Raw genomic sequence first — 144,179 nt, 5'->3', positions numbered from 1 at the left:
GAGTCGCCAGAGATTGAACATGTCAAATCGCAAGGTCCAGTTTTAGGACGCAGCGAATTAACTATTTCTCTTCAGCCAATCACAGCACAGAACAACTTGTACGTCACGGCCTTACTCCGTCCCGGTACCGTACTTTCCACTCCAGCATAAAGGAGTGAATAGCAACGTCTGTTGCTATTCGATTAAACAATTAAATACAATACAAATATAAAGTAAAAACAAGTGTTATCTAGCGATCCTTTATCTGTATTATGTTATTTCGTCTTTTGGAAACATGAGCCGAATGTTTTTTGCAACCTGCCCGGCAACAGACGATCGCGTCGTCTGTTGCCAGACAGGTTGTCAAGATGTAAACAACTGATGACGTAGGCCGGTACAATTTTCGCGTGACACCGGCAGACAGACGCGCGTGCATGTGTGTGTATTGTGCACGTAAGGGAGTGTGCAAGGGTCTATATGAATGTGTGTCTGGAGATGAAGTGCATGTTAGTGTGCGGAGTCGCTTCATGCATGATCGGGTGCATGTGAGCGTGTATCAGAGTGCCCAGTAGCGCGTGCGTGTCCCCGAGTGGCCCCAGTGTGGTGACAGTCTGAGCAGCTGGCCGTGGATCAGCCGTCAGAGAGAGGAGGTTCTCTGGAGGAGCGGACACGATAAAGGCATTAGCCTGGAGGACAGCGGCCCGCCGCGGCTCCGAGCAATGCTTTTATTACCCCCCCGGCGTGTGAGGTGGTGAAAGACACATACAAAAAGCCAACACGAGGAGAGGAGAGGGAGATGCAGACCTCATTCTACAACCTAGTTCCAGGGAAGTTTGCTTACCTCTGCCCTAAAGTGACCATCGTCTCATAAAACATCACAGTTCACTTTTTCACTGTGTACACACACACACACACACACACAAGCACACACCTTGAAAAAGGTGTGTTACGTTTTGTATTTTAGAATGTTTTATTTATATGTGTATTTTATTATTAGTGTTGTTCTTGTTTGTGTGTGTGAATGTGCTCTTTCCAGGCCAATGAAGCCTTTGAATAAGAGGGACAGAGGGCTGAGTGTTAATATATAATCATATAAAGTAGAAAGAGATTGACGCCCAGTGACAACATTCAGACAGCTCTCCCTTTGTTCCTGTGTGATAAACGAATGGCCTGGCAATTAACCAAAACACACACACTATATGTCAAGGGCCATTGAACTGCCGAGCCCTGTAACAGAAGGGCTCCTGGCCTCTGCAGGAACAGTAGCAGGCAGACCTGAGAGGGGGTGTGGTCTGAGACAGGGGGTGTGTCCTGAGAGAGGATGTGTGGTCTGAGAGAGGGTGTACTCCTGAGAGGGGAGCGTGTCCAGTAGTGGTGCAACGGTTGACGGATTACCCGGGATCCGTACGGATCAACCCTCATAGTTGGGGACGCAAATGATCCGCGGATCGGCTGAAAAAAAGTTGTGCGTTCACGTGATCAGCGCATGTTTTACGCCTCGTTTTCACATACGTATGTTTATCGTATCCGTGCTTCCGTAAATTTACCGAAGGAGTCGCTAGTGTTTTACGTACGGACATGAATTTATTTACGGACAAAAGATGGGGGAGCGTATGATAATGGCCGTTTTTAGGAGACCGGTACTTTGGAACATGAGGATCGACATATACAGAGATAAAAACAAAACCAACCAGGCTTGGAAAGAGATCGGCGAGGAGTTTGGCCTGCCAGGTACTTGCATGTATTGTGAAAAACATAAAAACTTTCATACGGTATCTCCGTAAAACGACGGCGAAAGTTTAATTTTTTGAACGTATATTACGGACATACCGGACAGATATTTTACGGAGGGGAGGAGTCTCGGAGGAAAAACGGACATTACGGAGAATCACATAGGAATGAATGGACTTTCGGTCGGAGACGGTTGGATCGCATACGAGAATGTACGTATGTGGAAACGAGGCGTAAAGGACAATTCCGGTATTAACAACATAAGATAAGATAAAATAAGCTACAACTTTATTAATCCCCCGTAGGAGAAATTTGTTTGTTGCAGAACAGCCCATCATCAAGTATCGTAGCGAAATACAGTTTCTGTTGTGTTTTATTTGGAGTTCTGTAAATCCCATTGAAACGGAAACCGGAACCGGACATGCTTATGTTTGGTTGTGGTCTTTTCGCTTGGTTCCCCGTATCAACAGTAGGGCTAGAACCGAGCGAAAAGACTACAACCAACCTCCCTTGCAATGAGTCTTCCATCCGAAATCCATGGATTTACAAAATGCCAAATAAAACACGACAGAAAGTGTATTTCGCTACCATACTTGATGGAAAAAAAGCAGATGAGGATGTCTGCATTGCCTTGGGAGAGTCTAGACTCTAAACTCTCCCCAGGCAATAGAGACATCCTGAATTGTAAATCCAGGGTTAGGGATAATTGACTATCCTTGTTAAAAAGGAATAATGCCTCAATTTTTTAAAAATATTGACTATGCTTAAAGCAGGATTATTACCTAATTTTTCACTTTATTTTGTTTTAACACATTTGAAGATTTTATTTAAAGTCACATTTGTCTTATCCTTATTGTTGTTGTTGATCCGAAAATGATCCGACCCGTGACTCAAAAACCGTAACACGATCCGAACTGTGAGTTTTGTGATCCATTGCACCCCTAGTGTCCAGAGAGGGGGTGTGTGTCCAGAGAGGGGGTCCAACAGCAGTGCCCACCACCAGCATAGGCTATGTCAGAGTGGTAGATATAACAGAGTGGCGACACTTCCATTGGACTCCGTTGTAGCTCCTACTTCCGGGGTATGGAGCCTCGAATAGTTCCAAACAACCATTTTACGGCGTAGGAGATCATTAATTTCCATTGCTGGCCGTCGAGTAACTTCTGAGGTAAATTGATTAAATGGCTACCTGTTTTGAATTGTCAACTGTCTATATTGTATCAGAGGCCCTTTATGATGCATATACTGATATTTATTTGTAAATGCACAGCGTAATTATGTATACATTTATCTTGGTAGACGACCGATTGCCTGCTGGTTTGTTAGCTCGACTTCGCCATGTGAAGGTATCTACACCAACAATTACGAAGTTCAGTGGTGAATCTAACTTTTATTTAGTTAGTTATTTATGTTGGATTACTAGGATTTAGGTTGATTTAAGGACGGGTTTTATGATGCGATAGCTAGTAGAAATAACTTTGTTTAATTATATCCTGGAAAGGGTGATGGTTAGCACATGAAGCCCTACAGATTCCGCCGCTTCAACAATGCTGATTATGATGGGCGGTGAATTTAACCTGTATGGCTTTTTCGTCTTAACTTCTTGTTGACTGAATTGTTTCTCTTTCTTAGGGCCAAATTGATTATTTTTTGTTTTACAAGAGCCCTCTCTGCTCTCCTCATTAATTATTCCTTTTCTAGTTGCCTTATTAGGTCCTCCACAGTCGCCCCATCAGTCCCTGGCAGTCTGGTCCCTGGAGCAGCTGGTCCTGGATCACCTGCCCCTGGCAAAGTGGCCTCTTGATTGCTCTCACTGTCTCCTGTCATGTCCTTTTCATCACTCTTGAAATTAACCTCAATTTTTCCCTCAATCTCTAACAATTACAAGGTAATGTTGCTGTTATATGTATTTTGCCTTTGCAACTACTGTCATCTCCAATGTAAGGCAATGTAAGAAAATTAATTAAAGCTAAATATTTCTGTAATGTGAATTAAATCAGCTGCCACAATCAGAAACCAATAAAATGTATCAATGGATCTACCGGCAATTGTTAATTGGGTAGAAATGTGTCGATTATCTACATTGTGTGCAAATCCTCAGAGAATCCCTGACCTCTGGTTGTTTTTTAAACTGAATGTACAAATATGAATTATGTAATCTCATTAGGAGTGTAGTCTATCCTTGAATTACATGAAATGGGGAATATTGTCAGCTGCATGGATCACACCGAAGTTTAATTTGGCGCAATATGTGTGGTCCGTTGCACTTGGTTCTGGAGGCACCCTCACAGAAGGGGGTTTCCTCCTCTTCGGCTTAGGGCGATGAATGAAAACTGTTGGGACTGCATCGGGCCTCAACTTCAACATCCCTTCTCATTTTGTGGCAGTGAATTGGTCATCTTCAAAGTGTACCTGTAGGTAGGCTTGTAAGATCAGTTTCCATTGCACTTCAAATATCATTGAAAAATTCATAATTCTCTACACTCTCTAAACTACAGAATTATTATGCCCTTTGAAATGCTAGCAAGTGATGTGAACATTACTTACATTACATAGTTTTTGACTGTTGCTGACCCCTGTCACTTGTAAGTTGACGGCTGACCATTGCCATCCATTTCTTCGGACCGATTGGAGCATCCAAACGCTGCACACTACAGCCAACCATGATATGACCATTGATCTAAACCAATTTTGAATTTGCTCAGGGCTATTATAAGTATTGTAATGGCATAAAGTATAGTATATTTGCAACGTTATATGTTAATGGTTTGCCCTAAGTATATAATGTTCCCTGCTGTGTCCATTGTTGAATCTGTTAACACAATCGCACTCACTTGTTCTTGTTGTCACACTAATTGTTTAATAAAAAAAAAATATTATTCATTCATCCAAGCGTAATGAGTTGTTATTCTTTAATATATTTGATACTTTGTGTGGCTCATATCTTCAAATGATCATGGTAAAACATCTTGAATACTTTGATTTCAATACAGATGTAAGGTTAAAGTTAACGTGAAGCTTTCCCTCAAACTTAAAAACTTATCTGAGTAATACTTCAGACCTGCAAACTCCTCAGAGGAAAAAAGGTGACAGTGTCACGGGGGGATTTTTTTTTTTAATTGTAATATACAAATGACACTAGTCTGAGCGTGACTTAACAAAACTCGGCATCAAAACATCCTTGAGGCTTAGAAAAAATATTTTATTTACAACTGTCACAATTTTTTTTATATTATTATTTTTACTTATTATTGGAGAGACAAAAAACAATTATTATTCTGTGAAGTTGATGAATTGTCACTTTTAGGTTTTCTACCCAGTTACCAAAAAAAGAAACATTTGGAATAGTATGCGCTGTGGCAAGCACATGGTTTGCATGTGTTACTTCGAAGGCAAAAAAAAATCTAAAATACAAGAAAACACAAAAACCTACATTCAACCAGTGGGGTATGGCCCCTGACTCTCTGAGGAGGTAGGTACATCCGGGTACCCCCTCCATGCCAGGGCGCCCTGAATTTATGTTTATTAACAGCTCCTCCACCAGGGTCAAGACAATTTGAGGGCCAGATCCAGTCTGCCGACTGTCGGCCTTTTCACGATTGGCTTAAAAAAATGGCTTATTTAAATTTATACTAATACGATGGTGGGAAAAGCTTACCAGTTTGTATGTTTTTTATACTTCATTTTTATACTTGATCCGCTGACCGCTTGGAAGCCATCGGAGTATATATTTTTTTAGAAGAAAGGGGTTATGTGGTAGGATCTTTAAGAATGCTTAACTGGGATATTTATATATTCATGGCTCAAATATTAAGGATCATGCTTTTGACGTTTAACTAACGCATTTACGCGGTCAGCGATCCACTGCCAGGCTTTGGTTCTCCGGGTTGCAGAGGCTTTAGCGTTCCCTTTTCTTGTGATAATGTCCTCCTCGTCATAGCTCCCCAGGAGAACCTGAAGTTCCATTTCATTGAAATAAGCGGCCCGTTTCGCCATTTCGATCAGGGTTTCCATGATCCATACATCACGTCTTTTTAGGTTTGGCGGTGACGCACACAACCCTGGGTTAACCAACCCCGAGTTGATTGAACTAATGCATAACCGCTGCTGTGGAACCGAAAACTCTGGGTTAGTCTGCACAGGGTAAATCGTCCCCCTGTTGTCCCCCTACCACTCTAAATGTAAAACGGACATTTACAAATATGCAATAATGCAATAACAGACAAATACTTTTATGTGTTTTTTTCATTCATATTTACCATTCATATTGAAATCTCTGCTGTCGTCCCATAGAATAACATTGAAAGCGCGGCGTGTTTGGAACTATTGAGGCTTACATGAACCACGTGACAACCACGTGACCACCCTGTCGGCGAGATCATAGCGTGTCGCAGCTCTCTCTCTCTATAGCTCTGGGCTATGTATTAAGAAGGCATCTATCTGGTTACTAACGGCTAATATTCTGAGCTAAACAGCTAAACTTACATATGATTACATATGATTGTAAATTTTGTAATTTGTTTATAGTGGCTATTTATTTTAAACGCACAATGCACTATTTTTTTAAAGTTTACTTGTACATTGTTCATGTGTACAGTTTTACATTTTAATAAAAGAAAAGTTTATAATAAGACACGTGGTGTTTCTTTGATTTGTTTACATATTGTTCTTCATGTATTGAATGTTTGGATTAAACCTGCAGTACTGTAAATGTTCCTGATAAATATGCTATTTACATGCTTAACCCTGGTTCCTTTGATGTTAAATGTTGCACTTTTGATAGTATAATATATAAATAAATATAATAAACACTATTACACTTTTTTAAACTATTTCAGTTTATGTAGGCCTATCAGTGCTTTCTGAACATATTGAACACACTTTTAAAAATACCACGATAATACCGAAAACCGGGATAATTTGGGTCACAATAAGTTAAACACAGTTACATTTTCATACCGTTACATCCCTAATGTCAATCTGCCGATTCTGATATGCTCCAATTCAAGTATGGAGCGCTCAGCATGAAGATAGACGGAGCCTCGGGTTTGACTCGTCAGGTTTGGACGCTCAGAGGCTAATGTCGCTTTTCCATTGGCGGGTACGCTATGGACCCAGCACGCCTCAGCCTAGTAGTGAGGAAGCGGTATAGCCCAGCTCAGTTACAATAAACAAAGCTTTCGCCAGAAATACCTCACAGGTACTGTGTTTGTTTGTTATTATCCCCCTATCGCACAGAAGTGTGATTCTGTCGATCAATCAACGGACGGCGTGTGTAGCTCGAACTTGCCAGCATCCTTTCAGGCGTCTCAGCGAGCACCACCTTATCTCCATCACACTGAGCACTAGTGATCGTCCTATATATCGGCTAGGGATGGGCATGATTAATCGACGATCGACTAATTGATCGTTAAGAATTTTGTCGATTACGTACATTTTTCATAGATTAAACTAATGTAGTGTGCAATAAACATTTTACCACACGGGGGCAATATTTAAATTTGCGGCTCCTCCCCCGCAATAAACATCCCGCTTTGAACGGTGACCTCTTTAAGCCTAGCAGCTATAAAAAGCTATAAAAACTATAAAATGACTATTAATGCAGGCTATGTGGAAAATACGCCGACTTTGGCTCAGCCTGGCTCCGCCCTCTTCCGCTACGCAGCCAGATGGCTGCCGTTGAGTACGAAAAGTGTCCATCGCCACACACTTCGTGATTTGACAGTTTTCAGTACACTTATTTTCGCCCGATCTGAATCGGAACGCCCTACGTACTCAAACTTAGACTAGTAAGTACGGATAGTATGGATATTGGAACACGGCGATGTAATCATGAAGCGGACGAGGCCACGGCGAAGTCTGGTGGGCTGAACGATTTATCGTTTTCTGATTGAAATCACGATTTCAGACAACGCGATCTCAGGATCGCCAAAGACACGTTTTTTTCGGTTTTACTGTGCGTTCACGCGTCAACGTAGAGACGTGAATCAGGCAAATTAATATAATATAATTTTATATATAATATCATGGCCAAAAGCTGAGTGAGCCTCCGGATGGCCGTAGGGCTGGGAGCTCTCTTCGAGGGGTTTGTTTACCGGCGTTTGTTTACTGGCGTTGCAATGGTTAACATGCGTTCAACAGCGTGGCCACTGAGTCACATGTGTAACGTAACTTACTATTTTTTGTTGCGACTCCCGGAGCTCTATATAATAGTATCGTAATATAATATTTGTATATATAATATCACGGCCAAAAGCTCTTTGCACCGCCGGACGGCCGTAGCGCGGGGAGCTCTCATAGGGATTGGGCTTCTCGGGGTTTGCTTACCGGAGTTGCTATGTTTCCGGTCTTGTGTGTTCCAACGGTTTATTAGGTAGGCCTATCTAATAAATCTCTGTCTATTCAATACTTCATTCACTGCCTCTTCCGTGGTCATTACAATATTATGAATAGACTGCGTTGGGTTCTCCGACGTCTCTCCCTTTGTTGTTATACTCTAATGCACAAATTAACTAAAAGAGCCATCTTTGACTGTCTTAAAAAGTAGTAGTACTTTTCTAAGTTAAGACAGTCAAAGATGGCTCTTTTAGTTCATTTGTAACAACTGCAATTGGTCAAGGACTTTAGTTTACATTTATGTTTCTTAATAAATACATTTAAAATAAATTCTTAACTTTAGTTTTCATTCTTACATTAGAGTAATGGCATGTAATGTTTTAATGGTATGATGTCATGTTTGTAAATATTACTGTACATAATGAATATTGCACTGAAGCTTGATTTGAAGAAAATCGTGAAGAAAATCGAAATCGCAATATCTGCCAGAAAAATCGCAATGCAATCTTTTCCTGAAATCATTCAGCCCTATGTGGGACCATTATGATTTAAAAAATGACTTCTTGGGGAGCACTATAGGCCTACCACTCAAGGCGAGGTTAGCATCGAAGCAGAAGTAAAGAACTTTCTGAGCCCCTGGATTGTGAAAAGTTGTTCCCCCGCCTTGCCAAGTTAGCACGGAGGTATTTGTGAATCACGGCAACGTCGGTCCCCTCAGAGCGGGTGTTTTCGGCGGCTGGACTGATGGTCACCAGGCTGCGGTCTGACCCCAGAGCATGTCAACATGCTCATCTTTCTGAACAATAATCCGTAGACTGGTTGTTTAAGTTATAACATGATTGTTTTTTTGATATTATTATTGTTATTATTTTGGGAAGAAACTAGGGTTGTGTTTCTTTTTAGTTATGTTTATGAGCACCGGCTTCGAGCTGCATGCTCCGTTGCTTAGAGCAGAGTAGCGCATAACTATTGAACGGATCTGGTTTAACTGAGTTGTTCATCTAATAATAAAGATCCCAATGAGGAAAACACGCTGCATTTGTATTTATTTAATTTTGAATATAATTCTTGTTTTTAAATTTGAATGTAAAATATTAACGATTAATCGACTAACTGATCGTTAATTCTCCCGATGATCGACTAAGACAACTTAATCGAATGCCCATCCCTAATATCGGCCGGACGATATTATCGTCTGATATTTGCGTTTTTTACGTGCATCGGTATGGACCGATATTTTCTTCAGTATCGGCCGTTTTTTTTGTTTTTATTTATATATTTTTGCGTGATTTACAGACAGTTCAATAAATATTCTTTTTTTTTTTCAATTGAGACATTGTAACATTTGTTATCATTGTGTCATTTTTATGAGGTAAATTGAGGGAGGCTTAGCCTGGAAATCCAGACCCACATCTAGAAAGCTGTAGGGTTTGGCAAAGAGTAATGAAAATGGCCTAACTCGAGGGGCGGCATCAAGCATGCATTTGAAAATATCCAAAAATGTCCAATCAGAATAATACAAGGGGGGACGTATCCAGACCAGTGAAGCTAAACAATAGATAAGACTCTTGCCATATCTGGTCGGTAAAACAGCAACGCTTTTGGCCCGCCTATATTGATACATCGATGCGATTGATTAATGTTCTGGGCCAGGGGAGGCCCAGAATATACACGAGTATATTGCTCGTTCCAAGAGTGACTCGCTGAGCAAATTCAAATTGTGCTCTCACGAGAACTCTGGATTTCCAGGGTATTATGGGCTCCAAATATCGGCTCAAGAAAATCGGTATCGGCGATGAAAAAAGGCAAATGAAAAAAAAACGGTATCGGCCCTAAAAAATCCATATCGGTCGATCCCTACTGAGCACCACCTTAGGCCTAAAAAAATTTTTTGTTTGGTTCTGGTTTCCGACCGACCCCGTCAATTTATGTGCGACCCAAATTATTTTATGATCATGGAAGAAAAAAATAAAAAAATAACTATATGATGCAAACTATAATTACGTTTTTGTAAAGGCACCTCTTCATTCTGTACAAGGATGAGCGCATTCTCTCGTTTATAAATGAAAACAACCTACCTATCATTCGCTGCCGCTGGAAAAAAAAAAAATAATAAAATAAATTCCCTACCTACCCATGACCTCAACTGACAACCAACAGGAACCAAACTTTTTTTTTTTTTAGGCCTTATCTCCATCACACTGAGCACCACCTTATCTCCATCACACCACCTTATCTCCATTCCACTGAGCAACACCTTATCTCCATCACACTGAGCAACACCTTATCTCCATCACACTGAGCACCACCACATCTCCAATGTCACACTGAGCACCACCTCATCTCCATCACACTGAGCACCACCTCACCTCCACCAAACTGAGCACCACCTCACCTCCACCAAACTGAGCACCACCTTATCTCCATCACGCCACCTTATCTCCATCACGCCACCTTATCTCCATCACAGTGCACCCCGATCACCCCACCCAGACAGAGGTAGAGCCTCTGATACTCACAGATGGGGTTTCATCTCGATGTAGTTCTTGGGGATGAAGCCGTCTTTGCCGTTGAGCTCGGCCTTGTACCAGTTCTGGTCGCACTCCTCGTTTAACACCTGGAGGAAGAAAACAGAGCGCCGTTAGCCACGGAATACGGTAGAATACACGGAATCGCTAATGGTGTGGATTCCTGCTGTGCATGTTAGCGCAAAGGCTACTGGATGGATTCGATGACAAAGAAACGAGATGCTGATGAAGCAGGATAGTCAGATAGTGGCTACCGTCTAACCCTCCTAAGGACCTTTATCTGTATTCACTGTCTACGCCCTACCAGCTCCTTAATGACCCGTCTCTGTATTCACTGTCTAACCCCTTACATGCTCCTTTGAACAATAGCTACTAGGCTAGCTTGGCAACACACACACACACACACACACACACACACACACACACACACACACACACACACACACACACACACACACACACACACACACACACACACACACACACACACACACACACACACACACACACACACACACGTATATGTGTGTTTATATGGTTTCTGCATCTGTGTGCCTGTGTCTCAGTGTGGCCATTGCCATCAGATCCCGACTGTGGAGGGTTCATTCAAGGAGGTGAGGTTCTCTATATGGGCTGTATGGAGCACGTGCAGCGTCTGAAAGACACGCTGGCTGCAGGACGGTGGTGACCAGCACCAATACATCACATCCCTCTGTTACAGACAACAGCAAAACAAGGACAGCTTGTACAAGCGGCTCAGCCCCTCAGACGAGCACTGAAACCAGGGGTCTCATGAGGGGTCTGGAGGATGCCGGAGGAACCGTGGGGGGTGCTAGAATCTTGAGTGGAGACGTAAAGGCGTCACAAACCAGTTTACCAACCGGTCAAGGCAGCAGTCTTCCCCAAGATCTGCAGCCTACTGAACAGACAGACCTTCAAAAGTCTCAGGAAACCTCAACAGATACTATTTTTTGTTAATTAGCTATTTCGATTGCGATCTTGGTTTCACAATATTCTAATTTTCGGATTTTGGGTTTCCATGAAATATTTAACTTTTGGTGGAATGAATTTGTTTAATATATATAAGTTTCACTTTATACATTTAATTACTGAAATTAATTAACTTTTCAACAATTTTCTAAATCATTGATATGCACCTGTACATGAACGATTACTCATGACGATCCACTCGTCATGAGTAATCGTCATGAAATCGTCATGAAATGTCCTGAAATACATTTTGCACGGTTTGAATTAGAGACACGGTTGGGAAAGTCTACTGAGGACCGATACCTCCAGTGAACTTGGTTCATGAAAGATCGATGCCTTTAACCATAAGAACCAGGTTCCCCTTTCTTCTAATACTGCAGACTATGTGGTGGTGATGGGGGAGGCTGCATGAGGCTCAGGGTGGAGTAGAAAGGCTGTGACAGAGGAACACGATGAGAGCTGAGCTTGACCACGTTGGAGACAAATCTACCACTGCTCCCCAAGCCATGCAGGACCGCTATATTTACCATTATTTTCATCAATTAATGGATTGATATTTTCAATAATTGAGTTGATGAAACGACCAAGTGATGGCAATGAGGAATAATAAAGCACTTGTGGTGAATGAATGCCCAATCGATCCATCATAACGTGCTCTTATTGAGTGTCTGCTAGATTCTCCTCCACCTTGAAACATAGCACGTTCCAGTTTGTCTGTGGATCAGTTCAAAGTGAGCCAACCATCTCAGTGTGGTTCAATATGTCCTTCACAACGCTTTCAGTAGGGCTATCTATTGCGACAAATGGCCATCTCTCCCCCCCCCCCCCCCCCCCCCCCAACACACACATACACGAAGAAATGGAGTGTGTGACATCCTTCCTGACTAGAGAGCGACAGACAGACAGAGGGACACAGACAAAAAATAGACGAGTGAGAGAAAAATACAGAAAGCTGAAAGAGCTGGCGTGGATAGAGGGACGAAGAGAGAGGGGTGGATGGACTCAGGAGATAGAGATCACAAAGAGAAGGACTAGAAGGTAGAGAGAGAGAGACCCTTAAAGAGGGAGAGAAACGAGAGCAGCTCATGGCAGAGTGTGAGCGCAGGTCGGTGAGCCTCTCATCAACCAGGGTGTGGTTCACCTCCACACGACAGCATGTGGTCGCAGCCCTCCCCAGGGCTGGTCTCAGAGCAGTGCTGTGTATCTCTCCACCCCCCCGAACATTGTGTGGTCGCAGTCCTCCCCAGGGCTGGTCTCAGAGCAGCCTTCTAGGCCACGTCCAGCTCACCACTATCACCGAGCTTGGTCGTGGTCTCTTTTTTGTTTTTTTCACCCCACATTAAAGTAAGAGGTGCAGCTTCAGGTGCTGCCCACAAAGCAGCCCACAAAGCTGTCAATCAAACAGGAGTCTCAAAATATCCATCAACGTTGATTGGTTGATTTGGGCAATGTGGGGATACTAGTTGATTAAATAATGTGAGCGATCGAAGAGCTCTTACCAGGTGAGCTGGAACCCTAGAAACAGCCCTCACAGAGTAATGCTTAACGTGGCTCTGTGATTGGCCGCTTTATTTCAGACTATATGCAATATTATACTAATAAAGCTTCAAAAAGTAAAAAGCGATGACGTCAGCAGCTGACTGCGCCACTCATCAGTCCGGACCCTCTTACGACAGCGTGGTTTGGTCATCTGTTGGCTGGTTCATATTAACTAGAGCAAAGAAAAAATAATAATGGGGAGCGTGTTTTTCGCTGGTAATGTGAAATAGTCAGATCAGTGTCTGGGAATTAAGCAAATCATTGTAGTGACTCACAGCTGACTGAAAAGAGCCTCAGGCAGAGCATGGGAGTCAGGCATGGCTGTTTGCTACCTTCCAACCCCTCCCCATCCAGAACCATCAGCCTGAGGGCGCGGTGCGACCTCCAAACCCCTCCCTGTCTGGAACCATCAGCCTGAGGTCGGCTGAAGCACCTGGACCTGGGCCCAGCGGTTTGCTTCCATGTTACCCAATGCCCACCCCGGGGGGGGGGGGGGGGGGGGGGGGGGGAGAAGAGAGAGAGCGAGAGAGCGAGACACACACAAAATGTGTGAACCAACCACCTTCTGCTGCTATTCTGAGGACATTAACCCAGCGAGCAGCTTGGGGCTGCAGTCTGAGGGGGCTCAGAGCTCGGCCAGTTGGACCCTGTGCTCCAGATGTTTCAGATCCTCAAACTAGTCCCGACCCGTTTGGACCAGCCCCTAGCCACCTGGGGATAAGACCCAGTAGCATCAGTATCCACACTGACCTGCTTCTGAGTGAAACGTAATAAACCCATAATGATTGGAGCCGTCTTTCCAGGAAAGTGTCTAAGCCCTACCATCAGGGAGACAGCGCAGGAAGGGGCGGGCCTACCTCCTCTATATCCAATTCCCAAACAAGGACAGGAAGAGGGCGGGGCCTACACACACACACACACACTTGAGTTTGTGATAAGCTGCCTTTGTTTGAATGCATTTTAAAGGAGACAAGTTGACGAGTTTTGTACGGAACTACATGTGTTGGAATTTCTTCAGAGAAAATATTCTACATAAAAAAAACTATACGACAAATGATAATCGATTTGTGGTGTGTGAACTAATGATGCTTGTGCTATAGCCCACAGCCCCACAGCCATTTGGGCGCTGCGTCACTGACTTCATCACGGGGCAGGTTAGTGGGTTAGCTGGTTAGTTAACCATTTATTAACCGGTACACAGAACTTGACAGTATTCAACTTTTTATTCCACGTTTGCTAACTTAGGTTAATATTAACTTTGCACATTTAGATTAAAACAATGCATAAACAAAGTTATACATTTAGCTATACTATTACAGGTTAAGCTACTCGGTAGTAAATTAAGTCATTAAGATTAGCTCCAACTTCACCAGCTGCATCTTTAAAGTTATGAGGCCTACATAATAATTCATCCCTACTTTTAATTGATTCAGTATTTTTTAAATAAAGGCCACTTTCACTTAAGTAAAGTAATTTAGTTCCTCCCCCTCACTGCTTCTGCCACCACCGGTCCGTATCAACTATGCAGACAGTGCACTGTTGCTCTGACTGCAAGTTGCCAGTTTGTGTTATTCATGGCAAGCTGTTCACAGTAATTAAAGATATGGAGTTCAGTGCAACTTATGAAAGCAAACGCGTGCAGAATTGGTCCATCAGAGAAGTTAATACCATTATGTCTCTGGGGAGGTCACTGCTCTCTGCTGGGGGTCATAACACCCCGACCTTGCTGCTCCTCTAGTCTGCACGTAGACAGGAACAGAGGAAGGTCTGACTGCTTCAACATCTTGTTGCTTCTCTACTTGCTGTAATGTTCAGTTAACTCTGATCACCACAAAGTGTAGTAGACCCCTACGGCGACAGAGTCAACCATGCAAGGCGACAGCCAGCTCGTCAGGAGCAGTTTAGGCCCCGTCCACACAAAGCCGATTTCATGGCGAAACCGCAAAGGTCTTGTACGGTTCGGCCTTCCGTCCACACGAAGCCCCGTGAATCCGCTGACCGAAACCGTAAACTTCTGAAACCACCCTCGGAGGTGGTATCAAATCTACCCGGTTTCGTTTTGGATTCGTGTGGACGCCTGAAACCATAACGTCATCGCCCCACCCCTCGACCCTCTAGCCAATGACTGTTAAGCCCGCGGAGTCTCAGAACTCACAACAAAAAAGATGATGGCGGACTACAGGCTTGTAATCGTTCTGCAGCAGATCATGTCCCTTGTTGGGTTGCTAAGCCATTATTTATTGGGGCTGTTGACTGACTGTTTGTTTGTGTTGTTAGTGGTTCGGGGGGCAGCCTTTATGCGCATGCTCGCCTCTTCTTATTATTTAATTTTCTTCTGGATTTCTGTAGCAGAAGCAGCGCCCCTTATGGGCCTGGCATGTGTACTACAGCGTTTCTACAGATCTACCCGGTTTCGCTTGACTCCGTCTTTACGGAGATACTCCGAAACCGGATAGATCGAAACCGGAACGGTTTCACCCGTTTCGGCTTAGTGGGGACGGGGCCTAAGTGTCTTGCTCAGGGACACATCAACAATCAGCTAGGAGGAGCTGGGGCTCGAACTACCAACCTTCCGGTTACATGACAACTGCTCTCCCTCCTGAGCTAAGGCAACCCACATCTCGCACCCGTGCAGGTTGACACACATTCATCTTCTTCTTAGGGGTGTGCCAAAAAATTGATACATGTAAGAATCGTAATTCTCATTTACTACGATTCAGAATGGATATAAAATGGCCCAAAATCGATTTAATAATTTTTAAAGCTACTGAGAGATATTAATGTTTTGTGCAACAGTTGTGTTCCACATGATATTTTTGGTACTGCAACATTCCTGTGAAATGAAAATGCATCTTGTTCAACTGTACCATTTTTATTATACAGAGGCACTTTATTTTTGTTCCAATTTATTTTATAGCTAGCTTCTTAGAGTAGCAGTTGTGGTCCAGACAGTGGAAAAGGCACTTTCCTTAGAATTTAAAAGGCAGCATGTTTAACTGCACTATTTTTTTTATACACTTTTATTTTTGTTACTTAAGCAATATATGATATTGCTTTTATGCAACAGTTGCAAGAATTCCATCTAAGCATGGATAAATGTTTAAAACTTAGGGTGCACTCACACTAGGCCATCTGGACGTGGCCGTTTTCACACCTAACCGTGCTCAAATCTGCCTGTGTGATTGTGGCCAGTCTGACCAGGCCAGGCCAACTTGGCCACTTGGGAGAGGTGTGCTGCTACGGTACGGCCCGCAACGGTACAGATGCTAATGAGCCAACACCCACGGCTACACAACCTGAGCTGGATGACGTATGGTCCATGCGACGACCATGTACATAATAAAGGCGACGAGACTTCTTTCCCATTAAACGGTAAACATGGCGTCAAGCGGTTCAACTGTTGGTTCACGTTGGTCCCATAGAGAAGTCGAGTGTCTGTTAGCCATTTGGGCAGACGATGCTATTCAGACTCAGCAAAGTGCGAACTGTGTTCTCTGTGTTGTCCGATGTTGTTAAAACTCTGACTGGCGGCAGACTTTATTATGGTCCACAGGGGTTTTTCTAGAAAAACCCTAAGTAGCAGGGAGCAGACCCCTGCGCAAAGCCGAGGGAGCAACGCGACCGAGGCGGGGGATGGTGTGGAAGGGGGGTCTCCCCCTTCCACGGCGCGAAGCCTTTGAAAAAATAATGATTAAAATGGTACATTCTGAGGCTATCTTAGAGAGAAATTCTAGCTCTTGTGGTCATCCTGAAAAACTAAAATACTATCAACTTTTGACACACACATTTTGTGTGTGTCTCGCTCTCTCGCTCTCTCTCTTCTCCCCCCCCCCCCCCCCCCCCCCCCCCGGGGTGGGCATTGGGTAACATGGAAGCAAACCGCTGGGCCCAGGTCCAGGTGCTTCAGCCGACCTCAGGCTGATGGTTCCAGACAGGGAGGGGTTTGGAGGTCGCACCGCGCCCTCAGGCTGATGGTTCTGGATGGGGAGGGGTTGGAAGGTAGCAAACAGCCATGCCTGACTCCCATGCTCTGCCTGAGGCTCTTTTCAGTCAGCTGTGAGTCACTACAATGATTTGCTTAATTCCCAGACACTGATCTGACTATTTCACATTACCAGCGAAAAACACTTTTGATGTACTATCAACTTTACCATGTAAATAAACACGACAAATTTCAAAAATATTGGCTAAACTTTTATTAAGTAGGACAAATCACAACAGCAGCCGTCTGTTCCTGAGACTGCCCCAACGGCTCACTGCCTTGTCAAAATCAAATTGATCAATTGCAGGCCCCTCAATACTGATCCTGAGGAGGTGGTTCAGGGTAGCGTTAGTCATGGTAGACCTCCTGTGCCATGCCTCTATGGAACAAGTTTTGGGGCTCTAGAGTCAATAATGGCGACGCTATAGAAATGTTACTATTGTTGTCGTTTTCAGTTTTGCACTTTGTAGACGGTCCCTAAGCTCGCGGCTGAAAGCCGACTGCTTGTAGAAGCCAATGCAATTCAGTTATGCACTTTGCAGACGGTCCCTAAGCTCGCGGCTGAAAGCCAACTGCTCGTAGAAGCCAATGCAATTCACCGTTCGCTAAAGACGGCTCGTTTGGATGAAAACTATGTTGTAGCTGGTTCTCTGGGTTACTACACTTTTATTGGGCTAATTCGGCCGTGCAGCTGCCATTTAGTTCCCTGCTACGGGTTCCCTGGTAACAGGGAACCCTGTTCGACTGTTCGTTTTGCTCTCGCAAAACTCTTGATCAACACTCAGCATTTGTTTATTTCTGTCGTTCATTGAAACCGCTTTGTGCAGAGAGAACTGGAATGGTCTTGTATACTTGCTTAGCATCTTAGCGCCTAGACCAAAAACCCATTCAAATACATAGTAGCTAGCTGCTAATAACTTTAACGTTAGCATGTCGACTCGGTCTGGGAAACTCCAATTCGGATCGGAATATTTTTGGAGTAATTATAAGTTATTTGAGGATCAGACACATTGTCAGGTGGTGGTGTTGGGATATTTTAGCGGAGAAAAGATTTTGAGAATTTTTCGTTTTGAGAAATAGTGTATGTTGTACAGCAGCATGTAAGTACAGATCCAAGTCTGACAGGTTCAGTCGGCATTTCGGTAGGATGGCGCACGCCGGGAGTATCGGGGCGCACCGCCCTTGTTCCCTTGTTTAGAAAAAACCCTGGTCCATGCAGCAGACGCTTGGTGATGACGTGTTACGACGTGATGACGTATGTACAAGAGCCTACCGTGGCCAGACCACAGTTACGACGGCCAATGGCCACGGCCAGGTGGCCTAGTGTGAATGCAGGCCAGAGAACAATTGGGCCAGTTGAGCACGGTTAGGTGTGAAAACGGCCAACGGCCACGGCCAGATGGCCTAGTGTGAGTGCACCCTTCATAAATGTGAAAAAGACACTTTAATGTCTCCATTTTTCATTCTGTCTTGCAAAGCAGACTGGAGCAGATCATGAGGATCCTTTGCACACCTATAGATTGAAGCAGAAATCCTTATGAATCAAATCTTTTTGAATCGAATCGTAGCCCCAAAAATAGGAATCAAATCGTGAGATAGTAAAAGAATCCCACCCCTACTTCTTCTCACACAATCCTTTTTAAAAGCATCTGTCACACTGCACAGCCCTGCACTAAAGAAGTAATTGCTGCGTCCAGCGGACATGTTTTAGTTATTGGTTCCTCATTTTCCATGGAGGCAGTGATGGTCAGCTGATGAACTAAGGTAGGACCAACAGACCTTTGTAAAAGATAACCTGGATTAATCATTATCTTAACCTTAAACTTTTAGGAGGAGTTTAAGATTGGGGATTTATCTGATGAATGATGCTTACTAAATCAAGGGTTTCGTTTCCGCTTTAACTTCTGTGTCAGTTGCATTATAGCCTGAAAAGAGGAAGCGTCATAGAGGAAGATGCAAAACGAGCCCTTTTGAGTCTGGATAACGGGTTAGAACTATAAATAAATTACAGCCAGCGCACACTCTCCTCCACCAGTATACATCATTTAAACAGACTGGCTGGAGAGAACTGAAGGATTCCTAAAATAAAATTTTTCCTTTGATACTCCAGATATATAATTATATTACGTCTATAGATATTTATCACAATCCATAAGAAACAATGCATGCTGGTTAAGGCAATTTTCACATCAAACGATTCATTTTCCAGATCAGAGTTATGTTCTCAACACTTGAAAGCCTCTGAAGTCTCTTTAGCGCTTGAGTGGCATCTGTTCCAGAGCGAGCCAGAAAGGTGTTTTGCCGTTGAGACCCTTCAACAGGCAGCACAGAGCTATGGGCAAGGCCACAGGCCCCTAGATCGATGTTGTCCTTAAAGCTAGCAGTGTCCAAAGTTAGCAGGTGAAGAATATCGTTTCAGCTCCTTCATGTGAAGATCGATGCATTTGAAGGCACGTTAACTGAGGAAGTCTGCCACTATATTATTTACATTTAGGTCATTTAGCAGACGCTTTTATCCAAAGTGAATTACATTTACACTTGGCATTGCTACCCAAGCTCTAAAGAGACTTGTCACTATAGGCGTCCCTACAGCCCAGCATACAAACACCCAGATCTGTCTCTTTCCTAAAGATTCGGGCCGATGTCGGAGGGTGGGGAGGAAGATAAGCACAGACCGGGTGATTTGGGTCCAGCCCCTGTCGATTAAGTGTATATTGCCACAGGATGTAAATGGCAATGCACAAGTATAAATGTCAGGGCAAAATTAGTAGGCCATTAACAGCATGAAGCTGTGACAGGGATAAGGATGTGACGTTACCGGTGTAACGGTAAACTAAACACCGATAAAAAAGTTGTCAATAACAATAACCTCAATAAAAGTATTATCTCAGTGGATAACCGCGCCCGCGGTGTGGAAACCTTGTGCTTAAATCCTTTGCAGCGCTTCATCGGAGACTCCTAAAGTTGCAGCGCAAGCGCGCCGTGCAGCCTACAACATAATGTTTTTAAGTTTCTTGAAGTTGGAATCATGGCGGAAGGAGTAGACGACATCGCTAAAGACATCCAACAGCCTTCTTATAGGGATGTGCACTTCTGGCAAAAATACTATATATTACAATATTCCCTGAGTATTCGAATCAAGAATCCCCCACCCACGAACGCCCATACGCACGCACCTAGGATACACGCACACACAATGACACAGGGAGAGGCTTTTATGATTAGTATGAAATCAATCAGTTTATTTCACCAACTGCTCCAACAACATTCAACTTTCCGCTGCCACTTGCGACGCAGGTGGGTTCTGTCTCTCTACCTTTTCCGTGCTAGTGGACAGATGGTGAAGCTCTCTCCGACTAGCGGTGTGTCTAATGTCTGAGTGAGGTTTAGGTTTCCCGGACACCTATATTATAACTACGGTGCGTAGCGCATCCCATCGACAACCTCCTCATAACGCTCATACAGACTACAAAAGCTGATAAAAAGTATCAAAGTTGGCAAGAGTCGTAACCATGGGGATAACCCCCCCCCCCCCTTTCCTAAAACTGTCGACCGACTTCAAAAAAAAAAACACTGGTTCACTGGCCCTTTAAGGCAGGAAGTGTTCAGGTACCTCTGTCCATCATCGTGCTTTCAATCAGACATGCTGGTTCTAGTTCCTCTTTTGTTAAAGGTCAAAGTTCAAGGGATAATCTCCTGCACAGCTGCTGCAAAAACACACACACACTTTGTCGTATGTAATCATCGCCCTAGTCCAATAATCACTGTATATACTACGGTTAATATGACCTTTATCGCTGCGTTTATGTAATTAACAACAGTCAGAGTAGGGGGTTGGTACGCATAACACAGAACAATTTGCTCTCAAATCCCGTGTGAAAACATGTTTAATCAAACATCAGCGAGCCATTATAGAATACCGTAGTTTCACTTTCCTGTCTCCCTGGTGACACTTTGGTTGCGCGAGAGACTTCAGGGAGACCCTCAAGATACTGGGCTGTCCAATCAGAGCCTGAGGAAGACCTTCAGAGTCTTGGCTGTCCAATCAGAGCCTGAGGAAGACTTTCAGAGTGTGGGCTGCCCAATGAAGTGGCGCGGGAGCAGTGATTGGTGGATTGGCCTTGACACTGGGTGAAGGGCAGAGAAAGGAACAGGCATCGGTCGATGGACCGATGGCTGACTGCAGCCATTCATTTAGGAAGCTAACCAGTAAAAGCAACACATTGGGCTACAAACCACCATAAAACCACGCAATACAGCTCACATCCCCGGCAGTGGCAAGTAACGCATGGCTCCCAGATAGCAACCGAGGGTTCCAGGGAAATGGAAGAAGAGGTGGAGGAGAGAGCAGAGGAGACAAAATGGATTCAAAGAGAGAGCAGGAAGAAATAGTCCTACCTGAACCACGATTGTTCGACTGAGCACTTGAGTCTCCTCGAACAATGATTAGACTTAAAATTTCAGGGTACGGCACAATGCCATGGCTGGCCTCTTCCTCCGAAGCCGGAAGCCGTGTTGTCAACGTTAACAAGGTTAGCCTCAGGTTCCTCAGACAGGTAAGGGTAACGTTACTAAGCAGCACAAACTGTGGGCTAACTGCAGCATTGAAGCATTTATGGGGGAGCTTTCCCATTTAAAAAATGAATGTCAGGCCCTGCACTAGTCTACCAGGGCCCAGGATTAGGAGGAGGGGAGGAGGGGTAATCTTCTGGCTGGGCAGGCTGGACAGATGGAGTCAGCCAAGCTAAAGCTGGCCGACCCTCTACCAGCACCATCACCTGATCTTTGGACCCCCCCTCCACCCCCAAAGAGGTGAAGGACTTGATGGACTAAAATCGGTCCTGCGGAGTACCAACTGTCTAAGCGGCGAAGCGCTACCTGGTCCTTAATGACCCATCTCTGTATTCACTGTCTATGCGCTACCTGCTCCTTAATGCCCTGTCTGTGTTCTCTGTCTAACCTCTACCTGCTCCTTAATGACCCGTCTCTGTATCCACTATCTAACCGCTACCCTAATGAATAGGCAATCAATAAGTAACCAAAATAAATATCTATGAGGACAATTATTAACGAGCACCATGCTTGATAGAATTCCCAGCTATCTCTAAAGGGTTTTAAAAGTGTTCATCTGAAAATAGATTCAGATGTGTGGACATTTATCCAACAAACCCGAAAGGTAAAGTGTTTCTAAAACGTTACTCTCTGCCCCGGCGGTGGCTTTGTCTGGTCGTCAATGGTCATATAATAAATGCACGTACGTAAATAGACACAGGCCACCAGCTAATGATAGAGAGGAAGATCAGAATCGAATTTACTCTGACCCTACTGTGTGTATGTATATGTGAGGCAGGGCTCCAGAGTGCACCTAATTTGGGCGCACATGCGCCTAGAATTCGGGGTAGTGCGACCAAATATTTTATTTGGACGCACCGGTGCGACTGAAAATGTATCTGGTATAATTATTTATTTATTTTTTTTACAGAGCAGTCTATTCATAATATTGAAATAACCACGGAAGAGGCAGTGAATGAAGTATTGATTAGACAGCGATTTATTAGATACCTAATAAACCGTTGGAACACGCAAGACCGGTAACAATAGCAACACCGGTAAACAAACCCGCAAAGCCCAATCCAGGGGCCTGTACTACGAAGCTCGATTAGAGGGTTAGCGAGGTATGTTGAGCTGAAAGCCTAGCCTGGCTCCGCCCGCCTAAGTACTTCCGCTCAATTTGAATTTCCCTTCAGTACTAGGTCTGGACCTGCTGTATGTAATTTGGTTTTCTGGTGGCCGCCACAGCGGCCACCAATCAGCGAACAGAGGGCGTGTCTGAGAACAATGACGATAAAGTCGTACGCCAGTTTGAGTTGTTGTTGTAGGTCGGTAGTTGATTTACAATGTGCAATTTTTCCCTGATAAATTAAATTCGACGAACAAAACCTGCAGCTGTCGTTGACGGACATTTTCGTGCAGACGCGCAAGGTGTTTGGTTTGTGTACAACCTGCGCGTGATTCCCGGCGCATGACATAAGTCACAAACAAACGTTAGCGATTGGTTATGGCAGATCCAGAGTGGCACTGGGCAGATCCAATCATTTTAAACTTCAAGTGAGTTAACGTTTGTCAATTGATTAGGTCCAGACTCTCTGTACAAATGAAATGAAATGAAGTACGAGAGTCTGGTAGAACCAGGCTACTGAAAGCCTGGGTTAGCTGTAAAATGAAAGTCGATCTCTTTAAGCGTCGCTGTATCACCATTGGTGGCAACCAAACCTGGTCGGGAGCAGCTTTTCAGCGAGTCTACCCGGTAGGGATGGGCACGAGTAGTAAATTCCAAACTCGAGTGATCGAAGGAATTCCTCGAGGATCAATCAAGTACTCGTTAAATCGAATCTATTTTTAGAATGCAACGCATCTGCCGCAGGAATAGGCCTGATGATGAACGGCAATATTACCAACCAAACATGTAATGCTTATTCTCCATCAAAACAGTCAGAGTTATCAGAGTATTCATTATTTATTTTTGCAAACGTTCAAAACACATTTTCCTTACAAAAATAAATATGCGTCGCACAATTTAAATCACGTCGAACCAAGGCCTGTAACAGTTTAAAAAAAACAAAAACAAAACAAGTAGCCTAACCATTGCAAATAATTTAAAGCTGCAAATAGAATGGCAGCAAATGGACTATGGAAATACTCAGCGTTGTGATCTTCTCTACACGCCCGGGATTACAGCTGCGTCTTGCGGCGGTGAAAATAGCCGACACACTTTCACTTTCACCGTTGCTGCGGGTCTGCTTTCCCGAAATCACCGTTGTGTTTCAGGAGCAAATGTTGCCGCATAGTACTTTCTGGTAGCTCGATTTCGCTTGGCATATTTTACATTTCACCTTATGATCTCCTATTTCTTTAAAGTATTTCAATTCTTCGCTTCGCTTTGCTTTAACCGCCATCTCTTAACTTATTGAATTCTGGCGTGCCTGCACACGGCACGGAACGCGCCATGGAAATGGATGCATTTAATTTACTTTGTGCCCACGTCATGCGTTAGTGGCGCCAACAGAAAATTGATACATTTGCTACATTTGCAGAAAACTTTGTGTGTATATGCAAACTCGAGTTTGCCTGTCCACCAACCGAGTTCATTTGTAACGAGGAGTACTCGAGTAATCGATTCCTCACGCCCATCCCTACTACCCGGAGATCGGTAACTTATATCGGCGTGCGCAGCTTCCTAGCCCCTCTTCCGATAATGGCGTCACCATTTGTGGGTGTTCCCATGGACCACGGCGCACTTATCGGCTTCTCTCCGGAGACAGAGGGTTCGGGACAGAACAGATCCCTTGGCATTGTCTGACGATATTCTTTATGAAAGATACAGATTCGGCATTTATTTAAGGCATTTATTTAATGGTCAAAATATTATTAATCAATGGCGTAAATATCGACGGTGCAGCCGGTGCAGTTGCCCGGTTGCAATCCTACAATCCTGACACTAAACTTATTTTGACACACACCAATTTGCAGCCTAACAAATTACAGCAATCATAATCCTGGCTTTGTAGTCCGAAGCTTTTGATACCGCGCAAAGAGGCTTGAGTCTGATCCCCGGCATCTGACATTTTCCCAATTTGTAATAGGTTTTCGGTTTACCTGCGATTACTAAAAGTAGGCGATCACTCTATCGGAGAAAGTGAGCATCTGATAAAATACCTGTTGGCAATTGATTCACCATAGTTTTGTTTTAACCATCTACACCATTGGTTCTCAAAGTGCGGCAAGCGGGCCAATGGCGACCCGTATAACAGTTAGGATAATTACAGGTCCATGAAGGTATTCACAGTACGGATGCAGTCAGAGGACTGAGTCAAGGACTGAAAAGGTTGTTCGCTCCTAGGGATGCAAATTATCGAGTAATTCATTAATCGATAGTTGTTTCATCTTATCGATCGATGATCGATTAATTGATAAGCGGCAATTCTTCTGAGAAGCTGAATTTCCTTCTGAATGTGACACATTTAGGTGGTAATTCAACAAAGTCGTTTAGTTGTTGTACTTTAAAATACATTTACATTTAGGGCATTTAGCAGACGCTTTTATCCAAAGCGACTTACAAGTACATTTGTCAAAAATACTTCCACATATTGTGCATTTGGCGTCTTTGTCGTCATTAACCAACTTAAAGTGGCTCCATACTGCACTCCGTTTTGCCCTCTTCATCGTGTCACTAGCTGTGTTCGAAATCGTTCCCTATTCCCTATATAGTGTACATGATATAGTGCACTATATAGGGAATAAGGAACGAGAATTCGGACACTACGCTGAACATTTCTAAACGTCATTTGCGTCAGTAAATGCGCCGGGTACGCAGACAGATGCGCCCACATCAAGTAAACAAACCGGGCACTCACGACGAAAGCTGGAGGTTGTATTGATGTTGAATGTTACATTTCCTTGTTTAATTAATTTTGAATGTTAAATATTCTATGTTAAATCCCAAATAAATTGTTGACATTTCTAAACGAATGCCGGAGACTCCATCATTAAATGTATTATTTTTCGCGGTTATTCGGCTTCTTCTTCTCCCCTGGAAAAATACAACCGCATTGCATTGTGGTATACGGGAGTGACATGTAGGGAACATCGTATGTACCCTATTTTAAGTCCACTATATAGTGCCCTATATAGTGGACCACTGAGAATTCGAACACCCTAGAAAATGGCGTGCACCCTATTTAGTGCACTACATCCATGATAGGGAACGATTTCGAACACGGCTAGTAGTGTCCCGCTTTTCGTTTGTCTTGTTCTGCTTCGCTTGTGTTCCCGCGTGTGCGTCAAGTACGTCTGGCGTCAAGCGCGCCCTCTGGTGGACGGTTGGGGAATTACGGGTTAAAAATGCGATTAATTGCAAGTAATTTATTTTAATCGAGTAATCTCTTATCGACAATTAATCGATAATCGATTAATTGTTTGCAACCCTATTCGCTCCACTATTCTACAACATGTACAGTGACCATGGCATTGGTTACCATGAGAACAACCCCTGATTTCACTTGGTCACTTATTTAAAGTCAGGCTACAGCGGTCAAAATACACCGTGGTCATGTTAAAAGTGATGTGGCCTTTGGTAAAACGGAATTTTAGCAACGCCTCCTTTCAGCTCGGCGTAAAAACCGGAGTGGAACGCAGACCAGCGTGGTGACAAGTGCGGCTCGTCGCGCAGAGGGCTAATGGTCTGACGCCACATGTTCCTTATGGAGCCAAGGGGGGCCATCAGGTACAAACACTTAACAGCCCCACATCTCGAAAAAATATGGTTTATTCACTCCTCTTTAAAATACCATTGCTGCAGTCAGCAGAGAGCCAGCGCCCCTCAGTGTGTGAATCGACCTGGATACGAGATGCCCTCCAACTGAATAATATTGGTTTCTATGGAGAGGAGATGGAGCCTCTCCTCTATGCTTCACTAACAGGTGTGTGAATCGACCTGGATATGGAGTCCGTAGCGAATAGTAATACAACGTTGGGTCTTAAGTAAAAACACAGCACTCTGCTCTCCTGAAAATATAATTCACATTTCATATATATTTCAATACTTTACTGGCAAATGCACTGCACAAGGTCAGATTCAAGGAGCTGCTTTTAATCAAAATGCTAAGGCGCCCTAACTTCTACAGCTCTTCATCAACATTACAGTCTGAAAGCCTTGACGGGCCCCCAAGGGCCACCAAAAGAGATTTAAGACTAACTTTGAGAAGTAAAGCACATAAGATCAGAGAGTTGGATGAGTTAGAAGTCTCCGATATAAAGAACAAGAGCTGCAACAATCAACTATTAACTGTCTTAATCGTGTTACAACCTTTTTCTGGTGAAAAGTCTGGTACGGACGTAGAAATTCTGAGATGAAAGCAGAGTTCCGACGTTGGCCAGCACAGTGCAGGCTGACCCGGAGGTGCCTGAATCATTTCTATATTTGCGTCCTCTTATCAACCTGTCCACTACTGGACATCTGACCTCCGCTCTCAAAGGAAGCCAAACATTTCCTCACCGATTAAGACGTCTTCCTAAAGGTTACTGGACCTGATTCAGTCCGAACAGGCCTCAGAGTATCCAGAGGGCCATGGCAGAAATGTTGAGGGCGTGAGTTCAGAGTGAATGTCACTGTGTGCTGGGTGGGAGCAACAGCATAGTACAGAGCTGTCTGAACCTGTCAGCGTGTGCTGGGTGGGAGCGACAGCACAGTACAGAGCTGTCTGCACCCTGCCGATGGGGCACAATGCCCAGCCTGCACTGTGGACACAGCGGCAGATGTAGCCCCCCATGGTGTGCAAGTGAGTGCGTATGCGTGTGTGAGTGTTCGTATGCATGTGTGAGTGTCTGTGTATGTGCCAGTGTGCGTGTCAACTCAAAAGGAACACTTCCTGCCATCCCAACACGCGGGCTCATTACGAACAGTCCTGACTCCACTCTTGCAGTTTGTCAATAATTAATACGACCATCGAACCCCCAACCTTTTCCCTTCTCAGTACAAAACGCCCGGGTCAGAACAGCCGCTACGATCATCTAGTGTCCTTTACAAACCTGCCGCTACATACCTGCTCTGACCCATGGAATCCCATCTGTGTGGTGGCTACGTCCTGGCACTTAAAAACAGTACTCAGCATTGTTTAGCATCTTACCCTAGCTATCTCTGTTGTATACAGGGAATGGTTAACCTAGCGATTGTTAGTGCTTGGCACTTGGTTCTATGAACATCCTTACTGTACCCACAGCGATATATTGTTGTTTCTCTTTCTTCTGACTAATGTAGTTATTGTAAGTAGCTTCTTATAAAAGCGATGAACAGACCTCATGACCTCTAAACTTAAAGGACTGTTGAACTGTGTTGGGATGCCGGGCGGTCTGATGTATACGATGTCTAGGTAAAGCGAGGGTGGACCTCTGACATTCTACACAGTATTTGGCATTTGTAAAGCGTACGTTATCCCCCTGACCCCGTATTGTTCTGGACAACGCGGCCCCGGCTGCTGTCCAGAGCACATGAGAAAGGCCACCCATTTGCTGGGCTTTCGTCCTCAGTTCTTTGAGACGAGTAGGGAAAAAATTAAACAAAAACGGCATCTAAATAATGTCCTCTCCTCACCTCTCACACAACCGGCGGTGCTGAGGGACAAAGAGGGACAGAGAGAGAGACACAGACTGACAGAGAGAGAGAGACACACAGAGACACAGACAAACAGTCAAAGAGGCAGAGAGACACCTTGAGGGACGGAAGCAGAGAGAGAGGATGAGAGAGAGCATGATGGAGTAAGACACTGCTGGGTAATGACAGTTTGGAGCGGTCTGGTAATTACCATGATCGTAGAGGCCATCACCACTTGAAGGGCTCCGACGCCTCACAGCCACAGGCACATGTCTAGGGCCCTATGAAATCCGCGATAACGAAAACGCGGACGGAATCACGGAATTGGACAATAAAAACGGAATCAACTGATAATATTTTATTTTTTATTTTTTTATTTTTTTATTTTTTTATTAAGCAGGAAAGTATTAAAAGTAACAAAGTTACAATTTAAAACGGGCCTGTCTTAGTAAAATAACTGATTTCCAGCAGTTTCCTGTTCTTCAGCACATATAACATGCAACAGGGACAAGGCACATCAGACGTCACATTTACAATATGCAGCGGAATGCAGCGGAATTCACCATTATTTTGGTGAAATTCAGTTTCGAGGGAAAAGGGAAACAACACAGGTGACATTAACGTCACTGAATGTTTAGCAGTCACTCGCACAACAATGTTAAAAAAAAATCCCCGGTCCACCACGCAAACAATAGGTCCCGCTCCTAACAAGAAGCCGAAGAAGAAGTTGAAGCGCCCGTAATTTGGTTCTAACCCCAAATTCAGAGCCGAACAATATCCAAAACACTTCCATCACTCAGGTGTTTTGTAGAATATGTCAACATACTATCGATTGGAAACGCAAAGATACGTGCGATGACCACTTGAAGTCCAAAATCCATATGAAAAACAATGAACGCCGTAGCCAGGGCACGCCCCTTCAAACAACAATTTGAGTTTATAAAAAAAGAGTTTATAAGCACTTTAATATTTATGTCATGTTTTTATTTGAAGCACTAATAACAGTGCAATGTTGTGATGTTTTAATAAATGTAGTCTTCTATCTGATTAAATTGTATTCGTTCGCACTTATTTGACACTCGTTCTGATGATTTTAAGTGTAAAAACGGAATTAATGAAAATTAAAACGGAAAAAACAGAATTTGGAAAAAAATAAAACGGAATTTGGAAAAAAATAAAACGGATTTCATATGGCCCTACATGTCGGGCTCAGGTTTAACCAATGTCAACGTCAGAGGAGGGGGTCTCAGGGTTAACCCTCGCTCCCCCCTCAGAGGAGGGGGGCAGCCTCAGGGTTAAACCCATGTCACCGTCAGAGGGGGGCTCAGGGATAACCCTTGCTCCCCCTCAGAGGAGGGGGCTCAGGGTTAACCCATTTCACCGTCAGAGGAGGAGGGTCTCAGGGTTAACCTAGGGCTGGGCGATAAACTGATTTTATCGATTAACTCGAGTGTGTAGCTCATGTCTGCTTGTTTAAAGGAAAGGAAAATCGTTTTTTTCTTCAACATCCGTCAAAGGTTCCCTCTCAGCTCCCGTAGTTCGGAATGGGCTCAGCCCTCCCCCCGCATTTACCAAAGTGATACAAAAACATGGCAGCGAGCCGGGAAGAATATGTTCCTAAGAAAGGGACGGTGTCATCCATTATTTGGAATTGGTTCGCGTAAAAGAGGTCAGATTTAGACCAGACAACACCCCGCTGCCAAGTCTGTTCAAAGTCTGTTGCTAGCAAAGGCAGCAGTACGATGAATTGACTGCAGCACATCAGGCAGAAAACATCCCGCCGAATGGGAGAAATCTTGTGAGCAGCGGAATGAGAGAGACCGCGGCACCACAAGCACCACACGCACAGCCACTAAAATACAGACCACCATCACAAACCTTTGCCAACTGCATCCCATATGAAAATAATTCGCCCCCCTGGAAAGCCAAAGCTAATGCGATCGGTATGTATATAGCAAAGGATATGGTCCCAATTCAGTCCCTTGCCCTCGTCTTCAGTACTCCACCGTTGGGGTACTGAGACGCCTTAAAGGGTGCCGTAAAATTCGAGCTACACACCCCCTCCGTTGATTGGTCGACAGAATCGTTACTTCCGGGCGACGTGGGGATAAAAACAAACAAACACATTCCCCGCAAGGTATTTCTGGACAACAGCGGGAGCTTCGTTTATTGAAGAACATGTTGCGCAAAAGTTTGCCGGCCTTCTTGGACAGCCTACATTGTTGCGCTTTGTTTACGTAGCTGCCGCGGCGATCGACATCCGGCCTACCATAAAGGGTACTGTCGGCGGTGGAAACGCTGGGCTATACCGCCCCCTCCCTACCGGACTGAGGCAAACCGAACCGCACCCTGCAGTGGAAACGCGGCATTACCGTGCAATTTATCAACAACGATTGGACTCTGCGAAGCGTCTGCCTTCATACGGCATACTTTCCAGAGGACCACAGAGGTGAAATAATAGCCCAGGGGCAAAGAGATGCCCTAAAGTCATGGAACCTTGCCGAAGACCGACTCATTTGAATGACTACTGATAGCGGCAGCAACATGATCAAAGCTCTGAAGGACAATGCGTGGCACAACCTCCCAGTGCTTTGGACACAGATTGCACAATTATATCGGTAAGTCTAAATAATGGCTCTGAATCAAGTGATCTTTTTTCCATTCTCAAGACAATTAATGCATCATGTAATTAATACATTATACCAAGCCAATATTTTGACAAAATGTGTATTTAAATCTTGATATTCCCTCTGTATGTATCTATCCATCTATCTAATCATAATGTTATACATGCTGTGTGGTGTGTGTGTGTGTGTGTGTGTGTGTGTGTGTGTGTGTGTGTGTGTGTGTGTGTGTGTGTGTGTGTGTGTGTGTGTGTGTGTGTGTGTGTGTGTGTGTGTGTGTGTGTGTCCTTTGTGCATGTAGTTGTACATTCATATTTTGCAGAAATTGTAGCAAGACTGAATGAATGTAGTGGTATCATTAAAATGTGTTTTGATTTATGTATTCTTCATTTACTACAGAGAATGGTGTGAAGGACCCACGGATAGTTCATGCTATCGGGGTATGCAAAAAGGCTGTCTCTGCCTTTTCTTACAGCTGAAAAAAAAAAGAAGAGACATGACTGAAGTACAGGCAAAGCTTGGTCTACCCACTCATCAGCTGATAAGAGTCCCTGACCAGCTGGAGTTCACGCCAAAGAATGATAGAGATTTCTCGAATAAGAGAAGGCTCTAGTCCGTGTCCTGGGTTCAGACAAGAAAAGTCGCCATCTTGTGCCCACTTGGCAAGATCTGGATGTGTTGGGAGTCGATAAATAAAGCAGTAAAATCCCTCCAAGAATTCACTGATGCACTCTCCGGGGAGTCTTATGTCAGTGTTTCCTACATTAAACCAGTGCTCCATCTGTTCCAAACCAGTCTCCTACAGCCAGAGGAGGAAGGTACAGAGCTCACGAAAACAATAAAAGGAAATATCATGCAGTACCTTGACGACAAATACAGCGACCCTGTAAAAGATCAAATCTTGGACATGTGCTCACTGGTTGACCCAAGGTTCCGCACAACCTACATTGACCCAGACAATGTGGAACAGGTCAAAAAAAGAAGTGTTGCTGAGCTGATGGGCATTGTCTCCTGGGGGCATTGTTACATGCCACCGGGTATGTCTAAAAGCCAGAGGTCGTAGACAGGCTTGTCTTCCTGGCAAATTTTCTTTAAAGAAGCACATGTTCCAACTTAAAAAAGCACCTTATACGCTCATGCACTGATTTAATGCTTTGTTGAATGTTATGTTGGCACTTTATCAGAACTAACTTATCATTATTGGGGGGGGGGGGGGGGGGTCGCAGGGACCTGCTGCACACACTAGAGGAGAGCTGCAGTACAGTCAGGTCAGATCCCGGTCTAACTCGTGGTTTACAGGCTGGAGAGGTCTGGGTTCACGTTGGGTTGAGATTAGGGATGGGAAACGATCGTTGAATAGTCGGAGTCACGTAGAATATCGAATGTGACTATCGTTATTAATTACACGGCTCTTTCCATTGCTGTTGAACGCTCCGTTCACTTGCATGGGCCTTCACAACTTCCAGTGGTGAATAATTTTTCGATAATTCACCGTTGCTTCGTTTATAATGACCGCTGTAAATCGGTCATTCCGGACTACTCCGGAAGTAGTCCGGTAACTTAACTAGGGGTGTAACGGTACACAAAAGTCATGGTTCGGTACGTACCTCGGTTTTTAAGTCACGGTACGGTACGGTTAACAGTTAAGGGGAAAATTTAAAAAAACTGCTTGTTTCTGAAGCCGTAGATAAGCAGCAATGAAAACCCCAATAAACTTGGCTATGGCATTTGCATTTCAGAATTCCCAGACAGGGGTTGTTGAAATAGTGATGTGAGCTGGGTTTGCATAGCTCGTTATTTTTTTTCACAGCAACGGTGATAGTTACACCTGGATGGTGCCTTTTCAAAAGTGTGTGCACGTTAAAGTGCTGTACATAGACACGGAGAGCCCTCTCCATAGCCGGAGAGCCTGTTGGTGACCCTCTCCGTAGCTTACGTGCAAATCCAATATTTGTAACTATCCTTCGATGCCATGGACCTATTGGTCGACGCAACGGAGACGGCAAGGGCTGCGATGGGTCCTCTTACAAAATCCTTTCCTGAATCACTTCTTTGGTTTGACTTTGCACCTTAATTACTTTGTACATTGTTTACTTTGCACCAGGACCAATAAAACACCAAATAGGATTTGAAAAGCTTTGGACACATTGCATTGCGTATCCGGCATCCCGACGAAGGGCTGCTGAGCGGATTACGGCGTTGGAGTAGTAGACTTTGGCTAAATGATCCGTGTGGAACTCCGACTTCAAGTTTTAAATTCTGCATCGCAAAACAAGCCTTTACATTCGCCATATTAACGCTATGTACACCACGTTTACGAACCGCGGCACACCTCTAACCGCACCGAGGGACAGTGCCTGTACCGTGACGGTTCAGTACAAATATGTGTACCGTTACACCCCTATTATCAACCCCGGCATCCTCGGTTGCTAAGCGACTCTGCTGATCAACACTACGAATGCTGGTAACAAATAAATTGTAAAAAGACACACCGTGTGAAGTTATTTTTTTGGCCATAGTTTCCATATGCTAAAGACGTGTCTAGTTCACCGTCATGCAGGCTGTGTTCAGTAAAATAAATTATCTGTTTTCGGCGCATGTAGGCCTATCTGCCTAATCCCACGTTGAAATAATTTTGATGTTGAATATGCATGGCGCAGTTGTTTAAATAAACAGATTGATTTCAAACAAATCATAAAAGCCTCGCCCTGTGTCATTGTGTTTGCGCGTATACGAAGTGCATGTGTGCGAGCATGGGGGGTTCTTGTTCGACCGATTTTCGAATATTACTCGAATACTCGAATATTACGCGAATATCGAATTGTATTTTTGCCAGAAATGCACATCCCTAGTTGAGATGCAGCGTTTGGTTCTACCTGGGGTTACATGGAATGGTGAACTGGTGCTACTTGTGTTTAAATGCTGAGCTGACCTCAGACCAGGTTTATATGGGGTCATGACCCGGGTTAGGGCTGGGCGATAAACCGATTTTATCGTTTCACTCGAGTGTGTAGCTCACATCGACTTGTTTAAATGAAAATCGGTTTTCTCTTCAACATTCGCCAACGCCTCCCTCTCAGCTCCCGTAGTTCGGAATGGGCTCAGCCCTCCCTATATCTGTGTGGTTTAATAATTCGTCGATCTGTTGGTAATTCGTCGATCTGTTGGTAATGCCTCGGGGCTCCAGTAGGGGGATCGCGCTCCTCTTCCTCATTCAATGCAGAAGAGTGAAAGAAAGAGCTGCGTGTGCGTCTTTCTCATTCTTCTCCCGTTACTATTCCCTTTTTTTTTTAAGGCAATTACCGTTTGCAAAACACTGTATATATATGAACACGTGTGGAAAGTTTGAATGTTATGTTGGCACTTTATCAGAACTACCTCTTATCATAAGTAATATTTTATGTTTACAGAAATATTTTATTTAATATTTTATATATTTTACATTTTATGTAATGTTACTGGTTACACTGTTTACAATGGCAGGGCCTGCCATAATGCCTTTTTCTGTAATTCGATTTAAATCGGAAATCTGATTTTTTTGTGAAAAAATCTGGGATTCTTTTTTTAGGCCATATCGCCCAGCCCTAACCCGGGTGTATACTGGGTTTAAATTAGGGATGCACCGAATATTCGGCCACCGAACACGTTCGGCCGAAAATGGCCCGAAACATAATGTTCGGTTTCGGCCGAAGGAGTAAAAAGGCCGAACATAATACACCGAACATTTTTATTTATTTATTAAAAAAAAATATATATATATAAATAAAAAATACTAATTTATTTAAAAGGTACATTGTTCTTAAATTCTTGCCATAAGGTCTGCTGGAATGTTAGAAAACGTTCAGTATTAAATAAATATTTTGTATCAAATTTGTAATTGATTTTTTTTTTATTGAAAAGCAGACAAAAAGTTTATAAAGGACATTTAATTGTTTGATTTATGCAATGGTGAAAATTAAGGCAAAATTAATGAAAAACAGTAAAAGCCACATTCGGTATTCGGTTTCGGCCTTCGGCCAACTGTTTCAGTATATTCGTTTTCGGCCAAGGAATTTCATTTCGGTGCATCCCGAGTATAAATGCTGAGCTGACCTCAGAACAGGTTTACATAGGGTCAAGACCCGGGTGTGTACTGGGTTTAAATGCTGAAACAGCAGCATGGGGGATTGCTTTCTCTTCTACTAAAGACTATTATATTGATTCTTAATGTTCACCACGTTGTAATAAGTGATATTTAATGTATTATAATTTGAAGGTAAGTTGGCTGATAACAGGAAATGAGGGTGTATTTATTTGTCTTTCTGTATTGACCAAGTAGAGAAGGACAACACTGTGGTAGGTTTGTCGTCACTTCGTTAAGAAATGAAAATCACTTAGAGATTGAGGGCTTAATAAATAAGACTTGACCTTAAAAACACATCACAGGCAGAGGCTAGAGGGAAGTCAGACAACCTGCTCTATAAGCAGCATCCTAATACATGGAACATTTACCTTGTAGGGATAATCTCAATTATTAATTAATCAATTCACTGTTGGAATATGACTTGATTCAATAAATACACATAGCAAGTAAATAACAGCCAATGCCATCAATAATAATTTCAGCAATGTGATGCAGCACTAATCACCCAAAAGCTGACCCATAATAATCCACTAGCCAGTCATGGAAAGAGTGGTTTGGTTTCCACCAGACAGAGTGGTGTGAGGGCTTCAGGCTGTAGGTTATATTTAGGGTCAGCTGCTGTGTGGAGTAGCTCAGCAGCATTGGACCAGAGCTCAATGGGACCAAGCCAGGGCAACCAGTTGCTCTGTGGGGGGGGGCTGGCCGACACTGGGCCACCACAGAGAGGGCATCTGTCCCGTCCACACATGAAACCACTCTTATTGTTGCTAGGAAAGCACAGCACGACTCAGGAAGCAGGCGCAGGCTAAAAGGGCACAGTGTAGCATGCGAAGAGGACAGGAAAAGTAAGCTGGGTCTAATTGGGGTGATATGACGATACGAGATGGCGAACGATAAACCGTCCTCCGCACGATCAGAGGTGTTTAGTATCGTGCTACAGTGCAGCCTATCAGATGAACTTCTATGGCTCACACATGCATCCAACATTGTTTTCTCTGCCAAAACTTAAATCACACCACCCACCACTTCAGTAAGGGTTATTCCTTTCATTAAGGGCGAGGGTCAGGGTATATCTTTTGTAGGAAGGGAAGGACATATTGTGAATAATTAATAGACAACACACAGAAGTGTTTTTCATTGAAAGGGGGAGTGTCTTAACTGGAACTTTGTGGGTCATTTTCCAATTGATTACAAAATTAAATAAATTCTGCTTATTGTGCCTTATCGATTCCCTTATCTATTTTCTGCGGGGAAAGAGGGTAGGCCTACACAGGATTTCAGAGCGCTATCTGTAGCCAGAGAGCTAGCTGCAGCCAGAGAGCCATCTGCAGCAAGAGAGCTATCTGTAGCCAGAGAGCTAGCTGTAGCCTGAGAGCAAGTTGTAACCTCATCATCGTCTCTCCGTCATCTTAAGTGTATGAAATGAGAGCAGTTCTCATCCACTTTCCCCTGAGCCTGACTGCTTGGCGCTCACGTTATTATAGCGTAGGATAATCACCCCTGTTGATGCACGCGCTGCACTGGTGAGGACAGGGAGGAATGAAATCCTGAAGTGTATAAACGACTCCACCATTATCCCCGTATCCCAGCAGGCAGCTGAAGCATCCGTTACGGAGGAATTTGGGGTACTAATCTCAGAGGCAGAAGCGAGCAGGAGAAGCACGGTTCGAACCGAGAGCCAGCCAGAAGGGTATAGAAGAAGGCCACAGAATAACAGATTCATATAGCCATGCACGTACGTAGAGCTCCCCAGGCAATATCGACGTTTAAATATTGCAATATTTTGAGGATTATGGAATCACTGCTGAAAAATTCACACAACATTTTTAAGGGGGAAGAAAAGTGAAACTTTAGTTGTATCGCGGGAGGTTAAGCTCTGAAACGAGAGAGAGAGAGAGAGAGAGAGAGAGAGAGAGAGAGAGAGAGAGAAGAGGAGAGAGAGGAGAGAGAGAGAGAGAGAGAGAGAGAGAGAGAGGGAGAGAGGAGAGGAGAGAGAGAGAGAGAGAGAGAGAGAGAGAGAGAGAGAGAGAGAGAGAGAGAGAGAGAGAGAGAGAGAGAGAGAGAGAGAGAAGAGAGAGAGAGAGGAGAGAGAGAAAATGGGGTCCGAGGGGGTGGGCTTGTGACAGCGTGTGTGTGTTTTGTGACATATGGATTGGAGATGGAACAGACATCTAGCTCTGTGTGTGTTCGTGCGTGCAGAGGAAGTGATCAGGGAGGCAGGGCGTGCTCTAATCCGTGTGCAGGATGGCTGATTTAACTCATCTCTGTGGGTATGTGTGGGATCACTGACGTTTGAGGAGGAAGCGACCTCTGACCTACCTTGACACGTTCCCCTCTCCCTCCGGCCTTCACTCACTCAGCCTTTCCCTCATTTCTGTTTAAAGGGTTCTGTTTGGTATGCTTCCGTAGTGTTTCTACCTCTTGGCACCCAGTGGTCTGCTGGTCACCCGGGGAGGGGACCAGCATCGCCCTCGCTCTGCCGCCTTCAACGGCTTCTCCTCCTCTATAATAAAGGGAGACTTTCCCTGTTCTTTAAGGGGGCCAGGGATAGGGGGGGCTAGAGATAGGGAGCTAGGGTTAGGGGGTGTGGCCTGTGAATAACTTTGAGACTGTAACTGTGATTAAGGGTTATACTAATTGAATTGACTCTTGGGCACGACCCACCAGAACTGACAGTAAAGATGGGTTTAGAGCGACTAGATGCTTGAGGGACCGCAGAGCAAGAGGGGGCGGTGGAAGGGTTAACCAGTCGGCCATTTTACTAAACCAGAGTGGTTTGGTGAGGAATGGAGCCGCGGTCATCCCTCTGCCAGAGAAACCTCCACACGCACGCGCCGGGACGTCTGTGGGACGCAACCAAAACAAAACCACAACAGAAAAATGCAAAAGAACACAAGAGTTGGCCGTGTGGCTGCGGTGGGGGACGAGCCAATAAAAAAGGAGTACCGGAGGATACCGGGCAACCAATCAGGTGACATGGGCTGCATGGCTGTACTGGAAAGAAAAAACTGAACCAGTTCCCCTTTTATGTGCATTGTGTCATTACAACGTCCATCATCTCAGAGGTTCATGCTTTTACATCAGGGCCTGATGTAAAATGATGTCCTTACTGTACTGTGGGTACAGTAAGGACATTCATAGAACCAAGTGGCAAGCACTAACAATCACCAGGTTAACCCATTCCCGTATGCAACGCAGATAGCTTCGGATACGATGCTACACAAACCCCAGAGCACTGAGACAACGCCTCCGCTCAGCCCCAGCGACTCCATTAACACACTGGAGCAATATTTACTGTGCACCACTCTGCTAGCTCCGGAGATGGACGTACACATCCGTTTTCCGCTGAACACTTCAGACCCTGCTGTTACACTTAACTCCTGTTGCTACATCAGGGCTGTGTGCTGTTAGCTCCTGTTGCTACATCAGGGCTGTGTGCCGTTAGCTCCTGTTGCTACATCAGGGCTGAGTGCCGTTAGCTCCTGTTGCTACATCAGGGCTGTGTGCTGTTAGCTCCTGTTGCTACATCAGGGCTGTGTGCCGTTAGCTCCTGTTGCTACATCAGGGATGTGTGCTTTTAGCTCCTGATGCCACATCACGGCTGTGTGCGGTTAGCTCCTGTTGCTACATCAGGACTGTGTGCTTATAGCTCCTGTTGCTACACACCGGCTCACTTTGTCTTGATTGCCTTGGCTCACGTTTGTGAGCCAAGGCAAGTGTGAAATGTGAAATGGCTAACTTGGTTCAGAATGAATTGGCTCACGTTGTTCCTCATTCCCTATACCAGTGAACCAGAGGTGACCAAATGTCTTGCCATGAAATATTGTGATGTAAAATTGTGCCGAAAAGCTTATTTCTTAATAATTATACATCTAAAACTGCGATCGTCTTGTTTGTTGCTCTGTATGAGCAGACGACGGCCAGGATTCAGTCTATTGGCGATGAATGACCCCTTCTACAAACCTTTTCTACAAACCTGGGTTCAATTTGACTGAAATACAGGCTATGATACACATTATATAGTAACATACAAACTTCTGTCTAATAAACTAATTCATCATAATTTATATTATACCTCCATGAAATCAAACACTGGTTTATCCAGCATATAAGAGAACAATAAATTAATGATTAAAAGCCTATGCAAGCCTGATGCAATTGATGTTGGCCTATTATGAGAATGTGCTGTAGGAAAGATCTAAAGCTAAAATATAATCTAAACGACGATCTAACATTCAATCATTTCAGTGTGGTAATGTCTGAAATGTGAGAATGTCAGTTTCTAGTTGACCTCATTCTCGTAGGAGACCAGCTATCTGTCAGATGGCTCCTCATTACTCGCCCACCAAGTTGTCTGCTAGGATGGGTCGGGATCCCAGCGGGTCACCACATCGTGAAGCAACACCACAGGTGAAGGAAATACTTCTCAAAGCACACAACTTATGAAGGAGGGAGTTTATCTGAGTGCACGCATTAACCTTGCCCTCATCTGCACTTACCAACTCTGGGATCTTGCCGAAAGCAGACTCTATATCCTGTTTGATTCGGTTATTAAAATGAACATTATTGTAATTTCCTTAACACACTAAACCCTTTTTGGGTGTGAAACCCTAAGGGCACTCTGAGGTCAGACTAGCAGGTCAACAACGTCAAAGTAAAAATGAATAGACTAAGAATTTAATTTAGTTTATCGCCCTCTATGACAAGATGATTAGTACTAAGACAATTATATAACATCTTTCATATTAAAGAGATTTTAATCTCAATACATTTTTACCTGGTTAAATAAAGGATAATGATTGATTGGTAATATAGGACAAATGTGTTGACAGTACGTTGCATATTTTGACAGTACGGTTTTAACACAGCAGCATTAACTAAGGGGCCTTCCTGGATATATCCCCTCAGTGCTGATCCTCCTCTCAATTATGTCATCAATAACATCATATTGGGAGGGAGGGATTGGGAGTTATTAGCGAGTTAAACTGGGAGTTAAACCCTTCCCACCAATCACACAGCCAACCTACAGATATTCAAAATCCGAGTTACGGCCGTCTGAATGGGACTGAAGACGCGGGCCGGTCCGAATTCGTGTCTGGCGTTGAGCCTGCAGAAAAGCCTTGCTCAAAGGCCGCTGGGCAGCAGCCCTGCTCTCGACAGAGCTGCCTTTGGTCAACAATAACACACAATAGCACAATGACAGAAGTGCCCTACCCTAAACAATAACCATAACAAACAATAATGTTTCCTTTGTTTCATGTAGGCCTCATATTTCCTAACTCTCATTCTGTTCCGTCTGCTGGGCCCGTTGCACTTTTTTAACGCAAATCCAGGCAGAAGTGGACTGCCTCAAAGAGCCAGAAACAGACCTCTAACCAGAGGAAGTAGACACGATCTGTCACGGGACGTTGTCTTCCGACAGTTTCACATCCGCATTCGCGTCCGCTGGCCGAGTGAGCAGATGGATTTAAAATAGGTTTTCTGAGAAGATGTTGCATCAGAAGTTCATTCTAGTCAGTGTCACGACGTCCTTATCTATAACACGCACAAACAAACATCAAAGGGAAACACTACGGCCTGACATCCTTACAATACGACAGTGAACAGAGTAGACCGCCAACAGAAAGCTCATCTGTAGCCATTAGACACATGTTATTGGGAATTGTTAGTGTTGTCGAGTTTCATATTTTTGGAGACAATTCTGAAGGATTTTTCTTGCTTAAATTGTAGAGGATTGGCTCAAGTCTCCCTCTCTCTCCCTCTCCCTCCGTCTCTCTCATTGGTGAGTCAGTGGGTGGGCAGGATCGATAGCAGTGTAGCGATAAGCGGGCGCCAACAGACGGGAGGGAGCAGTTAATCAAAGAACAGGAAGCTTTAGAAGACAAAACGAGGGCGGAAGAGCATGAGAGGTCCCTGATCTGGAGGAGGGGCTGAGCGGCTGGGGTCAGGTTACACACAGAGAGAGACAGAGACAGAGAGAGAGAGGAAGAGAGACAGGCAAAGAGAGGGAGGGAATGCGAGGCAGAGAGACAAAAGAGGAAGAGAGAGACCACATAGGTAGGAAGCAGAACAAGAAGTCATTGCTAAGCTCCACCGTGTTCTTGCTCAACCCCTCCACCACAGTCCCGCTACAACCCGCTGAGCGGTTCTCAACAGGAACGCGTCCACAGGAGAGAGGCCTGCCAAACGGGAAACCTCTAAGCGCTCTGGGTCGCTGGAACCCCCTACTAGGGAGAGACAGGAAGCTGCCAGGGGAGGTCCACACAGCAAACAGGAAGTGACAGACGGGTAGCACTCGCGCCTGCTGAGGCACATGTGCACAAACACACAGGGCCGGGTGCTCGGTGCCAGCCTTTAGCCTCAGCCAGCCTGGGGTTCTACACAGAAGGTGGTTAGAGTGAACGGCTCTGCTGGTAATCCCCTCAGAACATGACACTACACACAACTCTGTCATAATGCACTGATACAGAAATCAGGACTGCTGAATAACAGGATCTTCACACACAAACACTTTGTGATTCATTCCCATAGGGCTGGGCGATATAACGATATTTGAAATATATTGATATTTTTTCGAACGAGGTATGGAACGAGACGCTATCGTCAATATCGATAGTTTAATTTGCGTTGAAAGTAGGGCTGCTCGATTAGGGGCGAACCCATAATCCCTATTATTTTGATCAATATTGAAACCACCAATATTCAAACATGTATTTATTCAGCATGTCTCTCCCAAAGAAAACTTTGTAACTGAGAACTTCAAATTTCGCCTTAAAAAAATACACAAAATGGTCAACAAGAAAATGTTCCAAGGAGACGCGAGCCGTTGCTGAACCGCGTCAATTTCAACAGAGCCGATCGAGCCGGGCAGGAAGTGAAAAAGTAAAAGCCATAGAGCATCCGGTCACTTTTCAAAATAAAACACAATACTCAGCTCATGTAGCCTATCACAACATCACATCAACATTACGTCAACATTACATCATGACCGGTGGAACCAGGTCAGCAGTCAATCAAAGTAAAGGGTCTCAGAGGGTCGGCAACATGAACGATGAGAGACTGATTGTCGAAGTGGAGCAACAAAAAATAATTTATGAAATAAATCATCCTTTTTATAAGGACAATGTCAGAAAGGACAAAGCCTGGCATTTAATTGCAGTCGTTTTGGGAGTGGAAGGTGAGTACATTAGGTTTAGGATTATCGCGTGATCTCGCATGAATACAGCTGGCTCGCAAGGCAGCACTACGCTGCCGTTACGCGCCCGGTGGAAATTGACGCAGGGCAGAGTTTGCAGCCGTTCCGCGGCGTGTACGTCCCCGGTGGAAAACAAGCATAACACACTGGTTAGAGATAGCATCTGCGTTAAAGGTTGTCTGATGATTCTCCCTTCTGAATGCAGAGCTGTTTCACTAAATGGGGAGGGTGAGTGTAGGAGGGGCTGGAACTGATTGGAACACAGCCTGAGGATTCTGCGTCAACACCGCTGCTCACAGACAGAGACAGAGGGAGACGGATCTATTCAGACCACAGAAGCTGCTTTGAGACGTGTAGTTCTTGAATTAATCAGTTCACTTTCAGTTTGGATGTCGGGATCTTCCCAGCTGACATTTTAAGAAAACTTCTTGACCACTAGGGAACTCAACACAGGCCGGGCCTTATGGTTTGCCGACTAAAATAACTAACCTACTTTACCTTCAACAACGAGCCCTCTGGGAGATAACAAAGCACATGGTTATAATCACAAACATTGTGATTACTCCAGTAACTCAAAGCGATGTCGGCTGAGAGCTCCACCACTGACTAAGAGGGGTCAGCTCCGACCGTCAAAGAGTGTTAGAACACAACAATATTCTGCTAATTTCATATTGTATAAAATGATCCATCATTATCGCATTATCATTTCCATTATTTGAGAGCCCTACAAAACACAACAAAATGAATCCTAACACATCAATATAAAGACAGGAGGGGATCAGAGACCTGTTGGGGAGAGGCTCCGCGTGTCAGCGAGAGGTCATGTTCACTTATGCCGCGTTTCAACTGCAGGGTGCGGTACGGTTTGCCTCAGTCCGGTAGGGAGGGGGCGGTATAGCCCAGCTCAGTTCCGAGGTCGCGTTTCCACCGCCGACAGTACCCTTTATGGTAGGCCGGATGTCGATCGCCGCGGCAGCTACGTAATCATCGTGACATCATAGCAGCGCGACAGTGTAGCCTGCTCAATAAAAACAATGGAAAAGTTGAACGCACGTCTTCCTCCCCAAGAATGCAGAGGAACGTCTCCACCTCCTTGTTCGCCAAAGCAAGCGTTTTACGCGACATGTTCATTGTAAAGAATAATACCTCGAGGCTACTGTTTGTTTTTTATCCCCACGTTGCCCGGAAGTGACGATTCTGTCGACAAATCAACGGATTTCAGTACCCCGTCTCAGTACCCCAACGGAGGAGTACTGAAGACGAGGGCAAACAGAGTACGGCTCACGCCCACTTTTGACGGTGGAAACGCAATCCGTACCCAACCTTTGCGAACCAAACCATACCACAGCCTGCAGTGGAAACTAGGGCTGAACGATTTTAAGAAAAAATTGAAATTGCGATTTTTCTGGTAGAGATTGCGGTTTCGATTTCAACCACGATTTATTTTCTTTAAATCAAGTTTCAGTATAAATGAATATAACCAATTAATTCCATTAAGGTAATGCAATAATGAAAACTGCTGGCAACAGATTTCAAATGCAAGACTGTTTATTCAAGTACCTAAGAAACAACAACCAAAAAAGTCAAATAAAAAGGGAGCCCTCTTTCTTAAGTAAACTTGCTTCAATGGCTCATCAGCATCAAAATAATTGCACTTTTGTAAAATATATATATAAAAAAAAAAAATAAAAAAAAAAAACTGCAGCTTTGACGATCCCATAATCGTAATGCTTGATATCGCGATTTTCGGTCGAAAACGATAGATCGTTCAGCCCTAGTGGAAACGCGCCATTATTGAAGGGAGTGGGGTGGCTGCTGCACAACATGAGAGACCGGAGTGACAAGGACTGGGGCCCAGAGAGGAGGGCTCCCTGGTGTGGCCCGTACAGAAGGATTAACGTGTTCCCCCGTTACACCGGTGTTCACCAGAGCACTCGTGTTCACCGTGACAACAGCAGATTCCCACCAACAGCGGCAGCACCCCAAAGCCCTTCAATGTTTCAGAGAAAGGCCAATTCAAATGTTCTCCTCCCCATCTACAGAGTTGGTGTTAAGGGGAGCCGTCTACTCTGCAGATGATTCACAGAGGCGCATATTTTTAAAATTGCAAACACAGGCTTTTACAAACTGGGTATTCAAATGAGATCAGCATTTTGCATTTCCTAAACTAAAAACCCCAAGACAGGCTCACACCTTCCCCATTTGGCCCATCTGTGGCATTATGGAAATCATATGACACAATGTGAAACTGTGCTCGTGGTTAACTCCACACCACCTCAGATCACCATCTCTATCATCGACGCCCTTATCATCCGCCCACATCTGGCCCGACGTACCGTGGAGAGACACTGAGGCACAGGGTGGATGTTTAAGGCCTAGTGTCAGATCACTTTACTGATGGAGAGGGAACGTGTTCACAGGTCACAGAGAAAGATATCAGCAAGGACAAAGAACTGATTTAAAAACTCAATTAAATAAAGTATTTAAATAAAGTATCAGGCGGCTAATATCATAAATTTTTTATATAGAAATATAAAACATGCATCTAGTGGCTCAGAATTCCTTCCATTACACATTCAATTGAATGTAAAATGACCCCAGATTAAACTTTTTCACCCAACAACTCCAACAGTGTGAACCAGCCGTGAATAATCATTGCACACCATTCCTGGTGATCTGTAGTGTGAAGCATCTTCTCTGGGCCTGGTCTGGGACCGTCATCAGCCTAATGGCCTCTGGTCCACCTCCGGCCCGACCAGCCTCAGCTCAGAGCTTGGGCTGAAAGCTTTCTGAAAGGCCTTTGGATAGACGTGGATAAACAGGAGCCCTCTGTCCACCTCTCATCATCAACCCTTTCACTCAAAGTTCAGAGTGGGAAATAAATTAGCAGACAATCCCCTGTATGGTACTCTGAGTCATGCTTTCGTCAAAACATCAGATGAAAAGGTTTGATAAAACTAATCTAATCTGCAGCAGGCCCGATCCAAGACCACTGTGTGTCAGGAGGAAAGGGTTGACGACCAACATGAAGCTAAAGCTAAGACTACAGGACTTGGCACTGGAGTCTTCTTCAACCGTGGCCTTCAAACGTTTGGGTCCGACAAATGAATGAGCTCTGAAGCTAAATTACAAACAATAGATTAGGGCTGCAACAACAAATCCATAAAATCGATAAAAATCCATTACTAAAAGCGTTGGCAACGAATTTGGTCATCGATTCGTTCAGTCGCGCGATTTGATACGTCACTCGTAGGCGCGGCACTGTTTAGTTTACAGCCAGCCGCCGACAGGTTGGTTCATGCATAGATATCTATATTAACTAGATGCCTCGTCCTCGCCGCTGGCCAAAGGAGTCGAACGTCGCCACTGGCGGCCATCTTACCACAGTAAGCTGCTCAGCCATAACATTGTGTTGGTAGTGGTACATGTACTTTTTAAATAACCATAACTTGCTAAATTTTCAACCGATTTTCAAACGGTTTGGTTTGTTATAACCATCAGAGATGTAGTTATGACATTGCATACTTTTGATAGAATAATGAAAAATAGAATAATGTCCTAAAATATCATAACCACGTTAATAACGTTTGTAATAAACCAAACCGTTTGTAATTCGGTTGAAAATTGATGGTGACGTTCTAGACGCCGTCGTAGGGCATCTAGTTAATATATATATCCATGGGTTCATGGTTCATGAAAGAAGCATGTTAAAACCGACAGGATATGGAGCTAGTTAGCTTAAAAAAAAAGTCGCAAACAGTGCCAAATGTGATGTGTTCAGGTAGGCTCAGTATGTGTTCAAATGCAAAACAAAAAAAAAAACTTGTGGAAGTACCAGAGACGTCAGACAGTCTTTATTATTATAATATCATCCGAGGCGCACATAGCTTTTGGCCGTGATATTAGATTATATAAATACCTGTATATAATATTATTATTATGTTATATTATATAGATATAGAGCTCCAGGAGTCAAACGGCAACAATCCCTTCTCCTCCATGCTGTGGTTCAGTCTGAGAGCTCATTGGTCAATGGGCAGCAGCTTATTTGCATCAATGCTATAGACAGCAGAAACAGTGCATTCTGAAGGGACTGAAACAGAGGGGTATAGCGATAGACGATATATTTTTTCCTAAAAGCTATTTCCAGCAAACAGCTTAAAAAACATGTTTTCTGGAACTCAAATACTATGTTTACTTGTTGGGGAAACACCATAATGTGTCACCTTTAACGCACAAATTTACACCTCCATCCCACCAAAAATGGGGACCAGAAACGAACCCGTCTTATGCACATTTACCTTACTGTTGGAGGTCACGCCCCTTTTCTTATGCACATTTACCTTGATGCTGGAGGTCACGCCCCTTTTCCCGCCTTTTCAAGATAGCTAGCTACAGATGCCAAAATGTGTACGCACATTTCCCAGGGTCATACATATCTGAGATTTGGAGTTCTAGCCCTTACAGAAAAAAAGTTTTCCAAAATGGACAGTTTTCTGGAAAAAGGATCTGTCATCTGAGAGAAATTAAGATGATTTAATCTCTTTTTAACCGTTAGTATTTATCGGTTAACCATGGACATCCCTTATATACTGTATATTTATAAATGTGTATCATACATTGTATGTTTTTTTTGTGCTATCCCATTTTTTTTTTTTTATCATTTAATATTACTTTTAATAGTTCCGGGACATTGGAGCAATAACCTGGTGTTTTTACACTTCAGCCTGCACTGTGAATTTGAAGTAAGGTTCAGTTTTTGAATAAAGATGCGGTAATAACAAATGTTTTTTTTATCAGACTCATCGATTAATCGAAAAAATAATCGACCGATTAATCCATTATTAAAATAATCGTTAGTTGCAGCCCTACAATAGATACAAACGGATGCAAGCCATTCCAGCGCCATCTAAATAAATCGGAATCTAGCCGCTCTGAATCTCTGAAAGACATTTTACCAAATAGCCTTACAGTCCAGTTCCAGGAAAAGTGTATGCGTAGTTTCACCTTGTACAGCCATACCGTGACTGATAATACAGTGCTCCAGACTGCAACCCCAAATGGTCACATTTTGGGACCAAAATGTGAGATTCTGCGCTGAATTTTACATCTGGTCGCACATGTGCGACCAGTAAATTTGCCCTTTTTTATTTTGTACACGTTAAACGGGGAAGGGGCGCGTCAACGAATCCGAAATTTGTAGCAGGCCAATGAATGCGAGAAGGATATGGATGGCAACTGTTAGCGGCTAATGTATTGAGGGGGAGGGTCCTAGCGATTAAATATAGAGCGTGCGTAAACGTCTCTGAACTATTGACTCGTTCTTCCGACTAGTGATGGATTCAATGATTATTTACCTTGATTCAGTTCGCCAAGAAGAGTCGTTCAGAATCATTTGTTCGTTCAGTCAGACTCAACCCCTCCCTCGTTCTCAAATGATCTTGGAAATCGGTCATCAATCAACACAACATTACAACTTTAACAATACGCAGCGGGATGGGGGGTGTAGTGGATTATTGGATGTTTAAAGGGGTAGTTCGGAATTTTGGACATAGGGCCTGATTCCCAAGTTAGCATTGGTATTCTATATCACTGGAGACAGTTTAACACATTTCATACAGTCCTTCTTGTTGCAGAGTTTGCTCGTGCTAGGCTAGCGCAAGTCAACAGGCAATGCTAGCCTGCTATTAAAAACAGTCTTACCCACTCCACATTACACCCGAGGTAAATCAATTATAACGACAGACTATTAATCTAAATGTCTGATTATAGAATAATGTTAGAAATAAAACCAACCTTGCATTGCATTGCATTTTGAGGGAATTGCGGGGTCTCAGCAGCAGTGTTTATATTCCTGTACGTAGGCTACGGCAGCGGCGGACTGATACCTAGGTTACCTGCCGCTGTCATTGCTACAAACGCAGAGTACAGTGAACAAAGGAATTCTATAAGCGTATTCAATTAACAAGATATGCCCACGTTTGGAGGAGTTTGCGATGCATCCGCTTTTGAAGACGATTATGAGGAATTTGTTGTATCCAACGAACCGTACATGTACGAGCCGGTGTTTTGATGTCCAAGCCAGCAGCAACAAGCCACAGTTGAGTCCTTTCTAGATCTCGCACTGGAAATTGGTGGAAACTTTGTGGTGCCCATCTGTACCGTTTATTTCTACAATTTCTAAAAGCACACTGAACCATCATGTTGCCTAGTCGTTCAATTGCGCTTCTGTCCCACGCTTCTCTGTTTACGTTCTTCTGTCGTGATTCGGTTACAAACCTAACCAGCGCATAGTAAAATTCCGCTTCTGCTGAGAAAGTAGTCCCTCGATGATTCATGCGATGCAAGGTTAGTTTTATTTCTAACATTATTCTATCAACACAGACATTTAAATCTATAGTCTGGCGTTATAAATGATTTACCTCGGGTGTACTGTGGAGTGGGTAAGACTGTTTTTAATAGCAGGCTAGCATTGCCCGTTGACTTGCGCTAGCCTAGCACGAGCAAACTCTGCAACTAGAAGGACTGTATGAAATGTGTTGAAAACTGTCTGTGTTGAGCTCCTACTACACACGGTAAAACAAGGACATGTGTTCCAATGGGGGGGTTCCTGTGTGTGCGTAACTTCTTGGTAAACACACATACACGTGTGAACACATTTCAACACCCACATGGTGCTCTGACCTCCATGGTGCTCTGACCTCGATGGGGCCCCATCCCTACCCAGGCTCCTGGGCCTCAACAGAGGGAGTGTGCTGTCTGAACCTCGTCAGCCTGTCCAGGGGATTCATGTCAGGGTTTGTGGGTTTGAGTTCTTTGAGGACTGAAGCTCCCACCACAACCACCACCACTGCTTGTTCTCGTGTCCTGGGTCTCTCATTAACATGGATGCAGCAGCTGACTGGGACTCCGGCTGGGGCGTGCTGGTGTACCACGCAGTCTGATCCACTCACACGAGACAAGCCTTTCACAAACTGCCAGCGATGGATAGTATACCCAGAGGAGAAGGGCCGCCAAACAGAGGGATGGAGATAATCTCAACAGTGGAGAGTGATAAAGAGTGTTCCTGTCCTGCCTCTTGTTCTAAGCTCAATGGAGTGTTCACCCAAGCTTCCTGGATCCATTAAGGGCACGCTTACAGTCACTGCTGCTACCAGCCTGGGCAGAACTCTTGTGCACCTTGTGTTGGTTTCTTTTAGTGAAACTACATCAGTGAAGGAAATTAACCTTCTTAACAAGGGCTTTATTCTGAAACTGTAATACATTTCGGGAGCATTTGAACTGTTTGGAAAATACTTTTTTACAGGAGAGACTGATATTAAGTTATTTCGATGAAACATCCAGACCCCCTTGTTAAACAGAATTTAATTGAGAAGTTTCAAGTAATTATTTAACAATGTTTGACATAAATCCCATAATCCTTCCTTGCTAGTAGGGATTTTAACAATTTACAATTAATCAACATCATATTTGACCGATAATTATTTAATTGCTGAAAGAAACTTCATTTTACAGTAAATCCTTGCGCTTGGTCGTCATTTTTGCTACTGTTGCAAATGTACAATTAATAAGGCTGGCCAAAAATACTAAAATAACCAAAATATCCTTCATTAGTGACTTCGAATGACTCTTAAAGTTTTGTTTGTAGTGTAGTACCCAGTTAGGTTGTTCGCGTTACTGAGCAATTACGATGGCCGTTACCTTAGATCAGCAAGGCTGAAAATGATGACAACCTTGTTCTCTGAAGGCATCTTCAAGCCGTCGACGTACACACTTAAAGCAAGTGGTAGCTTCTGCTTCTTTCCTTTGAACTGAGATAATGTTCTAGAGGGGGATTCCCAACACTGGCTTGGACTTTGTTCAACCTAGAGAAACGTCCAGACCCACAGAGCTGTAGAGACTGGTTGTAACTGGAAGAACTTTAAACCAGTAGTTCTCAAATTGAATCAGGCAGTCATATTGACAATTTATTGGTCCATATGTGCTTGGTTTTCCCCCCTCACTATCCTCCCTGCACCACCTGCAGTACCTCTTCGCCTCCCACTTTGAGGACCACTGCTTTAAACTATCCAAAAGCCTGTTGGCCTGTGATATGCTAATTCATAACCACGTTCTTTCAAGTGCTATTGAAATAGACCTTCGGAAACAAAGATTATCAGCAACTTGCAATTTGAAAGTATTTATTAAGGCCACCAATGAAAAATGCTGCTCCTCTTTTATAGCACATTCATTACTATCCGTTAATAGTTAATGCCTGATGAACGAGTGTCGGTTATGTTAATAACACAAGGCGTGGCATCCCACTTCCATATATACTTCCACATCAGGACTACAGGTCAGAGCAGGGAGACACACTCAGAGCTGCTTCCATAACCCGCCTTGACAAAAGAGCTTTTCAGATAGTTGCAGCCCGCAGCTATCAGAGTCCTCTCTGGGTATTACGTCCGCCCCAAGCCAGACTCTTCAACATAAGGAGAAGTGACCTAAAAAAAGCTCAGAAAAAAAATAATCTAATCTCTAAAGTGAGGCGGCATCAAAGGCTGATTTATACGAGAACAAAGTCTCTCGCTAGCACACACGTTTCCTTGAAACACAGAGGAAATAAATATTTAACTACACACACACACACACACACACACACACACACACACACACACACACACACACACACACACACACACACACACACACACACACACACACACACACACACACACACACACACACACACACACACACTAAGCAGGGGGGGGGGGGGGGGGGGGATTATTAAGATTGCATTTAAATCCTTAACTCAGTAAAAGTCACTGTACGCTCTAATATTGTGCAATCTCCTCACGGAGGATAAGATGAAGAGATAGAATCTGAAATCAAGCAGATTATCTTTTCCCCCAAAGAGAAAAACGTCAGCGTTTGGAATCAAAGGTTCATGAAACTGAAATGACTGAAATAGTCCTAGAATAGTGTCGCATGTGGATTTATTTCCTGGTTCTACCCATCATGCAGTTAGTTTGGGATGGCTGCCCAATATTCCCTGAATACAGCCTGATCAGTTTCACACAGTAGTTAGTTTCCATTACCTTCAGACAGAAGTGTTAATAGAAGGATGGGACAGTTTCCCAATCAAAATAACAAAACAACCCACTACTCTGATAGGCTGAAATCGTGCTGGGTGGTGATACTATCAATGCCATACATGTCGTTCAGAGTCATGTCCCTGGCTTCTGTATCCAGGGTCCGGGACAGAGTTGTGACACTTCATTTAAACACAAACATGGCGTTTACCTTGAGCACCTCCCCTCGTTTAAAGCTGAGCTCGTCATCCGCGGTTGCTTTGAAATCATATTTGGCGATGGCCTCCATGGTCGTCCGGTGCAGGTAGGAACCCGTATGGTTGAGGTCGTAGATGCAGGCGTCTGGGCTCAAAAATACGAAAAAATATACATCCACAGAGCTGTGGTCGGCTATTCCACTCCGAGTCGCTCCTTCCTCCTCGACTAGGACCCCTTGTCTCAGGACTGAGGCCTCACATACAAGTCAAGGGGACGCACCTGCAAAACAAAACTACACTTCAGACAAACATCCAGCCGGCTGCTGCTCATGAGTCAAACAATCTACATTTACATTGAGGGGATTTTGCTGACGCTTTTATCCAAAGCGATTTACACACACTGACGGCGGTTTCAGCCTCGCAGGACGACAGCCAGTCCGTCGGGAGCAGTCAGGGTGAGGCGTCTCACTCAGGGACATCTCAACACTCCGGGGATTAAAGAGCCGGGGATTAAACTAGCAACCATCCGGACGTTTACCAGTCAACCCGCTCTACCTCCTGAGCTACTATCACCCCATAATCTAATAAAAGAAAACAATTAAAGCCTCTTGGCCTGTATTGTCTTGGCCCGTGAGGTGACCTCCATCCCTGATGGACAGGTCCCTAACGGCCAGTCGACGGGCAGCTGGTCAGCACTGGTACCCAACACGTTAATTGGTTTAGTGGCCCCCTTTAAGTGGATGAGGCCAGCACATCGCTTTAGCTAATGGTGTTCTGCAGCTCTGCTTTAATGGCATTGGGCTGATTGCGTAAACAAGAGGGCTACTTTTGTAGTGGATTAGGTGATTGGAATATATGATACCATTCAATATTAATAGAGCGACCCCCTCTCCTCTCAATGCAGTACAGTGACAGTTCGAAGGTTCAATTATCTTAACATGTATTGACAGGCAGGATGACGAAGCCTCTCATTGTTATGGGTCGAATATTAAGCCATAACACATCTGTTTGAGAACAACACACACACACTAAAATAACATCAGTCTAGTGTCCACAGGAAGCCTTCTCATCTGGCTAGGAGCAGGACTGCGCCAAGTACAGTGAGATGGGGACCTGGTCCATTCCAGCTCTGTCTCCATTCCAGCTCTGTCACCCCCCCCCCACACACACACACACACACACACACACACACACACACACACACACACACACACACACACTCGCACCATTTACACCAGTTCACCAGTAAAACCAGTGAGGAGCTAGCCCGGACCATCTCAGCGCTACCCCCCACCATCCCATCCCAGTAACACCAGTGGGATGAGGGCTAGCCCGAACCATCTCAGCCCTGTCCCCCACCATCACATCCTAGAAACACCATTTCACCAGTAAAACCAGTGGATCCAGACCCCGTCTTCTGCACAAACCCCGAATATTGAACCCCAGAGGGAAGCTAAGCTAAGTGGAGGCTAGACGTCAGGGGCTAGCTGCTAGCCTCCACTTAGCTTAGCTTCCGTCGTCAGAAGAAACAAACCTTCACCTTACGGGTCCGCGGAACGGCGCCAGGACAGATGCTGTGTTCGAATCCCGCCTCGTTGTTGGATCGACGCCCGCGGGATGCTATCCGGGCTTCGGTTGTGTCTCGAAAAGATTAACGAAACCGTGCGTACGCCTTAAAAAATCGCTTTCGCCCGAACTCGGAGCCTCTGAGTGTGGCTGCTGCTGGGAGGAGGTCCGGCCGCTCGCACATCCGCTTTCTTTCACAATAAAAGTCTCAAGAACGGCTGCTGCTGCTCGGAGGTTTGGTGGCTGACTTCCGCTTCCGTTCACAATAAAAGCCTCTACATTGGCGGCTGCTGTCTCTATGGCTGACTTCCTTTTCGTTTCACAATAAAATACTCTGCAACGGCTTCTGCTGGGAGGAGGTTTGGTGGCTGAATAAAAACATCTAGAACGGCTGCTGCCGCACCAAACACAAAATTATTATTCACATATTTTTTATATCACATTGACAATTGCTCCATGTATTATGCTCAATTAGATATTTTTATTATCCAATATGATATGGTGGGGGGGGGGGGGTCTGTCGTCTTCACATAAACCCCATTAAGGTCGCCTCCACCTATATTTACTTTCTGATTCTTCCTTTTTCAAATGTGTGTGCATGCGTCTCCTGTGTGTAGCCTCCATGTTTAGTGCTGATCCTGGTGTGAGGGTTCTTTGGGCATATGGTCCAGCGCTCCCATCCTCCTCCTTCTCCTCCTCTTCCTCCTGCTCCTGCTCCTGCTGCTCCGGTGACCGGGTTCAACTGTTGAGAACTCCAACCCACACGCACATCTGTCCTCCAACCCAGCGATACCCAACGGGTTTTGTTTAGGTTTTTTTTTTAGGTCTTAGGTTACCCGAGTCATTTTATTTCCTCTAACGCAGGGGTCAGCAACCTTTTTAACATGCAGTGCCAGTTTGACCTTTTCTCGTTAATGAGTGTGCCTTAAGCAACAATATATAAAAAATTAAGCTGAATTATGACACAGCGACCAAAAACATTTCCAGAAGACCTGGAATTGTACTATTTCCATATAGTCCACAATCATGCATCAACATTTTAATGTTTTTTTGGTTGTTATAATTTCAACATGGGCTTACTAATTATAATTACATATGTCCCATCTTAAAACACCATTTTCAGAAACTCTTTCAAAAACATATTTGCACTTTGAGAAATGTAAAAAACGAGAATATACGAGAATGTTAGAACCAGCGGCATCAATATCTTCAAGACATGTACAGCTTTGCAATAGGCTGTGAAGGCGATGCATACAGGCCCATTGCAACAATATTTTTCTTCTCTTTTACTCACAACATAGGTTTAAAAACTATTAATTTATCCCATTTCAGAACACTGCTTTCTGTAACTAATCAAACATATTTGCACTGGGAGGGAATGCCTAGGGTTGCCGACCCCTGCTCTAACACATGGCCATAAAATATATCAATATGCAACTAAAACACTGTAATGTAAGCTGTAAATGCACTGTAAATTGCTCCTTTGCACTATTTTGTCTTAGGTGACTTTTCTTTTGTTTCTCTTATAAATTGTTGTTTTTATATTTTTGCATTGTTGAAGGGAGCCTGAGACTCAAGCACTTCATTGCGTTGATTGATTGACCAAAAAAAAATCTTGAAAAACAGACAAAACCTTTGTTCAAAAGTGATGCATCTTAAAATGAAGGCATTCAAATTGACTACGGGTTTTCCAAATGTTTTTATGAATATTCCGGTCCTTGGAACAAAAAAGGTGGGGAAAACCTGTTTTAAACCTCAGACTGTCCAGCCTGCAACGTAAGACAGCGGGGAAAGGACGACATCTAGCGATGCATCGTGACCCATGTGAAACACTATCTGCGGGTGCGATAAGATAAGAAAGGATGATGGATTATTGAGGTTTTTTTAGATCCTTTATTTATTCAGTCTAGTCCTTATTTCAACTTTTTGTGACCAATGTTATTTATCATGGTGTTATTATAGGCTCTGACCTGAGAGGCATCCAATCCGTCCGTATAAACAGTTTAAACTACAAGAAAAGTTTTATTTGCTGTTCTGTTCTGACTGACTCGGACCGTAATGGGAATCCTGCATTCATGTCTATTGTGATGGTGAACCGCGCAGGTCCCATGTGAAGAAGCAGACTCAATGCAATAATATTGATTTTCCAATATAGGAAAACGACATACAGCGACACTAAAGTTGACGCACGGATGTCTCAAAAAGCAGTTATAGACATCGAACAGCGTGGAGTACCTGATGATGATTCACTGAGTGGGAGAGGCTGATGGAGGAGCTTTGCGACGCGGCGCCCATGCGCACCTGTTGGAACACCGGACGCGCGGCTCTATGGGAACGCACCACACTGAGGAGGGGAACGCAATGCGTCTCATCTGTTCTTTGCTCCTTCAACACTAGTTGTCTGTGCGCTCGGGGGATGATGGCCCGGTTTAGTTCTGGAATGTTTGGAGCGTAATTGAGTGGACGGAATGACCAGACGCGTTTGGAGTGTTTCTCTGCACGCCAGTCCGAACTGAAGATGGACTTTGGGAACATTTCAAATTCTTCTTTCTCGTCGCTGAATTCATCTAAGAGTCTTGAAGGTATGCAGCTTAAAACCTATTTCTACCGGATAGGACAAATACTATCATTAGAGGAACCTCTACTATTGGATATGTGTTTCATTTAAATGATTGATTTACATTATTTTGAAACGTTTCTGATTAAATTTCTTTCCGAACTGATTTCAGCACCAAACGGGCATTTCTACAACAACGTGCTGATGGCGAGCATGTTTGGTCTGATCTGCGTCCTGGGGATCATCGGCAACGCCGTGGTGCTCTGTACCACCGTGAACAAGATCCGCTTCCGCGCACAGCAGACCGTGCCTGACATCTTCGTGTTCAGCCTGTCCGTGGTGGACCTCCTATTCCTGCTCGGCATGCCCTTCCTCATCCACCAGCTGGTGGGCAACGGCTCGTGGTGCTTCGGCGGCACCATGTGCACGGTGATCACGGCGCTGGACTCCAACAGCCAGCTGGTGAGCACCTACATCCTGACGGTGATGAGCCTGGACCGCTACCTGGCCACGGTGCACCCCATTCGCTTCAACCACCTGCGCACGCCGCGCGCCGCCGGGGCTGCCGTGGGCCTGGTGTGGCTCTTCTCGCTGGCGTCTATTACGCCCGTGTGGATGTACGCCGGCCTGATGCCGCTGCCGGACGGCTCGGTGGGCTGCGCCCTGCTGCTGCCCCGCCCCGCCACCGACACCACCTGGTTCACACTCTACCAGTTCGTCCTGGCCTTCGCGCTGCCGCTGGCCATCATCTGCGGCGTGTACGTCCGCATCCTCCACAGCATGTGGGCCACGGTGGCGCCGCTGCCCCAGCGCCGGCGCCGAGCGCGGACCCGCAAGGTGACACGCCTGGCGGTGGCCATCTGCCTGGCCTTCTTCCTGTGCTGGGCGCCGTACCACACGCTGCAGCTGGTGCACCTGGGCGTGCAGCGGCCCACGCCGCTCTTCGTGTATGCCTACAACGTGGCCATCAGCCTGGGCTACGCTAACAGCTGCATCAACCCCTTCCTCTACATCCTGTTGAGCCAGAGCTTCCAGAGGCAGCTGCTGGTGGCTGTGCGGCACAAGCACCGCCGCCTCCGTGTGGAGCCCGCCACCGCGCCGAACCCCGCGCCGAATCCCGTGCCCGACCGCCCCGCGCTGGAGAGCCTGGCCCCTGGCCGCCTGATCTCTGGATGTCTGGCTCCTGAACGGCTTGTCCCTGAGGGCCTGGCCCCTGAACGTCTGGCTCCTGAATGCCTGGCCCCTGAACACCTGGCCCCTGGCCGTCTGGCCCCTGAGGGCCCCTGCCAGCCCCCTGGCTCACGCTCCTTCCAGGACATGGCGCTGCCCGTGGTGGCGCACTGAGCCAGCTGCTCAGTGCAGAGGGGGGGCCCTTTTCACAGAGCGGTCATAGCAGGGGCGAACCCACTGTGACCCCACCCTAACATCATGGGGAACCCCACCCTAACATCAGAGGGGGCCCCAACCTAACATCAGGGGGACCCCACCCTAACATCAGGGGGGACCCCACCCTAACATCAGGAGGTGGGGTTCCAGCGCTGCAGGTCAAAGCACCAGCGGTGGTCAGCGTTTGTGTTCCCTCCCTCGTGCGATCAGGTGTCCGGGTCCACAAAGGGGATCAGAGACGTCATCTGCGTTACTCGGGACCCCCGGGCGGGGGGCCGGTCGGACCACAGGGCGCCGTTGTGTTTCGTCTGTCCATTCATGGAGAAGGGCTTAGCCCCCGGCGGTCTGACATTTACCTCTGAGGAGAGCCAGCGGGGGCCCGACTCAGGGGCCCTTCTCTCTGAGGGCTTTGTTGTCTGTGCTTCGTCAACGTTACGTTGGACTGCATCTATTCATCTCATCTATTACACCTGGACCCGGCGGCTCGTTAGTATAGAGCAGTCTTCATGTGTTGGTGTGAAACATCAGCGCTGGTCGATGCTAAAGTGTTCCTGTGTTGCCAAACTCTGTTGTGGTTGTTGTTTTATACTATGCAGTCCCTATGTACAGATTTTATCATCCATGCATGAATGGAAAATAAATAATTTCACAGCCAAATATTTAGAAGGGGAAGAGAGAGATCAGGAGAAAGAGGAGCATTGGCTGAACGGCTTTGGAGTGTTTGGACGGCTGGTCGACATCTTCTCTCACTGTAAACATGCTTTTATTTGGATGAAGAGAGAGAGAGAGAGAGAGAGAGAGAGAGAGAGAGAGAGAGAGAGAGCGTGAGAGAGCAGGTTTGCTGAACAGCAGGACGAGGGACTTTATCCACCTGGATTTGAATTTCAAATGAGAACTCAACATCGGTCATCGTCCGGGTGTTATTGGTGGAGTTAAGGTCAGCCCCCGTGTCCCCTGCTACTAGGTGGGGGTATAACACTGTTGTTGGCACTGTCTTTTGAGTGCACGGAACTCACTATTAATACAATTAATAACTTTTCTAATACATTTTCTAAAAACATTGTGTTTCGATAATGAAAATGCATAATAATTTAATTAGTGTTTGCCCAACGGTGTTCATGTTGCAGATCCTTGTCCATGTGTCTCAGACAGGCCGGGGGTTGTTTGTTGGTTTAAGTTCTGCCTGGAGACGATAGAGGATTTAGCGATCCTCTCTTTTAACCAGTACCTTCAGGGAGAACTAGTGTCGCTCCCATGAGGGGTAGCGTCTGGAAGCCCTTTCATCTAGTCTCACCACTACGCCAGCCCGAGTGTGAGTGATGGTTTTCTAAACCAGTGGTTCTCCACTGCTGGGCTTGGACCAGTGCCGGAGTGTGGACCATTGGGCACTGGGCTGCACAGATTTATGGAGCCAAATATACAAAATTATTGCATTGCGCCAAACAGCATAATGAGACATTGATGCCCTAACCTAACAATTCTGATGGTTTGTGACCCAAATGAGATGGCTTTGGATGCCGCCCTTAGTGGTCCCAGGAGTCTGAGTCGACACCCACTTCATGCATAATTAAGAGAACAATGACAAAGAAACAGATGTTGAAAGAGTTTGAGAAACTAGTCAGAGTTTGAATTGGCACAATAATCATAAATGTGAGGCTGTTTTGGCCTCAATGTCTGGTCTGTGTGAACATGAAACAATGTCCCTTAGGGACGGCAAACTCCCCAAAAACAAATCGAACTCTTTAGAAGGAAACAATGAAGAAACAGGCACTGGCTGACACTCAGTGCATAATGTCTGCCAAAGAAGGGCTGTCCCTTTGAAACGCTGGGATCAAAACACGCTGGTCCGGAGTGCGGAGCGTGGCATCAAAGGACCCCAGGAGAGAGCCAACAGCAGAGATAACGCTCTGAAAGCTGGCTCCAGAGATACCAGGGAATTAAATGTTAATAAACCTGAGGGTCATCTGTCACACAGACCACAACAGAGGCAGAAGATAGAGTTAGAGCAAAACAGATAGGAGGAGAATGAACCATACCTTCATTCAGCCTCTGAATCACATGGGGACATGGAGAGAGCCAATGCAACTGATCAGTCTTATTCAGAACTGATTTGCCATCAGTTTTTGTGTGTGTTTGTGTGTGTGTGTTTGTGTGTGTGTGTGTGTGTGTGTGTGTGTGTGTGTGTGTGTGTGTGTGTGTGTGTGTGTGTGTGTGTGTGTGTGTGTGTGTGTGTGTGTGTGTGTGTGTGTGCATCGCTGTAGTTAAGAGTTGTCCATTTGTTCAGCCACTACTGACCATTTCTAGTCCTGTTAATAAAAGCATTTCCTCGAATACTCATTCAATCATGTGACTAGAAGGGTACCAACAAATCGGATAAAATGTAATTCAATGTTGATCCGCAAATTCATCACTCGGTTTACAAAGGTAAATGTATCATGCTAAATATTGATTAAAGGAAAGGAAGAAGTCACTTTTTCCATTAACTGTGCTTTAAATTAAAAGACAATGAGGTGAAAACAATAAATGCATGTTTACCTCGAGCCACCCCAAAACCCAACACATCTTATGTTAAGGTTGATGTCACTTAACCCTTCTTTCACCTTAAAACATCATTCCTCTAGAACTGTGATCTGAGGACTAAGCTGGTCGCCCCCCTGACCCAGCGGTGTCACAACAATCAGCAATTTTATTTGCTCAATTTCAAACCATAGTTGGGTAGTCAAAATGATTATTGAATTATAAAAGAACCTCCTATTTCCTTTCCTTAACCCCTTTCCGCGATGGGAACGTCATGAGGTCAAGGACGGATGTGAAGGAGAGTCCATAAGGACTTAAGAAAAGACCACCACATTAGTTCAGTTCAGTTAAGTTCAGTATATTTTTACCATTTGTCCAAGGACAGGTGCACACAGGGGCATTGGAATTCTTGTGCGTTTCACTCAGTCAATGATATTTAAAATAAAAATAGCACATAATATTAAACACATAGTAAAACAGTCCACAGAGTAAAAAGGTACATATTCTAATAAATATAATAATTTGCTCTTTGTTCTGATACTCTCTTGTCGGTGGTGTCTCAGCACCCGACCGGAGCTTCTCCATCTGAACAGGTTGTAACTGGGGGGATGTGGGTCCTGGCGAATGGATTTTATTTTGTTCCTACAGCGAATTATGCACAGGGTGACCATGCAGGGGAGCTGTGCGCCTATGATTCTCTTTACAGTTTTGACGATCGTCTGAAGGGCCTTCTTCGCCTTTACTGTTATGTTGCCATACCACACAGTAATGCCCCCTGTGAGGACACTCTCCTCCAGACCTCTGTAGGCCTGGGTGAGCGGTTGACAGCTTAGGCAGGCTTTTTTCAGGGATCTAATGAAGTAAAGCCTCTGCTGAGACTTTTTCACAGTGGCCGGCCGTGTTCTCGGACCAGCTGAGGGTGTTGGTGATGTGCAGGCCCAGGGACTTCAAGCTCTCAACACGCTGCTCCACAGCACCTATGATGTGCAGGGCTTGTAGGGGGGGAGCTTTCTACCGGACATCCAGTATAAGCTCCATGGTCTTGTCAGCGTTCAGGACAAGGACATTAGGAAGGTTCCATGCTGACTGAGCGACCTGAAAGTATCTGAAGGGCGACCATGATGAGAGCTACTCCAGTGCCCTTAGTGCTGAGGAAAGGGGCTTAAATGCTTCCTTCCTTATCTCTCTTACCATAGGGTACACTGGACCATCCAACAAAGGAAAGGAAATAATGCCGTCCCACATTTCATTGCGGCAGGAATATTTAAAAACAAACAAACGATCAACATGATCGACAATTATGTTCATACAATCCTACTAATTGGGATCTACGTCCATCAATATGAGTGGATTGTATGAAGATAATTGCCTGCCACGGTGATCGTTTGTTTCTGTGAACTTCTGATTGGTGCATCCCTTTAAAAATTTCCCGCTGCCAGGAAATGCTGAAGGAGGAAAGAAAGGAAGCATTGAAGCAGCTTTCCTCAGCAGTTAGAGAATAAAGAGAGCACTCATCATGTCTGCGCCTCAAATACTTCTGGGTCATTCCTCATCATGGCCGCCCCTCAGATACTTCCTGTCATTCCTCATCATGTCTGCCCCTCAGATACTTCAGGGTTCTTTCAGTAAGTAAGGGCAAGGCCCCTTCCTCAGCACAGAACCATTCCTTGTGTTTTGCACCATGAAACACACCCCTCTCCTCCTCCTGGTTTAAGCTGAGCTCACCCCAATAAAGGCGCATCATGCCTCCAACTGCTCATCATCGGTGAGCATACTGGTGTCAATTTGGCTCAATAAGGAATCCTGTTTATTCATCGGCTGTTATAAAGACATTTCAACCTGTGTTTTCCACATGTCTCGAAAATCTAAATGAGTGCGCTAAAAAATATTTCAGAAAATATAAAAACAATAATTAATAATACATTCTTTCGTTTTTTTCACTATAAGCAGGTTTGAATTCTGAAAGCAAAACAATAGAAAATCGAGAAAATTTACAAATAGTTGAAATGTCAATCTGAGAACAAGGAGAAAGGAGATTCTGTGGAAAAGCAAGTGCTTCCAGGAACACTGAAATGTCGTCAGTTTTAGGAAGAATATATTGGAATTCATCTCTACATCTTCTGACCCTCCCCTGGCGTTGGGCTTCCTTTGAGGGGAGATATGAGCCAACAGTTGCATGACAGACAGGCCCATGTTTCTCAGTAAATTGTGAGGATTTGCAACCTTAATCTTTACACTGGCAAATAGAACACACATACATTCATTATTTTAATTTAAAAAAAATTCAAAGTGCTGGTGAAGGGGGTACTGAGCTGAAAACCTAATTTGTGACGTGGACCCAAAATGATGTAAAACAGGGCCATGGTGGAAAACTGCCAGAGTAGTCCTCTAAAAAACAGATGTGTGGTTGTGTGTGTGTTGGTTGTTGTGTGTGTCTTGGTTATGTTTGTGTGTTAGATGTGTGTGTGTGTGTGTCAGTGTACATGTCCCTGACATGGTTGTGTGTGTGGTTGTGTGCGTGTGTGTTGGGTGTGTGTGTGTGTGTGTGTGTGTGTGTGTGTGTGTGTGTGTGTGTGCTGTGCGTGTGTGTGTGTGTGTGTGTGTGTGTGTTGGTGCACGTGCATCGGTCTGTGAGCATCAGAACAGACGCTGAAGCCTTGCTGGCTGGCTCTTCTCCGCCGGCTGCAGATAATTGGCCGTCCTGATGACAGGTGACACAGACGGACTAACGATAGCGACCTGAATCACATGATTCTGAAAAAAAAACTGGTCAGCGAAACTGTAAAGTCGATATCCTAAAGCAAGCACCAATCCCCATCCATGAACCTTGAAGCATTTTGATTTAATCGAATACCATAACCATGATGTCAAATATCATACATACATTTAATCATGTTCATAGTTAACCGTCTCCGTACTGCAGCCTCATCGTCTGCAACACGTCCTGTCGTTGTCCGTTTATCACAACTGGATATGCGCTGCGTTCAGCCGCCAGCACTCTCTTAAAAAGGAAAGCTGATAAATAATGGATGATTTGCACCGGTTTTCTTGCCATCCAGAATTGATGTTTATTGAAGCGAGAAGAGATAATTGAGGAGCAGAGACAGCGCGCAGCGCACTACAAAGCCAGCGAGGGCGCGTCCTCCCTCTTGCCGACCGGGGTTAGGCTCTGCCCGCATCGACTCCATAGAGAAACCAAAATACTCCCCAGTCCCCCGGGCAGTGGGTGTCTCGTTTCTGAGACACATTTGAGGCTTTCACAAATAGATAATGGAGATGGAGAAGGGGAAATTACAATCACTGAAGGAAAGAAAACATTTTTTCCATAAGAAGTAAAATGGGGGTTCCGGACTGTAAGCGTCTACTTGGTTGAAGCTGAGAGGACCACGAGACGTCTGATGGAAACATTGGGTGAACTCTGCGGGAGAACTCCGCGGAAGGACTCCGCGGGAGAATTCCGCGGGAGGACGGCCAATGAGGTCTCTGATGGAGCGGAAGAGAGCTCAGAATCAAAGAGTCTGGAAGAGTTCAATCCCACGGCGCTGTTCCTCCTTCCTATAGAGTGGCGAAGTCACGCTCCTTCCGGTAGGGCTCATGGGACCTATGAGATCGAAAAATATGAATGGGTGTCAATGGAGAGAAAATAATTATTTTCTGGTCCCGGTCTTTTTATGCCCTGGATTACACATATGTTGTTTGTGGATTTAAAGGATAATTTTTCATGCAAAGAGTTCGACCGTTTATTGTGCAATTGTTCAGATAAAGGCTGTAGAGAAAACACAACGAGAAAGACTACACGGCTCGTATGTGACGTCACGCTCCCTGCGACTGGCGTGGAGAAGACCGACAATCTTCCCATCGGCATAACTGAAACTCTGCACGTGCCCCGACTTATAATGGTTTTCACCTCTTTCGATGCTTTTATCCTCCCCTTGGAAAAAGCGGTGAAGTGGGGCAGAGAGATCGCCATCTCTGTGCCGAGTTCCAAGGGCGGGTGTGGTGACGTATATCATATGCGTCGAGAGCAGCGAAGAGCTGTAGTTCACAAAGCGGCCTCACATAAAACCTAAAATTATCAAACTTCTTCACGAACATTTTTAGTTTTCTTTGCATGAGAAATTATCATTTAAATCCACAAACAACATATGTTAATCCAGGGCATATAAAGACTGGGACCAGAAAATAATTATTTTCTCTCCATTGACACCCATTCATATTTTTCGATCTCATAGGTCCCATGAGCTCTACCGGAAGGGGCGTGACTTCGCCACTCTATATCATCATCATCGTACTCCCTTCTTCATCATCATTGTCCTCTTGATGAGTTAATATATACACATATATAAATATATATAAATATATATATATATATATATATATATATATATATATAGATATGGGAACAACAATATATATATATATATATATGTAAGGGATAATGCCCGACGAGGTGTCCATTATCAGGAATTAATGGACGACGTGGAGGCGTGAACCGTCCGACGCGAAGCGGAGGACGGTTGCCTCCGCAAAGGCCATTAATTCCTGATAATGGACACCTCGTCGGGCATTATCCCGCTTATACCACGGTCACTTACCAACGGTGACCAAATTAAGACCATTAATTTATATTTTCATGCGTTTTACAATCTGAATATAAAGTTCTCCACAAAACATACATTTGTTTCCCTGGTTACGCCTGAGGGTCCGACTAATGCCCGGAACCACCATTACATGCCCGTTGGGTTCTCATGCAACGGAAACGTTGTTCACTCCTCCAGTAATTAGGACGGACCATAGCTACGACTTTAGAACGGGAGGTAGCGGGAGGTATTATAGTCCGCTGAGCTTTGTTTTGTTTCCCGTTGCTATGGTTACTACTATTTTAGAGACGATATGCCAGCTAGCGCATTAATTGAGAACGGTAAACAGACAATTTGACAGAACTACTTGTCCAGGTGTCCGTATATCAGGAGTTAATGCACACCCTGCATCCAATCAGAATCGAGTATTCCCGCAGACCGTGGTATAAATATATATACATATATAATTATATATATTTATGAAAAATCTAAAAGCACTTGAGACAGCGCTTTCAATGGCGTTGGGCCTCAGATTCACAGAACTCTAGTCAAATAGCTTGGGGGGGGGGGGGGGGGGGGATTTATGGCTACGGGCATTCAAAATTAGTAAAATAAATATCATATACTCCTTTATAAGTTAGTTAATAGTTACAATTGAATGTATAATGTGGATTATTTATTCTTAATGTTTCTTTTTCAATCATGTTCAATCAACTGATTGCCTGTGTGCCGGTGGGAAAATATGGGGGCACCGGCTCCATATTGATAAGTTAATTTTATTGTTTGAATAAGTTATAAGTTATAATAGTTGTTAGTACTTGCCCCATTTCAATTAATATTTGACAAACACTGCATCTTTTATCCAAGCGACACTGTTGTGACAGTCTTCTGTGTGTGGTAATAACTGTATTATATATTCATATCAAAATATTCCCTCAGCAGTTCCTTGACAAACGCAGTCTCACTCCGAGTTCGTCAAAAATCGAGGCTTGTTCAGGGGATTTTGGCATTGGGTGTCCTTGTGCGTCTTAAAGGGTTGCGTGCAGGGAGAACACACACTGCAGGTGGTGGTTCTCTCTCAACCCTCGGGATCTTCCCCCGTTGAGGGTGGATGCGTTGGCGCACACATTCTTGGCCGCGGGTTCTCTTGTATGCGTTTCCTCCGCTCCAGCTGATCCTTCCTCTTCTGGAACGGGTCAGACAGGAGAGATTGTCTCTTAGTATAGTGGCTCCGGAGAACCGCTCTGCTCTATGGTTTCCAGAGCTGGCGGCACTCTCAGGGACGGCGCCGTGGCCGGTACCGTTCAGACCGGATGCGCTTTCACAGGCCCATGGGACGGTGCACCACCCGCCCGATGTATCGGGACGGTTGTTGGTCTGGCTCCTGAGAGGTTGATCCTGCAGGGCAAAGGTTTGCCTGAAGCGGTTATCAACACTATCCAGGGTGCTCATGTGCCATCTACTTCTTCCCTCTATGCGGCAAAGTGATGCGCTTTCTCTGATTGGTGTGACAGGAACCACGATGTCCCATCCAGAGGCGCAACTGCCTACTTTCTGGGGGGTATGCAGACACATAGCAGGCGCCCCCCCCCCCCTCTTTGATCTGGGCACAAATTTAACCTAAAACACACTCTGATATTGAATAAAAAAATTCATTTTGAGTGCACCAGGACAGATATCCGGTGTTTTTTTTTAGAGGCAGCCTTTCTAAGATGCCCTGCCAGTGTAACATCATTCCGTGCTATGAGATCACAACCCAGTCGCCAAGAAAAAACGTTGACGTGTACGTTTCCATGAACACTGGATACGTAGCATTTCATCGTAAAATAGTGTGTTATACCTACAGTATCCACGCGTGTCGCTGTGGAGGCGAGTTTCGGGGTTTGGGTTTCACGGCTTTCGCAGCAAATTGTGGACACGATTGTTGAGGGCGGGGGGGGGGGGTAGACTGTTGTTGACCGGGGATGGGGGGGGGGGAGGACACGTTTGTTGAGGGGGGGGGACGACACGTTTGTAGGGGGGCGGAACACGTTAGTTGAGGGGGGGGACACGTTTGTAGGGGGGGGGACACGTTTGTTGAGGGGGGGGACACGCTCGACAACGAGAGTTGGTTTTTATTGAACGCTCGACAACGAGAGTTGGTTTTTATTGAACGAGACTTCAACATGGAACAGCTGCCGAAACGATGGTAGGAAGATTTTATCGGCTCGCTCGCATATTTCAACTGCGTTTGTGTCATTAAACCGTTACTTTATGTAACTTTTAATGATATCATCTTAAAAGTTACATAAAGTAACTTTTTTTTAGAAAAACGTATATCTGAGAGCCAACCCAGTCGCCAAAAGCATACGTCGACAGTGTACGTTTTCGTGAACACTGGATTACGTCGCATTTCAACATAAAATAGCGTGTTATACACACACACACACACACACACACACACACACACACACACACACACACACACACACACACACACACACACACACACACACACACACACACACACACACACAATGCATTTCGCTGCTAAATAAATAAATAAATACTAAGGCAGAATAAAGAATAAATTCATTCATTATCATTCAACTTCAACATGTGTTATTACAGTATAGAGTGGTGGAGGGATGACGTATGTTGGCCAACCCGGAAGTGAGCGTCGCCCTGGGTTCCCTTGACAAAAAGCCAACAGATTTTTCCATTGGATTTTGGATTATTGCAGAAAAATTAAGCACCTCCTCAAAAACTGAAAATAAATAAAAATAACCGTGCTCCAAAGAACGAAATGTAAACCAATGCATTCTGAATGGGAGTGTTTCTCCGATTTTTCCATGCTACACAGAACGAAATGTAGACCCATGCAAATAAAGACTTCATGGTCATAATAATTTAAATATCATTATTCTCCTCCTTTTTTTAGAGGCAGCCTTTCTAAGATGCCCTGCCAGTGTAACATCATTCCGTGCTATGAGATCACAACCCAGTCGCCAAGAAAAAACGTTGACGTGTACGTTTCCATGAACACTGGATACGTAGCATTTCATCGTAAAATAGTGTGTTATACCTACAGTATCCACGCGTGTCGCTGTGGAGGCGAGTTTCGGGGTTTGGGTTTCACGGCTTTCGCAGCAAATTGTGGACACGATTGTTGAGGGCGGGGGGGGGGGGGTAGACTGTTGTTGACCGGGGATGGGGGGGGGGGAGGACACGTTTGTTGAGGGGGGGGGACGACACGTTTGTAGGGGGGCGGAACACGTTAGTTGAGGGGGGGGACACGTTTGTAGGGGGGGGGACACGTTTGTTGAGGGGGGGGACACGCTCGACAACGAGAGTTGGTTTTTATTGAACGCTCGACAACGAGAGTTGGTTTTTATTGAACGAGACTTCAACATGGAACAGCTGCCGAAACGATGGTAGGAAGATTTTATCGGCTCGCTCGCATATTTCAACTGCGTTTGTGTCATTAAACCGTTACTTTATGTAACTTTTAATGATATCATCTTAAAAGTTACATAAAGTAACTTTTTTTTAGAAAAACGTATATCTGAGAGCCAACCCAGTCGCCAAAAGCATACGTCGACAGTGTACGTTTTCGTGAACACTGGATTCCGTCGCATTTCAACATAAAATAGCGTGTTATACACACACACACACACACACACACACACACACACACACACACACACACACACACACACACACACACACACACACACACACACACACACACACACACACAATGCATTTCGCTGCTAAATAAATAAATAAATACTAAGGCAGAATAAAGAATAAATTCATTCATTATCATTCAACTTCAACATGTGTTATTACAGTATAGAGTGGTGGAGGGATGACGTATGTTGGCCAACCCGGAAGTGAGCGTCGCCCTGGGTTCCCTTGACAAAAAGCCAACGGATTTTTCCATTGGATTTTGGATTATTGCAGAAAAATTAAGCACCTCCTCAAAAACTGAAAATAAATAAAAATAACCGTGCTCCAAAGAACGAAATGTAAACCAATGCATTCTGAATGGGAGTGTTTCTCCGATTTTTCCATGCTACACAGAACGAAATGTAGACCCATGCAAATAAAGACTTCATGGTCATAATAATTTAAATATCATTATTCTCCTCAGTGTGTAGGGTGGTATTCTATTTTTTTCAACGGGGCTGCATCCAGTCACTTGACCGTCATGGTTGCTATGGTGGTTGCTATCGACCACCCCCTCTTATCCTTACATGGCTCTAAAAACCACGCGGAAAAGGAGCTGCCGTCAATTGTGTTGTTTTTGTCGTAAACTAGGGTCCGATGGTTAAAAAATAGACAGATATTCCAAGGTATCCTTAAAAGGAAGCTTGGATGTTTTTATTTTCTGCAGTTTAGACTTCTTCTATAACCTATTTTTGAAAGCAAAACACCAAGCTCATTGATTTAACGAGGCAGAATTTAATTTGAAACAATTTATTAAATAAATATTTGTGAGAGGTCATTCCTTCTCCTGAGTTTGCTTCCTATTTATGTCTAGTGTACAACCCTACTGTCCACAAGCATCACCCCCCCCTCCCCATATGGATTTGGAGAATTTTTGCCACATCCCAGTGGTGGAGGTATCATATATATGAAAGAGGGCATTCAATTATACTACAATGATCAATTAGGAGGCCGAAGCCCTAAAGGAAGTGATGAAATAGGTGACTGGGTCGACAACATTTAAGTAAGCTGTACCTTGAGGTCTCTTATATATCAAAGGGGGTCTCAAAGGACGCATACGCTACAACCTGTGGCTCCAGCCCTACAGGAAATGACTCAGCAAGTGCTCCATCTCGTTGCACCTGCACCCACAGCAGCTCGCTTGCAAGATTTTGGCCTGAAGTTCTTCCCAGACCTACACCGTAGCCATCCAACCTGCATATCTGAGAATCAGGCCTCTCTTTAATAATGACAAAAAGTTATGAGAGAAATACACATTAACTTTTGTTGTCTCATAAGCGGCGTGGTGCCGGCTCCTTTTGACCTTTTGACCCCAGACTTCTGGGGAAATAGCTGAATCAATTCATTAGTCAATCAGAAGCAAGTAAATATCAGAAGCAATCAGAAGCATATAATATCTTCCCGGTGGCGTAAGAGGGCGAACAAGGTGTCCTTCAACATCTACGATTGCAACGGTGCCACACATGAGCATATTCGAACATGTTAATGGTAGTAATTAGCTGTCAAAATTGGAGGCCTTAATCAATAATGAGCAGCTATTGATTTGCTTCCCGATAGAAATTTGTTACAAATGACATGTTATTTAGCATCTACACGTTGAGCTGAGTCCAATGACACCAAGCATGACACTCTAGCAAATGGTAACATGTATTTTACATGGTACACTTAGGTCTAGGACATGATCTTGGTGTAGCAAGAGGGCGAGCTTGATCTCATTGGACTCAGCTTAACGTGTAGATGCTAAATAACATGTAATTTGTCAAAAATCTCCATCGGGAAGCAAATCTATAGGTGGTCATTATTGATAAAGGCCTCCAAAATCGACAGGTAATTACTACCCCGAAACATATTCAAATATGATCATGTGTGGCACTGTTGCAATCGCCTCGAAAAGTAGATGTCAAAGGACACCTTGTTTGCCCTGTTACGCCACCGGGAAGATATTTTCATACTTCTAATGGATTGATTCATATTTTAAGGTTCTCGGAGTGAGACTTTAAGCGGCTGCAGCAGAAGTGTTGAGACGAAAGATGATATCAAGACATTTATAGAATATTCCCATTCACATTATGATTCTCCGTCATAACATCCGACCAAACATCCTTTACATTCGCCGAGCGAAGATTATGAAAGTCCAGGCCCCCCCTTCCTGCACTCGGGGTCCGACTGGGCCAAGTTTCGGGCAGGAAGGGCCCCCCCTTCCTGCCCTCGGGGTCCAACCGGGCCAAGTTTCGGTGCGGGGGTCCCAGTTAGGCCCCTAGAACAGTGGTTTTCAAACTGTGGGGCGCGCCCCCCCTGGGGGGCGCCAGAGTTCTTCAGGGGGGGCGCGACGTGAGAAAAAAATAAACCCGAAGAAAACCCTGAAAGACGATGATTCAAATCATCAGTCGTACTTCAACTGTAGAAGTAACATAACTAAATAAATTTTCAACCGTTTATCTTCGTGCAAACCATTTAACAAATCTACACACTTGTATCTTCAATAATATCGAAACAGCATTTCGATATCATTTAAAATGTCTTCAGAATCACAGTTTTAGTTTCATACTGCTTCGTTTTCAGCTGTTTTCATTGAAGAAGTCAGCCCATTCTGATACACCTACTTCTAGACATCGTAACTCATTCCTTTTTCAACCGTTTACCATCGTTCAAACCATTAAACAAATCTACACACTTGTATCTTCAATACTATCGAAACGGAATTTTGATAGCATTTATACTTTTTTCAGAATCACAGTTTTAGTTTCAAACCGGCGACGTTTTCAGTTGGTTATAATAATTGAGGTCACCATAGCAATGCCGGTAAACAAACCCCGCCGAATAGTCGAATCTCTGGACTGAAAAGGCAGATCTGATTCGACTCAGAAAATTCAGAGTCGGGGACCCTGAATGAATCTGTAAACTGGCAGTTTACACAGATTAAGATGTTCAAATGTATTTCAAAAAGGTTAAGCTAAAACATGCTTAGATAAAGTTTTTAAATTTTGTTGTTTAAAAACGATGTAATGTTTCAGAAATATGTTTAAAAAATATGTTAAAAAATTTGTTGCAAATGTTTCAAAAATATGTTCCAAATGTTTTAAAATTATGATCGGAGATGTTTGAAATGCGTAAAATAATTAAAATAGCTTTCAAAACACAGGTATTTAGAAAAAAAAATTGGGGGGGGGGGGGCTCAGCTGAATTTTTTTCTCTGAGGGGGGGCTCACTCTCTCACACTTTGAAAACCCCTGCCCTAGAATATTGTATTGAAATTTCAGGGCGGTAGGACCTTCCTATCTCTAAAACTGTTTTTCCACCACATTCTGAACCATTAGGTCTTGCAGGCAACACTTCTGAGGGGCTTTGTCCAAATGACAGTCCATTTGGGAAAACTTTTTTTCTCTATGGGCTAGAACTACAAATCTTGGATATGTTGTTCTCGGGGCCCCGGGAAATGTGTGTAAACATTTTAGCATCCCTAGCTATCTCGAAAAGGCCGGAAAAGGGGCGTGATCTCCAACAGTACAGTCAATGTACATAAGACAGAGGTTCGTTTCTGGGCCCCATTTTTTGCGGGATGGAGGTGTACATTTGTGGCTTAATGTGTGTAGACACAGTTGGCCTGTGGCCACGTCTTTGAAGTCTGGGGTCAAAAGGTCAAAAGGAGCCGGCACCACACCGCTTATGAGATAACAAAAAGTGAATGTGTATTTCTCTCATAACTTTTTGTCATTATTGAAGAGAGGCCTGATTCTCAGATATGCATGTTGGACTGTTAGGGTGTAGGTCTGGGAAGAACTTCAGGCCAAAATCTTACAAGCGAGCCGCTGGGTGAGGTGCAATGCTGAGTCATTTCTTGTAGGGCTGGAGCCACAGGTTGAAGCGTATGCGTCCTTTGAAACCCCCTTTGATATATAAGAGACCCCAAGGTACAGTTTACTTAAATTTTCTCGACTCAGTCACCTATTGCATCACTTCCTTTAGGGCTTCGGCCTCCTAATTGATCATTGTAGTATAATTGAATGCCCTCTTTCATATTATATGATACTTCCACCACTGGGACGTGGCAACAACTTTCCAAATCCATATGTGGAGGGGGGGGGGGGGGGGGGATGCTTTTGGACAGTAGGGGTGTATACTAGACATAAATAGGAAGCAAACTCAGGAGAAGGAATGACCTCTCACAAATATTTATTTAATAAATTGTTTCAAATAACTCTGCCTCGTTAAATCAATGAACTTGGTGTTTTGCTTTCAAAAATAGGTTATAGAAGAAGTCTAAACTGCAGAAAATAAAAACATCCAAGCTGCCTTTTAAGGTTTTTAGAGCCATGTAAGGATTAGAGGGGGCAGATAAGCATTTACGTGGTAACCACTTGTTTCATGGTACTTCAGTATCTTTGAAAGACACTGCCAGTTATTATACCCCACCACAAGGCGCGTGTCAGCAACTCTACCTTCACCAAAAAGCTTACATGCAAAACAATAGACTCTGTTAGAACTGTTGGAGTACAGTAACCAATAGGGGTGGGAAAAATTATCGATTCTTCGATGCATCGCAATACTGTGTAGAACAATTCAGTCTCGATTCAGATACGATAATAATCCTTTTTTTTTTTTTTGGATTATTAATTTATTTACTTTTGGATTATTAACAGAGTTATAAAGTATCAACTTTATAACTCAGTTTTTACTGGGTATATTGACATAAAACAAAGACTTGCAGAGAGATTGAAGTAAAACAAAATAAACAAGTTCCTTTATTTTTCTTGTTATGATCCGTTATATTGTAGGCTACATTCTGATCAGTACACAGTTGCAAGACAACAGTAACCTGTTGTTTTACTAGTAGTAGATTTAGCTAACCTGAATATTTACAAGCCTCCTCTTGATACACTGACATAAAAACGACTGTCTTTCAACCACTTTGAAAATCTTTCTTTCATCCCCGCGCACCCTTTCGCCTTCCCAATCTTTCTTTTTCTATGTTGTGACCCTGAGGGCTTTCTTCTCTGCCTCTTCATATTGAGGTACGTGTCATCAGATGACAATACGGTTCAAATCGCCTCCAGGGCGTGGTTGAGGGGGCAGCCACTGGAGCGCCGTGTGGGGAGGAGGGGGGGAGGGAGGCGAAGGAGCGGGGGGGCGCCTTATCAATGACGTCCCTCTGTTATTGATCGTCATATCATGTAGACAAACGCTGTTAAAAACAGAAAATGCAGACTCAAAATGATTTACTTCCATCGCTTTGGCGCCCCCTCTGGTGCGGCGCCCCTATGCGCCGCATATAGTGCATACCCACTTTTTGCGCCACTGGTCCCATCCCATTGCGAGGTGGGAAGCGTGCTTGCGTTTCTACAGCACTTATTGGAGAAGGATTTGGCTTTTTCCAATATCAAGGTGTATGCGGCAGCTGTTTCGGCTGGCCATGCGGGCTGTGATGGTGGACCGATCTTCAGCCATCCACTGGTCAAGAGGTTCTTGCGTGGGGCTAGATGGGTTAGCCCTGTTTAGCACGTGCTTACACCACGCTGGGTTCTCCCCACCGTCTTGCGCGGGTTGTCCAGGGACCCTTTCGAGCCTCTGTCTCAGGCCCCTTTGGATGCCCTGTCCTTTAAATCGGCGCTCTTATGCCGCGTTTCCACCGCAGGGTGCGGAAAGGTTCGGTTCGCAAAGGTGCGGTAGGGAGGGGGCGGTATAGCCTAGCTCAGTTCCGAGGTCGCGTTTCCACCGCCGACAGTACCCTTTAAGGTAAGCCGGATGTCGATCGCCGCGGCAGCTACTTAAACATCGCAAACAACGTCTTCCTCCCCAATAATGCAGACGAACGTCTCCACCTCCTTGTTCGCCCAAGCAAGCATTTTACGCGACATCTTAATTGTAAAGAATAATACCTCGAGGCTACTGTTTGTTTGTTTTTATCCCCACGTCTCCCGGAAGTGATGATTCTGTCGACCAATCAACGGAGGGGGTGTGTAGCCAGAATTTCCCGGGACCCTTTCAGGCGTCTCGTCTCGTTTTCAGTACCCCAACGGAGGAGTACTGAAAAAGAGGCCAAAACGGGTACAGCTAAGTCCAGGTCACGCCCGCTTTTGGCGGTGGAAACGCAACCCGTACCGCACCTTTGCGAACCGATCCGTTCCGCACCCTGCAGTGGAAACGCTCCTCCCTAAGAACATTAATAGTCCTTTCCGGTCGAGAGATATTGTGCTTAAGGCTTTTCACCCCCCGCCTCATTCTAGTGAGGCGGAGGCGGAATTGCATATCCAGTGCCCTGTGCGGGCGCTGGCTATGTACGTGAAACGCTCGGCCGCGTTCCGCTCCACACAAAAGTTGTTTTTGTGTTATAGCGAGGCTAGCAGGGGCCGCGCTCTACGTCTTCGTCTTCCCCCGGCCCCTTTGTTAGTTTCTACATGTAAGACATGTCCAGGGGCTCACTCTGCAACTCTGTGTTGGAGTCTGGTGCCCCTTCTACGGCTTAAGAATGATGGCATGTTCTTTTAAGCGCCATCGTTGAAACTCCTTTCGCCGGATGGCGAGTTGGACTTGACTGCCGGTATTTCTCTCCCGCCGTTTTTCAAATGAAAAGCGGAGTAGAGGGGTTCCTATTGGATCGCCGATTGACAAGGTTTTGTCTCCCAGTATGGCACTCCCGCCCTTTTTTAAATAACAAACGGACGAGAGAAGTTTGTTATTGGAGAGTCGAACTCCGTAGCTCCGCCCCCGGTGGTAGCGGACCTAATGGAAACCGTATTACTCTGGTTTTTCCCTTCACTTTCCATGGATTTCATGAAGGACGGATTGGGGCCGGAGTCTTTGCAGACTCACTTTTTTCGCTTCAGCATCGCCTTGCTTGATCTAGGAGGAATTCGTTTTTTATTAAGCTGTTGTGTTTTGCACATCCTCGGCTTTTTTGAGTCGTATGTGCCCTGGTGACTTAAGTTTCTTGACTGACCAGCAGGAGTACATTGATTGGGCTCCACTCCCAGCTTCACCTAGCCTACATGAAATAGAACGATAGTTATGATATTATAATTCTACTGCTATGATTGTAGGCGTAGCCGTCTAGTTTCCCACCTGCTGTACCCTCCAAATGCTGAAAGAATAGCGTGGAGGATGGGCGGCGGTTTGCGCCTCATTATATACACGGTGCCGTGGGAAATGTGGGCGGCGCTCACGTTGATTGGTGCATAGTTGAAATTTTTCAGTGCGCGCGAGCACGCTCACGGGACAAGCCCATAAGGCGAAGCCTAGACGGCTACGCCTACAATCATAGAATTAGAGTTATAATATCATAACTATCGTTTACTTGGAAGGTCCCAGTGTAGTTTGAAAAATGCACCTCCTGCCGGCGACTTTCATTGGTTAATGCTGCAATTTTGTCCCGCCCACAGACACTGCTTCATACGGATACAAATCACTTTTGCTACACTTGTACCTCATTGACTGCTGCAAAAGTATCCGCAAGAAAATCTACAGCTGAGACTCGTACTAGCAGATTTGAGCAGTTGCATCGATGGACCTGTGCTCGCTCATTAAAATGCTCATTGAACATAGCGATCTATATAATTTCATTTGTGAGGAAATATTTCACAGATGTGCAACTTCTGATGCATTAGTTCACATTGGGGTTTACGAATGCACAAATTTTGTGCATGTTCTGTTCTCAGATTATGAATGACGGGTGTGTGAATGTGTTTTGCACCAACTGTGCTGCAATGATTGTAGCAAAAGTGTCTAGTGCATGACTCTTTGATGTTGTGATGCACACTGCACAGGATAGGATTTGTGCACTTGTAACACAGACTTGTGAACTCTTAGACCCTATTTCGTGTTTAGGATGGTAAAAAAAATATTTACGACATCAAATGTACTGTTACACATTTGTGACTTTAGAGTACACATGCAAAATAAATATTTAGGACTTCATATTTACTGTTACAGATTTGAGACTTTAGTGTAGGCATACTTAGGCTACGTTTACACGATGACGGTCTGAACAGAAGACGCAAAAGTGGCGTCGCGTCTTCACTTTTTATTCCGCGTTTAGACAAGCGTTTTCGGGAGGAAATCTGTGTGCATACGGTGACGCAAAAGTGTGTGGAATTCGATTGGGTATGCATGTCAGGCGGCTAAATGGTGCTGTGATACACTATCACACAACACCGCCATGTCTGAGCGCATGCGTTTAATCTTCCTTCTTCTCTTATCCGTGCTGCAAAAAACAAAAAGATCCTTCTCTGTTCAGTAATACTATCTGTACATATCCTGTACATTGCGTGGAAAGACTTGTTAGAGCTGCCAGAGCAGCTTGAAGGTCCGACGCATGGAAATAATCTGACATGTTTGTTTATTTCCTTGTACTGGCACATGTATGTGACGTAAACGCGCACGCGACGTGAGCAGATCTGAGCAGTGTTTTGCTTCTTGGCAGTCTAGACGGCAACGCTACGGCGGAGCGTATTCAACTTTTCCACTCTGGAGGGTGGTTTCAGATTTATGCGTTTTCATGCCCCAAAAACGCCGTCACCGTCTAAATGAAAGGCACTTCCGATAAAATATTTTGTCGTTTTTACGCGCAAGCGTCCTCGTGTAAACGGGCCTGCAGTTACAGCTGCTAAAGACTTTTGCTACAATACCTTCATACATGCAGACAGATAAACAGCATTCAAGAGCTCGGTATAATTACGCAGCGTCAGCGTGTCACGTCAAACTGTCGACAGTAAACAAGGCTCCAAAAAGCGTGAAACAGCTTTAAATCAATGCCTTGAACGGACCAATGAGGTTTTTGTGGACATATATTGATCCCTGGAGCACTTTGTACAGACATGACGACGTTGACAGTTTAATTAATTTATTGTAGAAAATCAAAAGGAGTTCAGTGGCAGAGTGGGGGGGCGGGGAGCGCTCGTCAGATTCAATCAATGCTTTCAATGGAAGAAGTTAACGATGGTCCTTCTTAACTTAAAGATGAACTGAACTGAAATAATCAACATCGATAACTTGTTAGTTATAACCATATAAAAAAATTACACTAAAAAAATATTTAAAAAATCAAGATAGCTTTCTTTTTTTTGCCACAAAAGAAAATGCGTCTGTTAGTATTAGAGCGCCGACATTTTCGATGACGTCACTGGCATTGTAGGACTAGGTCGTTGTCTCAGACACGCAAACGTCTTCTACACTCCACGGTGGAAAATAGTGATTTGAATATGGCTGGTTACGCGTTTGAGCCTGTGAGGAACATGCCTGTAGTGTCCGACTACCACCCGGTGGAGAGGGATCAGTTTCAGGCTCCAGCTCCACCTTAGGATCATGTGGGTGTGACTGGGGTGCGTGTGGCAGCATGGACACTGCCATTGAATATTTCTGCTGCCGAGAGGTCCCGGTCAACCTTGACCATCTAATGGTGGGATTAGGTTGCATAACCATGTGTAACAGGGTGTCATATCTCTTAAATTATAATTACACAAAATTGCTTTACAGTTTTGTTTTATTACCTGAACTGTAGCTTTCCATGCCGCCTCATGTGCCCCTTTCTATTTGATTTTGTTCTTTGATTTGGCTCCACCTCCTTCTGTGCTCCCGCCCACATTTCCGAGAACCCCTTAAGTTTCCCGTGCCCCCTGCCCTCTTCTTTTTGTTCTGGTTCCCTTGGGAAGAGGTGTTTACATTTATTTTGTGATCAAATCTTTGACCATCTTATAGTTTATCATTCTTTATATTAGTTATTTTGATTATACATTGTTTATTTGAAGTCTGGTGTAAATATCCATGCATAGATTTCAGTGTTTTGGGGAACTTTGTATTTTGTTGCGATGTCCTAGCATGCACCTGTCCCTTGTGTAGTCATGCTAGTTCCCCTCCCCCTCTGTGTGCTTCGTAGAGGAGTTGGAGTATTGTCAAGGGCACTTTCTAAGAGGAAGCTGTTTGTTAATGTTTATCTTCAGCAACCAATAAATGGACGTCGGAGTTCCCGAGTCTGGACAGAGATCGTGGGTCACGTCTTTCATTAAAAAAAAAAACACAACGCAGATTCAGCCGGTCACACATGCATAGGAGATTTCGGATGCTTTGCGGCTAGAGAGAGGTTTTGGAAGTGGCCATGCTCTCTCCAAGGGTGCAGTCACACTAGGCCATCTGGCCGTGGCCCTTGGCCGTTTTCACACCTAACCGTGCTCAACTGGCCCCATTGTTCTCTGGCCTGCGCTCACACTAGGCCATCTGGGCGTGAGCGTTTGCCGTCGCAACTGTGGCCTGGGCCACGGTAGGCTCTTGTACATACGTCATCACGTCGTAACACGTCATCACCAAGGGTCCGCTGCATGGACCATAATAAAGTCTGCCGCCAGTCAGAGTTTTAACAACAATGGACAATAACACAGAGAACACAGTTCGCACTTTGCTGAGTCTGTTGCTTATCGTCTGCCCAAATGGCTAACAGACACTCGACTTCTCTATGGGACCAACGTGAACCAACAGTTGAACCGCTTGACGCCATGTTTACCGTTTAATGGGATAGAAGGCTTGTCGCCTTTATTATGTCCATGGTCGTCGCATGGACTACAAGTCATCCAGCTCAGGTTGCATAGCCGTGCGTGTGCGCGTGTCGGCTCATTAGCATCTGTACCGTGGCGGCCCGTACCATAGCAGCACACCTCTCCCAAGTGGCCAAGTTGGCCTGGCCTGGCCAGACTGGCCACACTCACACTGGCAGATTTGAGCACGGTTAGGTGTGAAAACGGCAGGTGTAACAAGGCAAAAACGATCTTTCCCCCTCCGTTTTCCTTTGATGCGTTTCAGGAATATCTCCGTAAAGACGGACTCTTTGTGAAAACGCATCGAGCTGTACAAACGCTGTAGTAACTATATTCAAGGCGCTGGTTCTCCACAAAAAAGTAGAACGCATCAAGCCTGCGTGCATCCAGCCTGCGCGCTGTATACAAACATTCAAGTGAAGGAGGAGATAGCAGTTGTTTTTTAGATTGAATAGAAATACTTTTTAATGTACAGTAATTAAATTGACCAAGTATTGAAAGTATTTAAAGCTACAAAAATAATGCAAAAAAAAAAAATAGCTTTCAACGCAACTCTAACGTCGCTTCAGGCTTCCACATGAATCCTAACACGAAACCACATAGGTCCGGTTTTTTTTAAAACCAACCTGGGACTATGGAACTATTAGAGAACATGGTTTATTATCTTCCTAATAACATGGTTAATAAAAAAATGATTTCACCAAAAAATCGCCTCTGTGTGGACAGGGACTGAAAGACATGTTAGATGTACTTTGGGAGATACAACCGCGGATGAGCATAACTGCGAGGCGGAATCACGAGTGTCACGTTTAGTTTAGGTGGATGTTGGAGGTTTACTTTCTGGTGTATGTTGATGGATATTGCACAGATGGATATTGCAAAGATACATCTTATTATGAAACTACTTCTTCCGAGTTTAACTCTCTCTGCATCAGCAATCGGCTAGTCGGCAAACATCAGGGTGAGTAGAAAGGGACATATGTGGAACTTCTGTTCACAGACCCGCCGTGGTTTAATTAGCTGCTTGGAAATATAGATCTGTGATATCGTCTGAGTAATAGTTTATACACTTTATGGTCGGAGTGCTAGCTTGTGGAGATTGACATGACAGGGGCTATCGGAGAGTTAGCCAGTTTTAAGGCTGCCAGCCAAGTATTAAAGGTTGGGAATTGGATTTGCAAAACGCCAGCAGATTTTGAAAATACACAACTCAAATGGTCCTACCCCCTCTCCTTCAACGCTGACTCTGACTCCACCCATTCCAAGTACCTGGACGCGCAATCATGCACGAGCGCGAACACAGATGCGTGAGAGCGAGACAGGCTAGCGTAGGTTTTCGTTAAACAACATGGCAACATTAAAAAAACAACATGGGGATGGTGGCGTCTTGTCTGCCATGGAAATTGTCTTCTACTGCTAGGTCCAAATGTGGATTAACTAGTTCCAGTAGCTACCGCAGGATAACAACAAACAGGAGCTTGCTCTGGGTCACGAGTACTGCACGAAGGGGTCGCGCGCGGGGCGCGGGGGAGGGGGAGTGCAGTACGACCGTTTGATTGACGTACTTACTGTCCAATGCAACTCGGTGGCTCTGGAAATCATTGGCTGGAGTTTTTCGAGCCCTGCCCGTTCCACAGATGATTTACTTGTTTAATTTTCATGTCAGTACTTCTAACTCAGTGGCTGTAAGTGGGTTATGATAAGGATTTCAAGTAATTCTGCAAAAATGGCCAAAAAAGCGAATTCCATACCCAACCTTTAAGGGCTGGTGTCCTATTCAATTCCTAGCCTGTGGAAATTTATGATTACCCAAGCGGCCTTGGCCCTATATAATTCATTACTGCAGCCAGGGGCAATGCAGTACGATCCTCCCTTAGACCTGGTTGTTTGCTTTTCCGTAGCCATTTCAGCGAGCCTCAGAGTCTGACTGATTACCTGCTATGGCTGCTAGAGCCACAGAGTAGGTTACCATGCCAGTGATGTAGCTGATTGTTGAAATCCAACATGGCGGCGTCCCTTAACATAAACAACACTTTCACCGTACAATTGTATCCCTTTTACCAAGTTCAGCCATTTTTAGTTATTGTATACATCTGTTACATTTGTTATATCATTAAACTTCAAATTTCAGTTCAGTTCATCTTTAACACTCAATGCATTTATATTCTGCAGCTAACCTGCATTCTGCCAGCCTGTGTCACACCTGTTTCCTTGGCTCTATCTCTCTCTGTATGGGGCGTCCATCTCTCTACACTTCACCTGCAGGTCCTGCCCCCTAAGGCACAGCCACAAGACACTACGGACGTTTTCAATGTCTTGTGGCCGTGTACTTTTATATGATGTGTATTTTATATTATATAAAATACTTTTTCAGACGCAGGTACACTGATAGGAGGTCAGTTTAAGAGTTTTCTCTCTCAAACACTCAATCTGAGGTGTTCAGAGCAGAACTTCACCCACCAGTCGCCACCACCCGCCTCTGAATCGTCTCTGTATCGTAGGTTACCTGTACGATGGGGTGAGGGATCAGATGTACCCCATGGGGGGTTACGATGGGGGGGTTTAACTTTATAGCAGGAGCCCCAGGGGAGAGTGAACTGACAAACTAAAGTGTGTCCCTGTTTCATGCACTGAATTGAATCCAAGACATCTGTGAGTCCTGACAAAACAAACTTGATGGAAAAAGAGGACAAGAAGAGGGTTGAAGTAAATGAAGCTGTGAGAGAGGTTGTGTGAGAAGTTCCTTTTGTTTAATTAGCATTTTAAATCAGTCCATCTGCCATCACAGAGCTAGCTCTATGAATAACCCTTATTATCATCACCTACATTCAGTCCAAACTCATCCTCCCAATAAGCTCCATCATCAGGCGATGTCATCCTCACCTCACACCCCCCCTCACCATTCATACCAGACATGTACTTCAAGGTAGAAAAAAAAAAGGTTGACGGAGGCTGACGGAGGCCGATGGAGGCTGTCAGAGGCTCGCTACCAGAGACGTTATGAGTGATTATGAGGTGTTGGAGGGCCACTAAGGGAGGGATCATTGGGACTGCCGCCCCAGGGCTCCCTGAGGCCAGCTCCCCCTGCCTCCATTCACCGGCCCGGAGGCCCTGAGGCCAGCCCCCTGAGGCCCATGAGGCCCTAATGCCAGCCCCTGAGGCCCCGTGGCCAGCCCCCTGAGGCCAGCCCCCTGAGGCCAGCCCCCTGAGGCCTGGAGGTAGGACCCCTGAGGCCAGCCCCCTGAGGCCAGCCCCCTGAGGCCAGCCCCCTGAGGCCCTGAGGCCAGCCCCCTGAGGCCAGCCACCTGAGGCCAGCCCCCTGAGGCCAGCCACCTGAGGCCAGGCCCCTGAGGCCAGCCCCCTGAGGCCCTGAGGCCAGCACCCTGATGCCCTGAGGCCAGCCCCCTGCCTCCATTCCCCCCCGTCCCTCACTACTCTGAGTGTCAGTGTCTCTCCGTGCTGAATGAAGGCAACGCTACAGCGTGTGTGAGAGAGCGTTGTGTGTTTGTCTCTGTACGGAGCTGTGTTTGTGTGCTCTGGTGACACGTGAACGCACAAACACACAAACTGGTGTGTGGGATGGTCGGGGATTTTTACATACACAGACAAGTCTTAACTTATATTTGCATATCAATAAATAGCCAAAAAACATCTCTTCATTTGACCTGTCTTTTCACATCCTGGTATATCCGGCCCCTATGAGGGGTTCAACTGAGCAGGATTAGTTGTGATATTCTGAAAGAAACTAAATTCATTTAAAAATGCAACAATAACAAAGTGAGACATGGCACAGATACTCCGAAAGACCCATGACGAGGACCTATTCCTCCATCACATGACAAGGACCTATTCCTCCATCACATGACGTAGACCTATTCCTCCATCACATGAAGTAGACCTGTTCCTCCATCACATAACGTAGACCTGTTCCTCCATCACATGACGTAGACCTGTTCCTCCATCACTTGACGTAGACCTATTCCTCCATCACATGAAGTAGACCTGTTCCTCCATCACATGACTTGGATCTATTCTCCATCACATGACATAGACCTATTCTCCATCACATGACGTAGACCAATTCTCCATCACATGACGTAGACCTATTCCTCCATCACATGACGTGGATCTATTCTCCATCACATGATATAGACCTATTCATGATATAGACCTATCACATGACGTAGACCTATTCTCCATCACATGACGTAGACCTATTCCTCCATCACATGACGTGGACCTATTCCTCAATCACATGACGTAGACCTGTTCTCCATCACATGACGTAGACCTATTCCTCCATCACATGACGTAGACCTGTTCTCCATCCCATGACGTAGACCTGTTCTCCATCACATGACGTAGACCTGTTCCTCCATCACATGACGTAGACCTGGTCCTCCATCACATGACATGGATCTATTCTCCATCACATGACGTAGACCTATTTTCCATCATATGACGTAGACCTAATCCTCAATCACATGACGTAAACCTGTACCTCAATCACTTGACGTAGACCTATTCCTCAATCACATGACGTAGACCTGTTCCTCCATCACATGACGTAGACCTATTCTCCATCACATGACGTAGACCTACTCTCCATCACATGACGTAGACATCCCTGTCTGGCCCTGGATCTCATCTCGAGCTCTAAAAGTAACAACCTCAACTTTACCTTTTGGGGGTGCCCTGGTGGTTCAATGGGTAGAGCGCGTACCATTAAGGCCCAGTCCTGACCGCAGAAACCCGGGTTTGATTCCTGCCCGTGGTCTTTTGCTGCATATCCTCCCCTCTCTCTCCCATACCTTCGTGTCTTACTCACTCCACATGAAAGGATAAAACCTTCAAAAATGAAAAACTTTTGCACAAACAAGTCGTTTTTCCCTCACAAAATGCCTGTATTGTCAATACGTCAAGGGCCAAGAGGAACCCCTGCACTCATTCAGGGAAATACAAACACATGAGCAGCTTTTCTAAAAACAAAACGAAGCCTATGTATTTATTTATATTGATTTATAGCGTTGAAGTCAAGGGCTGCTTGTCTGACTCACTGAGCTACTACCTGCTCCTGACGGGCTGTCTCATAGAGTGGGCATCGCATCCCACCTTACTGTATCGTGCAGACTCTCCAAGCCTGCCCATTATTTTGAGCTAGACTCCATATGAACAGTATGTATCTAACATTAATGGAAGCACATTGTGAGCAGGGTTGTGATCTGTTTGACAGCCTGGTCTTCCATTCCTAGCGACGTGCAGCCTGTCCTGAGCAGGCAGCTCAGTGCGGCCGAGCAGCTGTTATTGCTCTGGTTCCTGCCACAACGCATGAAAATCAACACGTAATGAGGAGACAGGGGAGAGGGAAAGCACTGATGGGAAAATAGCCTTCATTTTCAAACCCTCTCTTCCAACGGAACTGTTAAAAAAAGAGAGTGTGCTTTGTCATGGCTATTTTCAAACCAATTTGAAGTTATTTTATTTGAGATAAACAACTGCTCTTTTAAATATTTCCTTTCTAGCTTTACCAGTATTTTTGAACATATTTTTTGAAAAGTAATTTGTTATATACTGCCTGGTTCCGACAAAAATTCAAGAATGATTATTTCGGTAAATGAAAAGAGTGGACAGCCTGATGTTTCATGTTTCTGGGGGTTCAGGTGTGGGTCTGGTGGGTCAGGTCTGGTTCAGGGGGTCTGGGTCAGGTGGTCTGGGTCAGGTGGTCTGGGGGATCAGGATGTCTAGGCGATGGGCTCAGGTGGTCTGGCCGAGGACTGATGGCAACAGTTGTTATCATTATGGGTTGTCTGAGAGGCACTTGCAACAATACAAAGTAACGGATAAATGAGAACAGAAAAGCTCAAATCTTCAGACACCATTCTAGTGCAGAAAAGAGTCCAATAGTGAGACAGGTGGGCCGCAGGGTAATGAGCTGACAGCATCCTGCCTGCCTGCCCTGATGCCCCCCCAGATAGCACGGGCAGAACAATACATTCATCCTTAATTTCCACCTCATTCAGCACCCTCTCGTCCTCCCCAGTGGCACTCAGCCAATCAGCCGCCCCTGTGGTGACTGGTTTAGGGCCGTCGGAGGGGAATGACTAATTCATCCCGGTTCTGCTCTCTGAAAGCAGCACTTTCATGTCTGAAGAAGTCCCTGCCCCCAGCCAGTCAGGGGGCTGAGGTATTTTGACTCAATAAGACTTTCTGATCAATGTCGACATCAGCAGGGAAAATATCAGATGTGCTTGAAATATAAATTATGCTGGGACTTTGTCTGCGTCTGCATATGCGTGTGCATCTGTGTGCGTGTGCGTGTGCATGTGCGTGTGTCTCTATCCCCGTCTCTCTCCGTCACTGTCTCCCTCCATTGGTGGTCTTGTATTACTTGATCCTCAAGGAAACGAGGAGAAAGTGGTCAGAGCCCTTGGCTGGGCTCTTTATGTCTGGGAACATGATTGGCAGCTTGAAAAGGAGGAAGGAGAGCCCCCCTCTTAATTCTCCTGTTCAAAGGCACTTTGGACACTCTCTGATCTCTCTTCAACCATATTTACCCCTACTTAAATCCAAGCCAACCAGACATTAAAGTCATCCATAAACATTAGGCTGTGACTATGACACACATAGAAAGGTGTTAGTGAATATTCATTCCACCAGGAGACGCTAGTGAACGTGTCCTTGCTCAAAACGTCTCGTTAGAAAACCTCTGGCCAACTCTAGTTCACAGAACCTGTGATTCTGGACCGCACCCCCAAACCGGTCCCCTGAGAAAGAGGTCCCAGTGGGGGTCCGACATTCCAGGTTCAGAACCTTCGAAACCTTGACCTGGGACATGGAGCCTGGAGCCTTCCCGCTCCACTGGAGCTCTGAGGTGGAGATCAGAGCAGAGCCGGGCCCCCAACAGGACCAGGGGGGGCTCAGAACCGGACCCCCAGGCCGGGGCCCTGTCGGCCCAGGGAGGTGGTGCTGTACTGGGTCCTCGGGAGTGGCTCGCAGCCTGGCTTCTCCGCCAAGCGGCGGAGCAGGTGCTGGTGGTGCTGCAGGGGGTGATGCTGCAGGGGGTGGAGGGGCTGGTGCTGGAGGGGGTGGTGCTGCAGGGGGTGGAGGGGCTGGAGGGGGTGGAGGCCGAGCTCCCCGCTCCGCTGCAGCGAGGTGCAGCGCCGCAGGCTCTGGTCTGGCCCCCCCGGGAGGCTGCTGGAGCTGAGGGTGCGCGTGATGTCAGCGGCGGGGTTGTCGCCGTGGTGACGGTGCGTCTGGGTCGTCCCGCGGGCCTGAGTGCCGCCGCGGGCTTCTTCGCCGCCGCTTAGCGTGCCGTTGGACAGCGACAGCTGGGTCAGGGGCCCGCCGGGGGCCCGGCCCGGGGGCCCGCTGGCCCGGATCAGGCTCTCCACCGCCGTGGGGGGGGGGCCGCCACGGGGGGCGTCCCGCCGCATGGAGGGGGGTCTGAGGGGGGACAGCAGGATCTCCTGGCTCCGCTGCTTCCTGTCAAGCGCGGCGTGGAGCAGGTCCCTCTGCAGGGGGGGCCCTGGGGGGCCGGTCTGGAGGGGGGGCCCCGCGGGGCCCATGTGGGCTCTGGACCGCCGCAGGGTGGAGTCCCGGCTCGGGGGGGCGCTGTGGCTCACGTGGCCCCCCAGGATGGCCCCTCTCAGCTGGGGGTCCGCGGCCCGGCCCGGGTCCCGGGGCGGGCGGGGCCAGCCCGGCTCCTCCGGGATCTTGGGGGTCCTCTCAGACCCCCCCGCTCTGCTCTGCCCCTCCGGTCTGCGGGGAGAGGGGCTTCCCCCTCCGGCCCCCCCACCGGGGCCACAGCCTGGCTCCCCCCACCCCCCCTCGGAGGCCACGCCCCTCACGGCAAGAGGGGGCGTGGCCACCAGGGCGACGATGGGCTCCCTGGAGCAGCGCGGACGACGCCCGGACTCCAGGTACTCCACCAGCGGGACGGGGGTCTGGGCGGGGGTCTGGGGGGGTCTGGAGCGCTCCCGGGCCCCCAGGGACCAGCGCAGCGGCAGGACCTTGCTCAGGGCCTCCCGGGTCCGGGTGGGAGACCTCATACTGAGGGACCGGACCCGTGGCCCCCGGAACCCCTGCGGTGTGGACGGCTCCGGGGCGGGGCCTGGAGGGGCCACAGAGACCACATTAGTGTGAGGTACAGGACACACACAGACACACGCACTGTGGCGGCGGTACTCACTGGTCTCTGCTGGTCTGGAGGACTCCTCTCTGAACACCGGCAGCTCAGGGGAGTCGGCGGGGGGCAGGGGTCCCGGGGGGGCCCCCAGCGACCCGGCCGATCCCAGGCTGTCTCTCTGGCTGCTCTCCCGGAGCCGCACCAGCCAGTGGTCCGACGCTGAGGAGCTGGTGGACCCTGGAAGACAAGCAGGACCACCGGCCCCCCATCAGACCTCCTCAAGCTGAATACACAGCTCAGACTCAGTCCCGCGGTGGGACTCAGGAGACTGAAGAGACTTAGGAGACTGAAGAGACTGAAGAGACTGAAGAGACTGAAGAGACTCAGGAGACTCAGGAGACTCAGGAGACTCAACAGACTCAGGAGACTCAGGCAACTCAGGAAACTGAAGTGACTCAGGAAACTCAGGAAACTCAGGAGATTCAAGGTGTATCTCTGCTCCCTGGCTCTCTATACATTTTATCCTGCGCATGGTGTCTCATAAATGTTCTGGTTTTGTTGTGGTTGCCTGAGTGAAGGACTGGTCTGTGTGTGTGCGGCCCTTTCCTCGCTGCATACCTTTACAGCACTTCTTTTGACCGTCACAGCCTTCTGCTCATAGTGAAGCAGACTTATTGATATCTCTGGGATTCCTCACACAAAGGGAACACGAAAAAGGAACCTTCACTCAACGAAGCGTGAACTCTTCTAAGATGAGTCCCTGAGTGGATGATTAAGAGAACTTGTGGCTTGATTTTCAGGGTAGCTGACTGTTAACAATGAAACAAAAGGAACAGAGTGGTCTGAAACTATGACAACCGAGTGGTCTGGGCGTGGGCATCAGAGAGGGCACAACCAAACAAAACCCAAATCACTGGGTGGGCTGGAGGCGCTGGGACCTGTTGTATTGTGACTCAAGTTTCAGTTCAATATCTATGAGAATATGTGAGTAGAGCCTTGCAATATGCTGTCTTTCCAGTCCAGAAGCTAATTTGATATTTGATTGGCAGCCCCTGACCTTACATTTCTTAAATCAAAATGATTGCCAGTCAGAGGGGGTCCAATCATGCGGTGACAGCAATCGGGAACACAGAGTTGTTGTGACAGGTGGCTCACAGCGTTTGTTTTCAACGTTTTGACGTGCCAATCAAAGACTGGTGCGTTCGCTAACGTACCAAAACAAAGCATCACCTTCACCTTTGATCAGACTGGGTCTAACTACAGGTGTGTGAGCTCTGAGCCCCAGACTGGGTCTACCTACAGGTGTGTGAGCTCTGAGCCACAGACTGGGGCTACCTACAGGTGGAGGAGCTCTGAGCCCCAGACCGGGTCTACCTACAGGTTGAGGAGCTCTGAGCCCCAGACTGGTGCTGTGTTCAAATATCCATACTATCCGTACTTACTAGCCTTAGTTTGAGTACGTAGGGCGTTCCAATTCAGATCGGGCGAAAATAAGTTTACTGAAAGGACCCGGATGGTGTACTCAAAACGGTGGATCGAGTGTGGATCGATGTACACTTTTCGTACTCAACGGCAGCCTTCTTAGCTACGTATGCTGCGTTTTAAAGGTCCCATGACATGCTATTTTATGTATTCTTTAATATAGGTATTAGTGGGCAACTAACACAGTATTCAAAGACGTTCCCGAAATTCAGCCGTGGTGCAGAGTTACAGCCACTCCGAGCCAGTCGCACATTGAGCTTCCCCCAAATGCGCTGTTTTGGTGTTTGTAGCTATAATGCAAATGAGGAGGAGCGAGGCGGGTCAAGGAGGAGGGTGGGGGTGTGGCCCTGAGCAGCTTGCAGCCACGGTACCATGCGCTCTGTTTACAGTGGATGTATTGCAACTCGCAAGGGCGAGGCAGACACAGCCTTTAGCCGTGTTCTGTAAATATTCTAGAACACACGGGAGTCCTGGAGCTCTATATCGTAATATTATCATATAGCCTACATAGATATCTATATCATATAATATATATTATCACGGCCAAAAGCTGTGTAAGTCGATTTTATGAATCTCAAACGACCGCGTTGAGTTCTCCGACGTTCCTGGTTCTTCAACGTCCACATCAATGTGAAGTAGACTAAACCGCGACAAGGAGGAGAAAGGGATTGTTGCCGGGCAGCGCTTAGGCACCTCCGCCTCCGGCGGTGGTCCCTCAGCGGGGCTCAAGCGGGAGACATTCGCCGCCAACAATCCCTTTCTCCTCCATGTCGTGGTTCATGTTCTTGAGGGAGTCAAAGCCAAAGTTCCTTCCCCCCAATTCATTCTCAACCTTGGCTGAGATAACCCCCACTACGAGTCTCGTTGTAGAAATACCAGAGACGAGAGTCCGACGTGTTATGCGCCATAACACCAAAAGCAGAACGGTTATCCAAATAACAAGGAAGTGTACAACACTTGCGTTACAGTCCTGGAGCTCTATATCTAAATAATATCATATAATACATAGATATCTATATCATATAATACATATTATCACGGCCAAAAGCTGTGTGCGCCTCCAGACGATATTATGAATCACAAACGACTTTGTCGGGTTCTGCGACGTCTCTGGTTCTTCCACTTTCACCACAACCTGAAGTAGACTGAACCGCACGCTGCCTGCTACCGGCTGCCCGCTGCCGGGCGATGGTGCCTCGCGGCAACCGGCGGCATGTCGCAGTTCATGTACTTCAGCGAGTCAAAGCCAAAGTTCCTTTCCCCCAATTCCTTCTCAACCATGGCTCAGATAACCCCCACGACAGTCTCGTTGTGGAAATACAAGAGACGTCAAAGAACCGAGAAGAAACACTTGCGTTACAGTGTGTGTATTCACACACACACATGTGGCGCTCGCACGGTCGTGTCTCATTGGCGGGCCAACGTCTCTGGGCGGGCCAGGCAGAGTAAGGGGATGCTTTATGACGTCCAAAATAAAGACATTCCAAATCAGCGCGCTTGAGCCTCCGTTTTTTCAAAGGCGAGCAGAACAGCTAGTGCTCGTTTTACACCAAATGCGAGTTTTAGCCACTGGGGGACCATAGGCAGGCTAGGGGAACTCATATTTATGTTAGAAAACCTCATAAAGTGAGATTTTCGTGTCATGGGACCTTTAATATCCATCCGTCTCGGAGGTCCGAGGACGTTGCCTAGCAACACGCACAAACACGCCCCTTTTCCTCGGACGGCGAACACGCCATCTCGGTTGAACTCAGTGATGACCGAGCAAAATTTACGAGACGGAATTCAAGATGGCTGCGCCCATTGTGACTTGAAGTATGAACTGTTTTCAATGTGCTTGGACCACTTTGGTGGTTTAAACGGCAATTTCAATCACTCGTCTTACTGCAATACCTTACTGCGTCCGTATCTCTGCCTATGGCCTATAGCCTACTTATTTTGGAGCGCCTGGTCCTCTGCCAATGCTACCGCGACAACAGCTTTCCGGGTGGCGTCCATATTTTCCTCCAACGGCCGAGCGAAATAATAAAACTCTTGAAGTGTATGCGTGGCGTCAGATCCGAGATCCGAGTCGGCTCGCAGAGAATACTCGAACGCAGCAGTAGCTGAAGAGGGCGGAGCCTGGCTGAGCCGAAGTCGGCGCATTTTCCACATAGCCTGCATTAATAGAGTCATTTTGTAGTTTTTATAGCTTTTATAGCTTTGTATAGTTGCTCGGCGTAAAGAGTTCAACGTTCAAAGCGGGATGTTTATTGCGGGGGAAGAGCCGCGGCGGCAGACTAGATCGTAATTTCCGGTTAGTACACCATGGAGTATTCGATTTGGAACAACACTGACATCTGAAAATTAGTGCACTTAGTGAGTACGGATAATGTAAAGTGTGTGTTTAAGTGTACTCATGGAAGTATGGATATTGGAATACAGCATTGGTCTACCTACTGGTGTGTGAGCTCTGAGCCCCAGACTGGGTCTAACTACAGGTGTGTGAGCTCTGAGCCCCAGACTGGGTCTACCTACAGGTGTGTGTGCTCTGAGCTCCAGACTGACCCCAGCAGTGCTGCAGGTTGTTTCAGCGTCATTATCATACATTAGCAGAACACAAAGACCCCTGAAATGCCTGTCAGCCCTTAGAGCTGAGCCAGGCTCCGGTGAGACATAAATCATCGGGGAGGAGGAGGAGAAGGAGGTGGAGGAGGAGGAGAAGGAGGTGGAGGAGGGAGGGCAGGAGAAGGGTAGAGAAGTAAAGCTGGAGTAGAAGGAGATAAGGAAGGTGGAGGAGGATGAGGAGGATAGAGAAATTTAAGGCGGAGGAGGTGTTGGAGGTTGAAGTGAGTGGCGGTGTGGATATAAGGATGTTTGGAAATAAATTTATGTAAATCAACTGTAAAGTTCTGGTCAGGAATTGAACGTACGTAAACGTTAAAGTCTTTCAAAAGATAGTTTTTCCTATTCAGCATGTGTAGCTCTGTTTGAATGAGTCAAGGTCCAGGACTCATTTCTCCTCCCATCTTATTCCAGTCAGATTCCTGGCGGTTCTCCTTGAAATCGCAGTGAGAATGAGAACAATACAAATACAATACCCGGTTTCTATTCAACCTGAACTTTAGATATTTATGCTTAAATTCTCTTCTGACACCCATATTTCAGATCTGGGATTAAGAACATACGTACTTATACAATTTATGGACGTTTAGGACGGGAGCGATTGGGTGGAGGGTGGACTAGTGTAACAGGTGGAAGAGGTAGACTAGTGTAACGGGTGGAGGGACCAGTGTAACGGCTGGAGGGTGGACGAGATTAAAGTATCGGGAAGTTGGACTACTGTAATGGGTGGAGGAGGTTGACTAGTGTAATGGGTGGAGGAGGGTGGAGGGACTAGTGTAACGGGTTGAGGATGGACTAGATTAAAGGATGGAGATGGTGGACTAGTGTAACGGGTGGGGGAGGTGGACTAGTGTAACGGGTGGAGGAGGGTGGAGGGACTAGTGTAACGGGTGGAGGATGGACTAGATTAAAGGATGGAGATGGTGGACTAGTGTAACGGGTGAAGGAGGTGGACTAGTGTAACAGGTGGAGGAGGTGGACTAGTGTAACGGGTGGAGGAGTTGGACTAGTGTAACTGGTGGAGGAGTTGGACTAGTTTAACCGGTGGAGGAGGGTGGAGGGACTATTGTAGCGGGTGGAGCAGGGTTGAGGGACTAGTGTTACGGGTGGAGGAGGTGGACTAGGGTAACGGGTGGAGGAAGTGGACTAGTGTAGCGGACGGATGAGGGTTGAGGGACTAGTGTAACAGTGGAGGAGGTGGACTAGTGTATCACCGTCTACCAACTGCACCGTCCGTCAACAGATGACTGAAGGCGTGGCTGACGGATGGGCATAGAGGCATACGCCCAAGCATACGCGATCTGATTGGATGACGGATCCATGGCTGCCTGAAAAGTTGAAAAATGTTAAACTTTCTTGATGGAGCCGATGGATCCAACGGAACGGATGGATCCACAATGCATTGCGGCTCCGCCCCATTCAAAGTCAATGGGATCCGTCAACGGACGGATGCAGTGGGCAAGAGGGTGGAGGAGGTGCACTAGTGTAATGGGTGGAGGAGGTGGAGGGACTAGTGTAGCGGGTGGAAGGTGCAGGCTGACCTGAGGTGGAGGAGCTGGCAGACCAGCGTGGCACCGTGTTGCGGCGCTGGTAGAAGAGGATGTAGGCGCCACGAGTCACCACATCCCCGTGGGGGGCGGGCTCGGCACTGCTGTCGTCGTAGCTGTACCACTGGCCGTCCACCGAGTTCCTGCAGAACGCTGCACACACACGCCAATCAGCCTTGCTCGTGAACCACACGCCAACCAGCCTCCACTTGTGAACACACGCCAATCAGCCTCTGCTCATTAACCACACGCCAACTCAAAAGTCCTCTTAATATTAAAAAAACATCAAGAGTCGACTCAGCAAAATGAATGCACCAAGGTTGTGTTTGGATTATAAAATCTGGGATATGGCAAATTAATTGAGAATCAAAACAGACTCAAAGTTAAACAGAGTCTGACTCAACATGCTTTTGAAACCATCAACATTGGGATTGTTTATGATTTATGCAATCAGTGATGACTTAACTGTCAACATTGAGTAATCAACATGTTCTTTTCTCCACCTAATTAATTAGGCACCAGGATAAACACTTCAGAAACAGCCTTAGTAACAGTCAATTAGAAACCATGATCACAGACACTAGACTATGCGTCACTTGGCCCATATTAGATATACGTTATGGGATATCTGGATATATTGCTATGTCATATGATATGCTATGATATACTATGTTATTCTATATAATATGCTATTTTATGTGAAGCTAGAAGTTGTGCTACGCTCCACTAGGTCCTGCTAGCTGCTCTACCTGTGTAGTGACCACCATGCAGCCCCCCGTGGTGGTTGCACACGCCATACAGGTCCTGCTACGCTAGACTAGGTCCCGCTGGCCGCTCTACCTGTGTAGTGGCCGCCATGCAGCCCACCCTGGTGGTTGCACACGGCGTACAGGTCGTAGAGGTAGTTGGCGGGGGCGGGGTCGGGCAGGGCCGTGCTGGCAGCGGATTGGCCGCGGTTCCTCTTGACCACGTGGGGCGCCATGTCCAGGCCGGCCAAGGGGAAGGACACCAGCGTGGTGAGCTTGGTGCGGCGCTCGGCCGCCTGCCGGAAGCGCTTGAGGTGCAGGATGAGGATGTCGGGCAGCGTCCACAGGCTCATCTGGACCACGCCCTGCTGCAGCTGCCGGCAGTGGGGGCAGCGCCACGCATCGTCAGGGGCCAGCTTGGGGGGAGATGGATGGAGCAAGAGGGGAACAGAGAGATGTGGAGAAATATTTGATAAGGTAAGGGGAACATCAAATCTTAATAATTCCTTTGCCATTTTGTCAGGTTACTAAAATAAGACTTATTTACTGCATTTAGTCAATCAGGTTTTGGCCACGGTGCTGTAGTGGGGTGTGTAGTAGGGTGTGTAGTATAGTGTGTAGTAGGGTGTGTAGTAGGGTGTGTAGTAGGGTGTGAAGTAAGGTGTGTAGTAGGGTGTGAAGTAGGGTGTGTAGTATAGTGTGTAGTAGAGTGTGTAGTAGGGTGTAGTATAGTGTGTATTAAGGTGTGTAGTAGAATGTGTAGTAGAGTGTGTAGTAGGATGTGTAGTCGGGTGTGTAGTAGCGTGTGTAGTAGAGTGTGTAGTAGGGTGTGTAGTAATATAATGTTCATTAGGAGTTAAAGCCTGCTTTGCTCTGGAAGTTGCACGTTACAATGGCAGAATACGGTTTAACTCCCTCTATAAACACACAGGTGAGCGACGTTTGACCTCGGGTCGTGCTCGGTGAGCACACAGTCAGTATTAAACACAGAATACAGCATCACACACAACATGAGCAGCTAGTGATGTTTAAGGCTTCTCAAAAATAAAGCTCTCCCACAGAGCCCCCTCCTTCCTAGAACTGAAACAGATCTTTATTTAACCTCATAGTGTTCGAGGTAGTTAATTAGTAAGTGATTGCTACAGATCACTAATAGGCCAGCTGAGCTCAATGATTGTTGTTGTTTAGTTAACCAGGTGTCCAATAAGACCTGGAATAACATCTCTCCTTCTGGTAAAATAAAACCACTGAAAACGTGTTCTATACTAGACTTGTACTTCCTAATATAAAGAAATAAAGAACGAGACGGGCACTGTAAGTTCACTGTAACTTCTCCTTTCACTCTACATTAGTGTTGGCTCGTTCGTTCGCGAACCGGTTCGAATGAACAAGTCTTTAGGACGACATCATGACGACAGCTATTTACAATCTCTGCCTGTTTCCTGACCCAGGCGCTAGCGGGAGGAATGAATAGAACATAGAATAATGAAAAAACGAATGAAGTAATTTCAATGCATGAGAGAGAGAGAGAGAGAGAGAGAGAGAGAGAGAGAGAGAGAGAGAGAGAGAGAGAGAGAGAGAGAGAGAGAGAGAGAGAGAGAGAGAGAGAGAGAGAGAGAGAGAGAGAGAGAGAGAGAGAGAGAGAGAACGGAGGAATTTCTGAAAGCTTTCTCATTCAAGATGTAATTTCTATAGTACAGGGCCACTGTATGCAGTTTCCGGGGCCGTCTGAGTCCTCGTCTGGCGATGGTTCCCCGACACTCACCCTGATCCTCTACGGCATAGAACAACAGCAGCACCCCTTCATGAGTCCCCCCGTAGACCCTCGAAAGGTTATGCTGTTGTTTGTCTCACTGGCCTTAAATGCACTGGAGCCGTGTGGAATGATGGATTTAGAGTCCAACTCCCCCCGGGGAGGAGGCGGGTCGCCGTGGCAACATACCTGCTCCTCCTTGGTGTAGAGGGAGAAGCACTCGTCCAGAGAGCAGCTGAGCTGCTGGACGTGCTGCTGCTGCTGGCCGCGCACGCTCTCCGCGTCCTTCACCACCTCCTCCTGGATGTTCCCGAACAGGCTGTGGAGACACTGCCACTCATCAGACCCCCGTCACACCATCACACCCCCGTTCAGATCCCGGTCAGACCATAGACCAGACCCCCACCAGAACCCCCTTCACAGGGGGTTGATTTCTTTGTCCTGTAATATATACATGCTTTACATTTATAGTAACAGTCAGTGAGTAAGAGGAGGAAGGAAGTGAGAGAAAGAGAAAGAGAAAGAGAGAGGAGGTTGAGAGAAAGGGATAGGGAGGAACAGAGAGAGATAGTGAGAGAGAAGGCTGAGAGAAAGAGAGGGAGGAACATAGATTTCAACGATCAAAGTTCAATGTTTTTTTATTCGTCACATGTTTGTAAATAATAACATTTTACATACAGTTAAATTAAAAGGGGTTATTTGTGCAAATTACTAAAACCTGAAATAAATAGTAATTTAAAAAGTAATTTAAATAACTTTGAGGTGAGGTGGTGCTAAAAAAATAAATAATAATATAAAAGTGCCTAGAAAATTCTGCAAGAGTGCAAAAGTGCCAGTTATAGTCCACCGGAGTTAAGCAGTCTAACTGCCTGCGGACAGACGCTCCTCCTCCTCAGTCCGCGCTTTAAGGCAAAATAGGCGTCTGCCTGACTGCAGCAGGGTCAAGAGGCCAGCACTTGGGTGAGAGGCTTCTTGCCTGATTTTCTTTGCTCTGGCCCTAACCCTCGTGCTCTATGTATCTTCCAGGTTGGGGAGGGATGACCTAATGGTTCACTCTACCACCCTCTGCAGGACAGCCCGGTCTTGTGCAGTGCAGCTTCCATACCAGGCTGATATGCAACCTGTGAGACTGCTCTCGACAGCTGCAGAGTAGAAGGATCCGATTTGGAGACCAAGTGCTTTGTGTGCAGAGACCATGAGAGGTTCCGAGTGAGGTTCACCCGCAGGTACTTAAAACTGGGGACCCTTTCCACAGGTTCTCCACTAATGTTGAGTTGGGTGAGCCCACTGCCCTGCTTCCTCCTGAAATCCACCATCTTCCATAATCCATAGTCTTGTTAATATTAAGGGCCAGGTTGTTGGTCTAAAGGTGCGAACACACCAAGCGCGTACCTCGCGTACCATGTACGCGCGTAACGCAGCTAAAATGTTGCTTGACCATTTTGTGTCAAAAATGGTCAGATACGCGCGTACGCATACGCGCGTAGATGAGACCGCCCAAACCCCCCCCCCCCCAGCCTGTGGCTGCGCTGGATTTAGGAGTCCGAGGAAGGAAACCCAAACGCCGCTGTGTTTGGGTGGATGATAGAGCTTGGATCGGGTTAGATTAAATAATCTCGGATATAAATAACAATAATCTGGTTAAATAACTTCACATGGTGTGTCTGGTGTGTTTCCAGCATTCGTAGTGTTGATCAGCAGATATATAGTCCGCCAAGACGTTGAGGTTGCTTAGCAATCAGAGACTCTGTCCATGCAAGTGAACGGAGCGTTCACTCTTCGTCATAACTATCAAACCAAACATCCTTCACATTCACCGAGCGAACATTATGCAAGTAAAATGCACATTTCTCGCTAGAAATGTTTCCATAAACGCATTTAATGGCGTAACTATGTTACTATTTCCACCCAGAATAAAGAAAGTTGCCGGCCGTGGCTGCCATGGACATGGCTGCGCTGGAGTCCGAGGTAGGAAACCCAAACGCTGTCGTGTTTGGGTGATAGAGTTTAGATCGGATTAGATTAAATAATCTCGGATATAAATAACAATAATCTGGTTAAATAACTTCACATGGTGTGTCTGGTGTGTTTCCAGCATTCGTAGTGTTGATCAGCAGATATATAGTCCGCCAAGACGTTGAGGTTGCTTATGCCGCTTTTCCACCGCACATGTAGCTCGACTCGACACGACACGACTCGACACGACTCGACACGGCAGCAGCGCGGGTGCTTTTCCACCGCAAATAGTACCTCCGGGACGTGGGCGGGGTCGTCTGCGCGAAAGGGCCGTGACGTATTTTTGTACGCGACGCAAACAACACCTACGTAACCCACACATGGACAGAACCCACATAACAACAATGGAGAACATCGATGCGATTGTATTCGTGTTCGTATTATTAGCTGGCATGTTGAAGAAGTGGAATATGTTGGCTGCGGCGCTACTATGGCTGTTCTATCGTTACCAGCATGGTTGCCATGTCGCTTTCGTGACTTCGTCACACTCTGGCCAATCAGTGGCCGGCCGTCTGCCGACGTCACCTTTTAGCATCGGCTCAGCCGCTTGGAACCTAGAGCGAGGCGGTACTAGAAAAAGCAGCCACTTGAGGTACTAGATCGCGGTGGAAACGCAAAAAAGGCGAGCTGAGTCGAGTCGAGTCGAGTCGTGTCGAGCTGGTACCATGCAGTGGAAAAGCGGCATTAGTAACCAGAGACTCTGTCCATGCAAGTGAACGGAGCGTTCCCTCTTCGTCATAACTATCAAACCAAACATCCTTCACATTCACCGAGCGAACATTATGAAAGTAAAATGCACATTTCTCGCTAAAAATGTTTCCATAAAAGCATTTAATGGCGTAACTAGTTACTATTTCCACACAGAATAAAGAAAGATGTCGGCCGTATGCTTCTGTCCAAGCTCACTACTCTCTGCCAGTGACGTCGGGTCAAGCTCAACGCTGATTGGCTATTGCGGCGCGTATGAGCGTAAAAAGTTCAATTTTTTGAACTCCTCGCGTACGCGCGTATATGTACGCGCGTATATATACGCGCGTATATGTACGCGCGTATATGTACGCGCGTATATGTACGCGCGTATATGTACGCGCGTATATGTACGCGCGTATATATACGCGCCTCAAGGCCTCTGTCACGTTAAAATTGTACCGGGGGCGAAAATTGTACCGGCCTACGTCATCGTTTGTTTACATCCTGACAACCTGCCCTGCAACAGACGACGCGGTGCAGAAAACATGTTTCCAAACGACGAAATAACATAATACAGATAGCGGATCGCTATCTGTATTATGATGGATAGCGATAACACTTGTTTTTACTTTATATTTGTATTGTATTTAATTGTTTAATCGAAACAATAAAAAAAATTGCCCGCGAAACGGGCGATCGCGTCAAATGACAAATGTTTTGCCCGCGAAACGGGCGATCGCGTCAAATGACGTAGGAGGGTTAATGAAACATAATACAGATAACGGATCGCTAGAAAACACTTGTTTTTACTTTATATTTGCATTGTATTGAATTGTTTAATCGAATTTAGCTAGTAAACTGAGTGTTATAAGCAGGTTTCATAGTCTAGAATGTTCAAGAACCTTCCTACGTGATTTGACGCGTGATTTGACGCGATCGCCCGTTTCGCGGTCAAGTTTCTTTATTGTTTCGATTAAACAATTAAATACAATACAAATACAAGTGTTATCGCTATATATCATAATTCAGATAGCGATCCGCTATCTGTATTATGTTATTTCGTCGTTTGGAAACATGTTTTCTGCATCGCGTCGTCTGTTGCAGGGCAGGTTGTCAGGTTGTCAGGATGTAAACAAACGATGACGTAGGCCGGTACAATTTTCGCCCCCGGTACAATTTTAACGTGACACCTCCACACACCCAAGTGCCCCTGACTGCAGCCCGCAGATCGAGGAGGAGCTAAATGTGGGCGGGGTTAAACGTTTAACCCATGTTTCTTTCCTCTCGGGCGCCATCTGGTGGCGGAGATCCGGCAGCACATTCTCAAACATCAATACAGCACAGCACAGCACAATGACTTACCGGTAATATGGAAAAGGGTTCATGCATTTGATAGACTTAGACATTCCTACTTTTAACTTGTCATTTCAAATGTCTTTTTTAGTATAGACACATATTATTTCGTACACTCGTACACAATTATATTAGCTAAGTCAAATAAACCAAAGACAGAAGCGGGAGAACGTATTTCCGTCTGGTCCATGATACTGCGCGGAATTTTCCTTAAATGTGGGCTGGCTTAAACGTTTAAGCCCGCCCACATTTAGCTCCTCCGCTCGAAAGCTGGAGAACGTATGATACTGCGCGGAATTGTCCTTAAATGTGGGCGGGGTTAAACGTTTAACCCCGCCCACATTTAGCTCCTCCTCGATCTGCGGGCTGCAGTCAGGGGTTACTCCACACACCGGCGCCGCAGCGTCGCGTCAAAAAGTCTGCCCCCATTATTCCGGGTGTACTAGCACACACCGGCGCCGACTAGCCGCGCGGCAGCGTTCCGCGCCGCGCCGCCCAACTACTCTTCGAGACAATGTACTATTCCCGAGCGTCGACGCCCCTGAAAAAGCGCTTTGTAAAAGCTGGTTTGTACATCCCGGGTCCCGTAGGCACCTCCATATCTACCCTTCACCACTGGATGTCGCCCTCTTTCGTTTGTGATAAACAATTACGAGAATGGACGATGAGAGACTGGTCGTCGAGGTGGAAAAATATGTCGAATTGTATGACCAAAGTTCCCGTCATTACAAGGACAACTCCAAAAAGGTCATTGCCTGGCGAGCCATAGCTCTGGAGATTGGATCTTCAGGTGAGAAATCAACAATGGTGGACTAATTACCCAAACCATTAATCATAATGGGAAATAGACGAAATCAAGTCACATATAATCACACCATGTAGGTAGAAACCAGATTAATATTTTTTTATTTAAGGCAAGGCAACTTCATTCATATAGCACTTTTAATACATGAAGCAGACTCAAAGTGCTTCACATAGAAACATTCTCATACAATAAAATAGATAAGTAAAAGGAAACACAGGCAAAGCTCAAATACATTGTCATGTAATAACTCTCTCTGGTATCAGATCATGTATTAACTGTCTCTCTGGATTTAGGGAAAAATAACATTAAGTGTCTCGAGCACTCAAATAAAATACACTGGCTACTGAATCCAGCACAGCAATAACATCACTGTATTTATCCCGAGGGATAAAAAAAAGTATATATATGCAAAAGAGTATACCAGAGAGGGATAATAACTAGATTATAGGTCATCATATAGGCTGCACCATATGGTTCTGCCATTGCACACTTAGTAGCGAATTGAGATATTGGCGTGCCTCTCAGGATCTGCACGGAGCTCCTGGACCAGATTGTGGCATACCCCCTGTTCTTGTCTCCGTTCATTGATGGGGTGCACACCCTTCTTCTTCTCCTTGCTCCTTGCAGGAGAAGAAGGGCAGCCCCCCTCTGTCTGGCAACAGTTATTTGTTCTGTTGAAATAAAAAAAACTCAATAAAATGTAAAAGAGCTTGCTCAATTAAAATGGATAACTACTGGCTGCATACATGTAAATGTGTGGCTATGTTAAGGATAGATAGATGGATAGATAGATAGATACTGTATTGGCCCCAATGGGGATCAATAAAGCCATCCAGGAGCTCAATACAATAAATACACACAATAACAATTGGCCTTAAAAGGTGACTGCACTATATACTAAAAAGGCTTAATAGAAGGTCCTGCAGTTATTGAGATTGTTGATGCAGTAGATGAATAATTGCAAAATATAAAATAAATAAGAAATGACAGTAAATAAAACGATAAAGTGCCCTACAAACTAAGTTGATCTGATGCTTGAAAACATACTTTCACTGCGCAGATTAGCCTACATCTTTCCAATTATTCAGCCAAAAAGATGGAAAATAAATAAACTAGGCTACAATAGGCTACTCACCCATTGCGTTTCGTGTCTTTGCTGCGGTTGATTGACAGGTGACTTCCTGATTTTATACTGCAGCGCGGCCGTCGCGCCGCCTCCTGTTGGTGCTAGGGGCGTGCTTTTGACGTGCGTAAAATACGCGACACTGCGCTGCGGCGCCGGTGTGTGGAGGCCTTAACGCGCTTGGTGTGTTCGCACCTTAAAGGCAAGCCCACACCGGACCGAAAATCGGTCGTCAGTAAGAAAATCGGCGCCAGTGACATCAGTCTATTTGCCGTGGTCGCTCAAATCGGCCACGTCGGCGTTCATTTCAGCCGATCTAACATGTGTAATCGCCCATTCGAGTCGGTCATTCTTTTACCATTTTGATTGGTGGAGGGCTAGCAGCTTGACTAGCTAATCAGTGAAGCCAGATTAGCGCCGCCTGTTGTTTTGGAAACATTACATCTCGCGCAAGCGCGGAACGTACAGCGTCGGCTGGAATCCCGTAGGTGTGTGGCGCTGTCATGCCAAATTTGTACCGGCTGCCAAATTTGTACCGGGCGCGTAATCCATACGTAATCCATTCCAAACCTGCCTGGCAACAGATGATCGCGTTGTCCGTTGCCTGGCAACGGACGATCGCGTCGAATGACGTGAAAGGTTCCCGAACATTCGCAAACCTTCAAGCTCGTTCATTCGCACTAGTCCGTTATCTGTATTGTGCTATTTCGTCCTTGACCTGCTTTAAACACTCAGTTTACTTGCTAAATTTGATTAAACAATTAAATACAATACAAATATAAAGTAAAAACAAGTGTTATCTAGCGATCAGTTTTCTGTATTATGTTATTTCGTCTTTGGCAACATGAGCGCGAATGTTTTTTGAAACCCGCTTTAAACACTCAGTTTACTGGCTAAATTTGATTAAACAATTCAATACAATACAAATATAAAGTAAAAACAAGTGTTATCTAGCCATCCGTTATCTGTATTATGTTATTTCGCCTTTGGCAACATGAGCGCGAATGTTTTTTTGAAACCTGCCCGGCAACGGACAACCCTTACGTAATCAGTTGTCCGTTGCCTGGCAACGGACAACTGTTGATGTGCCCGGTACAAATTTGGCAGCCGGTACAAATTTGGCATGACACCACCCATGTCGGTGTTCGAGTCAGCCAGATTAAATAGCCCGACTTCATATACCGACGAAATCGGGCAGTTGGTCCGGTGTGTGGTTGCCTTTACACCACGGTGCCAGGTCTGCTACTAGGTTCAGGTAGCCCTGCTCGTTGTTGTCGGTGATAAGACCCAGCACCGCAGTGTCATCAGCGAACCTGATGATGGAAGTTGAACTGCTGGAGGCTATGCAGTTATGCGTGTAGATGTGGTAGAGCAGTGGTAGAATGCACCACTGGGGGGTGCCCTTGTGGAGGATGGGTCCTGACATTACACCTCCCCCCACTCTGACCCCCTGGGGGCGGTAAGTGAGGAAGCTGAGCACCAAGTTGCATATTTGGGTGTTGATTCAAAACAACCTCAACTTCTGGATCAGGCTGGGGGGAATTATGGTATTGAATGCCGAGAGGGGGGAGAGAGAGGCTGGGGAGCAGGGTGGTTATTATATTTCCTTTAGGTATTTAGTGGAGGCTTTATCCCAGAGGAGTTAACAGCCACTGGTCAGTGGAGAGCATCAGAGTCCAGGGTTGGTCTTCATCAGTGGTATAATATATCATATCAGAATAATAGATCATTTAACAGTAGTAGTTAGGACATCACTGACCAGTCTTTGACTCGGGGCTCCCACTCGATGATCAGCTTGACATGGGGGGGGGCCCCCGACCCGCACTGCCTCAGAGCCCTGCAGGGAGCAAAGGTCAAGGGTTATCCAACAGGAGCAGGACTGTAAGGTCACCCACTGTTCACTGACAGTGGAGGCTGCTCCCTCTATAGGCGGATTGAGACACACTAAACCTGCACCGTGGGTCTCTAGCCTCTAGGGGTCACTGCTCTCATGGTGAAGAAAGAAGTTACAGAACGAAATGAGAGGCGAGAAAGGGACGGAGAGTGAGAGAGGAGAGTGAGAGAGGAGAGACAGAGAGGAGAGACAGAGAGGAGAGACAGATAGGAGAGACAGAGAGACGGAGAGAGGGAGAGATGATAGAGACGATACAGACAAACAGACAGACGGACAGAGGGGAGGGGGTAGAGGGGCGGTAGAGGGTTGGTAGACAGGGTTAGAGGGTTGCTTACCGCTCCACAGCGGGGTGGTAGAGGGGCCGGCCATCCTGCGGCGACAGGTAGCAGTAGGGTCCTGAGCTAGAGGCCCCACCCACGACGCGGACGTTGAACAACACTCTGGCGTTCTGTGGACACAAGCAGACGGCAACACAGTGAGGACAAATCTAACCAAAGACCTCAATATATATATTCTACCCCTGGGCAATTCGTCTACTTAACGCCTAACCCCGCCCCCCAATGGACATGTGAAATCATATTTATTTATTTAAAAAAGACACTTATATTTTATGCCTGCATATTTATATTTATTGTGCCTATTGCTGTTGTTCGTGTTTGTATTTTTGCACTGCTTTATTTTGCACTTTATTTTGCACTATGGGTAGTGAGCAGCACCCCAATTTCATTGTACAAGTTTGAACAATGACAATAAAGTCTGAATCTGAATATGCCTATGTGGTGGGCTGTACCAATAAAGAAGATCATCTTTTATGATGATGCATCGTAACTTAAAGTTCGAGATGAGTTAAGGTATAATTTTATAGACCATACATTAAAGTCGTACAATCCATGACTTCTCCGCTCAGCTTGTGGTACTCGATGCGTGTCATTAAACAACGCGCTGAATCTTAGACATTTGGTATACGAGTATTACAGGAAAATAAGAACCGTAAACGTGCTGTAAACCACGACCACACTTCCGGGCTCCACCACGGAGTGAACAACTCAGATTCAAGAAGCTCTGCAACAATCTCTACCTGATCAAAGCGACCTTTGACCTCTGGCCGGGGGGCAGGATAGTCTAGTGGGTAGGGGTCTAGTGGCCAGGAGAAAGGTCTTGGGTTTGATCCCCAATGTCTGCAGTCGGGGCAGATAGTAGAGTACAGAGGGCAGGTTGGATCACAGCCTCACCATGGGAGGGAATAGCTAGAGATCCATCTGGCTGGAGCGCTTCTCTCCTCAGAAAGCAATAAAGCTTCTCTTCACTTAGACCCTGTTCTAATGGACCATGGAGATGGGCGCAGACACACAGGAACACGCTTGGGTCCTCAGGAACAGGTCCTGCTGCGGTCTGTGTCTCTCAGAGAGGAGGACGTTTCTGTCCCCCAGGGAGCTGAGACTTTGGCTCACCTCCAAACCAAACCGACCACATCAGGCCTGGAGGCGTCAGAGTGCAGGGAGCTCACGCCTGATGGGGGTGTGGGTGACACGGGGGGGGAGCTAGCGGACGCCACGTGTTCCGCGCTTCTACTGCTCTGACACCTCCAACACCGTCTCGGACGCACGGCTCACAGAGACCTCAGGGGGAAGAGCTCACCTAGACCCTGCACAGCCTCCCCCTTAGCCCCCCCACACCCCCGTCATTACAAACTTATTTTATGTTGTACATACCGGCACTTAAAAACAGTTCTTAGCATTGTGTAGCATCTTACCCTAGCTATCTCTGTTGTATACAGGGAATGGTGATTGTTAGTGCTCGTCACTTGGTTCTATGAACATCCCTACTGTACCGACAGAGATACATTGTTGTTTCTCTTTCTTCTGACAAATTAAAAATACTTATTGTAAGTCCCTTTCGATAAAAGCATCTGCTAAACGCCCACAATTTAAATGTAAGACAAACAACGAGAGGGAAGGCGAAACTAGTTTCCCTCTCTGCCTGAGCGTAAGGTTACAGGCGTGACGTGTGAAGACCACCCAGACAGGGCTGTAAGACACAGAGGTCCACCGTCACCCCTGCTCGGTCGTGGAGGACCTCCTCCCACTGGCTCAGCCTGAACCAGCAGAGCCTAAACCTCACGGCCCACTGAGACCTCCACGAAGAGGCCTGGATAGAAACACAACTCTGATCTCCAAATTCAAATGAATGTCAAAGTGAGGGAGGTGTCAGGTTTCAAAGTGCAGAGGTTCAGTCAGGTTTCAGAGCGCTGTGCTTTGATTGGTGGACTGCAAATCCCGTCGTCTGACTGGTCAGTGTTTGGAAGACATGTCAACAAACATGAGGCCATGGGATAAACAGTCCATAATTAAAGGTATTACACCGCTTTGGTAAATACTTGATGCTGTAATTTTCGCAAAAATGATGGTGTGTGTGTGTCTATGTACAGTATGTAGTGTGTGTGTACAGCATGTAGTGTGTGTGTGTACATACAGTATGTAGAAACACACACACAGACACATACCCACTCTCACACAAACAGACAGACAGACAGCCAGACAGAGCAGATAAGGGATGTCAGATAGTCAGACGTCCTCCCAGACACACATACCGTCAGTCTGAGCGGTGTTCATCAGTTTCATTAAGCTGCCGTACCGCTGGCCGACCTCATCACTCAGGAGAGGACGACACAGTGGGCCACATGCCGTCTACCAATCACAGCCGGCTCGCCAACACAGGGAAGTCTCATGGCAATATATATGCAAATGTCTCACAATTAAACGTATCATTGTATATTGGCTAAGTGCATCGCGCGTTAAGCAGCACTTGTTAAGGACGGCTCGTTAAGCACTCATTAAGACCCAATGGGTTGAACCGGCCCTTTGTGGAAACAACGCTGCCCTCCAGCCGCTCATCATTCTCATGTTGTTGTTGTTACCATGACGATGGTTGGGCAAATAATTGGATGGGATGTTGTTGTTTTTAATTGAGACAACCGAGGAATCTGAAAGGCAGATTGCTTTATCTTTTTTAAGCTGAGGTCGATTGGCTGTGGTATTTTTCTGACTGTGAAAGGAGGCGTGTGATTGGCTGTGGTATTGTACTGACTGTGAGAGAAGGCGTGTGATTGGCTGTGGTGTTTCTCTGACCATGAGAGGAGGCGTGTGATTGGCTGTGTCTCTGAGTGTGAGAGAAGGCGTGTTATTGGTTGACGTGTTCCTCTGACTGTGAGAGAAGGTGTGAGATTGGCTGTGGTGTTTCTCTGACCGTGAGAGAAGGCGTGTGATTGGCTGTGTCTGAGTGTGAGCGAAGGCGTGTGATTGGCTGTGATATATCTGTGATTGTGAGAGAAGGCGTGTAATTGGCTGTGGTATTGATCTGACTGTGAGAGGAGGCCTGTGATTGGCTACCTGAGCCTGCGCTCCGTTGATCATCAGGTAATACAGCTTACTGAGGACACTCTGCTGCAGCTGGTCCCAGGAGATAGAGCGGTCCTCACGCATCAGGAAGGGAGGCCCGAACCTGGGGGTCGAGAGAGAGAGAGAGAGAGAGAGAGAGAGAGAGAGAGACGTCGACACAGGATCCTGCCACACACACTCCTCCACCTCCTCCTCCTGCTTACTGCGGTCACTACTCCTCCACCTCCTCCTCCTCCTTACTGCGGTCGTTACTCCTCCACCTCCTCCTCCTCCTTACTGCGGTCGTTACTCCCCAACCTCCTCCAACTCCTCCTTAGCACGGTCGCCACTGCTCCTCCTCCACCACCTCCTCCTTACTACTGTGGCAACTCCTCTGCCTCCTCCACCTCCTCCTTACTACGGTCGCCACTTCTCCACCTCCTCCACCTCCTCCTTACTTCTGTCGGGACTCCTCCAAACAGACCCTGAGAGGGGCCTCCTCTCCACAAGGGGGGCCCGGCGGCCTAGACGGTGGAGCGGGGCCCTAGTGACTGACCCAGGGCCCCCGAGAGGGGCCACCTCTCCACCAGGGGGCCAAGGTGGAGCAGGGCCCCGTCTAGATGGTGGAGCGGGGCCCTGCTGCCAGACCCAGGGCCCCCTCTCCATCCGTGCTAATTGAAGGCAGGATTGCTTTGGCCCTCAGCGGCTCCTGAGGGCCGATCTCATTATCTCTTCCTGTGAACATCTGCAGAGAGCAGAGAGCATGATGGGATTGAGGAGGGGGGGGCCTCGGGTTCAGAGTGAAGATCACATGACACGCCCGTTAACAGGCTCACACACTCATCTCTGGATTCTCCTCTGTGTGCACGTGTCAAAGATGCGTGTGTGAGAATATGTGCGCACACACATATTAATATTCTTCACACAAAGATGTAATGAAGCACACGCACACACACACACACACACACACACACACACACACACACACACACACACACACACACACACACACACACACACACACACACACACACACACACACATTGGAGACATTTCAATGCACAGCCCTTGGCCTGATGGCTAATATCATTCCCTGGTGTTGTGATTGTAGGAGGCTGACCTGATCTGTCTCAGGAGCACTAAAGGACTGGGCGGTGCTCAGAGACCTCGGGTTAATTAGTGGCGCTGTCTCTGTCGTGACATTTGTTCCTGTCCCCTCTTCTTGCGGCGTCGTTCACTATAGCGTCCGCAAACAAACTAATCCAGGTCCCCATTTCACGGACTTAGAGACCGAGGCACACTAAGAATTCTGAGCGAAGAATTCTTGGTGCATCTGAACCCTTCCAGTATAATGTCAGCATTACCTGGGTGTCTAAAAGCCACCATGGGTCCGATGTTTATATCGGACTGAGATTTGGAGTTCTCTCTGAGAGAAGGGCTCTTCTAGAACTTCAGGGTCACATGACTCCACTGGGGAGTTCCTACAGTGTTTATGTAGCCAGGTGGAATTACACTTCCTGGTGTTAAGAGTATCATTTTTTTCCTTGTTTTAATCGTTGCCATTTGTCTAACATGACTGTAACATTGTTATCTGCAATTTTATCACTTTGACTGAAATAATCCTCCAATTTAGAGAAACGACCAAGAGCCAGCCGCGGCACGGTGTGTTTGGACGTGTGGAGCTATGTCTGGGCTGTGAAAGTTTAGCTTTTCAGACTCTCTTATTGTATTACGCCACAGTGTGTGAGTGTGTCACTCTGTCTGAGCAGCTATTACCTGACGGTCAGAGTACCTGCTCATACCCCGATCTGGAGGTCCTTTACCTGACGGTCAGAGTACCTGGTAGTACCCGGTAGTACCCCGGTCTGGAGGTCCTTTACCTGACGTTCTGCGCGGCGTTGCAGACCAGCAGCAGGATGCGGGCGGGGCCGCCTTGGTTCAGGAACTCAGACGACAGCGTGCCCGACGGGGGTAACCTTTGACCTTCAGGACCAGAGGAGAAGGGCGAGGACGGCAGGCTGTGGTGGTACCCTGTTCACATACACAGACACACACACACACACACACACACACACACACACACACACACACACACACACACACACACACACACACACACACACACACACACACACACACACACACACACACACAGGGAGAGAGACACAGAGAGAGAACCAAGGAGACAGACAGAGAGAGATGGAGAAAATGTGACTATAACTATGACCACATTAATATAGAGAAACACATAAAGTTTGCAATTAGAATAAAATCCTAATTTTCGTGGGTTCTGACGAGAACCATGACAAGCTCAGACAGCCCTGAGTCTATTGTTAACACCGCCTGCCACGCCTGTGTGAGTGTGCATGTTTGTGTTTGTATGTATGTGTGTGTTTGTGTGTGTGTATGTGTGGGTGTATGTGTGTTTGTGAGGGAAACCCTTCAGCCATGTCTGCAGGTCACCTTGTGTTGTTCTCTGATTTATAAACTCAGACAGGCGAGCGGAGGCCTCTCATTGGCTATTAGGCTCCCAAGGATGCTATTAACTGCGCTTTTAATTTACAACCTGCTGCTGCCGGCCTCTGGACGGAGGCAGAGGTGTGAGAGACGAAGAGTTCTGCTCCGTGTGTGCGTGGGGTTATTTGTGGATGTGTGTGATGGTTTTTGTGTGTTTGAGTTGGTCAGTATGTGCTCATGCAGAGAGTTTGTGTGCGCTTGAGAGTGGCTGCGTGTGCTTGTCTGTGCGGGTATGTGGGAGAGTATGTGAGGCTGTGTGTGTGTGTGTGTGTGTGTGTGTGTTTGTGCGCGTATTTGTGTGTGTGAGGCTCTTTGTGTGTGTGTGTGTGTGTGCGGTTGCTGAGTGTAGGAGGTTTGGAAAACCTTGCAGCAAATTCCAGTCATTCTGCAGCATAGTGGCAAAATAGACACAAAGTAAACAAGTTGAAGCTCAGAACACACACACACACACACACACACACACACACACACACACACACACACACACACACACACACACACACACACACACACACACACACACACACACACACACACACACAGGATTAGATCTACAGGGTAAGGAGATCACATTAAGTCCTGACGTGCGGTGAACGGTTAATGGACTCCTTTCTTCTTCTACTGAATTCCCACAAAGCCAATAGGAAGGTCTCTGACTCTAACACTAATCTTAGACAAACAAAATGACATCCCATAATTAAACACCTCTGTCCCAACAGGACACACACCCTGCCCGGCAACAACCCCCCCCCCCCACCGCACCACAGCCCGCCCCCCCTTCACAAGATGGCTGTCAGACATGAGCTCAGACCTTGAACACCGACACACAGTAAACTGTTGCTGCAGAGGTGCTGTTTCTCTTTCTATTTGTGGAAATCTGTTTCCTCTCAACTAGAAGATGTAATCTAAAGCAGTGAACCTTGGGCAGTGAGCGTTAGGAGTTCATTATGCTGCTTGGCTCAGGCTTTGGGTTCACTCTGGCCCCAGATCAGATTCAGAACGTTCACACCTGGAGCGCTGCCTGCATCAGGAGACGCCAGGGAAACCATGGAGAGGACCCTCACATGGACAGGAGCAGACCTGAGAGGAGACCTCTCTCTGGTCATCGGGAACACAGGACAGGAGCAGACCTGAGGAGACCTCTCTCCTGTCCCAGTGATAACAGGACTAGAGGGTCCGCTGAGGAGGTCTGAGTCCTGAATGGTTTAGAAGGGCAGCAGGCCAGCCGCTCTGCAGACTAAGAATAACCCTGATAAACACCGGGCTGAACTCACGCTCTCCACTCTGCTTTAAGGAGTCGGAGAGAAACGTCTCACCCTGGATGAACAAAGAGGTCCGCTCTGCCTGAAGGCCAACGCAGGGCGTGAACCTGATGGGGACAACACAAACACTCTGACCTCCTCCGTCAGAACCTGAGCTAGACCAAGACCGGTCCACTTTGAAGGTCCTCCACACAGTCTGTAGATTCTAAGGACCTGAGCTAGACCAAGACCGGTCCACTATGAGTGTCCTTAACAGAGTCCGTAGATCTCTCTCATACTCTCTTCTCCTCTGGTTGATGGTTTAATGAAGCTTTTAAAACCGACTTCAGACGTGTTTTATTAGCAGTGGGTGTCTTGTTACTCGTGTGTATTTTACAACTGAGTGTATTTTTATCCCATTGGCCGTCTCTGTTCTTCACCGCGGTGTGTTGGTGTGATGGTGTGTTGGTGTGTTTGTGTGAAGGTGTGTTGGTGTGATGGTGTGTGTATGTGGGCTTTAGATTTAGCTGTTGTCATCGTTTCTGTTGAGAACTCAGTTTGAGGGAGGCTATATAAGTAAGCGTTTCTAAGAGAGAGGGATGTATAAAGTGGATATATGGACGGCTGTTACTATGCCAGGGAAGCCTACAGCCACACTGCGGACTGCAGGGTTAGAGGAGGGGGCGAGGAGGCTCTTCAGAGAGGAGATTCCTGGTAGATTCATCAGTTCTATTATGTGGTCTGCCAAACTGGAGGTAAAAGCTCTCAAGGAAGAAAGGGATGAGGATATAAACGGCTCATTCTAAGTTAAGGACAGCACAACCAATCGTGTTTTTTCCTTGGACACAACAGCAATTAAAACTAATTATGTAGATAAAATCAGCCAAGCCCGTTCCACTAGAAGCTGCACCTCGAACAGATCCACAGGTTCCCAACAAGCAACCACTACCACAACCCTGGAGTGCCTTGCTCAGGGGCATTACCCCGGCTGTTACCCTCAGCATGGCACCTGCGATCAGAGGAATACAAAGCGACCCCCCCCCCCCCCCCCCCCCCCCCCAGAACCCCCTTGGGGTTCACCTCCCAGCCACCCCTCCCTCAGACCTTTCCAACCCCATCCTGGCCGTTTATGGGTAATTGATTGGAGCCCGTCTGGATCACAGCCCTTTCAGGTTTGGTAATTACAGAAGCTACTTAGCGCTCGCTCCTCTCTCTCTAACGCGCCGTAAAGTCAGCCCACCATCCGGATTCTTCCTCGAGAGGAGCCGAGACATACAGATTATCTAAGGTAGCGATACGGAGCCATCACCGGCCCTCTACATGTAAACGCCATCGATTCCTGACAGAGGCGATGGCGCTCTGAGGGAATGACAAGCTCTCATTTGGCTGGAGACCAACGAATGAAGATCTCCAGATTCAACCATCGTTCCTGCTGCCCACAGAGATGCCTCTGTGCTTTTTTCTTCTGCTGAAGTTTTTAATGAGGTTCTTCGCAGGCAAATAACAAGATGTCAATGAAACAAATCACCTTTACATTTACAATCCTTCCCAGAAAGTACGGGCACAACTTATAAACAGAAGGTAAAATAGGTGTGCAGAAATGGAAAATCTGTCTGCAGCCAGCTCCCACTAAGCCCTCTATCCCTGCTGTTGTTGATATAGGTTGTTGATGTTCCACCAGCCAATGGGCTGCGGGCCAGGCGGTTTTGTCGGAAAAGCCCAGAAGACGTCCAGACAGAGGGACACAGCAGCCTCATGCCTCGGTCCTCATGGAGGGGCACTCAGACTCAGTAAGGGGATCCTGATGAAGATCAGGACAAGGATAACCGGCTCGGAGCTCGGAGCGGACTGCCAGCGCTAATGGGAGAAAAGTATTATTTATAGTTCCTCGGCCTTGAAGTCTGAGGCTGGATAGGAGGGGGGGGCGGGGGCAGGGAAGTGTTTATTGGTGAGCGTTTGCTTGGCAAAAGGTTCTGGATCTGGTGGAATGGCTCAACGATAACTTTATAAAGGAGTTCAAGTTAGAATTTATAGTCCATTTACTCCGTGCTTCTAGGAAGGTGTTTGAACGTGATGTCATCGTTTTATTATTATGGTTGGGGTTAATGATAACAGTCCACCAATGTCCTAGTCGGGAGCAGGTTCAGTCCGACCTCTTTTTTCAACCTATGCCCCATCTCATTCCCTCGCTCTTCTGAGCCGTTGCTGTCTCGTCTCTACTTCTTCTCAGAGAGAACCCCTCAATCCTCCAGGGCTCAGCAAACCTGAGGTTCGGTGTGACTGAAGGCATATATCGGGGCTTTGGGGGTCTGTCCCTGCAGCTGTGAGGCTCAGGTTCTCGCTTTACTGTGGAGTTTGCAGTTGCATAAAAATAATCCTGCTCATATCAGAAACACCTTTATTAATACACCGGGACACTAGATCTACCTTAACACAAGTTTATTATACAATACTATTCATGTTCTTATTGATTACAATCATTAAAGAAAACGGCAGACTAGGGACTGGGAATAAACCATCAAACTCTGGCTTTAAGTACACCATTAAACAGCCCCTACATAATATAACGTATTATAATATATTATTATACAGGAGGGTGAACAAACTCATTTATAAAGCTCTGTTTAACAACTAACCACTGGGCGCCATACACTTCCACACACACACACACACACACACACACACACACACACACACACACACACACACACACACACACACACACACACACACACACACACACCACACACACACACACACACACACACACACACACACACACACACACACACACACAGGAAATCAAACAACGCTCTCACAGCAGTAAGGACCCTTAGGAAATCTCAACAAATTGCCAGGAGAAGTCAACTAGCAACCCTCATTTTGAAAATGAGGGATGGACCTCCTGCCATCCTGATTATAGTGATCAGCCAGCTCTCAGCCTGCAAATTATACACTGTAATCCCGCTCTGGATCCCGCTCTGATGTAAAGGGGCGGAGCCTGAAAGGCGTAGATGACATCATTGTCGGCAACGCAGGTCAGGTCGTCCTCGACGAAGAACGACCTCTGAAACCCGGTGGAGTAGATCTCTAGGCTGTCTTTTGGACTGTTCTGTGTGTGTAATCTTCATGTGTGTGCGTATGTGTAAATGTATATATGTGGGTGTGATTATGTGTGTGTGTGTCTGTTTGTGTGTGTGTGTGTGTTTATATGTATGTGTGTTTATGTGTGTGTAATCCTTCTCTATCTGTGTTTTATTTGTGTGAGTGTTTACTTGTCGGTGTGTTTGTTGTATATATATGTGTGTGTGTGTGGGGGTATGTGTCTATGTGTGTGTAATCCTTCTGTGTGTTGTGTATGTGTAGGTTTGTTTATACGTGTGTGTGTGTATATGTGTGTTTGTATGTGTCTTGGTGATGGTTTTGCATCGTTTGGGTTCACAATAATCAAACAGTAAATACCAGTTACAATACTAGTAGCGTGGTGAGAGCTGTAGTAAAAAATGAGTTTCAACATGAATATAAAGCTTCATAGTTTAAGAAGAATACTATGATTTAGCCTTATTATGGTTAGATACATTCGTAGCATGATAAATACTACATCCAGTATAATCATGATTAGTAGAAGTAGCATTAGAATGTAAAGTAGCTGTAGTACTCGGATCATACATAGAAGTATTTGAAGTATGAGTATGATAAGTTGCAGAAGTAGCATTAGCGTAATAATAGTTGTATTGGTATGTTAAATAGCATTAGTACGATACTGTTTTAGTACTTGTTTAAACTCTACAGCTACGGTGCACATTGTGTCACAAATTGTGTTATGTCCATGTTGAATTACGCTCTGAAGGTGAGTGTGGATATCATTTTACGAGACACAGGTTAAAAAATTATTTTTGTATATCGTAAAATATTATTGTGTGTGTGTTCATATGTGTGTTGGTGTGTGTGTATTCATGTATGTGTGTGTGTGTGTTCATATGTGTGAGTTTTCATATGTGCGTGTGTGTTTGTTCACCTGAGATCCTTGCGGATCCCGCTCTGATGTAAAGGGGCGGAGCCTGAAAGGCGTAGATGACATCATTGTCGGCAACGCAGGTCAGGTCGTCCTCGTCGAAGAACGACCTCTGAAACCCGGTGGAGTAGATCTCTGTCAGGATGACCTGAGACACACACACACACACACGCACACACACACACACACACACACACACACACACACACACACACACACACACACACACACACACACACACACACACACACACACACACACACACACACACACACACACACACACACACACAAACGAGACATCAGTGTGGTGTAATGCAGAGTTCATCTCCAGGGTAAGGACTCCTCCTCTGATCCCTAACCTCTCCACTCCTCCTCAAAATCGCAGCACAGAAGCAGAAGACAAACATGAATCCTCCACCAGCTTTGAGCCCCCCCACCCTAAACATTCAGTAAGAGAGAAGGGAGGGAGTTAGGGGGGGAGAGAGAGAGAGAGAGAGAGAGAGAGAGAGAGAGAGAGAGAGAGAGAGAGAGAGAGAGAGACATAGTGCCCTATTTTAACAGTCTGAAACGCAAGAGTGAAGCGGCAAACGCAAGTAGCTTTGTGGGCGGTTCTATGTCGATGTTGCTATTATACCGGCGGATAAATGACTCTTGCGCCCGACGCAAATCTAAAAAGGGTTGCCCTGGGCCTGAAGTAGCCTAATTACCCGTAGGTGTGGGTTTGGGCGTAACGTGCCCTAAACCAATGAGAGTGCCATCTCCCATCCCCTTTAAGAGCCACAAGCGCATTTGAATCTGACGAGTTGATATTTTGACAGCACCTTTGCAGTCTCCAATGAGACGGATGCATGACCACATGAATTTTAAACTTCAAATGGCTCAGTTTATGGCCAAATAATATGTGGGTACCGTGGTTACCTGGTCGGGGGAGATGTGTCCCTCGTCAGCAACCATCCTCCGCAGGCCGGCCAGGGAGCCCTGCAGCGGCACAGAGAGCCCCACACGCAGGTACCGCTGGCCCCTCGTGCTGAACACCAGGGTGACGCACAGTGGCCTGGGGGGGGGGGGGGGGATACTGTAAGACTGCTGCTACACCTCCTCCTCCTCCACCTCCTCCTCCACCTCCACCTCCTCCTCCTCCTCCACCACCATCTCCACCTCAATCTCCTCCTCCATTCCCTCTCCCCTCAGCCCTGGTTTTATCCTCCCTCCCTGTCCTCTGTGTATCTGTGTTTGGTCTCTCCTCCAATATCTCTCCGACACTCCCTCCCTCTCTTTATCTCTCCCTCTAGCTTTCTCTTTCTCCCTCTCTTTCTCTCTCTCTCTCTCTTCCCTCTCCCAGTTTTTATCTATCGTTCTCCTCTTTTAACTCATCCACCTCTATTTCAGCCTCCCTCTCAGGCCCTCCATCTCTCCTCTCTACCCCCCCCATGTCTCTTCCCTCTCCCCCCCTCTCCTATGTGTCTCACCCCTCTCTGGTGCTCTCTCTCCTCTCACCCCTCTCCCCCACTCATCCTCTCTTTCGGACAGGAAGGGACACACAGAGAATCACATGCATAATTCAGATACATTTTAACATTAATAATAGATCATTAGGGTTCATAGTTTTATGTCCGCGAGTTGGTTTTCTATTTTTTAAAAGCAGGAAGACGGCTCTGAGAGGGGCCAGGTCGCCACGGTTACTGCTGACAACCTCACAGGTGCAGCCGCACAGACACTCTGGAGACGACCTGCCATCGACCTATCACAGCACAGAAGGTGAGACAGGTGACCTGCCATCGTCCTATCACAATGCAGAAGGTGAGACCGGTGACCTGCCATCAACCTATTACAACACAGAAGGTTAGACAAGTGACCTGCCATCGACCTTTCACATTACAGAAGGTGAGACAGGTGACCTGCCATCGACCTATCACAGTACAGAAGGGGAGGCAGGTGACCTGCCATCGACCCATCACAGTACAGAAGGTGAGACAGGTAACCTGCAATCAACCTATCACAGTACAGAAGGTGAGACAGTTGACCTGCCATCAACCTTTCACAGTACAGAAGGTCAGACAGGTGATCTGCCATCAACCTATCACATTACAGAAGGTAAGACATGTGACCGGCCATCGACCTATCACAATACAGACAGTGAGACAGGTGACCTGCCATTGACCTATCACAACACAGACAGTGAGACCTACGGTAGTCTAGACATTGAGGGGTAATGGTCATAGGTCACGCAGAAACACTGGGTTGATTTTGACGTTTATTGACAAAAACATCATGAATCATAATAAGAAAGAACTAAGACATGTCTTTGAAGCCTCAATGCTTTACAGTTTCAGTAGAGTACATTGCCACTGAAATCCCCAAGAGTAGAAGCAGCAGGAGCATTATGGTTTTAAGTAATTGAAGGAAGTGTGATGCATCGTCCGATACACTTCACTGACCACACAAATAATCAAAAACAGCCATTCCAGGAGTGTTTATGAGCAACTCTGTGAGCTTTACAACAGACTGTTAATGTTAATGTTGTAACGATTTTCCATTAAAAATGTCCTCCAAGCGGTGAACAGTGCAGACCGTAAACACAATGTAGATGTCTCCATAAACAGTGTTTAGTGTTTCGGTCGGTTCAGAGGAATCTGTGTGCGGTGGTTTACAAAATTTGGGTGTGACTTGTGTTATCATAATCCCATCTGTGTTTCTGCTTATTGCAGAGCGTATCCTCAGAGGTGTTTTCCTTCTCGCTGTATCTGACCGAGCACTTTTACGCTGGTGAGCAATTTGTTAGAACAAGCCGGCAAGATCTCCTGAATTAGAAGGGAGGCGCGTGAGTGCGGAGGAAGACATGACAGAACCCGCTGGTGGGGAACGGGACGGGAGGGGGGCTGGGGGGGGGGCTGGGGAGACCAGGGGGAAGGGAGTGTGAAAGCAGCATTCACCTACACCTTTATCGAGGTGTACGGGAAGTACGGGTCATTCCTCTCTTGTGTTCATGGGGAGCTTTGGGACGAGGTGACGAAGGAGAGGGTGTGGATGTTTTAACGGTGAAATTATAGACGGCAGAGTTCTAGAGAGAGAGGGGTGTAGTGGGAGGGAGAGAGGGGAGGGAGAGAGGAGGAGATAGAGAACAGGAGAAATGGGGAGGTAGGAAAAGGGGAGGGAGAGGATTGCAACGAGTTAAGGAGAGACACAGATAAAGATATAGGGAGAGAGGGAGAAGTGAGGAGGAGAGACGATGAAAGATAGCAGGGGGGAGGGAGGAAGCAGAAGAGAGAGAGAGAGAGAGAGAGAGAGAGAGAGAGAGAGAGAGAGAGAGAGAGAGAGAGAGAGAGAGTGAGTAGAGAGCGAAGGGGAACGGTTCTGGTGTCTATTATTACCGGCCATCCCTGACTGACTCTGGACAAACTGTCAGAACGTCCAGCCGTTCCTCACAGGAAGTGGGCTCAGCGCAGCGTGAAGCAGCTCTACCTCCGCCTCCTCAAGGGCATCTCCCCGTGTCGCAGGAGGTGGAATTACTTCACGTGAGAACGGCCTTTGTCTGCTCTTACCCGCTGTCTCTCACGCTGTCTCACACCTTCTCTCACACCCTGGCTGCCCTGGTTCTGTGTGTTAATTCTGTGTCGGGATGCTTGGTCGACTGAGCCAGTGTTCATCAGTCAGCACATTCAATGCTGAACCATAAAAAGTCGATTAGGATGAACAAAGTCCAGCCGATTCACATCGAGCACTGTACCTGATGATTAGTGAATACGAGCAGCTTGTAGCCCATATAGGCAACCGATGCCTATACCAAGTAATAAAACAAAATGAAAGAAAGAAAAGAAAGAAAAATGAAACTGGATTGAACGTATGTGATCTGAATGAAGCTGAATGAACCCTAACCCAGTGAACAGCGCCGCATTAATCTGAACCCCCGGAGCTGAATTAACCCTGACCCCAGTGAACAGCACTGCATGTACCTGAACCCCCTGAGGTCCAGGTGAGTGACTCACCTGGTGTGGCGGAGGGGGATGGGCAGCGAGATGCAGAGGAAGGGGTCGAAGGTGTTGCTTTGCTTCAGACAGTGGGGGCAGGTCAGAGACGACCTGGGGGGGAGATAAACAGAACCCAGACGTTAGCCCAGCCACACAATGTGCTCATTTGTGGTTCATCTGTTAGCAGTTAGCATCAGCACAGGCAGTCCTGGGCTGATGCTAACCGCTAACAGGTGAACCGTGGTAATGTTAGCCTGGAGGGGTCGTCAGGTCAAATGGTTAGCCGTAGCCTGGCCAGGTGTGACTCGCTTTCCCGCCTATTCCGATCCCCCACCCTAACCCCTTACCCCTAACCTCTGACCCCTAAACTCTGACCCCATTGGTCTACGTGTTTGAGACCAGCGGCCACACCCTCCACCCCCCTCTCCTGTGGGGCTGGAGGAGGACAGGGAGCAGGTGGAGGAGCCGCCGTCAGGACAGACAGACAGACGCTGCAATAACAGAGCGGTGTTGCATCGGCCGAGAGAGCCGTGATCAGCTCAGACGAGGAGCGGTGAGTGATGAGAGAGAGAGAGAGAGAGAGAGAGAGAGAGAGAGAGAGAGAAAGAGAGAGAGAGAGAGAGAGAGAAGAGAGAGAGAGAGAGAGAGAGAGAGAGAGAGAGAGAGAGAGAGAGAGAGAGAGAGATGCTATGGAGGTTGATGATAAGTTATAGTTGATTCTACCACTAGGAGCTACGAACAGGGGAAAGAAAAGACAGTCCCAGCAGTTTCCAGCCTGTTGCGTCAGTGTTAGCTTAGCGGCGCTGCTGTTGTTAATGACTCGGGGCTGATGCCTTCAACAGGGTTTCCCATGGGGCGACGAAAGGGTCGTACGCAACTGCCTAGGGGATCCATGTGTCGGCTCGTCTTTGTGATGGCTTGTCTTCTTATACGTTGTGTAGTGCAGCGTTGTATACTCAGATGACGATCATGTAAGGCTGGATTCTATCTTGTCTTCTGTCTCGCTGCTTGCTTGAAATTCTTTCGGGCTAAACATCTCTCTCTCTCTCTCTCTCTCTCTCTCTCTCTCTCTCTCTCTCTCTCTCCTTCTCTCGACGAGGGGTGTCATTGGTGGAGATTGGGGGGCCGGCCTTGCCGTTACCATAGTAACGTCAGAACCATCAGCCCTCCTTTCTTCTCCTGGTTTCCTCTCGGACCGTTCTGCTCTCTCTCCTTTCAGCCGTGATTACTCTGTGATTGATTTCCCTCTGACCCACTTTATTCATTGTTTAACTTCACCGTCTGAACAACATCCCGTGGGATACAAGGAGAATCAAACCACAGAGACGGGCGCCGGAAATGTGTTTATTAATTAATTAATTGGGAGTTTTATTAAACTATTGATATTATTAAAATTATGTTGTTTAATGTTCTTTTCATGCGGTCAGACCCATGTAGTCGTTTTTTTCGAAGGCTGTGAAGAGTTTGTTTGGCAGATTGAGGTGGAAATGGTCAGCATGTCAACGCGGAAACATCAGTGTACATCAGTAAAGCTGTGGACCGGGAAAGTTCAGTCAAAGTCATCGTTCCTCCTGGTAAAGTTCCCTCTGTATTTTCCGTGATTCCCAGTCAAAGGCATCGTCCACACACACACACACACACACACACACACACACACACACACACACACACACACACACACACACACACACACACACACACACACACACACACACACACACACACACACACACACACACACACACACAGGGTGACGCGGCAGAATCATATCCCAGCTGGAGGGAGTTACGGCGTTCCTGACGTCTCTACGCTGTCAGCAGCAGGGTGACAGTATTCCATGTAATTAGCCGGGAGGCACAGAGGGATTGGATCAGCGGGTAATAAGCAGAGAGACGCCAACTTCAGCGTCGCAAGGTGAAATTTTGCATCTGGTCGGGCACTTGATTACATTATTAATGTGCATGAGTTTGGACCGCCGTGAATGTTGAGAGAGCCCACTCCTCTTCTCTCAGAAGACGACGCTCCAAAAAGCTTAATCAGTCAGGAGTTCTGTGTTCTCCTCTGTGTTTCCACGATGGGATCATTAAAGTTGATGGACAACCGATCTAATTCAAGATAGGAAACACGTTGTCTCTGCAGAACCACAGAATGTACTGTCGCCTGAGATACCGCGGCTCCACCACTACAAACACCAGAACTCCAGGGCTCATGTGATGACGGATGGACGCGATCACTGGGTTTTAAGAGGCCTGGGCCCCCATACACCCGATCCACTTCACTGGGCTCGCAGAACCAGGAAATGGAGAGATATGAAGATAAACCGCCCGGCTCCTCAATAAAGAACCTCCGCCACAAAGGAAGCCAGCGTTATTATTAGTATGATTTATGCCTCTGTTATTCCCCGTCGTGTGGTTGGGCAATACGAACACACAGAACTTCACAGCCGGGTGAGAGGATGGGAGTCGCGCCTTCTTGTTGTTGTGAAAAGACTGAAAGGAAAGAGAGGGAAACGTAGGACGGCCACCACATATTTAATCACTGTGAGAGCCAACTGTACCGTTAGTGTTCAGTAAACAGACTGATGGATACTTTACCGCCTGCTCAGTCCTACCTCAGGCTCTGAACAACTGCGTAGGAAATGTTCCTCACCAGGAGTCACTGTTAGTGAACCCACACACACACACACACACACCACACACACACACACACACACACACACACACACACACACACACACACACACACACACACACACACACACACACACACACACAGATGCATACACACACACACACACACACACACACACACACACACACACACACACACACACACACACACACACACACACACACACACACACACACACACACACACACACACACACACACACACACACACAAACAGAGAGAGAGAGAGAGACACACACACACACACACACACACACACACACACACACACACACACACACACACACACACACACACACACACACACACACACACACACACACACACACACACACACACACACACACAAACAGAGAGAGACACTCACACATACACACACACAGGATCTATTTTGGGCCAGTCTTCTCCGGAGCGTTGGAGAGGTAAACACAGCGACCGGTGGACTGCCAGAGCAGCCCTCCACTAGGCCTCCTGCTGGGCAGATACGTCTCCACCACTAATCACGTCTCTCCTTGTCGGTCCAATCACCACACTGCTTTGTCACAACCCCGCATTACAGGAGTGATCGTCCTCCGAGTGGAGAACATCACGTGGAACATTGAGGGCTCAGCTTTGTAGTTTAACGGCTGAGTGAAACCTCCTCCAGATGGATCTTTTCCCATCAGCGCGTGTTCCACACCCAGTGTATTTCGGACGTGTGTGTGAGACTGACTTGTACTGGGCCTGGAAGTGGTCCTGGACGAAGCTGTGGCTCTCCCCGGGCGGGACACACTGTGGCTGGGTCGGGTCGGCAGGCGGGTCGGCCTCAGGTCCACCAGGGCCCTGCAGCGGCATCAGAACAAGATCCAAATCAATTCATGGAAAGAAAGAAGTGGAGTGTTTTAGGTTCTACTCTGTAACGGAGGTAGAGTGTTTTAAGTTCTACTCCTTGGCCGTTGCGTCTATTTGGAAAACATAACATGGACTCAAAAATTAAAGTCCTGTTTCAAAATTGTCCTAAACTAAAATACTGAATCCTTGATATTATTTTATTTATATCCTATCTAGGTCTTAGTTCTCAGTGCATTACCTCAATAGTGTTTTGCGGCAGTTAAAGTATACATCAGTGCTATAAATACGGTATAGAATATCAAAAGCTCACAGAAAGCACAGCGGATAGAGGATGTGTGCTTTGTGTAATCCTCCCTGGTGCTGCTCACAGATGGCAGATCTTCTGTCTTTGCTGAGTTTACTTTAGCGAGTCACAAAGGATGACTTTATCATATATTTATTAAATGAATAAGTTGCTTTGGGAACAAAAAAATATTTCGATAGAAACACACTATCTGGAACATGAAATCACTGCTGATATAAAGTTATCATGAGGGCAGGTAGAGACAGAAAGAAGCTAATCAATCATATTTTTATATTCTATAGATAGTTGAGATCAGTGAGATAAGAACAGGAAGATTAGATAATCCAGATCAAGAAACTCATAGATGAGATGAGACAACGAAAAATTGCTGCACTCAGATCATTAAGAGAACATAAAAGGATGTATGCGCCTCTCTCTCTAGCCCTCTCTGTCTGTCTGTCTCTCTGATGCTTCGCACAAATCAGGCAGATGGAAGATGACAGACAGACACACCGACAGACCGACAGACAAACACAAACACACGGTCAGACGGAACGGCAGGATGCAAAACAAAACACACATGACGATATGTTGCAATAGTGAAGTCGGATCATTCGCAAAGAATGGAATAAAATATATGACATCAAATGATTCAGAGAATTATTTGATTAAATTCATCTAGTGGCTTTAAAATCTAAAACACAGTGCTCGTGGTGCCCAGACCTCCCATGTCTCCTCCTGAGTTCACTTTGTAACAGGTCAGGTTGTCAGGTTGTTCATTTTGATGCTGAAAACTGAAGAATGTGAAACATTTGGGAAAAGTGAGACAGACACAAAACAGATACAGAGGAAAAGGTACAAAGGGAGGAACAGAGAAAGAGAGAGAGAGAGAGAGAGAGAGAGAGAGAGAGAGAGAGAGAGAGAGAGAGAGAGAGAGAGAGAGAGAGAGAGAATGTGTTATTTACTCTCGATGCACACATTCCAGGGCCGCCAGGGGTCTGGTTCTGAGCTCAGGGTCTGGGGACGGGTCTGTAACACCAGCCCCCCCTCCCACGGCAACCCCCCCCCCCCCCCTCTCCAGCTCCCCGTCTGCGTGTCTCCGGGTCCTTCACCGCGCTGAGGGGGTGGACGATAAGCCCGTCCACAGCGTGTCGGTCGCTGACGTCTCTCACCTCCCTCCGTGTCACGGTTTGTTCCGGTACATTCCAGCCCTATCTCCAGGTCCAGATAAGGAGGCAACGTTCAGCGGCCCCAGGATCCGGGCCCCTGGTTCTTATCAGCTCGCTGCGCTGAGCGCCTCACCCTCAGACCCGTTACCGTAATGATTTGATTGTGGTTATCCAGATGTTCGTAATGTGAAGAGTTCCTCCCAGAGAGCGAAGGTCTGCTGGGAGGAGACGCTGGAGCGCTGGTTTGCAGCCAGCGTTTATTAATGTCAGGTCATTCTGAAGAGCAGAAAACACTGAGCGGAACATAAGCTGCTGTCTCTTGACACCAGAAAGAATTCTTCGGGTGAGATGGAAATATCATGACGAGATAAAGAAGAGGGAGACAGCGTTGGCTGTCAGCTCTTCTCCTCTCAGTCCTCCTCCAGGTTCCTCCTGGAGCCAAGTCTTCATCACGGGTCATGTCCGTGTTGAGATCATTGTTACATTTGATAAATTTGTCTATATTTGAGTGCCTCAAAAATCGGCCAATGATCAATTACTAGAGGAAGAGAACATTTTTCTTATTTATCAAGCTTGTGGATTTAATTAGAATTTAATATTTTTCTTTAAATTGTTCCTTTTCTTTTACAGGAAAACAAAAAGACTAAAAATACCCAGAAACCTGTCTGTCCGCTGCGAAAGCAGAGTGATGAACACGATGGCGCGGTACGGCGCAGGATGACGTTTAAACGATGGTTCGACCTGAAGCCTTCTTCATTTCAGCTGCAGCCTTTATTGTGGAGAAATCTAGAAATCCAAGCCAGCCGGGGAAGCTTTTCAGAGCCAAATATAGAACCATCATCTGGGGGCAAACACACACACACACACACACACACACACACACACACACACACACACACACACACACACACACACACACACACACACACACACACACACACACACACACACACACACACACAGACAGAGCTCCTCAGCTCATCCTGAAAGACGCTGAACTCTGGCTCGTTTACGGTGAGCCTGTCATCTGGAGGTCTGTGTGGGCCGGAGGAGAACACTCCGAAGACCTCCACCCGGAGCACCAGAGCGCTGGGATGGAGTTCCAGGATTTAGATAAACGGAGGAGATAGGGGGAGTATTAGGAGGAGGGAGGGGGGGCTTGGATGGAGGTGAGAGGGGTGGAGGCTGCAGCTCCATCGGAGAAGATGGAGGACATTGGGGTCGAAACAAGAGCCTTCTGTTGAGTGTCGGATATACGAGCCACTTACAACCTCTCTCTGTCTCACATTGAAACCACCTTGCATGCGTGTGGAATTCTGGGTAATCTAGTGCGTGCATTCTGTTGTTGTTCTACTTCGGTGAATGTCCGGTCTGGGATTAATGAAACATCCTTTGTGGTCTGATGATTGGGATGTGTTTGAGGATGGGGGCGATGGGGGATGGGGGGCCGGTTGGAACGGCTCCTGCTGTGAATAATGGAGCAGAGAGGTGGACACGGGGACTGGAGGTGAAGCTGGAAGCCCGAGACCAGAGACCGGAGGAAGACCAACCCCAACACGGCCAGGGACAGTCCAGGAACTGGGTCAGACGAAGAGTGGCTGTGTGTGTGTGTGTGTGTGCGTGCGTGTCCACAATGGTCCTGGCGTGTGAGAATGTGTAGATATGTGCCATTATGAATGTGCCATTGTGCGTGTGTGTGTTTGTGTGTATGTGTGTTTATCCACAAGGGTCCTGGAGTATGTTTTATAGTGCATGCATGTATAAATATGTGCCAGTATGTGTGTGCGTATGTGTGTGTGTTTGTGAAGGTATTTTAATCTCTGAGTGCATGTGTGCGCTCCGGTGCATTGTGTATAAGAGGGTTCTAAATTAAGACACAGCAGCGTGAGAGTGCTTGTACTGAGAGTGAGAGTGACAGAGAGTGAGCGGCCGAGAGACGAAGAACAGGAAGGGAGAGAGAGAGAGAGAGAGAGAGAGAGAGAGAGAGAGAAAGAGAGAGAGGGAGAGAGAGAGAGAGAGAGAGAGAGAGAGAGAGAGAGAGAGAGAGAGAGAGAGAGAGAGAGAGAGAGAGAGAGAGAGAGAGAGAAAGAGAAAGAGAAAGAGAAAGAGAGAGAGGTAGAGAGAGAGAGAGAGAGAGAGAGAGAGAGAGAGGAGAGAGAGAGAGGAGAGAGAGAGAGAGAGAGAGAGAGAGAGAGAGAGAGAGAGAGAGAGAGAGAGAGAGAGGGAGAGGGGTGTGTGGGGGGGGGGGGGTTAATGGATGGTAGACTTTGCCTCCAGCCACACAGTGAGTCTCTATAAAAAGAAGCCCCATTAATAGTGATGCTGAATGGGGCTTGAGATGCTCCCCCCCCCCACAGAGCACTGCTCTCTGCTCTCTGTGGTCTAGATGTGTAAAGAAGTCCTTTCAGGGCCCGTGGTGGGGGGGTGGGACCACAATGTGGGACGGCCCACTGAAGATTTAAACCCAGCGGCCCGCACCGATCAGCGCTCGGTGCGGAGCAGAGGAGGTAGAGAGGAGGAGGAGGAGCTGGAGAAGTTGAGGAGGAGCTGGAGAAGATGAGGAGGAGCTGGAGAAGATGAGGAGGAGCGAGGACGAGGGAGACGTCACAGCAGCGGATCAGTGACCCAGAGCTCAGGGACAAAGATGAGGAGGAGGAGGAGGAGGAGGAGGAGGAGGAGGAGGAGGAGGAGGAGCAGGAGGAGGAGGAGGAGCAGGAGAAGGAGGAGGAGCAGGACGCTTTTCAGGGCAGCCGACAGACTGAATCACACCGGGCTCGATAATAACAGCCTGGCTCGTCTGAATCAGAGCGAGACGAGGAGAGCAGCACCACATAAAAACACAGAGGAGGGGAGGACAGAGGGAGCAGGAGGAGGAGGTGAGGACAGAGGGAGCAGGAGGAGGAGGAGGTGAAGCTCCATGAATACACCCTGATGAATGCTGAGCCACCAAGATATGGTAAATGGACCGCATTCATACAGCGCTTTTCTATCCAGTGGCCGCTCAAAGCGCTTTACAATGCTGCCTGACATAAAGCCATTCATAAACACATTCACACACCGACGGCAGAGTCAACCACGCAGGGCGACAGCCAGATCGTCAGGAGCAGTCAGGGTGAGGGGTCTCGCTCAGGGTCACCTCGGCACTCAGCTAGGGGGAGCCGGACTCGAACTAGCAACCTTCCGGTTACCAGCCGACCCGCTCTACCTCCTGAGCCACATGCCCATGTGGTTGGTGTGGACTCCTTCTGTGTCATGTTGACTCCACAGCCCCGAGGGAGTTGAGACCAAATGCTACGTTACCTGACGTAGCCCACAGAAGCCGTACATCACATGCTCCAAAATACACTGAGCCTCAGGACGACCTAGTCTCCGCTATGGGGTCCGCTTATTTCTAGACACGCCTCCTTCAGGTTGCATGTAGATGTGAAGCGCGACCTTTCCTCATCACATCATGAAGACCAGCAGACGTCATGATGACCATCAGCAGCAGACGTAGGAACACCGTCCGACCGCCAGCAGGATGCCGCTCCACCCAGAGGTATGTTTAGGGTGGAGAACGTCCGACGGCCGGGGGCAGAGTGGCCCCCGCACTGGCAGTAGAACAGCCGGGAGGACCAATCATGAGCCGACGCTGCTCACTTCCTCCCGCCCGCCCCCCTGATTCCAGACTCCGTCTTACGCAGGGGGTTCGTAGGTCTGAGCCGTCAGTCCTGATTTACGTTAACATTCAGGGCGTTTAGCAGAAAGAGAAACAACAATACAAATCTGTCGGTCCAGTAAGGAGGTTCATAGAACCAGTGCCAATCACTAACCATTGCTAGGTTAACCCATCCCTGTAAACAACAGAGACAGCTAGGATAAGATGCTACATAATGCTAAGAACTACTAAGTGCCAGGACGTACCACATACAATAAGAGTGTAAAACGGCCGTTGGGGTTCCTGATAAAGACTTTAGTGTTTAGCCATTTCAGCAAATACTGAAGCAATACCTCCGTATTCGCTGAAACAAAAGAATACTTGAACACACATAAAGCCTAATACGTTATGGAGGGATCTCTGTGATGGTAGGTTGATAACCATAGCCGGTAGGTAAGTGCCCAGGTGCTGGCTGAGCACTGCAGCAGAGGGGGTGTGTGATGGAAGCGTCTCCTCAGAGACCATGGAGCCTCAGAGACACTGTAATGAGGGATTAATTGCATCTGTGCCCCATGCAGAGAGAGACTAAAGATGGCTTCACAGAAACAAGACGGCTGGAATCAGAACCCAACAAGTGAACGAATGAACATCACCCGCATAAAACACACTGAATACATGCATACAGACGCACGCATGCACACACACACACACACACACACACACACACACACACACACACACACACACACACACACACACACACACACACACACACACACACACACACACACACACACACACACACACACACAAATATGGTAATAATCCCACAAACACACACCCGTACATGAATACACACGCACATACTTTTTCAGTATTCAAAATATCCACAGGCAGAAAAATTCCATCTCTGTCTCTCCTGAAGGGCGGGAGCCTCTCGGCCAATCAGGACCGAGCATGGTCAGAGGTCAGCCGAGAAACGTCCAACGAGGAGGCTGCTTACCCAGCTGGTGGCTGAGAGCCACAGGAAGCTGCTCCAGCCTGGCAGGACACACCGGCCCAGAAGACACACCCACACACACACACACACACACACACACACACACACACACACACACACACACACACACACACACACACACACACACACACACACACACACACGGACATATACACACACACAGACATATACACACACTACACTGACACAAACACACACATGGACATACCTGTACGCACACGGACATATACACACAAACAGTACACTGACACAAACACACACACACACACACACACACACACAAACACACACTACACTGAAACACACACACAAAAACACATGAAAATAAACAAACACACACATAGAAAGAGTACACACGGACACACAAACACACACACACACCCTAACACGGACACACACACTACACTGACACACACACTAAACTGAACAGACACACACACTACACTGACACAGACACACACACTCCACTGACACACACACACACACACACACACACACACACACACACACACACACACACACACACACACACACACACACACACACACACACACACACACACACACACACACCTTCATTGTGTGAACATATATCCATTCTTTATGTGCTGCCAGCCTTAATGTCCTCCTCAGAGATCAATAGAAGTTGTTTCCCCGCACAGCCTGTCGTCAGCTGCACTACATTATCTGATATTATATTCTGGGGGATGGAGTTAATGAACAACAAAACTAGCTTTATGTTTCAGTCCTGTTTATTATTACCTGTCCAGCGCCTTCCCGAACCCGAGAGCAGAACACCATGTGAACAGAATTCAGCTGCCTCAACTCATCTCATTCAGTCTTGTCTTCCCTTAAAGACACACAGGCTCATCCTGTCGCCTGTATTGATATGACATTGATCAGGGAGACGTTCCTAACCACCCGCTGAAAGGTTCTGGGTTCGATAGCCATCCTGATATTCACATCGCCCAAGTGCTGATTGGTCCTTGGATACATTTTTTAACGCTTTATAGTTTGTAGCGAATGATTCCGTCTGTCTTCTGCTTTCAAAAGCATGTCACGAATATCTGACCTGTTTTTGAAAGCATGATGGAAGCGTACTTTCAGAACACAAAGAAAGAGTTATTCAGAAGGATTTAATCAGGAAGCTCACAATCCTGAATCTTTAAATAGAATAAAACATCATGACACGTTCTCTCTACATCCACTCTGCTCTGACCAATGAAAGCCCACTGAGGACCCGGGAGAGGACAGCTGGCGGCGGCCGGCGTCACAGGAAGGAAATGATACTACGTCCGCCTCGCCAATGAGACAGCTGCTGCTATTGGCTGCTGGCCAGTGATGTCATTGCTGTCCTCCAATTGAACCATTAACACGTTTCAAACTCAGTCAATGACATCCACACACCCACAGTCCCTCCTAGCCTCCTTGTTGTTCTTCTTTGTCTGTTTGCTCACAATACATGGGTTCTTCATCTAAAGTCCACTTATCTTCCTCCTCCTTTGAAGACGCATTTCAGCTCAGAGAGGTAAAAAAGAGAGAACTCAGAAACAACAACACCGTGAAGTTAGGTTCATGTTGTCACTTGGTGGTCGTCTCGTCCCCGGGAAATAAGGAAAGGTGACAACCTTCTCTCTCTCGCTCTCCCATTCCTCTCTCTCCCATTCTTCTGTCTCTCTCTCTCTCCCTCTCTCTCTCTCTCTCTCTGTCTCTCTCTCTCTCTCTCTATCTCTCTCCTTCGCTCTCTCTCTCTCTCTCTCTCTCTCTCTCTCTCTCTCCCTCTCTCTCTCTCTCTCTCTCTCTGTGTTGTTTACCGCCAACTCATTCCCCTCCTGACTGATGCCCAAAACTCTCTCTCTCTCTCTCCTTTCACTTCCACTCTCTCCATCTCTCTCTTGCTTGCTTTCCTACCCTCCATCTCTCCTCATCTCACGCTCCTTCTCTCCCTACAATCTACCTTTTTCTCCCTTTTCTGGCTGGCCTTCCCTCTCCCCTCACCCGTTCTCCTCTCTTCCTCTCAGGGCACAAACAACCTCTCTTTCTCCGCCGTACAAAGAGACACATTCATGGAGAGGGAGGAAGAGCAAGCAGAGACAGACACAGATTATTAATTAAGAGAGATATCTCCCACTGATCAACAGAACTGAAGGAGAACTCAAACAAAATGTGTGAAACCCAAAGCCGTTTTGTAGATGATAATGTGTGTTTTTGTTTTTGTGTGTTTGGGGGGAGGGGGTTCCTCTCTCCACTAGTTCTGGTTGTCCTGGGTTCAATGACTCAGTGTGTGTGTGTGTGTGTGTGTGTTTGCTAAACCACACCACTGCTGCTCTGAATTAAAAGACAGACTCACGTTCCTGCAAATTACCGAGACCCTGTGTGTGTTTGTTCTCACTGTGTGTCTGACTGTGTACTGGGTGAGAGTGAGTGTCTGGTTTTGTGCGTGTGTGTTTTTGTGTGTGTATGGGAGCGGGTGTGTCTGTTTTTTTATGTGTGTGTGTGCATGTGTGTGTAGTGTGGGGGGGGGGGTCCCTCTCTCCACTAGTCGGGGTTGTCCTGTGTTCAATGACTCAGCAAATCCGAGCCGAACAACAAGGCGAGGAGCCGAGACCCCCGGGATCCTCTCCCTCTGAGGGGGGGGAGGGGGGCAGGGGCTGGCTGGCTGAGGCAGGACGTGCTGGGCTTTTTAAAGCAGCCTTCCTCCTCCTCATCCTCCTCCCTCAGCGTGGTCTGTCCTTCCTGCAGCACCTGCAGAGTAGGGGTTCATGACCCTACCGTGGGAGGCGCCTGAGGGCTGTTGTGGTTGTTTACCTTGGGCGGGGCCTGAGGGCTGTTGTGGTTGTTTACCTTGGGCGGGGCCTGAGGGCTGTTGTTGTTGTTTACCTTGGGCGGGGCCTGAGGGCTGTTGTGGTTGTTTACCTTGGGCGGGGCCTGAGGGCTGTTGTGGTTGTTTACCTTGGGCGGGGCCTGAGGGCTGTTGTTGTTGTTTACCTTGGGCGGGGCCTGAGGGCTGTTGTTGTTGTTTACCTTGGGCGGGGCCTGAAGGCTGTCGTTATGTTTACCGTTGGCGGGGCCTGGAGGCTGTTGTTATGTTTACCGTGGGCGGGCCTGTGCCCTATACCACGAAGCTCGCTGAACATACCCAGGCTTTCTTGGGAAAACCTGGCTCGACAGAGCCCCAACTCGCAATCAGAGTTAAATGGTACCACGAAGCTCACTTTAGATTCAATTAGTTGAACCAGGTTTTCCGCTTTAGGTTCAGTGCGCGTTCACGTGAAAGGGGCGTTTTTTTGCGTCATTTTTCTCACCTTTACGATAGATCAAGCAGTCTATATGCGTATAAGTGAAAAGATTCTGCATATTGTCTGTAAAATAACTATGCCAAATGCAGAATTGTTCGCCATTAATCCAAATAGAATGATGATGATTTAAAAATACATAAGCAACGTCAATCCTGCCTTATTCTATCATTTAGGGAATTCACTTTAAATACACCCTATTTAAGAAATGAATCTCATGTTTTCGACCACTGAGAGGTAGCGGCTGTAGCGTAGTGGATTAGTATAAGACCCAGCGACCGGGGTTCAAATTCGCCGGTCTATAATCATGCATTTTACCCCCATAGATGTGGTGCCAGCACGGCCTTGAACATATGGGTTCAAGTTCGAAATAAGCACAAAAATATAATTCCATAAGCTTTAGTGAATAAGTATTCCATATGCATGAGAATTAGGACTTTTTAAGCTTCACAAAAATTTGCGTCACTTGGGAGTCGAACCCCCTGCGCAGAAATTCAAGACTGAAGCGCTACCTCCACTCTAGCACTCTGTCACTGAGACACAATGTGCAACAGTAATCATTGTCTACATAAGGTCCAAAAGGACAATCAAATAACGAACACCCTCTGATGAGAATCTGTATCTCTCATGAAGAACCCCAATTTCGTTGTTTGCACAATGACAATAAAGTCTGAAATCTGAATATCGTCAGACAATGCCAAGGGATCGGTTCTGTCCCGTAAAACCCTCTGTCTCCGGAGAGACGCCTGTACGAGAAGGAGGGGAGGAGAGGAGGGGCTAGGAAGCTGCGCACGCCGATTTAAGTAGCCGATCTCCGGCTAGACTAAGCCGAAAAACTGCTCCCGACCAGGTTTGGTTGCGAGCATAAGTCACCATGGTGATACAGCGACGCTAAAAGAGATCGACTTTCGTGGTACAACTAACCCAGGCTTGGAGCTCAACATACCTCGCTAACCCTCTAAGCGATCTTCGTGGTACAGGGCCCTGGAGGCTGTTGTTATGTTTACCGTGGGCGGGGCCTGGAGGCTGTTGTTGTTGTTGCTGTAGGGCGGCAGGTGGACGTCCTCATGCACGCGGTCCAGCAGCCAGAGCAGGAACTCCAGGGCGTCGTGCTGAGAGTTCCCCCGGAACTGGGAGCCGTGCTTGGACACGGTGGACTGGGGAGAGCAGAGGGTGGAGGGTCAGACACTGGTGCCCCTACATGGTGGACTGGGAGGAGCAGAGGGTGGAGGGTCAGATACTGGTACCCCTACATGGTGAACTGGGAGGAGCAGAGGGGTGGATGGTCATACTGGTACCCCTACATGGTGGACTGGGAGGAGCAGAGGGGGTGGAGGGTCATACTGGCAGCCCTACATGGTGGACTGGGAGCACGTAGGGGTCCAGTTCACCAGAATCTAATTAGACTGGGGCCAGCTGAGGCTGCTTAAACAAACAACACCAACACACACAAACACAGTGTGTTTAACATACTATTGTATGTTATCAAGCGGGCACTATTGCATCATTTATGTTTAAATAAGGACAAGTTGTCCATGCGGTTTATAATAAATCCTAAAGAAAAAAGTTTCTTTAGGATTGAAACCCTACTGAACCATAACCCCACCAACAGCGCCATACTGAAACTGAGTCTGGATAAGCGCCTTAAATTGAGGTTTGGGTCAGATACATTGGGATTAAAAAATAGATAGATGGATTGTTTTATGCGAATGCAGAACCTTTCTAATGAGTTTACCAGGGAGAGGATCACACTCTGCATGAGTGACCCCACTTGGACGGTAATGGTCTAGTGTGTTGCCTGCTCAATAGCAGATCTGCTTTGAGGGTTTAGTGACAGCCTGTTTAAATTTGAATGGTAATTTAATTTAGAGGAAGGATCCCTTGTCTCCTCCTTACTACAAATCCAACCTGGCCTGTCAAGTCTTACTTGACTGCACTTCTTAGGACTGCCATGCAACACTTAAACCGAGTGACCACAGATGGGTAACACTTACACAAGGCTGCTTTTATTTGAACAGACAGTTTGTATATTTTTCTAAGTGCAGCCTATTATTTCTAATCCGGTTCCTAATTCCACATAATTAGGCTTTAAAGGCCGATGGCTGAAAGCTCTTCTTCCTTTTCCTTTATTTTACAAACCTCACTGTTTGTAGATGCTCGCACACACACATGTTGTTCAGCAGTGAGCCCGGGCCAGGAGGGGGACAGGTAAGAACAGGAGCCCCCTGCTGGGTTGCTACGGCGACCGCAGAGCACTGTGATGTGTGTGTGGAGGTGCTGAGGTGGAGGTAGTGATGAAGGGAAGGACGTTAAAGTGACCCTAGTTAACATCAGGTCCTTCTGCAGACGCTGTTAGCCCCCTGACTCACAGTTAACCCAGAGGGCTTACCCTGCTCAGGTGTATGTACAGGTGAGGCTCAGCTACACCTACTGTGGCCTCAGTTGACGCTGTTCTCAGGTGACCTACAGGTGAGGCTGTTCTCAGGTGTGGCAGTTCTCAGGTGAGGCTCAGGACAGGTACACCTACAGGTTAGGCTGTTCTCAGGTGAGGCTGTTCTCAGGTGTACCTACAGGTGAGGCTGTTATTAGGTACACCTCTGGTGAGAATGTTCTCAGGTGACCTACAGGTGAAGCTGTTCCCAGGTGAGGCTGTTCTCAGGTGAGGTTCAGGTACACCTACAGTTTGGGCTGTTCTCAGGTGTACCTAGAGTGAGGCTGCAGATGCCTTAAAATGCGGGCCGATATATCTACATATCCAAGCTGTGTGAATCACCAGCACTTAGGAGACTTCGGCACTGGAGACCTTCAGATCAGGGACGTCCTCTGTGGGGACATGTCAACCCGTTTACAACACTTTATTCTCCTGGTATATTGACTGGGAGCTTTATTTAAATGCACGTTGGGCTGTTAAGTCTGCTTAAAATGCAGAAAGGATGACTGTTAGAGTTCAGAGACAGAGGGCTGTGGCATCAAAGAAAGGACTTGATCCATTTCCTTTCTGATGTTGAAACGAAAGTGCAAAACGTTATCTTGAATAAGTCTGCTTCATAAATCCTGAAAAGCAAAGTTGTCAATGATGTGATAAACACCTTGAGCCGAAAATTACTCACAAACTTAACTACCAGGGTGGGAATGTTAAAAATAGAAAATAAATCCTACATCACTTTTTTTTACACTTGGACATCGATAAATTGACACAATCTATTTTTTCTACATTGACTGTTGACTGCACCATGAAACAGCTCTGACTAACATGGGCGTGATGACAAGGTGGCAGCACACGTTCTTTACTTCCCCCTGCTCGAGCAGCCTACGGCCCACTCACTCAGTAACGTAGCACAACATTTAGAACCACTACAGAACACATTGAGGATGTTTTAGGCTAACACAATTGTTGTGATTTGTATTGCTCATCAATGTTCTTGGTAGAGGACTGAGTGAGAACATACAATCACACACAACACACAACCACTCACAACAATCCAATGTTGTCCAATCACAAGAACTCTATTTTTATTCAGCGGGATCCATTGTTATTTATTCTGTTGTTTTAGCTTTTTTCCTTTGTCCTAAAACCTCAATTTGGAGCCACAGCAAGCGGTGGAATTAAAGCGATCTTCACATATGCAGAGCATTCCTCCACTGAGATCTGCCCGCTCATCCCTTAAATATTTCAGAAGAATAATCAAATTATTTATTTTCGTCATTATGTCATTATGACTTTTGCTCTTCTTTATTGAGTATCAATATTGATATCTGCCATTTCCCCGGCTGTAGCCAATACAACAATGAAACATGAAACCAGGCGGCCATAGACTGTAACTTAGACCCATTTATCTGAATAAACATATAACACCTGAGTTATTAGGCTTGGGCTGCTTAGGAACGGCTTTCAAGCACACTGCACACAGCACACACCACCAACTCCACCCATACACTACCCCTCCTCAGCTACACCCCTAGACCACCACCTTGACCTCTTCACCACCACCACCAGCCTAACCCCTTCACCACCCCACCACCTTCACCCCTACCCCACCACCTACACCACCACAACACTGCCAGATCCACCCCTACACCACCAACACCACTACACAACAATTCATACACCCCAACCACCTCCATCACCTCCACCCCTTCACCCTCAACCCCCCTACACCACCTCCCCCACCCCACACAACCCCATGTGAAGCGGTCAACCTGTACTTCCAGCAGCAGTGATGACGATAACAGCTAGCCAAACTCCAAGGCACCAATTGTCTCTGAGGTAACGGATGCTTGAGAGTCTTTGAAGCTCTTCTGATTAGTCGGTGAGGGCTGCACATAACTTATCGATCTCACCCAGGATGTGTGTGTGTGCTGGAGCTGGAGTTATGTGTTCCCCAGATGGGGACGGCGATGTAATGAACAACTTGGTTAGTTTATACGCTGTACGCCAGTAGGTCTGGCCAACATGGACCCGGGCCAGCAGGAGAGAGCAGAGACACATCTCACAGAATGTGAGAGGTGGAGAATGAGGGAGTGTTGAACTGGAGGCCAGAGCATTCACTTCTGAAGCCAAATGAGAGCTTAGTTCCCCGTTGTACGATGTTTGCAGAACGAGATACAAGGCATAGCCTCCCCCCATACCCCCCACTCCCCTCTTACAAACGTATTGTATGTTGTATATCCTGACACCTAAAAAGAGTACTTAGCATGGTGTAGCATCTTATCCTAGCTATCTGTGTTGTAGACAGGGACTGGGTTAACCTAGTGATTGTTAGTGCTTGCCACTTTCCCTGCTGAGCCTTTCCATCGCACCGCGTGAGTCAGGGCCATGACACATCCTCTCAGTCCCTGAGCTTCACGGTGGCGTGTAAACACACCGCAGAACGCTGCGGTCAGATCCCATAAAGAACAGCTCTCCTACGCCCCCCTCCCCACTCACTGCCCTGTTGCTCTGCCCCAGACATCAGGACCGCTGCCCTAACGCAGCCACGTTCAACCAGAACCACCGACCTAACCCAGACACCTTCACCCAGAACCACCGCCCTAACGCAGACACCTTCACCCAGAACCACCGCCCTAACGCAGACACCTTCACCCAGAACCACCGCCCTAACGCAGACACCTTCACCCAGAACCACCGCCCTAACGCAGACACCTTCACCCTTCACCCAGAACCACCGCCCTAACGCAAACACCTTCACCCAGAACCACCGCCCTAACGCAAACACCTTCACCCAGAACCCAGAACCACCGCCCTGACTCAGACACCTTCACCCAGAAATCAGGACCACCGCCCTAACGCAGACACCTTCACCCAGAACCACCGCCCTAACGCAGACACCTTCACCCTTCACCCAGAACCACCGCCCTAATGCAGACAACTTCACCCAGAACCACCGCAATAACGCAAACACCTGCACCCAGAACCCAGAACCACTGCCCTGAAGCAAACACCTTCACACAGAACTCTGAAACACCGCCCTAACGCAGACACCTTCACCCAGAATCCAGAACCACCGCCCTGACGCAGACACCTTCACCCAGAACCCTGAACCAACGTCCTGACGTAGACACGCTCACCCAGAACTCTGCTCGTCCGTATGTGAGAGTGAGCAGGTGCACGTTAACACACGTCCAAACCTTGAGGGTCTGTCCATTTATAGCACTACTGGAGGAAGCTTCTGAGTCAGGGCTGTCCGTATGCGACTCATAGGTTTGGTAGAACCAAGGCAGAGCGTTGGCCGCTGCTAAACACACATTAGGAATATACTGGATGTCGACGGATCACCAGCTGCCCAGTCTGGGAACACGTCCGCGAGAGGGGGGGGAGGGGCGGGGGGGCCAGGAGGCCTAACGGGGTCAGAGAACAGACCAGTGTTGCATGTCCCCTCCCCTGTGATGTCCTGACTATGAGACTCTGCTTGTGATTAAAGGGATGAGATACTTTGATCTGGGGAACTGTGCAGAAAGGTGTCAATTAAAAACCACTGAATATTGAATGTTTATAGTTTCAGGAATGCACACTTTTTTTTAACATATTCTTGGCTGCTTGTCGGACATGCGTAGTAATATAAGGGATCACTTGGAGAGGTCTGCCCAGGCCAGACGTGGATCACTAATAGACTAAACTATGAAGACCAGACGGGTCAGAAATCCTTTCCTCTACGGCTCCTCAGGCTGTCTGATGGGGTAACCAGTACAAACCAGTAAGTTATGGGGTAACCAGTACAAACCTGTAGGTTATCAGGTAACCAGTTCAAATCAGTAGGGTATGGGGTAACCCGTACAAACCAGTAGGGTATGGGGTAACCAGTACAAACCAGTTGGGTATGGGGTAACCGTTAGAAACCAGTAGGGTATTGGGTAACCAGTACAAACCAGTGCGGTATGGGGTAACCAGTACAAACCAGTAGGGTTTTGGGGTAACCAGTACAAACCAGTAGGCTATGGGGTAACCAGTACAACCCAATAGGGTATAAGGTAACCAGTACAAACCAGTAGGATATGGTGTTACCATTACAAACCAATGGGGTATGGGGTAACACTTACAAACCAGTAGGGTATCGGGTAACCACTACAAACCAGTGGGGTATCGGGTAACCAGTACAAACCAATGGGGGCTCGGTGAGATATTGACACATGCTGGGGATAAAGGCACCTTGGAGAAGGGCCCCTCTAACCACAGCAGCATCACTTGGTTACAACAATAACCAATTACTAAACCAGGGTTAAACACCGGTGGCCAAACACAGGAAGGTACTGCCTGTGTCCTAACATACCTGTGATGGAGCAAGAGCGTCGTGGTGGGGGGGTTTGGCTCCTTGCCCAGAGGCTGTGGGCTCGAACGCCAACGTTCACAGCCTAGCCTGGAGAGGTCCTGGAACAGAGCGGCCCTAATCCTGCCTCCTACTTCATGGTCTACAATAATGAGGCTCTGAGGACAGAAGTGTCTTCTAATAACTGAATAGTAAAACTTCTGCTAGGCTGTGGACTTTATGTTGGTTCTACTTCTCTTCAAACCGATGAACTACTGGAGAGGTAGGGGGTACATTCCTGGATAAGTCAAGGCCTCCCTCTCTCTCTCTCTCTCTCTCTCTCTCTCTCTCTCTCTCTCTCTCTCTCTCTCTCTTACCCTGAAGTCAAGGCCCCTGTTTGTCTCCCTCCCCTCTCTTTCATCCCCGCCCTCCCACTCTCTCCCTCTGGTCTCTCTGACCGGCCCTCTCTCTCCTCAGGCCTCTGCTGTTATGGAAACCAGGATTCTCTCTGGTGAGTTACTGCTCGAGCTGCAGGCCTCCCTCCATCTCTCCACACACACACACACACACACACACACACACACACACACACACACACACACACACACACACACACACACACACACACACACACACACACACACACACACAGGGGGGAATAGACAGAGAGGGGAGAGAGACGGGGTAGAGAGGCAGTAGGGGAGAGACAGAAGGGGGAGGGGGGGAGAGACAGAGAGAGGGGACACACACACACACACACACACACACACACACACACACACACACACACACACACACACACACACACACACACACACACACACACACACACACACACACAGTACTGGGTATCGACCGCTAACGGCGTCCCAGAGCAGGATGCACCCTCACCCCCCCCACCCCTCACCCCCTCATCCCTACCTGCACCTCAATCACTATGCTGCCTTTGAATAATCATTAAGGATAAGGCGTCGGCTAAATGAGTAAAGCGGCCGTTAGGTGGGAGGAGACAGAGGAGAAGGTGAGAGAGGAGAGCCCGGAACCTCCCGGCGTTTCCACTGTGATGTGCGTCACATGGGACCTCAGCGGAAGACATGTTGACACAGCAGATAAACCAGCAGCGAGAGCTGGAGAATAACACTTTGTCATACTTAATAACCACCACCACACACACAAACACACGCGCACACTCACACTCACACTCACTCACACACACACACACACACACACACACACACACACACACACACACACACACACACACACACACACACCAGGTGCTCCAGAATGTGGCAGCGGGCCAGGTGTCCTGGATAGCAGCTCTCTGCTTTATTCCCTGCTGCTCTACGCCTTATCAAGCAGCCGCCATCTTGGTTCAAAAGGCTAGGGCGGAGAGAGGTTGGGAGAGAGGTAGGGAGGGAGGGGGAGAGAGAGGTATGGAGGGAGGGGGGGGAGAGAGGTAGGGAGGGAGGAGGGGAGTGAGGTAGGGATGGGAGGAGGGGAGTGAGGTAGGGAGGGAGGAGGGGAGAGAGGTTGGGGGGGGAGAGAGGTAGGAAGGGAGGGGAGGGAGAGAGGTAGGGGGGGAGAGGGGGAGAGAGGTAGGGGGGGAGAGGGGGGAGAGAGGTATGGGGAGGGAGAGGTGAGGTGGGACGGAGAGAGAGGAGGGCTGGGAGGGAGAGAAGACGAGAGGCGGGTGGGTTGCTTGGAGAAAGAAAGTGGAGGGAGAGCGAGAGAGGGAGGGAGTCGGGATGGGAGTAGAGAGGGTGGAGAGAAAATAGACTCACAGATAAAGAACAAATAAAAAGAGAGAGGGAGAGAAAATAGAGTCATAGATAGAATACGTAAAAAGAGAGAGGAAGAGAAAATAGAGACATGTATATAAAGAATAAGTAGAAAGAGAGAGGGAGAGAAAAGAGAAGAAGAAAGTTAGGAAGGAGACAGAGAGGGGGAGAGAGAAGCGAGGAGATGAACAGAGAGAGGGAGAGAAACAGAGAGACCGGAAGAGAGAGCTGGAGGGAGAAAGAAAGTTTTGGGGTGAGAAAGAGAGAGAGGGGGGGGATGAGAGTGGAAAGAGACAGAGACAGAGAGGGGGGAGAGACAGAAAGGGGGAGAGTCAGAGAGACAGAGAGGGGGTAGAGTAGGAGAGAGAGGGGGGCTGAGGGAGAGAGAGAGAGAGAGAGAGAGAGAGAGAGAGAGAGAGAGAGAGAGAGAGAGAGAGAGAGAGAGAGAGAGAGAGAGAGAGAGAGAGGGGGTAGAGGGGGAGAGAGAGGGGGGGAGAGAGAAGGGGAGCCTCTGTTGGCACATTAAACTTGATTCAAACTAGTTCAACTACCGTGCAGCAGGTCTTTACCCCTCGGGCAAGGTGGGTGAAAACATATTACCTCCTCGTCTCAGAAGGTATAAACTACCTGTCTCTGAAACCACCGCTGTACAGATGAATTACATTATTACATATTACTCCCTTCAGCGGCAAACACAATACTTCATCTTTTGATTCAATGTGCTTCAGTCAGTACAGAGTTTGTGTACAACATAACAGTGAAACTCCATAAAAGTACTTTACTACATATACATTCACAGGCCTGAGCCAGAGGCCTGAAGCCTCATCAGCACCACTAAGTGATGGAGAAGTGATATTGATATTGGTCATGAATGTTTTTGAGAAGCCAGTGGAGACGTGAGCGATGATTTGATCACCCTCACCGGTACTGGCCTTAATGCCAGTTCATCTTTAGTTTATAACCCAGCAATATCCTGGGACCGCATATGGGTTTCAGAGCCACAGGGAGGGGACCCTGATATAGAGAGGACCCTGAGATACAGAGGGTGTGGGTACCCTGATATAGACCCTGATACAGAGAGGGTGTGGGGACCCTGATACAGAGAGGGTGTGGGGACCCTGATACAGAGAGGGTGTTGGGACCCTGATACAGAGAGGGTGTGGGGACCCGGATATACAGAGGGTGTGGGGACCCTGATACAGAGAGGGTGTGGGGACCCTGATACAGAGAGGGTGTGGGGACCCTGATATAGACCCTGATACAGAGAGGGTTTGGGGACCCTGATACAGAGAGGGTGTGGGGACCCTGATATAGACCCTGATACAGAGAGGGTGTGGGGACCCTGATACAGAGAGGGTTTGGGACCCTGATATAGACCCTGATACAGAGAGGGTTTGGGGACCCTGATACAGAGAGGGTTTGGGGACCCTGATATAGACCCTGATACAGAGAGGGTTTTTCCCTGTGAAGCGAGGTGCAGTTTGAGGTCTCTGGGTGAGTCATGCCTCCCGTTGTAAACAACCTGCACTGATTCTTCCGTTATCGCACTTTCTCAGCACCCTGGGATTATTGTCCGCTCTGCAGTTCGTGTTACCCCATAATTATACACACGGGTTAGGCACAAGCTACACCGGCTCTTTAGAGGGACCGGGACGCTACACTTACACACTAAAGAGTACAATTACACCTGGGAACTGCAGCCACACACCTGAGATCAGCCAAACTAACATCCACTTATATGAATACATATAATAATACCGTATATCATTCATTTGTCATGTCTTCTGTGTGTGCGTGTTGGCTGGCACACACACGCACACGCACACGCACGCACACACACACACACACACACACACACACACACACACACACAAACAGAAACTCTCATGTGCGGTTCGGTTTCATGGCTGTGAAAGCAGATTTTTTTTACAACCACAACATATTTCCGAAGAAAGCGGATAGTTCAGTCTTGCATGTGGAGATATTACAAAAACACTCTGTAAGCTCCGGGACACAAAACGCAACGCAAAACTATTTGTCAGCAGTTGTGATGGAAGAGACAATAAGAGAAGATCACTTTAAGAAGGTTTTTTGTGAGCCACTTGTATGACAAAACAAAAAAAAAAAGATTAATTAATAACCAGTGAAGGGCGCACGTCTTTACGCAGCGAGATATGAACCTCTGAACTAAACACCGTCAGAGTGTTTCTGATCGGGACCCCGTCCCACCCACCCACCAGACCGACCTGACCCGTCAGACCCACCAGACCCTTCAGATCCACCAGACCCTTCAGACCCTTCAGACCCTCCAGACCCTCCAGACCCACCAGACCCTCCAGACCTTCCAGACCCACCAGACCCACCTTGAAGCCCACGGACAGCTGCGGGGTGTAGTCGAGGGTCCAGAGCGCGCGGACCAGCAGCGCCAGGTGCTCAGTCACCTCCCCGGTCCTGGTCCCCCCCTGACCCCCCGGCCCGTCCCCCAGCCCCCCAGGACCCAGGTCCGTCTTGTACCGCTCCAGGCCCAGGTACTCGGCCAGCAGGTCGGTGTTGCTCAGGCACTGGACGACGGCGTTCATGAAGCAGGTGTTCCCGTGGTTCTTCAGCCCCAGGACCCCGGGTGTCTGGTCCCCGTAGTACCAGAACAGCTTCTCCCGCCCCGAGGACCGGTGGGACCCCGAGGTGGCGGTCGTGGTGGTGGTGCAGGTCTTCTTGAGGAGCTGGTCCCCCGGCCCCCCCGGTGGGTCTTCCTCCCTCAACATCTTCCCGGAGTTGGCCAGGAGGGTGCAGGGGGTCCCATCCCGGAACCCCCCGTCATCATCCTCCGTCTCCCGCCTCCCGTCGTCCATGTCTCCTCCAAAATGCGATAAAGTTCCCAAAGTTCTCATGATCTTGTTCATGAAGCCCCCGACGAACCGGAACGACCTCCTCCGGAACAGCTTCCCGTTCTTAGAGCTCTTCTCCCGACGCGCTCCCGGCTTCCCTCGGACCCCCTTCTCCATGTCCGTCCGTCCTGTGGTCCCCTCCCGGGTCCGGATGACTAGAGTCCGCTAATAAGAAGAACCATCCAAAGAATCGTTCGCTCTAAAGCGCCGAGGTGTCACTACTGCTCCGTCTGTAAGACGTACCATGGCAGCGGTGAGCAAGGTGCTAGCCGGCAGCGTCGAAGATCACAGACCGGTACATTCCGCTACTTACTCTCGGATTCATTAACTCCCGGTGCCAGCCCGTGTCACCGACCAGCCCCCCCGTGACGCGCCGTCCGCTCCGAGGCGCGCCGCTGCATGCGTGAACGCGCTTCTCCCAGTGGGCTCCCACTGCACTTCGCACTGGAAGATAAAAGCTTCGTACTGGGAAAGGACTCGCCCATTCATCTAGTTGTCTCTACACCACTCAATAAATAACGTCCTTCCAAATACACACAGAAAAGGAAAATCACTCAATATGCAAATGTTACTCGTTAAACTCAGAGAAAGAAAAAAAAATCTCAGTTTGTTAAATACGTTTGAAAATAATTCATCCTTTTCCGTGGAAATCGTTTTATTTTGTGACAAAAACTACTCTCGGACCATTATGCAGAGATATTCCAGCAGAAAGGCTGATCAGAGCTGCCCTGGTGAGACGCCCCCTGGTAGTCCACAACGCCCAATGTCAGGGGGAGCAGGAGTCGATTCAGGGACCGCCTGCAGCCCCACGTCCCTTCAGAGCGTGCCTAGTTCATTAGGCAGAGAAGAAAAGGTTCAGATTAGGAAGTTTAGTGGTTTCATGAACAGTATTTTCATAAGCGGGCGTGCGTGTGTGTGCATGCGTGTATTTATATGTGTGTGTGTGTGTGTGTGTGTGTGTGTGTGTGTGTGTGTGTGTGTGTGTGTGTGTGTGTGTGTGTGTGTGTGTGTGTGTGTGTGTGTGTGTGTGTGTGTGTGTGCGCACCCTTGTCTTTACACGCAAAGACAAGGGTTCGAGAGGTGAGCGGTGAGAGAGAGACAAGCAGAGAGAGAGAGAGAGAGAGAGAGGTGTGGGGTATATAATATAGTAGGGTAGAGTACAATAGAGTAAAGCAGAGCAGAGTATTATATGTTAGACTAGACGGTAGAGTCGAGTATAGTCTAGCATAAAGTAGGGTAGAATGGAGTAATGTGGAGCCTACGTTCCAATACTCCAAAAGATTAAGATTTAGTATGTCCCAATACAGCATGCCAATAATACAAGGATGCTGTACAAAATCTGCCAATATGTTGGCAAGAAAATTTCATATGTGTTCTGATCATGTAAAGACATGTCTCTTTAGAGCATATTGGACTCCCCTTTATACTGCCCCCTTATGGGGTAAGTTAAAAAAACCAAGTATGCACAGACTTCAGGTTGCTTACAGTGATTGTTTTAGGATCTTACTTAAAAAGCCAAGGTGGAGTAGGGCAAGTCAGCAATTTGTGAATGCAGGAGTTAACACCTTACAAGCTTTATTTAGGAACCTTATGCACAGATTTATCGGTCACTTGAATGACTCAAAGAATGTAATTATAATTGCTGTCGAACCCAAGTTATAGTGCAGTACGCTACCAGTCATACCTTTGGAGACATTGGTATAAGTGCCTTTTATAAGAGACAGGAATGTTTTTATTCTACTGTGTGTTGTCTATTTTTTGTTTTGTATGTCTTTTAAAATGGACCTTGAGTCTAATAATAAAAGTTGATGATGAGGATGAAAATCCAGTTGCATTTCGCAATATGCAAGCCATCATGCTTTTGTCTATTCCCACAATCCTCTGCGCAGCTCCTATGGCTCAGGTGATGGGGGGCACTACAGGTATCCTCATCAGTGACATCACCTGTAGTTTGTCCCGATCGTATGCACACTGTGTGCAACAGTATGTATCTGCAGTGTGTACTACATGTAAAAAGAAAAAGTATGACATTTGGAACGCAGCCTCCTGGAGACAGATCTCCAACATGGAGCCCCAGGCCCTGTTCCATTATGGACTAACTTCAGCCCCTGGTCCAGCTGGTCCTGGTGTTTGCAGGGGAGCAGCAAGAGTCAACTAGTGGAGGGTGGCAGCCAGCTAGCTGCAGGGTCTCCGGTAGAGTAGAATCAAGTAGAATAGAGTAGGGTACAGCATGATAGAGTGGAAATGAGTAGACTACAGAGTAGAGTACCGGAGGGAAGAGTAAAGATGAGTTAAGTAGAAA

At 46.8% G+C, this 144,179-nt stretch overlaps 3 protein-coding genes across 4 annotated transcripts in view; 1 reads left to right on the top strand and 2 right to left on the bottom strand.

Moving 5' to 3' along the window:
- The window catches only part of LOC130376227 (growth factor receptor-bound protein 2), a 57,376-nt gene extending 4,164 nt beyond the window's left edge, over positions 1–53,212 (bottom strand). Inside the window, exons 1-3 of one of the 2 annotated variants that reach the window (XM_056583459.1) lie at positions 52,993–53,212; positions 51,462–51,727; positions 10,566–10,663 (exon numbers count right to left, since the gene is read on the bottom strand). In XM_056583459.1, the coding sequence (XP_056439434.1) occupies positions 10,566–10,663; positions 51,462–51,539 (176 nt within the window). In that variant the 5' untranslated portion in view covers positions 51,540–51,727; positions 52,993–53,212. Of the gene's footprint in view, positions 1–10,565; positions 10,664–51,461; positions 51,728–52,987 lie in introns of both variants that reach the window. The other variant, XM_056583451.1, reaches the window with a different exon arrangement.
- A 2,320-nt stretch (positions 53,213–55,532) lies between these two features.
- LOC130402185 (melanin-concentrating hormone receptor 1-like) lies at positions 55,533–56,914 on the top strand. Its single transcript, XM_056606320.1, has 2 exons — positions 55,533–55,595; positions 55,743–56,914. Exon 2 carries the CDS (start codon positions 55,775–55,777, stop codon positions 56,912–56,914), a length of 1,140 nt encoding a protein of 379 aa, XP_056462295.1. The 5' UTR covers positions 55,533–55,595; positions 55,743–55,774.
- Positions 56,915–85,502: 28,588 nt separating this feature from the next.
- On the bottom strand, positions 85,503–142,348 carry LOC130402176 (ubiquitin carboxyl-terminal hydrolase 43-like). Its single transcript, XM_056606308.1, has 16 exons — positions 141,356–142,348; positions 131,476–131,625; positions 120,945–121,054; positions 117,561–117,653; positions 114,493–114,628; positions 113,576–113,720; positions 107,680–107,830; positions 105,812–105,923; positions 102,758–102,870; positions 102,288–102,365; positions 94,731–94,860; positions 92,883–93,204; positions 92,037–92,195; positions 86,473–86,646; positions 85,597–86,394; positions 85,503–85,555 (listed from the first exon to the last, which is right to left on the bottom strand). The coding sequence occupies exons 1-16, from the start codon at positions 141,992–141,994 to the stop codon at positions 85,503–85,505; spliced, it is 3,363 nt and encodes a 1,120-aa protein (XP_056462283.1). The 5' UTR covers positions 141,995–142,348.
- Between the last annotated feature and the right edge of the window lie 1,831 nt (positions 142,349–144,179).

This window comes from Gadus chalcogrammus, chromosome 2 (genome assembly GCF_026213295.1).
Source record: "Gadus chalcogrammus isolate NIFS_2021 chromosome 2, NIFS_Gcha_1.0, whole genome shotgun sequence".
Taxonomy (NCBI): domain Eukaryota; kingdom Metazoa; phylum Chordata; class Actinopteri; order Gadiformes; family Gadidae; genus Gadus; species Gadus chalcogrammus.
Note: the sequence above shows the minus strand (reverse complement) of the source record. Positions and strands in the feature narration are given on the sequence as shown.

Coding starts and splice junctions, on each gene's coding strand:
- LOC130402176 (XM_056606308.1), bottom strand. CDS start 141,994: ATGGAGAAGGGGGTCCGAGGGAAGCCGGGAGCGCGTCGGGAGAAGAGC. Junction 105,924..107,679: donor AACGCCGCGCAGAACGTCAG/GTAAAGGACCTC, acceptor CTCGACCCCCAG/GTTCGGGCCTCCCTTCCTGA. Junction 86,647..92,036: donor TGCCAGCTCCTCCACCTCAG/GTCAGCCTGCAC, acceptor CTTGTCTTCCAG/GGTCCACCAGCTCCTCAGCG.
- LOC130402185 (XM_056606320.1), top strand. CDS start 55,775: ATGGCGAGCATGTTTGGTCTGATCTGCGTCCTGGGGATCATCGGCAAC.